General features: G+C 39.1%; 1 protein-coding gene and 1 pseudogene across 4 annotated transcripts; one reads left to right on the forward strand and one right to left on the reverse strand.

Annotated features, from left to right (window-relative positions):
• Positions 1–8,917: 8,917 nt before the first annotated feature.
• On the forward strand, positions 8,918–70,704 carry Ptbp2 (polypyrimidine tract binding protein 2). Of its 4 annotated transcripts, none has more exons than XM_032897409.1 (14): positions 8,918–9,044; positions 10,622–10,652; positions 27,505–27,580; positions 35,489–35,661; positions 36,363–36,506; positions 39,858–40,022; positions 40,110–40,220; positions 46,979–47,174; positions 63,264–63,418; positions 64,841–64,874; positions 65,294–65,386; positions 68,440–68,656; positions 68,759–68,836; positions 68,983–70,704. In XM_032897409.1, the coding sequence occupies exons 1-14, from the start codon at positions 9,037–9,039 to the stop codon at positions 69,113–69,115; spliced, it is 1,614 nt and encodes a 537-aa protein (XP_032753300.1). In that variant the 5' UTR covers positions 8,918–9,036; the 3' UTR covers positions 69,116–70,704. The 4 variants fall into 4 exon arrangements, with proteins under 4 accessions (XP_032753300.1, XP_032753301.1, XP_032753302.1 ...); XM_032897410.1 differs by having other exon boundaries at positions 8,919–9,044; positions 68,986–70,704; XM_032897411.1 differs by having other exon boundaries at positions 8,919–9,044; positions 63,279–63,418.
• Positions 70,705–77,669: 6,965 nt separating this feature from the next.
• On the reverse strand, positions 77,670–78,047 carry LOC116895756 (annotated as a pseudogene).
• Positions 78,048–144,179: the final 66,132 nt, after the last annotated feature.

A 144,179-nucleotide genomic window follows, 5' to 3' on the forward strand; every position in this document is an offset into this window, starting at 1 on the left:
TGTACACGTTTGCGTTCCCACCAGCAATGGAGGTGCTCTACATCTTCACCAGCATGCGCTATCCTTTGAGTTTTTGATCTTAGCCATTCTGATGGGTGTGAGGTGGAATTTCAGTTATTTTAATTTGCATTTCCCTGATGACTAAAGACATTGAACATTTTTTGGGTGCTTTTGGCCATTCAAGATTCTTTTGTTGAGAATTCTCTATTTAGCTCTGTACCCCACTTTTAATTGGGTTATTTGAATTGTCTGTGTCTACCTTCTTAAGTTCTTTAAATATGTAGGATATTAACCCTCTGTCAGACGTCAGATTAGTGAAGATCTTTTCCCCATCTGTAGGCCATCATTTTGTTCTGAAGGCCATGTCCTTTACCTTATAGAAGCTTTTCAGTTTCACGAGGTTCCACTTATTAATTCCCTTCATTTTCTTAAAAAGTTATTCCTATAGTTAAAAATGGACATGGGAAGAGAAAAACATCGTTTGGAGGAACAGTGTTTCAACAGAACATCTATTATGAAACAACTAAGGGCAACCACACTGGGGGTATTTTCAACTCTCACTTCTCACTTCATCCTTCCCATTATTAAGAAGTCAGAGCTCTTTGAAAGCTTGTTGTTGTTATTAATAACCTTTGAGGCAGTTAATGTTGCCTAAATGAGTATGGGAGTGGGGCTATGCACTGAGCATTGGCAACCTCTGGTGGCCACATCCCTAAAGGAGAGTGGCTCTTACTCTTTCAGCAGCCGTCAACTTTCAAAAGCTCCTCATTTCAAGGGTGGCATCTTGAGGGTCCTCTCCTAAGCCATGCTGGAGTTCTGACTGTCTTGAACCAATACAGGTCTTGTGCAGGTAATCACAGCTGTGTGAGTTGAATTGTAGAATTGTCCTAGTCACATCCAGAGGTCTATATGTCACAGCTTTCCTCCTCATGCATCAGCTTTGACGTTCTTTCTATCCTCTCTTTTGTGATGCCTTGGGTGATGGGAAGTTAATATGGACGATTTAACCGTAGCTATCCACTCTGTTTGCTAATCTTTGCACTTTGACCAGTTGTGAGTCTCTATAGCAACTGCTACAAAAGGAAGCTTCTCTGAGCTAAGTTGAGAGCAACACAAATCTATGGGTAGAAACCTAAATATTTAAAAGGCAGTTTGAAAGCATGACCAGTCAGCAAAACAATAAATAGCAAGTTCCTCCTTAGGTTCTGTGATCTCTCCAGTCATGTTTCACCATGTTTACAGCTTGGGGCATGCATTCCTCTTATAGAATAGCCAGATAGTAGTTGGTTATCACCACAACATTCATGCCACTATCACACCAATAGGACCAGAGCTGGGTGAAACCATTGCTGTCTTTTTTCCCCCAGAACCAGAATCACAAAAACAGCACAGGCTATTGCCATGATTGCCCGCCATGATTAGCTAATAAAACCCTACTGCTGAAAGCACCATTCACTTTGGATGCAGGACGTAGATAAAGCAAGCTCAACAGGTCAGGAAACGCCTCCTGCTGGCTACCTTACATAGTGATGAAAACTGACTCCTTTCTTTGTAAGTTATAAAAGAGTTTAGTGTGGAAGCCTTACTCTTTCCACTATGTGCCATTTAATTTAATAGTTTAAATTATTACATGATTTTTGTTTGGAAATCACTTGTCCTTAGCCTCCATTTCTGTGGGTGTTTGCACATAGCCACATATATTATGATATGGATTTTACATTTTATTTCATGATTTATTGTGAAATGGTATTGTTTCCCTTGTACTTAACTTCCCCATCCCTCTTTTACTTTTCTGTGCGTTTTTTATTTTTTATCTTACCCCTAGTTTGTGTCTGTAAGTGTTATCATTCTGAAAGACTCAGATCCAATCAAAGGTATTGTATGCTCTTCCAGGAATAATCTTTATTATGTGCACAATACAGGAAGGACAGCCATCTTTGCTGAACTTTCCTTCAGTAAGCATGCAGACAAGCAGTCCTTGCAGCTGAATACCAATGAGGCCATGGTGCACTTCACTCCTATAGCCTAGTCCCGTCTCTTTTTCAATATAAGGCTTATTTTCTATCGGAGTAAAATATTCACATAGCTTTGAAGGCAAATATTTCTGGATGATCTGTCAGGAAATAAGTGGAACCCAATCTACACACCCTTCCTCATCTCCAAGTTCCATGATCAAGATAGAAGTCACTATTTTCAAAATGTTCACCTTTCTCTGGCTCTCCTAGTCCTCACTTGGGCTTACATGATCGTCTGACATTTTCTCAGCTATGGATTGTATACTAACTACCTATTGACTTTCCACTTTGGAAGATGCAAAATTTAACCCTAGTGCTCTGGAATGCACATGTGTGTACACATACACACACACACATATACACATACACAGACATACACACATATACACACACATACACACACATACACACACACACATATATACACATACACAGGCATACACACACATACACACACACATACACACACATATATACACATACACAGACATACACACATATACACACACATATACACATACACATACACACACACACATACTCAGACACACATACACACATCTACATATACACATATATACATACACACACACACACATATACACACATACACACACATACACACATATACACATGCATACACACACATACACACACACATATATACACATACACAGACATACACACACATACACACACACACACACACATATATACACATACACAGACATACACACACATACACAGACATACACACACATACACACACATATATACACATACACAGACATACACACACATACACACACATACACATATACAGACATACACACATATACACACACATACACACACGCATATATACACACACATATATACACATGCTTCTCTACTATTCTCTACAAAATTGTTTCACACGCTTAATTTCGTGTATACTGTAATGGTATTTCATTAAACTTTTAGTTATTCTGGATTAGAAAAGCATCTGGTGTGGAAAACTTGGCTCAGCTGTTGGAGACACTTCCTTCTGAGCCTGAAGACCTGAATTCATCTCCAGAATCCATGCGGTAAAAGGAGAGAACTGATTCTTGCCAGTTTGCCCTCTGACCTCCACACATGACCTATGGTGAAAGTTCCCATGCTTAGACATGTACAATACAGGATAAATAAACACACGTTAAACTTTTACAAATCCCATATACTTTGTTTTCCCTACGCATGCCAAGAACCGTAAATGTTAGTTCTCTGTGTTTTTCCTGGAGACTCTTTCCCGTAGCTTTTGTTTGCTCTCCAGCTCCACAGGAACACAGGGCCTTGTTCATAGCTAGGACCAGGCTCTCACCCACATTCTGGCTCACATATGGAACCTCAGGTTCTCAGGAACCTGTATTTCCTTCTTTCCTGAATGTTGAAAGAGACATCACCACATATAAAAGAGTTAATGTATATCAAAGAGCTTTACTTGTTTTGTTTTGTTTTACCTTTAAGGCATCTAGAGGAATTTTTAAAAATGATTTTTATGTAACATGACATCTATGTGTGGGGGAATGTGCAGGCGAATGCAGGTGCCCTCAGAGGCCAGAGGTGTCAGGGTCCGTGAAGCTGGGGTTACACGCAGCAGTGAGCCATTGAACATGGCTACCGGGAAGCAAACCCAGGTTCTCTGGAGTGGACAGGCTGCACTTTTAACTGCTGAGTCATCTCTACAGTCCCAGAAGCAAGTTCATTCTGTCTTTATGTGTTAGTGACAACATGGAAGACTCTTTTTTTTTTCTCAGGATTCAGTTTTGTTTTTGTCTGTCTTGGGGGCTCAAAACAAAGCATCCTAACACGATGTTCCCAGGACCTCCTTAAGTGAGGACGAGGATATCTGTGCTCATTTCTTTTTGTGTAAACTTTTAATATCCTGTTCAAGTGCTTTGTTCATTTTCCTATTTGATTGTTGTTTTTACATGTTTACCTTTAGATTGCATTTTTATTTATTTACTCTGGGTTTGTTTCTCTCTCTCTCTCTCTCTCTCTCTCTCTCTCTCTCTCTGTGTGTGTGTGTGTGTGTGTGTGTGTGTGTGTGTGTGTGTACACACATGCCACGATCATTTGACAACTTGTAGGAGTGGGCCAGCTGGATTTCATGAATTCTCAGACTTAATGGCAAACACCTTTTACCTGCTGAGCATGCTCTTGTTGGCCTTCGACAATTACTTAATTACAACAGCAATTGCTAATCTTTCTCCAAGGTCTCAAGTCCCACGTAGAGCAATTTGGTAGCATCTTTCAGAATTAAAAACACTTTACCTAGTTCTAGAAACAATGAAATTAATTGCAAAATTGTTCACAAAATTAACATAAAGGCCACCTAAGGATTTGTCAGTATGTCTAGTTAAATAAAGTATGATTTTTTTTTCTTGGCGGAATACATAGCTATGTAGCAAGAACGAGACAATTCAAAACTCTATAATGTGTGTTTTTAGTCTCTCAGATCTCAAAGAAACATTCAGTTACAAAACAATACTGTCTACATAATGTGTATCACCTTTGAGTAAAAACAAACGAACAAAAGAATATTTTTGTCCCAGTTTAGGTTCCAGTTGCTGTGATCAAATAATGACAGAAGCAACTGCCAGGAAGGGTTTATTCCTCTGACAATTCCAGGTGACACTCTTAGTCACTAGTCTATGGCTGTGAAGGGACACCATGACCAAGACGATGTATAAAAGGAAGCATGCAATCGTTGCCTTGTTCACAGTTGCAAGAGGATGAGCCCATGCCATCATGATGGGGGGTGTAGAGGCAGGCAGGCAGACATGGTGATATAGCGGTAGCTGATACCTTGTATCTGACAAACAGAATGTAGATAGTAAGACAGGGCCTCAGAGCCTACTTCCGGTGACACACCTCCTCTAACAAGGCCACACCTCCTAATCCTTCCCAATAGGAAGCTATTGAGGAACGAATAAGTATTCACATAGATGAGTCAAATGGGCCATTCTCATTCAAGCCACTGCACAGTCCATCACGGGTGCGATGTCAAGGGAACAGGAATGTGAAGCAGCTAGTTTATCCACAGTCAGAGCAGAGGGAGAATGAAAGCACGTATGTTCACTGCTCAACTCACTCTCCTATAGGCCAGGGCCCAACCCCAGGTAATGCTCTCACCCACACGGGGTACATCTTCCCATTCAATGAGTATGATGGATCAATCCCCCACAGGCCAACTTGATGCAGACAATCCCTCAGAGAGACTCTCTTCCCGGATGGTTCTAGGCTGTGTCCAGTTAAGTCAACCATCACAATGTCAATACAGGTATTAGAACACATCTGAAAATGTATGTGGTAAAGTGGAAAGACGGGTAGCTAAGGAACTCGTGATGGGGTGCAGGATCCTGACACACACACATATTTCAGCTGAGTCTAAGTATATTTGGCAAATTGTCAAACCCTTACGACATGGTGGTTAGCGACAATTTTCTTCATGTTACAAAGGAACTTTGTGCCTTTCCATATATTTTACATTCCCATGACCAGTGCCCAGCACTGTTTCTAATTGTTTCCCTTTTCCAGGGAGTTTGTATAGACTTTGATAGCTTTAGTTTTCCTTTCTCTACTTTGAGTTCGTATTACCTATTCAAAAATAAGTTATTATCTAATTGGTATATATCATTATTTCTCTTGCCGTACTGAAAAGTTAACCGATACTCCAGTACCCAAGCAGACTAAGAGTAAAACGTTATTGTCGTGAACATGGTCCCATTTCCTATTTTTATTGCATCAGTGTTAGACCTCATTTTGGCCTAGCCTAGGCTGAAATTTAGATTTAATGATTGTTCACATAACTGAAAAATTCTCTGCGAAAGGTCAAAACAGTTACCGTTCAGATGGAAAAGAACAAATCGCTGCACTGAGGGAAGATCTGGGTCTGAAAAGAATACTGTCCGGCCACTTCACTTTTTATCGCTCTATTCTGTAAGGAGTCCATAAACATGAATTGAATCTTGTCAGCATTTACAAGGCTTTGCCAACCTCTACTGTTTAATAATCCAGCCCATGGTTAACCCATACAAGTACACAGACTGACATATGGGTGGGGCTCTGCAAATTTGCCGGTGACAGTTCTCCTGGTTTTCTGCACAAGTGCCAATCTAATTTCATTACTGACATCTTTAACCTTTGGGAAGAACCTCTGTACAGATGTATTTATATGGATATGGGCTGCCCGGAAAGTTCCCAAAGCCAAAAATATGGCCCGTTCCTTCTCCAGAGAATAGTATCAGTGACAAGAACAGCGCTGACCAAGTGACAATCAAGGTGAGAGCAGCAGCATTTCTCAAGCATTTACTGCAGCCAGTCAAGTCATTTGGACACCTATTTGGATGATGATGACATTACTTTTAATCTCATTTCCATGAAAGAATGAATGCTTCATCCTTGGATTATGCTGACCATGCCCAGGGTCACACAGCTAATACATCTTAAACGTGAAGCCGGGCCTTCATGGATATGTTTTGTGGTACACAGGACACAGGGAATACAGTCTTATCCTACTACCAGGTGCCTGCAATCGCAGGTGGGACCAACTTCAATATCTGTTATTTCGTTCTGCACGTGGTCCATCTTCTGCAAACAATGTATGAGAAGTTAACCTCACACCACTAGTATGTCAGACATAGCCGGAGATTAACAATAATAGAAACAGGGCGACGGTAAAAACACACTAAGGACAGTCATGGGAATAGGTTTCTGGTTTTAAAAATACTTCGTTGCTTGTTCACCTCCAAGGAAGCATTTTACAATTTCTTGGCCTATGGTTTGCCAGGAGCGCTACTCTTGTGCTTTGGGTGTTGAGTGAAAATAAGGAACTCCTGCATCTACAAACCCTGAGATACTATGATCGTTAAGCTGATTAAAGATACCTGTCCAGTGAATAAACTAACTGGAAGACAGCATATTTAGCCTCCATGCTCTGAACAGAGAGAGGACCTATGTCCTGATCAGAGAGTGAGATGGAGAAGATTTTGTTACGCTTTGCTCAGGATGGTACAAAATTTTAAACCTATAAATTATTTCTAAATTTTTACACTTAATATTTCCCAGCCCTGGTTTGCCACTGAGCAAATGGCTGAAAGGGAAACGTCAGGTAGATGTCCGGGGAGCCTACTGCTGTGTGCTGATACATTAGTATTGTTCCCAACTTACATTGTATTTCCCAACCTTATTTCTTCATTCCATTTTAAAAATCTAGTACTTCGAGTGTCTTGCCTTGCGAACTACCTCACCTGTTTTCTACAGAGTGTTGACTTAAATAAGCCTGCATATTGACTGTGTTGTATGTTTACTCTTATATGTTATTAGAAAGAGAAAGAATGTATTTTAGTGAACATCTGACATTTGACAGAAGAAATTCCCTTCCTCTTGACACAGATTGTCTTCCCTGAGATAAAGCAAGAACCAATTATCAGTGTTGATTGAGCCAATGTGAGGAATATAGAGAAGGAATCCAGTATCCCACCCTCCCTCTGGGAGCTTACAGATTTAATTGTTGAGTTGAAACTATGCAAACAAAACCACAACCCATGAAAAACTATTATTAATGGGAATGATAATGGGTCCTTTATGTATCATAAGTCAATAGTGTAGATATAAGGGAGGTGTTATAGGAAATTAGATTTTTTAAAAAGAATCCACAATCCCTGAGGCAAATGAGGAACATTTGACCAGGTGGTGGCTTTGAAAAGTTCTGATAGCAACAGTGTGCATGTGGTTGCTGTTGATTGCTTTTGAAACAGCAACTTAGTGAGATAAGTTGCTTCATCATCTGGAGTAGCTGGGGCCAGGTTCTGACCTACCACTTAAAAATAATATACAATTTCCCATTTAGTGCAGTGAAATTCTAGGTGGTCAGAGTCAAGAGGTTTCCCGAAGGAGATGCGGCAGACCTGGAGGAGGTATGGAGAACACATGGACCGACACCGTTGGTAAGTACTGGAGGAGGGGGTGAGGAGCAGAGGTTGGTGCTGGCCTGATTGTCACGCGGGGAACATTTTCCGAAACAAAACTTTGGTAAGGCTATGATACAAATACATGAAAGGAAAACGTGTACTACGGTGTCAAGACCTTGAGTCCCATAGAAAAGAGTGATTTTTGTCTAGGCCATTTAACATTCTCATCCTCTCTGGAACTAATGCTAACTCACTTGTCCTTCCCTTTCCATATCCCTCCAAATGTTGGAATACACGAACCCTTTCTGCCACCTCGCTCAGCGTGTGGCCATTCCCATCTAGGGATCTTGGAATCGATGTTTTCTTCTAACAGATGCACAATCATTACCAACCCAAATGAGAATCACCTTTTCTTCCGCTTGGCCTGATTGATTCCAGGTTTGTAAGCACAGGCCAATCTGATGAGCAGTCCTTATTTAGGAGGTGTTGTTTTATTTTACTAAACAATGGGTCTTGTCCAGTGGGGTAAGCTCTTTGAGGATGGACAGTTTGTGGATAAGGTCTAGGATGCTGCTATAGAGTCTTTTCTCTGGGGCTGAGACCATGAAGGGTCATCGGGCTGGGCCTGGGATTGGCCTTTGTGGGTGGAGGTAATGCAGCTTTGAGGTTGGAGGGAAAAGTGGAAGCTGCCTGAGAGCAGTGTTGCAGTCCGGGCCAGCCTGAGGCATACGCGGTTGCAGGTTGCAGGCTGCAGGCTGTCCCACTCATACCGCCCACAGAAGGGAACCCAGGACGCCCGGCCAGCCACTGCAGCAGGCACGTCTCAGAGGGCGGGAGCACGCGCGCGGGCAGGCGGAGGCAGCCAACGGCGGAGGCGCCCACTCCCCCGGTCCCTGTGCCCCGCCGCTCGTCTCCCGCCGCCCGGCGCCCGCGCGCTCGGCTCTTTCCGCCGCCGCGCGCTGCCCCGTGCGCTCCGGCACCTTCGGCAATTTCCGTCGGGCCCTGGCCGCCATTTTCTCGCCGCTTGTGTGGCTCGCTGGCTGCGTGGCTCGGTTCTTGGGAGCGAAGCTTTGTCCGGTTCGGCAATGGACGGGTAGGTACCGGAGCCCGTGAGGAGATAAGGGAGGGAGAGGAGGCCGGTGGGGCTGCGGCCCGGGTCGGGGTCGGGTCGGGGAGCGGGGCTCCGGCGGCCCCTCCCAGGCCGCGCCGCCGTTACCCAACCCCCGCCCCATCACACACACCCCTCCCCGGGCTTCCCTCAGCCGTTCCGGCTACCGGCGCGAACCGCAGCCGGGGCTGGGAGGCCGGGGAGGCCTCGGGGCTTCTGTGGGGATTCGGTGCGGCCTGACGGCGGGGGATGGGGTGGGAAGCCCGGTGCGGCCCTGCCCCCTCGGGAGCCATGTCGACGCCGCGGGGAGACCCGAACCCTGAGGTGGCGGCGGCGGCACGGGCTCGAGCGGGCCAAGCCGCGGAGGCCTGTGCGGGGCGCGAAGCCCGAGGCCGGCCATCCCCGGCCTCGCCCGAAACACCGCGGCGGGAGCGCCGAGTGGGAGCTGCGGGGAAGGGGAGGGCGCGTGGCGGCGGGAGGGAGGAGGGCACATGTCACACTCCTTTGTTTTCATCAGAGTCTGGGAGCGGGGGCGGGAGGCCATCGAAATGCCTTTACAACAACAAAAAAATTCAAGGCTTGGCCCAAAGGGCCCAGAAATTAAACCGTAAGCAAAACAAAACCCCATGAAAGTGTTTGAGTTCGCATCAGTCACATGGGCAAAGGCCACCAAGCCATGCTAGGCAGAGACAACAGATAATCCTCACAGGGTTGTCTTCCCCCCGCCCCCTACTTTGATTAGTTTCTGGAGAAAAAAAATTAATAAAAACAAAAACCCAAAAGCAAACATGGAACATGGATTACAGTCGTGTTGCATCCTTTGAGAGACTGGGCGTGAAGATAGGATGCTGAGTGAGCTGAGAGCTGTGAGAAAAAAAGAGGACCAATGTCGCGCCCTGTTAACTCCACATCTCTAACGACCCAGTTCAACTCATTGTTCAGAGAAGGGAGCACAGTTCACGGCCCATTGAGGGGAAGGGGCACTAAGAGAGATTGAGTTAACGAGAACATTTATTAAAACGAGTGTCTGAATTTGAAGAGTCTAAAAGTAAAAATCAGTAGGTTATCATTCTAGAGTTAGTTATCTGATGTTTTTAAAGAGAGAATAAAAAGGTAACAGGCTTTAAAAAAGTCATTGCCACAAATTACCTTAATGGCAATATTATTTACCATATGAAATGTAGATTCAGACATGTTTTGAATTTTCCAGACGATTTTCCAATCCCCAGATTCTGTTTAGGTTACCAAAGAACTTGAGCTATGTTGCTGATGTCAGTATACAAGCACTGTGGGAATAACATAGTGTTTCTAGGTTTTCATCTTGCTGTAAAAGGTTCTTAAAAATGATAATAAACTGGCTGAAACATCTCATGTTTCAAAGTTATTTCTATAAAATAATTAGGTAAATAATAGTTTTAAAAAGTACCACTGGGCATTCGAGTATTTGTTTCTAAATGTATTACCAGGGTCTGGAGAATTTATCAAAGGTCATAAAAGTTTTAAAGTTAAGCAGTGATCATTAGAAGACTAAGAGGTTGACATTTTTATTTTTTCCTTTACAGAATTGTCACTGAGGTTGCTGTTGGTGTGAAGGTAGGAGATTGCTTGAAAGTAAAGTGGTATCTAGGAATGTTGGCTGTAGGAGCGTGGTAAGAGTGGGGAAGTTCAGTTGTCCATGACAACACCCACGCATTGAGTATTCCTTTAGTCTGTGAAGTTAGAACCTATAAACAATGGTCCAGTTGGATGGTGTTAATGACTGTGGTATGTTAATTACTTGATAATAAGCTGATTTTTTTAACCTCTTTAGTAGTGTTAACTTTGTTAGTGTAAGACAGTTTGACTCTTTGATTAAAGTGAAATGTGTGTGTTAGGAATGAATCACATTGGAAATAAGGTATCCTGACCTCAAAGAAGAACAAGGTTGCTTTAAGTACTTTCCAGCTTGAGTTGCTGAAGAGCTTTCTTGTGTGGAGTAGGTTTTCACTCGCTTCTTGGGTAGAAAAACTGCTCAGCCTTTACAATTGACTCCATCCCTACCATCTGGTGCTTCCTTGAAGGCATAGACCTTTTAATGTCTTAGTGCATTACAGATACTTGGTTGCAAGCCTTTCTGCCTTGTTAGGACATATTCTTTGTCTTTTAACTATGCCCAAGCCTGAGATAGGATTTTTCCTGTCCCTCAACCTTAATAAGTGTAAATATAAAACCCCACAAATATAAATACCCTTAGAACTGTAAGTGTGCCTGGCTTAATGAGATTGACCTTCAGTGTTTATTGGATCTTAGAAAATTGTGTTCATGATTGTTTAATCCAGCATAGGTTAGGAGGTGTTACTGTGTTTTCTGTTTGATAGTGATCTAGACGCCCATGCTTTAATATTTATTTTTGAGTTCATATCGTGTAGAACATTTAGTTTTATTGACAGTCATATTTTTCAAGTTGAGATAGTTAAGAGCTTTGAAGTCAGGAATAGATCAAGAGTACAAAATGTATTGATATTGCAGTTATTATCCAAATAGATTTCTTTTGTGAATTATATAAAAGAATAAATGATACAAGGTACTTTGTCAAAATGAGTTAACTAATAACTATGTGGTCTATTACTAGAAGATAAGTTACAATAATGAGTTAACTAGTAGCTCTGTGGTCTCTTACTAGAAAATTGTATAAGAATATTCACTACCCATTCTAAAAAGTTGTTTAATATAAGTCTGCAAAGTTAAAATTAATTTTCTATCTTTTTTAAGTTTTTCACATTTTTAAAAATTACTGATTTGTACCTTACCATGCATGTCTTATTTTTTGTACAAATGCATTGTGTTCTGACCTTTTCAAATTTTTATCTGACATAAATTGCCTGTATTTAAAGTCTGCTTTGTCTGTGCACGCACATGTAAGGCCCCTGCTGCAGTTGAGGTAGAACCTGTTACTCTCAGGAACGCCCTCCTGCCCCTCTGCGTCCCCTTTGCCTTCCTTCCCCCAGAAGCAAGGGGCTGCCTCACTATAGATTTACTTGGATTGTTAGAATTGTAAATAAAGGGGCTCAGGGAGGTCCTCTGTTGGCTTACACTCAGCAGAAGTTCAAGCTGTTTACACGTGTGTTGATGTTCTCTTCCCCACTCTTTGCTTAGGATCATCATGCTATAGGTAATTAGAAACCTGTAGTGGGCATTTGTGTTTAGGGGTATTATGAAGTTGCTGTGAGCATTTTTGCATGTTATTTGTGCAGACATATGCTTTTATTTCTCTTGGGGCCCATTGTTAAGAATGGCTGAATCATATGTTAGGCATATGTTTAATTGAGCCTCTTTTCCACAGTGGTTGCACCATCTTGCCACCACCAGGATATGAAAATTTCAGTTCCTCCAGAGACTTCTCAGTGCTTTTTAGTGTTTAGTGGGTGTGAAGTGATAATTTAATTGTGGTTTTAATTTGTATTTCTGTGTGGTATCTGTTACGAGCATTTTCAGTGTGCCTTTTGCCAGCTGTTGTTCTCTTTTGTTTTCTGAGACAGGGTTTCACTGTATAGACCAGGCTAGTCTCAGCTAGAAGCCTGCCTGCCTCTGCTTCCCCAGTGTTGGCATTAAAGGCTTATACCACCATTACTGGTATAGTATAGTCAGGGTTCTTTAGAGGAAGAATTTATAGAATGAATCAGTGCCCACCCCCATACACACACACACACACACACACACACACACACACGTATGTATATACATATATGTGTGTATGTATGTATATATATATGTATATGTATATATGCAACTTTATTACTAGAGTAGCTTATAGGCTGTTGTCCTAGGATTTCTATTACTGTTAAGATACACTGTGATGGAGGCAGCTCTTATAAAAGAAAACCTTTAATTGGGGCTGGCTTAAAGATTCAAAGGGTTAGTCCATTATTGTCACGGCAGGAAGCATGGTGGCATGCAAGGAGACAGCGCTGGAGAAGCCAAGAGTTGTACATCTGGATTGGCAGGCGGCAGAGAGGGAGGGAGGGAGGAAGTGGGGGAGGCAGAGAAACACAGAAAACAGAGACAGAGAGATGCAGACAGAGACGGAGAGACACGGGAGACCTGGCTTGAATATTTGAAATCCTGAAGCCCATCACTAGTGATAACTTTTCCTCCAGCAAGGTACACCCTCCTTTCAAATACTGGCATTCCCTTTGAGTCTTTGAGGCCATTTTCATTCAAATGATCACAGCTGTGGTTCAGTTAGTCTAACAATGGTTGTCTCCTGACCAAAAGTCCAGGAATTCACTGGTAGTTCAGTCTGAGAGACTCCTGTGCCAGCTCTAGTGTGCACACGTCAGAGTCCTTGTGGAGTAGGCTCTGTAGTGAAGGAGTGCCTCCTCAAGACACATGAACTTGCCCTTGAGGATGGAGGCAAGCAGGCCAAAAAGCAAAAGCTGCTTTTCATGGCCTTCATATAGGCTGCCACCGGAAGTTAGGTCTTCTGACTTCAAAGACGGAAATGTAGGGTAGGCCTTCCTACCTCCAATGAATTGGTCAAGACAAATCCTTACAGGTAGGTACATGCAGCAGCTTGGGTTTTGGTTAATTCCATGTTTAGTTAAGTTGCCAACCAAGAATAGCTACCACACCTAGCTTGTTTATTTTGTCCATGTTTCTAAGATACTGTTTTACTTTTGGATTTTGTCAGGCTTCATTCTGGACATGTCCTTTTTAAATCAGTAGCTTGCACAAATTTTCCATTACCTTCTGTTCTCTATACAGTACCTGGGAAGAGCAGCAGCTACACTGGTCAACTCCATTTTAGTTAACTTCTTTTATGAATGGTTTAGTTTGTCCTAATTTAAGCCTTTCCTAATCTAAAGTAAAATGACTTGTTTTCTAAGAGTTTTCATTCCAGTTTAATACATAGGGATTAAAGTTTTTCAGGACCTTTCCATTTTGTTACACACGTGCACACACACCCAAAAACCTAGAAGGAAATAGAAGGAAAGATAGTGAAAGAAATATAGAGAAAGACTACAGTATATGAGAAGCAGAAAGAAGAGAGAAAATGTCCCACAAAGCAGAGGTTGAGTTAACCCTTTTAAAAAGCTGCAGACCATGGATTGAAAATTTTTATGTTAGATGTGGACATCAGTTTTTCTAGCAATGTTTGCTAAAAAGAATGTTTTCACTAGTCTTGTAGCTTTGTCAAAATTAAGTTGCCTTAAAAAACTTGCCTATGTATGATTCTATGTCTATACTCTTTCCTGTGGACCCACTTTATTGTCTAGATATCAAAAGTGTACTGTTTAAAGGATTAGTTACGTACTAACTTTTTTTTTTTTTTTAACATACTAACTCTTGAAATCAAGTTGCCTTGCTCTACCAACTTTGTTTTTTTAAAGTTGTTTAGGCTCTTCTGAGTCACAGAGAGCAAACTGGACTTTTACTGTATTTGGCTTGAATTTGTGAAGCAATTTGAGAAACACTGACAACATAATATTGAAACTTCCTATCAATGACAAAATAAAGTTATTTCTTCATTCTCTTAGATTTTTAAATTTCGGGGCATTGGTCTTTAAGATCTCACTGTAAAGTTTTATATATTTTTGTTTAACATGTTGACTGCGTCCCTCAGTATCCACAGCTTCTGTAGTTAAAGTATCTTTAAGAGTTCAACTTTGATTGTTTGGGGCAAGAGTTTAGAAATATGATGTTTGTATATTGAATTTCTGTACTTTTGCCAAAGTCAGTTTGTAAATCTGATAATGTTTGTTTTAGATTCTAACAAAATTTTCACATTTCCCATTGATGGCCAGCTGTTTGGTTGCCATTTATTTTCTTGTCTGTGACTGATAGTAAGTATTAAGTTGAATGGAAGCAGCAAGAGTTAGCCAGTTTTACCTTGTTCTTCCATTTAGGGTGAGTAGTCTGTCTTCCTTACTCAGGATTTTAAGTTCTACAAACCATCAGTTAAAGAAGGAATGCCATTTTAGAGTGAAGCTCTGTAGGTCTTGGGTTTGTCTTCCCTGTGGGGAAGTTTAAAGCTATGTAGAGAGAGTTGTTTTTGTTTTCTGTCGTTTCCTTCCTTCCTTTTTCTCCAAGACAGTATCTACTGTTCTTTTTCCATTCTGAAGCTTGGTGTAGATGAAGCCTACCTTGACATCTCGGCCTGCCTGCCTTGTGCCACTGCACTCAGTCCTTTGTACTTTTCATGGTTAAGAATCCAAAGTCACTTGAGCACTCTGCTTTCTTACATTGATATTCATCTTTTGATTGTTGATTCATATTAATGTTTTCACTTCAGCTTCATGAAGTTTTCTGTCAACTTTTTTGTCTTCTTCATTGATTCTTTTTTCTTCTGTCTTTGCCTCATGCGAATTTATATTTTTACTTTTAAAAATTATTTAATTTTTTGAGACCTATTCTCACTGTGTAGCTCTGAGTGTCTCAGGACTCATTATGTAGACCAAACTGACCTAGAGCTCACAGCCGTGCTCCTCCCATTACCCCACAAGTGCTAGGATTAAAGGTGCATGCTTTTTCAGCCACATGGTTTACAGTTTTACTTGCTTCTCTGTTGCTGTGATAGTCACCATGACTGAAAAAACATCTTGGGGAAGAAAGGTTTATTTGGCTTACAACTTAGTCTGTCATGGAGGAAAGTCAGAACAGAAGCTAAAGGCAGGAACAGAAGCAGTGACCATACGGGAGTCTTGCTCTGTCAACTTTCTTATACATCATGGGACCACCTTCCCAGAGGTAGCACTGTCTGCAGTGACCTGGGCCCTTACTGTCCTTCATCAACGAGAAAGCCCCAAGCTTTGCTCCTGGGTCAGTCTGATGGAGGCAGTTCCTCAGCTTAAGTTCCTTTGTCCTGGATCTCTTCTCTAGTTCATATCAGATTGACAAAAGCCTTTTCTGATACAGGGTTTAGCTGTTATACATCCCTCGTAGTGGTGCTTCTGTGGCACCTCCAAGTCTCGACCTGCTTTTTTATTGAATATGCTGTCTTATGCTTTTTTGTTTGTGGCTATTTAATACAGAAACTTTTGATGCAGACTTGTAAATATGGCCAGATCTGTAGCTTTTTTTTTTTTTTCTTAACTAAAAATCAAGATCTGTTTAGAACTGGAGTGATGATGAAGTATTACTGTTGTTAAGAGTAGCTTGCCTTTTTTTTTTTTTTTTAACCAATTTGGATTCTGCTCTAAAAATAATACATAAATCCCTAACTCACAATTTGTTGTACTATATGACTATTGAATTTTCATCGTTGGTTTGTTTTAATGAGTAATTAAATAATACTATGCATATCTTTCTTGGTAATAGTTGAATGTAACTTTTTTTTTTTTTTTTTTAGTAAGGAATGTGCTTTTAAAAAGTTGGTTTTGTTGATTTTCCTTTTTGTTTAGATTTTGATTAAAATCTTTTTTAGTGCCAGGGCATGTACTTTGTTCTAGAGTTTTGTTTTTTTTTTTTCTAAAAATTTCAAGTTTTATAACATAGTATCTGTTGAATGCCAGTATATTGAACATAGTCTTCTAAATAGTTTGTTGATTTTTTTTTTACTCCATTCTTAAGTGTACATATTAAATAGTAGATACTCAGTTAATGCATAATGACTGAAAATGTCTTGGGCTATAATATGTTTATAATTCATGAACGATTTAGTAGTAAGTAAAAAGATAAATACTAATTTTATTTTACCACATTCCTATTTGTTGGACAAACAAAGATCCAGTCTTTAGAAGGATCATACCTCCTGGCAGACTCAAGGTTTTAAATGAATGCCTTATAACTATGCTAGGGTTACTTTTGAATGACAGGATCTGATCTGAGTGGGCTCCCCGGAAATAGTGAGCTGTTCTTTCCAGTAGATGGGTTGAGAGACAGGGAAGAGCTCAGAGCAGAGCACATTGAGGCAGTGACAAGTCTGTGGTGACTGGCAGAAATGTCATTTAGCACCAAGTTTAATAGTTTGAGTAGTGTGTCCCCCCCCCCCCTTTTCTATAAGAGTACTGGTCAACAGTTTTTTTCTCTCAGTCTAGCAAACAAAATGAATCAAAATATAACAGAATATTGTTGGTGATAAACATACACTTGTTAAATGCACCTTATTTTAATAGAAAAAAAATCCTGCTACTTAGTAACCTACCGCCCCCCCCCCTCCCCCACCTCACCACCATACACCAAAACTCAGATAGGTCTTTGTGTACAACTACCAGTCAGTTAACTGGAAATGTAGAGAACAGAATCACAACACACTCTAGCAAACAGTTGCAGACTGTGGGCAATTCTGTGAATTCTAGAAATGTGTATTAGCTCTCTGTAGCAAATGAGAGGTGATAATTAAAAAGGGCGGAGAAGAGCCAGGTATGTTGTTGACACCTTTAATCCCAGCACTGGGGCAGGGAGGGCAGAGAAACCCTGTCTCAAAAAGCCAAAAAAGAAGGGGGGGATGGGCAACTTCTGGGTAAGTGATATTGTAAGGGAGGTAATAATCAGCTCATTCAGGGCACCTTATATTAGATTCTGATCCTTTCTGCCACTTAATAAACCCTGTAAAACAATAATGTTCACAGGAAGTTACACATTGTATCCCAGATTTAAATTCTGACAAACTTTTGGTTATCCTAATAGTTTTACAGCTGTTGTTTAAATTTTGGGAGTCCATGGTTTTTAAAGGAAACAACTGAAACATTTACACAGGAAGCAGCATTAGGTAACTGGAACAGATTTGAATGTGGTGAATCTCATATTTTAATTATGTGTTCAAGAGTCCTATGACTAGTAATTGAGTAGTAATAGTTTCTGATATTATCATACTAAAATACAAATTTATAGGAAGAACTCAGATAATGACTTTTTCATTGCTTTAAAAGTGAGAATACTAACTTTATTCTCTAGAGTAGTGGTTCTCAACCTTCCTAATGCCATGACCCTTTAATTTCTCACATTGTTGTGCTCCCCAACCGTAAAATTATGTTTACCGTGATTGTTGGGGGGAGGATGGGGAGGGGAACACCCATAACGAAGGGGAGGGGGGAGGGATTAGGGATGTTTGCCTGAAACCGAAAGGAATAACATTGAAATGTAAATAAGAAATACTCAAGTTAATAAAAATAAAAAAATAAAAAAGAGACCTGCTTCCCAGATTTTTTAAAAAATTATGTTCACTGCTACTTCATAACTGCACTTTTGTTATTATGATGTATATATTTGATGTGCAGGATATTGGATATATGACCTCTTCTGACACAGGGATTAGGAATCACAGGTTGAGAATTACTGCTCTGTGCATTCCATTATTAAGAATGTGTTAGAAGTTTGCCACAGAAATAGACCCATATTTTGTCTACTTTAAATTGATCTAGAACTATTTTACATTTTTCATTGAAATACATCAAAAGTTAAGGATTATATATTGATTACATTGATAGTATCTTTTTATACAATAAAATTTAAAATAACTTAGTATAATGAGTAGTTTTCCTTTTAGGAACAAAGAAAAGCCAACATGTTGACCAGTGTCTCTTAGAGCCCTTTTTATCAGTCTATTCCTATATCCCCTTGTAATTTTTTTGTTAGAGAAACTTGAGTCATTTGTACATTTTCTACACTTCAGTCTTCTGTAGCTTATAGCTTGTTTCATATGTTCCTCGTATTTTCTTTATTAATTATGAACTTATAAATTAGATGACACTGGATCAAACTTGATAATAGGTTTATTTTTTAGCAAGAATATCTTGATATGCTATGTCATTTCTGTTGTATTATTTCAGGAGGCACAGAATGTCTAGTTCACTGTGACATTCATCAGTAGGGTGAGATGTCAGTTTGACATACTCATTATAGAATGCTCCTATCATTGATTTAATAACCAATGATTGTGTAATCTTACTGGTATTATGAAAATAATACATTTTCCTCTTCATAGATTAAAAGTTCTGTAAGAACTTTGCTCATGAATTACTTGTTTACACTGTAGCCACATAAAGATTTTAAAACTGAAGCAGGATAGGTTTTATTCTCTGATAGTTTTATGACTGTACATAATGAGTTGCAGTTGTTCTTATTCCTACTTCCTGCTTTCATTCCTCCCTCTCTCTTGCTGTACCCTCCTTCTCAAGAAGTCCCCTGCCTGGTGGGAGGTTACTTACTGGTGCATGGGAAATTTTCGGTGGCAGCACCACTGGAAAAAAAAGGTCCTCTCTCCCAGCAAACACTGACTGGCAGTGTTTCCTTGGGTCTCATAAGACCTCCTCATCACAGTTCTGATGATGAGCTCCAGTGTAGTTAGTGTTGGGTTCCTTCTTTTTTATTATTATTACCCTTTGGAAATTAAGCATTTTAACATTTATTTTGCAGTCTATTGTAATGACTTTTTAAAACATTACATCTTGCGCAGGTGGAGCTTCAAATACCAGTAATTTTTGATATGTGGTTGAAGTATCTTTGTTTTAAAATGAATCAGCCATACTTTCCAAAAGTCCTTGTGCCCAAAATGTAGAAAGTGCTCCCTAGAAATCACAAGAATGATGTGCCAGGGAGATCCTTGCTTTAAGATTGTGACTGCTTCAGGACCCTTTCAGTGGACAGTTAGCACTTTTTGACAGGAATATCTTAATGAGCTCATTTATTATTTTATTTGTCATTTATACTTAAAGTTACACTGGTTTTGGTTATTTGAGTTTTTAATACTATTTGCTTATTTGATTTCTTTTTCAGATTCATTTTGTGTTTGAGTGTTTTGCTTACATGTATGTTTGTGTATCATGTACATCTTGGAACTAGAGTTCTGGACAGTTGAAAATTGACATGTGGGTCCTGCAAATCAAACCCGAGACATCTCTATAAGAACAAGTGCTCTTAAACACTGGGCCATCTCTCCAGTGATTTTGTTTGTATCTCTTGTCCCTGAAAAGTCTTGCTTGCTAATATTAACCTTGGTATACCACACATAACACTTTAAGAAACACTAGCTTTTAAAAAAGACACTAGTTTTTAAAAACCATATTAATATTGTACTAACATTATTTAATATGATTTTTTATAGTCATGTTTTTTCTTTAGAGCATATTTTATATTTCACTGTAATGATTGAATTTTAAAGTTTATTGAAATTACTTTCTATATTCTACCACCAAAATAATGATAGATTTGTTTTCATTTTTGGAGTCTGTTTTAAAAATTATTTTTAACTGTTTTCTCCATTTGGAAAAATGACCTGAAACAAGCTTCATTCAAAGAAACTTAGATAACCCTCTGCTTTGTATTCTCTGTATGTGTATTTTCATTAACTGATTGGTTTATCCAACTCATTCATTATATTCAAATAGAAATTTGTTCATTTTCCTTTCTACAGGAGGTAGAAAGTGTAATGCATAATGTCTTATATCTTGGCATTTTACTAAGTGATACCTCCTGGACAACATTGCATGGCTGTAATAAGAAAACATGCCTTCTGTGGACTTGCACTGTTTTTACTCTTGCCAGAATGAAAATAACTAGTATTTCTTTAGAATAGGTCCTAAATATGAAATTGTTGGATCGATGTGTAATACAAATACAGTTTTACTAGATTTTCCTAAGTGTTTTGTGTGGGGGTGGTTTTGCTATCCAGAAATAAGAATGCCAGTGTCTCCTAGTACGGAGAGAGTTTGTAGTGTGCGCCTGTAGCCCCAAGTGTGTGGTAGGGAGGAGCAGGCTGTCTAGGGCTTGCTAGCTGGCTGTTAAATCAGGTGAGCTCTGGGTCCCACCAAGAGACCCTGTTTCAGGAAAAGAAAAAGTTGGAAATGTTGCTAGTCTAGTGGGTGAGAAAGTGTCCAAATACAGAATTAATTTGGATTTGTTTTACTATGAGGAAGATTAAACAGATTTTCAGCTTATGATTTATACTTCCTATGCCAAGATCTTCCAAGTTTTTAAGTCTGTGTTTGAAGTTTAGATATCTTTTTTGATTCAGTTACTTAGAATTTATTTCAAAATTTTATCTGGTTAAATCAGATGAACTTGATTGTATTTTTATTTTTCACTTCGCTTTTCATGAAAAGCATCTTACTGTTTTTGGATAAACATGAGATGTATTATAGAGTTTATATTCCAATGGATTTCATGGACATCTAAATTGAATGGATAAATCAATATTAGGATGATTTCGAAGGAATAAAACAGATTTTTCAGTCTACTGTTTTGATCTGTTTTTCTTGAGTCTGCCAGGGCTGTTTGGCCAGAAAGAGTACGGTTCATGCTTTCTTCCATTGTATATCTTGTGTATATATTATCTTTAAAAAACAAATCTTAAGCCTGGATTGACGACTTAGCAGAATGCTTGCTACTGTTCCAGAGGACCCAGGTTTGGTTCCCATGATTCATATCAGGCACCTTATAGTCACCTGTAATGTAACTTCAACTTCAGGGGATATTTGCTGGCTAGCTTTAAGACACAAGCTAGAGTCATATTAAATGAGGGGACCTCAATTGAGAAAATGCCACCATTAGATCAAGCTGTAGGGCATTTTCTTAATTAGTGATTGATGGGAGAGAGTTGAGCCCATTGTGGGCAGTACTGTCCCTGTCCCTGGACTGGTGGTCCTGGCTTCTGTAAGAAAGCAGGCTGAGCAAGCCAGGATGAGTAAGCAAAAACGCAGCCCTCGCCATGGCCTGCATATCAACTCCTGACTCTTAAGTTGTCCTCTGTTTGAGGAAGTATTAACACTTTTTCTATAATCAGTGAGTACCTGTACACATGTGCCATAAACTCATGCTGACACATACACATAAAACAGTAAAAATGAATCTTTAAACAAGTCTTGCTTGATAAGTAGGAGAGATGACCAGAACATGAGCCAAATTTGATGTAGCATCAAGTTGTATCTGTTGCTTGTGAAATAATTTTGTGATAGCTTTTAAAATATTTACTTATGGGTGCACTGTGCTGTGTATTGTACATGCAGGTGTCAGTGGACAACTCCTGAGAATATTTTCCCTTTCACCTTGAGGCAGTGTGTCTCTTCTTTCTATTGAACTTCAGCCTGGCTGTCCTGGGAGTCTCAGGGCAGTTCCTCTTTCCACTCCCCATCTTTCTGTAGCCATCCTGGGCTTGCACGGGTTCATCAAGATTGCGCCCTTTTACCTGCTGATCCCTATTCCTGGCCTTGTGTGATACCTTAATCTATAATATTGATTGTAGCTTGTTCTGGATTTTTTTTTTTTTTTTTGATCATTTGGTGTAGATGTTATTTCACAGAAGTGGCTTATTCGGGGTGATTAAAATGCTTTGTTCTTATTCATTGTTTTCTCCCTGGAACCTTTAGTTAAATTTATTTGTGCTAACATTAGCAATCCTTTATCTACCACTTAAAACTGTGAATATTACATATATGTTTATGGCTATATGCTTCTTACCTACCTGGGCATTTTAGTACAGGTGTGTCTTCAAGATTTTTTTCTTTCAAATCTAATTTTATCATGTAAATGCAAAAGATAATACATTTGTTCTTCCATGCTCATTGGTTTACATGTTCTGCATCCAGGTAACCATATATTGAAAATACTGCTTCCACATTGGTTGGATATGTGAAGACTTTTTCTTGGAAGCAATGTAGTTAGTAAACCTGTTGTTTATGTACAATTTATATTGCATTATGTTTTGTAAGTAACCTAGAGACTTAATATATGTTGGAAGATGTATATAGGTTATAAGCAATTATGTCACATTATACGCAAGGTATGAGAGCATTCACTCATTTTATGTCCTTGAGGAACCCAAAACTTAATTTCTTTCAGATACTTGGGTGTATGTATGTTCTCATGTGTAGGCACATAGGTACAGATGTAATACATTTTATGAAGATAGTTACCCATAATTTGTCATTTTGGGGATGGGGAAGGGTCTTACATTGTAGTCTAAGCTGGCTTTGATCTCATGTAGGCAATCCGTCTTTATAAGTCTCCCAAGTGCTGGAATTACCCATGTGAGCCAGTACACCTGACTGTGAGTGTGACTTCTGTTTGGATTCAGTGAAGATTTCAGTAATTAGCCAAATTATATGTGCAGTTGCATAATACTGTAGAGAGCTCTTCTGTGAAAATGCTCAAATTATCTCATTTGGTGGATATTTGGGATAAGGTTTTTAAAGTTTAACAGTGCTGGTATATGTATGACCAGTTTTTGAGAATGTACATGGATCCTTGAGTGTGTTAAGTTTTACCAAGCAGCAGTGGGTTGTTTCCCATGGTTTCATTCTGATTTATGTCTCAGATTAGTACAGAAGTGTTACATTGCAAATTCTTTTTTTTTTTTTTTTAAAGTATAGAATAGAGTTTATTTAGGGCATAGGGAGGGGAGTTGAGAGGGTAGTAGAGACAGAGAAAGGCAGAGGGAATAGAGGAGTAGAGGCCAGCCATGAGCATGTGAAGAGAGAGGGGGCAGGGGAATGGGGAGAAAGAGGGGGGAGAAGGACAAGAGGACAGAGCAAGAACAAGAAGGCATGAGAGCTATGTTCAAGCTCTTACTGACACTTTTATTTAGTTTCTTAATTTTTGTTAGTCTGGTGTGCTGTGGGTTTTTTGTTGTTGTTTACTTATTTTTGTTTTGTTCCTGGTTATTGTTTTCCCCTGATTCATGGAGTGTACATTGTTTTTGCCATCTGTCTACCATCTATCTATCCACCCTCCTAACTATCTGGTTTTTAAAGGTAAGATCTTTCTTTGTAGCCCAGATTTCCTGGAACTCTCCATAGACCAGGCTGGCCTTGAACTTCGATATCTTCCTGCCTCTGCCTGCCTCTGCCTCCTGAGTGCTGGAATCAAAGGTGTGCACCACCACCCCTGGGTTGGTTTTTATTTTAAATGTGGAGCTTCACGTTAACCTTTACACTTTCAACATCAGATACATTTCATGAACTCTGAGCACTAGGAAGAAATAAAATGCACGGCAGAATTAGAATTAGAAAAATAATTAGCTTTATATTCATCTCCTTTTATAACTCAACGTTCATTGCCTGAATTTAGTTATTCCTTATCCTCTTATAGTCTTTCTTGTTCTCTTTGTAACCTGTTACTTTACCCACATGTACATGTGTTTACCTTACGTGTGTATTCTTGGCTACATTTCACATGAGAGAGAGCATGCAGGTTTTTGTCCTTCTGAGATTGTGTGGTCTTGCTTAATACTATACATTCTAAGTCCATCTATTTTCCTGCAACATTTTTAGTTTTATTTTTCTTTAGGACTTAGTATCCCCCCCACCCCGCACTGTGCGTTTTATACACACATGTATATCATCATTTCATTATCCATTCTTATGTTGATGGGCACCTAGGTTAATTTCTGTTCTTCCTTACAGTAAACAAGGCAGCAGTAAACATGGGGTGCAGGTCTCTATAGAAGGGTATGGCATTCTCTGGAGACACACACACACACATACCCCACACACACCCCAAGGAGTGAAATAGTTGAGCCATACACACCCCAGTCACTACCATCAGTGAATGGGGTCTTTTCACACCCTCTTCAGCATTTAATATGAGATTTGTTAATTATAGCCATTCTTACTGGGGTGAGGCAGTGTTTCAAAGTAGTTTAAATTTGTGTTTCCTTGATACTAGGTTACTGAATGCTTTTACATAGTTATTGGTCATTTTTATTTATTTTTGAACACCATTCATTCTTTGCTATTTTTGATTTCCTTAGCATGTAATTTCTGCAATTCCTTGTAAATTCAGATACAACCCCTTTTCTGAAGCATAGTTGGTAAATATTTTCTCCCATTTTGCTGGCTGTTAATTCTGCCAATTGTCTTTTTGTTCTTGTTGTTGTTGTTGTATAGAAATTTAATTTTCATACAGTACCATCTGTTGATACTTGCTTGGGGTTAGTTCCTGTGTTGTTGCTATTCTATTTCAAAAGTTCTTTTACCCTGCTCTCTTGAAAGCTATCTCCTGTGGTTTACCAGTGTTTTAATATGGCCACACGGTCCATTTGCACATTGTTAAAATTATATGAACACATTTCTTGCACATTTTAATTTTTCTCTTGCTCTTCTGGCTGTCTTCTGTTGATTCTCAAAAGCCTGTTGGACTATGTTTGAAAAAACAAACTTAACTTTCTTCTTTCCCATACCCAATGACAGTCAATACAGAAGACTTTCCTGACCCCATTAAGGTTGAAGGCTTCTTTTTACCAGCAAACAAGTAATTATTTAATAACAGATTATCAGCTGGATGTCTTCCAAACAACTTCTGACAGTATACCTAGAGAAAGCCTGTTTTGTTTTGTTTTTTAACCATATTCATTTCTCTCACAGAAATTTCTGTCCTTGTGAGCCTTTCCTTAATTCTGTAGAATACATTTCTTGAAATGATCAGTTGTATACTCTAATAGATGTCAATGTTTCTCTGATCATGCTTATTTACCAAGAGACATTTAAAGCTAATTTTGGCATATAAAATTTTTAGTTGAATGTAAAACCAGTTGATATCTTAGATGAATGAACAGTTTTAAAGATTACATATTCTTAGTACAGGCTTTGATTCTGAATTTAAGTACTATAAAAGTTTAATTTGTTTTTGGTAGCCACCAAAATGGAACAGTCATCAATTATTATGTGTGTGTGGTTTTTATAAAGTCCAAGTTAAAGAACGAGGTTGACTAAGGTATTTCATGTAAAATTATCATATTCATCAATGCTGTAAAGTTAACATTGTTGTAGAATTATTTCTCTTGATCCCAATAATGGTAAACCTTTCACTCTGAAAAAGTGAGCATAATTTTCTTGTATAGAATAGCTGTAGATAGAGCCAGCCTTCAGTACTTGTCACCTCTCAAAATAATAAATAACTTGTATTATGACAGAACATGTGTAAAATGTACTCTCAACAACAGATATGAAGTAATTGAATGAAAAAATGACCAATATACAATTAAAAAAAAAAAGCTCCAAAAGAATTTGCTAAAAAGAGTTGTTGTAGAGAAAAGAAAGAGAGCCGGCCTTCTGCGTGTAGAGTTAGTTAAGAGTAAAGGCTTGGCTTCCCTTTAATTTAGAAACAGGATTTCTTACTCATTTCTTGGTAGTTACTTAGGATCTCCTAGGGTCGAAAAGAAAGCAAGCAAGTTTAAAAATACAGTGATAATACACATTTGAAAGGATGTCCTGTTTACTTTGGAAGCTGGGATGTGTGTGGGGGTAATGGTGGATTAGATATCAGAAACTTCAAAATGGTTGTGCTCCTTGTTTGGGTAAATAAAGCACCAAAGATTTCCCTGACGTCATCCTGTTTACTTTTAGAAGCAGATATAGAATGGCTTATTGAAGGGCTGATTATATTCTCTATAGAAACCCATCCTTTAGTTGGGAGCCAACTTTTGTGTATATATAATAACTTGGTTTCAACTATTTTTTTATATTTTATAATATACAAATATTTACAATTTATTATCTTGATTTTTGTGTTCAGTTTTATTCTGATAAATTGTTTAAATAACCCAACATCATTATTTTTAGTTATTTTAAATATTAATGCCCTTCTATGCAAATATACATTATTTTTTTAATACACATTCTTAGAATAGTTGGTTTAGGTACTTTAAATGCTTACCTAGTGAGTTATATTTTTATAACATACAGGTATTTTCAAAATATTTAAAACATCACCAAGTGGTTTGAACATGTGAGACATGATAACCTTTCCCTGTGTTTGTTTGTTCCTTCCTCCCTTCCTCCCTTCCTTCCTTCCTTCCTTCCTTTTCTATCTATCCTCCATCTATACATTTTTGTTATATTTTGCCAAATGAAAAATTTTTTTCTTCCATGTTGGTTTTAATTTTCAGTGTTCTAGTTGTTGGTGTTTTATACCTTTCTTTTTTATTATGCTAATGACAAGCGCCCCATTTTGAAATTTTGATTATCTTAATAAAGCTGTTAGAGTGGAAGAGAAAATAATGCTTTTAAGAAAGGCTATCTCCTCTGGCCTTTTTTCTTTCCTATTGGTAAATAATTTGAGGTGTAGTCTTTTAAGGAATCGGTTATGAAACTGTATACTTTTTCTTACCAGGATTTGGGCAAAAGAAGGAAATGAGCACTTTTATTTGGTGTACATGGGAGAGTAAAAAGGGATGAAGTTATCCCTTTGTTTTAGGGCAGGGATTCTCAACCTGTGTTAATGGTTCCCTGAAAATTCATTCATATTCTCATATTCTCTCTCTCTCTCTCTCTCTCTCTCTCTCTCTCTCTCTCTCTCTCTCTCTCTCTCAAAACTTTATAACTAGCAAATTTACAATTATAAAATAATTTAAGGTTGGAGAATCACTACAATATGAGGAACTGCATTAAAGGGTCACATCATTAGGGAGATTGAAAACCACTTTTAATAGGGATTCAGTTGATGCAGCAGTAGAAAGTCAGAAGTAAGAGATAAACTTTTGTGTTATTGTTTTGATCACAGTGACTTATGGTAATCTGTTTTGTTTTTCTAGAGAGGATCTGACGAGCTACTCTCAGGCAGTGTTCTCAGTAGTCCCAACTCTAATATGAGTGGCATGGTAGTTACAGGTAAGTGTCACTATTTTACTGTTTCCCAGGGCAGTGTTAGAGCCAAAGCATAATTTATGCCAGAATAGCTTTTGTTTTGAAACCTGAAACTGGTAATTGTTGTGGGCAAGTAGTGTTTAAATCCGATTGAATCTATTTGCCTGTTCTGTGATGCTCTGGACTGAGCTCACATCACACTCTTCCTCGTGCCAGGGAATCACTACCACTGAGTCATACCCCAGTCCTAAAACCTTTCCTTGTTTTCTTTTTAACCACGGTTAATTTATTTAAAATTTCTTTGTTTCTAAGTGAGAGAAAATTCTACATACTTAAAATGTGGGTTGTAGACTTATCTAGATCCTGGATCTTGTAGTTAATATTTCCAAAAGCTTTTATTTTCTTTTTTTTTCTTATTTTATTTCCCACAACCCCCACCCCACCCCACCGCTGCTTCCTTTTTTTTTCTTTTCTTTTTTTTTTTTCTTTTTTTTTTTTTTTTTTTTTTTTTGTGATAGTCTCTCTTATCCAGGTAGGCCAATTGATTGGCTTCCCTCCTTGGCCTAAGAGGGCAAGTAGTCCTTCCGTGTTAGTTTCCCATGTGGTTGCAGACAGACACACACAAAATCATTCTCACATGCCTCATTTTTACATTTTTCTTATAATTTCAGTGTTTTGTTTGTGTCATCTTTATTATTTCATACTACACATTCTATTGGCTATGCTGTAAATGAAAACCCTAAGTTAACCCACCAGCTCTCTTCTGTTTAGCTTTATCCTTTGTGCTCTAATGTCTTTTGAATGAATTTCCATTTTGTTGTCTGCTTAACAAGTTTAAGAGCAATTATTTATACAGTTAGCACTTTTCTTGGGTATGTCTGAAAATATTTTAATGTCTGAAGAAGAAATATGTATTTATCTTAGACTTTAATTTTGTGACTATATTTTGAATTTTATTATTAAGTTAATTTACCTCAAGACTACAATTTATACCTGTTTTCCTAAAACTAGTTTGTACTTTTTCCTATAAAGGTCATGAAAGGATAGACCAAATTTCTGTCAACTGTTCGTGTTTTTGATGGACATAGATCCTAGTGCTTTAGTTAACAGAATGGGAAAGTGTTTGCTAATGGCAGCAAGAGGATGGAAAGCTAAATTTTTAGTATACGTTATTTATTTTACTGTACAACAATTACAAAACAGTATCACCAGGCCATGATTCTGACAATAAACAAGCAGGTTTAAATGTCTGCAACTCTGCTTTGTCAGGTTTTTTACCTATAACATAGTAATTGATAGTAGGAAAGTTTTAAAAGTTATTATTTAGGGCTATACATGAGTAACTGTTGTAGCCTTGTCCCTTTTTCCAGTCATCTTCCAAGCCCACAAACCAAAGTTGATTGCTGGAATTGAACAGAAATTAGAAGCTTAAATGAAAGGAAGCACCTGCTGTGAGTCTCGTGGTCATTTTAGGTGTCTGCTTTGAAGCATGTAATGCCATGACTGCACAGGCAAGGAGAGGGACTTCACTGGACCAGAGACTCATTGGGATTCTAAACGTGGGGTTTAGGGCATGGATGCTGAACAAAGGGGAGTTGTACAATTTAGGTAGAGAAAAGTTGGTGTAAGGGTCATAGCGGAATGATAGTAGCTGGGCTGCGTTTGTGCTGGTAGGAAGTTTGCAATATCTATCAGAAATTGCCTTACTGTTAGGCAGAGAGCTATGTGGTGATGTCATAGGATGAACAGTTTTCTGACACCTCGGAGTTCTGAGAAGGCAGATATAGTGCTTCCAGGGTACCCTCAACTTAAAATTTGAATATAGAAAGCCCAGATCTTTAGTAAAATTATATTTGGTAGTAAGTGCCATTTGTCAGAGGAACTGGAAGTTTAACATGACAGTCATGAAGACTTCATATGAAATTCAGTTGTCTGGTTAAAAATATGCATATGACAATAGGATTAAATCTTCCTATATCTGTCATACATAATATCAGTAGTCTACAATCAAAAATTACACATTGGATGAAGAAAGAGAAAAATAAACACCTAGTGGGAGAAGTGTACAGTAAGGGAGAGACTTCTAAAATGTCTAGGTAGAAGAATTAGTGTGCAAAGACCATAGAATTAAGTTTATGGGAAAAAATTAAAATAACTGAGCAGAGGGTGAATGTCTTTATGTAAAGAATTTTTTTTATTTTTAAAGCATAAAAATATTCTGACTGAACAATTGAATATTTGAAATGAAAAATTTGCTTGTTGAGATTAAAACAGGAAAATGGTTAATAAATTTTCATAAAAATGAGTTAAATTTATTGACTCTGCTAGACAAAAGGTATACTTATGGGAATAGCATACAAGAAGCTAACAGTCTTACCCTCCTCCTGACCCTATATTTGGATTTTTGTATAGTGCACAGAAAAAGTGGAACAGTGTACGTGTGTACATGTGTGTATGTGTGTGTGCATGTGCATGTACATGTATGTGTGTATATGTGAATATGTATATACACGCATATATGTATACACATGCATGTCTATATTTGAAATAGAAATTACTGAACACTCATAAAGGTTTATCAGAAACATGAACCTAAAGCAGTTCAGTAAGCAGCCTCCCTATTGTTGGGTTAATCTGAAAAACAAATAACAGACTGAGGTACAGAGTATACAGTCATAGAAAACTAATAGTAAAGATATTAGAAAAGTCCATGCAAAAGACATTTAACAAGAAGTCAGCATATCACACTAAGAGAGTACAGGCTAACCTTTTTAGATTTAATAGAATGACATTAGCTAAAATCTCAGAGCACATTAAAGGTTATTTATGAATACTACTGTTAAATGGCAAATGTAAATGATTCTTTTAACCCTGTCTCAGTCATTAGAATTTCTTTGTATTCTCTGAACTTCTGTACATTACCCTTATTATATAGTGGAAACTTTGTATTATAGATTTTATTGATTACGTAGATAAGCCCGTGATGGCAGTCCAAAAGTGAAGATGTTCTCACTTTACATAAAATAATACAATGTTGATTTTAATGTAAAAACATTCTGAGCTTGATGTTATGTACCAGAATCCCACTAATATCTTTACGAAATGATGAAAGTATAGCTAGTAGATAATAGTGAAAATACTGGAAGATAGTCTGAGTTTGAAAATAACTTTAAATTAAAAAAATCAAACTAGCATTATATTGGCTACTGACCAAATACAGAGAATTCAAAAGTAAGCCCACATGATTATTGATGCTTGTGGGAGGTGCAAAGTCTTATGGGAAAAAAGATTTAGTAGAAAGCTATATAGATTTTGCCTTCCCATCTCTCTCCTGGTGAAGTTTGGATTTATATCTTCTGGTGCAGGTGGCAGTGAACTTCAGATGGACTGTATTTGAGAGTAACACAAATCGATGGGCATGAATAAATATTTAGAGGATAATTTGACAGCCTGAGTATTTAACAAAGCAGCAATAGTAAATTTCCCTCAAAGCCTATGGTCTCTCCAGTTCTAAGCTTTTGACCAAGTTTACAGTGACAGACATATAGAGCAGGCTTCCGAGAAGTGGAAAGTCATTGGTTACTGCTATAACTGTCATGCCACTGTAGCATCAGTGAGCAGGCGCCTCCTTCTAAGCAGGTTGGTATTGTTGTTGTAGCATGCAGGTTCTATTGCTAGATGAGGCCATTGATGTCTTTTCTCTACCAGTAGCCTGCATAGCATCTTCTGTCGCTGAGTAAGGAGGGAGACAGTTCTTTGTCAGCCTAGGTTGATTTCTCTATTTGCCAGTTTCTTAAATTAAAGCAGTATACTCAACTGTAGGATTCTGCTCTTTTCTCTCCTAGTTGTTTATTCACAATAAATGAAGTTCATTAGAATGTCTTAGTATGTGAAGGTTGAGTAGATTATAGTAACTCAGAATTAAAACAACGTGAATGTCGATCAGCAATTCATGTTTGGGCCTTAATGTGCTGTTTGTGCAGTGCTGTCTGACTTAGCTCTGTAGTGTGAGTTACGGATAAAACTGCAGAGATGAATTTCCAGGTTAAGTTAGATAAAAGATAGAAGATTAAAAAGTCTTCATGTCTATAAATGATGAGTTTATAATAGTAAATTGTAAAAAATGATAACTAAGTCAAATTGACTGCTCGGCAGTTCACAAATAGTAAAAGGACAGTGGAAATGGCATGACAAAGGGGATAAACAGATTGGAAAATGACGAGTATCGATTATATGTAAAGGTACAGCTTCATGTCCATGGCAGCTTGGTCGTAGGACTGCCCCTTCTTCCTCCCAACATGCCAAAGACTATGAATACTCAGATCTCCTTGTAAGATGTGATATTTTCATATAACCAATATACATCTTCCTGTGCATTTTTAAATCATGTCTATATTATGATATCTAACTGTTACATCTCATTTGCATGGAGATAACTCAATGTAGTAATTAGGAAATTCAAGGGCTTTTTTTTCATCCTTTATTCATATCATACCTAACAAATGCTTTCTTTTTCATTTATATTTATTCATTTGACATAACCATCACAGCCCTTCTTCTTCCAGTCTCCCCCTTTCATGGCCACTCACCTCCTCTCCATCCCCCTCATCTCTAAGGAGGGTGAGGTCCCCATTGGGTACCAACCCACTCTGACACCTCAGGTCACTGCAGGACTAGGAATATCCTCATCTACTTAAGCCAGCCAAGATAGCCTGGTTAGGGAGATAGGATCCACAGACAGACAACAGTCTTGAGTGAGTCCTACTCAGTTATTGGTGGACCCTCTTGAAAACTAAGTTGCATATCTGCTGCAGATGTGCAGAGGCTGGGGGACCTAGGTCTAGCACCTATATGCTCTTTGGTTGGTGGTTCAGTCTCTGGGAGCCCCCATGGGTCCAGGTTAGTTGACTTTGTTGTCCTTGTGGAGTCTCTATCCCCTTGGGGACTTTTCCACAAATTCCAGGTAGAATCTACATATAAAGAACTTGTTTATCTAGAGGGCCAACTTTTTTGTGGTTTCATGGAATATACATGCACATACTAAAATTGGTCACATAGCATATTTTGTATGTACAGATACTTGAATGACCCAAATTCAGAACATTGACACCACCAAATAGTGATGACGATGTAGATAACAGGACTTTAATTTAATACTGGTAGGGATATTAGATGATACAGTTTTTTGGGGAGACTTATTTTGTGTTTTCTTATAAAAGTAATCATATTCTTAAACATTACAAAAGTTGTATTCCTGTTTATTCAAAGGAAATGAAAACTGGGGCAGGGGGAAGGACACAAAAACATGCGCACAGATGTTTTATAACAAAGTGTGAAAAAACTGAGATGTCCTTCAGTAGGTAGATTGATACACAATTGTGGTATGTCCAGGCCAAAAAAAAACCCCCAAAAAACAAAAGCAAAACTGGGGAAAGAATCTTTAATGCTTAATACTTGGCTAGGTTCAACCAAAGTCTGATTTACCACGTTGTTCTGATGGTCTGATTAAAAACATGAAAATAAAGAAGACTTTTAGAGCTGGGGATAGACTGTATATTGTACTGTAATGGATATGATGTCATTGTACATTTGTCAGAACTTAGTTACATGAAGAGTGCACTTTAAGGATCTAACATGCTCTGCTCTGGTGGAGAATGTTGATAATGGGGGAAGTGTATGTGTTTATGTGGGAAGAAGGTATATGAAAAATCTTTGTTACTGTGGATGTAAACTTAAAATTATTGAGAGGTTTGCATTACATTTCTTTTGTAAAAGGCTGGACTATACAGTTTAATCAAAAAGATTATTGCTCTGGATTTAGAAAGAAGTTCTAACTATGGTTCTAAAGTCAAGTTGGCACAAATAAGTTAATTGTAAAGGGATGGGAAGTTGTATTCCATTCAAACAGAAAACAAAGTATTATTTTACTGACGTGCGAACAGAAAATTTCAGATCAGGAGTATTAAAATCATATTTCATATTTATCAGAAAACCTAGTATTATCGAATTTTGTCTGGAACTACCTTAAGATATGAAAAACATGACGAAGCACATGTCTTAGTTGTACTTTCAGAAAACCATTTCCTAGGAATTTATAGGACAGTTACCTCTTTCTCCCAGGATTGTTCTTTCATTGTGTCCCAATACCTGGCATGAAGCAAGGTAAAGGAGGAGAGTATATATGTTTATATTTTAAGAAGGGATGTAGTTTCCTGGGACAGGAAAGCTATGGTGGCAAGAGATTAGTAGCAGGTCACATTGGGTCTGTACTCAGGAAGTAAAGAGAAATGCGTGCTGGTACTTAGCATGTTGGGGTTTTTGTTTTGTTTTGTTTTTCCTCTTCTTTTTTCTTTTATTCCTTTGGCACTCTGGCTAGAGTCTGGGTCTTTTAACTTTTATGGACGCATCCTACTATACCCTAGTATACAAAGTGGGTTTCTGTGGTGATTCTAAATCCAGTCAAATTGACGAGCTTAACCGTAACAATTAACAATGTGAATAAGAAGATACAATAGTGCATTAGAACATTAGGCTCTGTCACCTTAGTGACCCTTGTTTATAAAACTATACTGGGTAACTATAGGATTAGAAGAAATCTAATAAGGGAGAGTTAATAGTTCTTAGTCACTCTGGGGTGGTCTCTAAAGGCTGGTCCATAAAAGTAATAGGTTCAAGATGCTTATTTTTTTTTCAGTTATTTTTTAACCAAAGTGCTCTGTTTAAATGTGAAGGTCATTTGTATGGAATTATAGGAGAGCTTAAGAATGTTTTTGAAGAAACATCAATTTTAGATAGTTGTGAGAAAGATAATTATAGAGAAACTAGAGATATATGATTCAGAGTCAGGGTGAGATTACTTTACTTCCCTTACTCATGAAGATGTTGGTGTTAGAGATGGAAATAGGAAACAGGTTTTGACTTAAAGTGAAGTGTTGGAGTAGAAATAGCTTTCAAGTTTCATTTGTTTGGATATTTAAAGTAGAAACTGTATTTAAAGTGCCTCAAGACTAAATAATACAAGATAAATGGTGGGCGGCAAGATTCCTGGGCTTCTGAGGTGCCTCAGCAGGTAAAGACATTGGCTGCCAAGCCCAGTGACCTGCATTTGGTTCCTGGGGCACACATGGTGGAAGAACATGGCTCTGGCAAGCTTTGCTCTGACTTTCACATGGAATCATAAAGTATTTTACTTTATAAAGTATTTAGTCTTTAAAATGTAACCATGAATGTATATGTATAAGGATTCTTCAAAGTCTTAACAAGTACACTTGAGTCTCTAGTACAATATGACCAACTGATGGATGTAGAAATGCCTTTCAGTTTTGTATGAAATGCTATATAATCTGTAGGCATCCACAATTACACAGTATTTTCCTTTTTGGTGGAATTTAGTAATGAAGGTGTATTTATTTATTGAAACGGACATTACTAGTCTAATGATCCACAAGTGCTTGCTTCCACTTCATTATGGTTTGTTTTATTATTTATTCTTAGTAAGCACCTGTGTCCAATATAAACCTTAAATGTGCATGTAACAGAGAAAAAACTTCAATAGAGCTCAATTCTATCTGTTTATACGCATACAGTGGGACCTTTGGGATGTACCTCTTTTTGGCTAAGGGGAGCCTACTATATCTTTTAACCTATAAAAAGAATTCAATGGTAATTTACTTGTGTTTAGACACTGGATAGTTTTGGTATGAAATCGAATTTTATTATTTTTGCTAAGTATTATTCTACATACGCTGTGCACACATGACTTGATAGTAACGTTAATTGTTGGTTTAATGATTTTTCTCCTTTTGAAAGTCTAATTTGAGTTTTTGAAGAATTCAGATTTACTCACCCATGTTTTAAAGTATTTTTACCTTTTCATAGGAATCAATATTTTTTCATGCTGATTTATAAAGAATATTTCTGTATATCTTTCAGCCAATGGTAACGATAGTAAGAAATTTAAAGGAGAAGATAAAATGGATGGGGCACCCTCTCGTGTACTTCACATTCGAAAGTTACCTGGTGAAGTGACTGAAACAGAAGTTATTGCGTTAGGCTTACCTTTTGGTAAGGTGACTAACATCCTTATGCTGAAAGGAAAAAACCAGGTACAGTTCTACAAGCATTGCTAACATGTAAGACTCCAGATTACACAGAATGAGGATTATCTGTCACCCAAAGGATTACTTTTCTGACAAAATTAGAAAGAAGTTCAGTTTTTGTTTTGTTTTGTTTTGTTTTGTAATAGTAGAAAGCAGGGGTACTTACTAGTAGCATCTATTACATGAGTTTATTCATCTGATAGCATTAGAAATCAGGCTTAAGTTTTGGATGCTCGTTCATTAACAGTAGCAGTAGGATCTAGCTATATTAATGACATTGTGTTTTAAATGCCTGAATTAGCCCTAATAATATACTTAAAATTAAAAGATTTCTAAAATATATGTGATTATTTTCAAATTATGTATCTGTTTGTGGATATGTGCATGTGAGTTAAGGTACCAACAAAAGCTAATGGTGTCACATTCCTTGGAATTGAAGTTTAAAGCAAGGCATTTGTAAGCCACTATAGATGGGTCTTGGACTGTGAACTTAGGGCCTCTGGAAAGGCAACAAGTGCTCCTAACAACCATCTCTTCCAGCCTTTCAGTAAGATACTAAATTCTTTTTATTAGAATACTGAAATGTAAATGAGGGTTATATTCTAGGCAGTATTTTAATTGGTAATAGGTTACACAGGTACTTAATTTGGAGTTAAAAATTGTAATTTTTACTTAAATTCATGGTATTTTTTTTAACTCATTTTCAGGCATTTTTGGAACTGGCAACAGAGGAAGCAGCTATTACTATGGTTAATTACTATTCTGCTGTGACACCTCATCTTCGTAACCAACCAATTTACATTCAGTACTCCAATCACAAAGAACTAAAGACAGATAACACATTAAACCAAGTGAGTGTTTTTAGGTCCATAAATAATATGGCTGATAACATCTTAAGACTAATAAACAGTATATAATAGTAGAAGATAACTTTCATATGCATTTTTGTTATCTTTAAAATCGTTTCTTTAACAGTTTTGTGGAGAGCCTTCTGTGTATGCTTGCGTCAGTGTGGTCATCCCTCTGTGTAGTGCTGTGGATGGATTAAATCCAAGGCCTTGAATTGGTTAGTTGAGCACTCCATCACCGAGCTATGCTTTCCATCTTCAGAAACTCAAAAGAAGGAAATATATAAGAAATCTATAAGAGGGAGAACAAGACTAGATGTACTATTTTAAATTGGAATTGTGACTTTAAGTCCCATATCGAGGGGACTTTGGAATAATGAACTTCAGAGTGGTTAGGCAATAAATTACTTATTCTATTACAAAAGGGATGTTCAAATTAAGTAAAATTTTTAGTTTTCAAAAGCCCTTCAGACTGTTTTGTCTGTTTTTATCTTATAGTTGGGCAAAGAAAGACCCTGGCAGTTCTTGGAAGATTCTAAGTACAGTTTTATTTGTAAAATAACGTAGCAGAGGCTGACTAACATCTCCTCAGCTTACCCTTTGTATTCCTCTGTTCTCCCCCGCCCTTCATGCTCCTGCTTTATTCATATTTGAGAGTGCATAATTAGAATTCTCTTAGACTCACATAATTCCCCCTAGATTAAAGTAATGAAGAATTGGATGCCAAATCTGTCCTCTCTGTCTACTCCCAAATGCCAAAGAGGCATTATTCTAACAAATGTGACGTTTAGAACTTTTGATTCTTTTAAGGGATTATTGGTTTTAGTGTTGAGGGTGATGAGTCAGAGGCAAGAATTGAGTTGCTTGTTCATTATCTAGACTTTTCCTTAATCTGGACCTGTGCTTCCTATCTCTCTGTTTTGTGAACCTTCCAGTTGCTGCTCTGATTCCTTTTTGTTTTTGTTTTGTTGTTGCCAATATAAATTTCAGATTGTCATGTATTTTCATTCCTTTTTTTTTTTTTTTTTTTGGTTGGTTGGGTTCTAGAATTTGATAAAATCATTTTCAGCCTAGTGTTTAGTAGTTGTTACATTTTTATTCATTTACAAGCATTTTGATATTTCATAATAGAGAGAAACAAGTAAATATGTTTAACTATAGCCATTTTTAAATAACCGAGACCTATGAGTTCACTCTTTACCGTGACCTGTATACTTTTCTCTATTCCTTCCTGCCACTGTTACTTAGATGACACAGTTGTATCGAGTATTAAGTTATTCTGAATTATGTCCTTTTTGTGCTTGGTTAGATAAAGGCCTAGAACACCTCCTGTATCTTCTCCCTTAGGGCCCTCTGTTGCCTATACTTTTCCTCAGTGTAATTACCAAAAGTAATGATGTTTGGTCCTCTAAGTGGATGAGATTTCTCTTGCTTGAAGTCTTTTGCTGCCACTGCCCTCATTTACAGAGGGATTGTGGATAAGGCCATTCTGGGCTATACAGTAGAGACCTATCTATAAAGAAATAGACAAGATACCTAATAGCAGATGTTGGAGTTGATATCCAAGGAAGCTTGAATTCACGTATAGAGGTGACTGGGCTGTATATTGGTAGAATCATTTTTGAAATATCTCAAGTTGAGCTTATGCATGTTCTATACTTAATAATTACACTCCTAATTGCATGCTTGAGAACACATATATATGTAAATAAAAAGATATGCATGTTCTATACTTAATAATTACACTCCTAATTACATGCCTGAGAAGACCTATATATGTAAATAAAAAGATATGTGAAAAAATTCAGGGAGCAACAATTACATTCTAGTAATCCAAAGCTAGAAATGACCCAAGTGTGCATCAGTAGAAGAAGTTGTGGAATATCCATGGCCAGAACAGAATGAACAAGTTCTGTGTATTTGTAAAGCATAGGTGTACATCATGAAACAATATTTCCTGAAAGAAAGCCAGACCAAAGTAGAACACAGATGTGCTCTCAATGAGCACTCCATTGCTTTATCTGGGAGAACGCGTGGCTCTGAATTCTGCTACATTGGTAGTATTACAGGTTATTGTTTTGTTTTGTTTGTTGGGTTAACATTTTTTTTTCAGACTAGTTTAATATGTGGTACTTTACCCAGGTCTCTTCCCAGTTGAGTCCTTTTCTGTGTATATGTAATATTTTGGAAACTTAAAATCTCTATTGGTAAACCAACTGTGCTTCATGTATTAAAACAAAGTCATTTGTTACTGCTACAAGGAATTGTAATTGTCAAGCTAAAAAAGATGGTTAGCAATATATAAGCATTGAATTAATACATGCTTTTGTTTAGATCTTACCTCTGAAAGGATGGTGATAGACAGGAAAGGGAACTTTGGTGACAAAGTTAAAGGGAGAACACCTTTTGTGTTTGCTGAATTTTATGTGACTACTTTACGGTTTCTAGTTTTGAAAGACATTTGAACTTATAAAAGATGTTAGTTATGGTATTTAATGCTGTCATTAGGTAAATATCCGTAGTGAAATGTTGCTCTTAAGGTCTTTTTATTTTCCACAGTAGTATTAAAGTATCAAATAGTTACTGTCTTTAAAAGGCTGAGTTTCATTTGAGGTTCTTGTGATATATGCATGTATAGTTTGTATTGTTAATTAGCATTTAATTGGTTTTTATTTAGATGTATGTGTACTGACTTCTTGAATCTTAGGTTGCATGACCCCTGGTTTATTCTCATAAACATATTAATTCTTTTGTGTTTTTCTTTTAGCAATTAACTGAATTTATATACTTATTTACAATAAAGATTTGTCAAACCATTACAATAATTTGAAATTTAAATAATGTATTTTGCAGGGTCGATTGTATATTATCTACCATAAAATACACTTAAAATATCCTTCATGGTATATGTGAAAACGTTCCAGTTATACTAAAGACCACATTAATTTCTAATCAGATTTTTTTGTCTTAATCTCCTCTGTTCATTTGTTAAGATTATATTAGAAATAATAAACCTAATGATAATGTTTGTGAAAGATCATTGGCAGTCCATTTCCTGCAGTGTACCTTGTTCATTGAGTGAATAATATGTAATATGAAGTTAAAGTTTTTTATTCTTTAAATTTCTCATTGAACAGTTTCTGATTGTAAACATCTATCCAAGTATATCATATTCTTTCAGAATAAATGGCATCACATATCTGTGTCAGCATCGGTGCCAAAGTGCTTAGGTAACTATTTTGCAACAAAGGTAGTGGAATACTTGGACTATAGAGAGACAGTAGTAAAGCATGTAACAGAGTTGTAAATACAAAGAAGGAATCTGTTCCTAACCTACTTGTCTGTTATTTTCAGCGTGCTCAAGTAGTTCTTCAAGCTGTGACAGCTGTCCAGACAGCAAATACACCTCTCAGTGGCACCACAGTCAGTGAGAGTGCGGTGACTCCAGCTCAGAGTCCAGTGCTTAGAATAATTATTGACAATATGTACTACCCTGTAACACTTGATGTCCTTCACCAAGTAAGTGAGGTGTGCTTGCCATAGTTGCTTATAGCGTGAAGAAATACTATAGTAGGTAATAATGCTTTGATTTTAATGTTTTCACAGATATTTTCTAAGTTTGGTGCTGTATTGAAGATAATCACATTTACAAAAAACAACCAGTTTCAGGCTTTGCTCCAGTATGGTGATCCAGTAAACGCTCAACAGGCAAAGCTAGTAAGTGCGGACCTCCTGAGGTAGTGATGTGTTTTTCATTCGTTTGTGGTATTAGTTTAACTTACAGCTCAGTTCTGAGAACCACTATAGCTATAGTCAGCTGTAGCCTAGGCTTGTGTTGTGTATTTGTTCAGTTAGGTTGTCAGCTCTGGTCTTGCTAAGACTGTGGGATTGTGTTGGTAGGAGCTTCACAGTGACTTTTCAAGGTAGTTTGGTTCACGTACTTCAGTATTCTGCTCAGCTCTAATTCCATTGTGTCTTACAGGTTTGTGGGGGTTTTTATGTTTTGTATTTAGTTTCTTAGTCTGCTTTTTAGTTATACCATTTATCTTTTAAATTATTTTTAGATATATAAGTTAAGAAACTGTAGAGAAGTAAAATTATTGAAAATTCATAAACCTCGTTGCTTCTTAATGCCTAAAGCTGTTTAATTTATTCAATTCTGCTTTTCTGTTTAACTTTTTTGTCATGTTATTTCATTATTAAATCATTAAAAATTAATATTAAGTAATGTTATGAAACTTGTACCTAATTTTTTACTTTTGGTTCTCTTATTTTTTTTTTATACTAATCATGTTCTATAGTATTTCATTGATTTCTCCAGGTCAAGATTGCCCACCTGAAAGTTGGACCGGTTTTTTATTGTTTGATTTCCTTTGACCTATAGTATCAGATTTGACCAGTTAACATGGTTGCAATAGCAAAACCGCTCTGTTAGCAGTAATGGCACAATTGTAATAAGCATCTCCTCACTTTCTTGATATAAAACAATGTTAAGATTTAAAGAGGTACTTATTTATTAGTTTTTCAGGTATTTCAGTCTTAACCTACTTGTTCTCAGGTTATATAATCTTTTACTCTGCTTTCCTTTCCAGACAGCAGTCAACTATTAGAATTCTTTCTTGCCCCAAATACTTTTGCTTCACATGTCTTGCCTCCTGTATTTGTAAAGTTTTTATATTAATGTGGTATGAGATTATACAGTTGGAAATGACTAAAGACTCTGGTTTTTATGGCATTTTCCACAATGTCAAACATGTTTATTTGTAAATTGTGCACATTTTTTATGTGTATTTTATATATGTGTTGGGTTGTGTCTGAGTGTATCTCTCACCTGCTTGATGCAGAGAAGGTATTGGCAAAGGATCAGTGAACTGAGTTTGTTGAGAATTTATGTTGCATTTGTTACAGAAAAGTTTATGTATCTTGTCTAAAGTAATCTATAGTTATCATTTAATATGATAAAGTATCACAATTGTTTTTTATATTTGTTTGTGTAGATAAGCATCTGACTGTGTGCTTGTGTTTATGACTATATACATTCACTGAAGTCTTCTTTACAGAAGTCTAAAGGGATAATTTTAAGAGGAATACACTTTAAGTACACATTCTGGTAGCTGAACCCTGTTAGTGAAGGGAACGGTATTCACTTTCCACAACACTTCCTTGTTCTATTTTCTTGTCATGTAGACTACTTGGGAAGCCTTTTGATGACTATAGCAGTCTGCATTTTTTTAACTTTTATCAAGGGTGTACCTAGAGAATATTACACAGCATCCTATCTTCTGACAATTGAGAATGTTTTACATTTGTGTGTCATCACTAGTAGTCATTCTTCCTCGGGACATATCTTCACATTCCTTTTTTTGTCAGCAGTACTCTGATTTACACAGTTAGGGACGATGCTTTTACTCAGTCAGGGTCTTCACTCTCATTTGTGAATTTTTTTAAGTCAAATGGGAATTTTAGTAGTTTCTAGCAAAATCTAATCCTTAGCACATTGTTTTTTTTTAGGTAACTATGCCTCTCTCTTTTTTTTTTTTTTTTTTCCTTGGACTGGGAACCCGAACCCAGGGCCTTAAGCTTGCTAGGCAAGTGCTCTACCACTGAGCTAAATCCCCAACCCCAACTATGCCTCTCTTAAAGAAGGCATATATACTTCATCACCTCTCCAGTATCAGGAAAGAACAGATTCATAAATTTCCTTCTTTCTTCCTTCCTTAGGCTATATTATTAATAATTTCAAATATGTTCAAGTTTCTAGTAAGTTTACTTCAATTCTGCTGCCGTACATGTCCCTTCATCCTCTTTCATCCTTTTCTTCTTTCTTTTCATTTATAGTTAGTTGTCTTTTTCTGCTCTTATCTCTTTTGTCCTCCTCTTTTCTCTGTGCACAGTAATTAGATTTCATCCATAGTTGCCTAAACTACCATTTAAACTGTTAGTGGTCATCAAGGTAGTGTAATTGCAGTAGTCATTTTCAGTTTTTATCTTTATCTGTGGGTAATATTTGACACTCTGGCCCCATTTTCTTAAGATTTTTTTTTCCTCCTGGTTTCTGATACTTTCCCCTAGATTTCTCCTTACTTTTCAGTTGTCTTTCCCGTTGACATTCTGCTTGTGTCTGACAGACTTAACTCACACAGCTTAGTTATCTCTAGTGCTTTTGTTAATTTCTCTAGCTCAGAACTTTACTAAAAGACCCAGACTAGGAATCTAGCTTTTAAACTTTCAAACTTAGACTGTCCTCTAAGTTGCAACTTGTGGTTCCTAGTGTCCCCTGTGTCTCATAGTGCAAAATGCCAGTGTCATTGTTATTTAACAAGCCAGAAAACTTGGGAGTCATTACTCCTTCCTTCCATCCTGTTTCCAGACATTGCTTCTGATTCCTGAGTTCCTGTTTGTCTGTCCGACTCTCTTGCCTCCCTAGTTTAAACAGGTGTTACTCAAAAATTTTTTTCGAATTTTTTACTTATGCAAATGTACAAAATCACATATTTGTAGCTATAGTTTACTTAGTCCTGATGCTAATAGAATGTTTTGTGTGTTCAAAAAAAGTAATGCTGTATATTTTCTCTCTTTAGTTTTAATTATACATATAGGTTTCATTGTAACATTTATACCTGTATATATTTTAATCACACCGGTGCTTATTAATTACCTTTTCTTGTTCTCCTACCACTCTTGTTGATCCCTTTCCAGGAACATAATGTGACGGATTATTACAGGAGCATCTGTCTTAGTTACTTTTTAATTGTTGTGAACAGACACTATGACCAAGACAACTTACAGAAAACTATATCGGTGGCCTCGTTTTTATCCTTTTCAACAATTGGGGAACAAGTATTCAAACGTGAGCCTATGAGAGCCATTCTCACTTAAACCACCCGGAGGTGCAGCTTATTAGTACCTCCACTACTGAAGAAAATGTCTCTCCCTAGTAACCATAAATGCCTGTAGATTCTCACTACCCTTTTCTGTCGATGGAATGTTAGCAGGTGTAGTCTTGTACAGATCTTTCTTGTGCAGGTAATTACAGATGCTAAGCACTCAAGAATGCAACATCATGTTATGCCCAGAAGAGAGTTTTGATAACATTCCCCCTTCACTTGGCTCTTAGATGCTGTTCTGGTCCCTGAGCCTTGGAGAGAGGGATAGTTTTATTCTTAGTGCTGAGCACTGGTGTGTCTGGAGTTGGCTGTTGCTGCTGCCAAAGGAAGCTTCCTTAGGCCGGAGGTGGCACTGACACTTAAGGACACAGATGTTTAGATGGGAGTCAAAGAGCAGCCTGTCCATTGGCTACTGCTAGAGTATTTGACACAAGCTCCTTCTCCAAGCTACTTGTCTCTGACCAACAGTGAGGGTCATGGCTTCTGGCTGAAATCTACTACTTCAGGATCTTAGGTCATTCCCAGTGAGTTGGTTTGTTTTTTCAGACTACATGTGATGTCAACTTAGGCATACTACTTCCTTTCTTTGTCCTTCAGTGACTGTGTTTTGTCCTTAGGATAAAGTCTATAGTCATTAGCATGGTTTCCGAGATTAAATGTTTGCTTGTTTCTTAGGTTTCGTTTATTAATTTTTCATTTGTGTCGGCCTTTAATATTTAGGTGTGCTTTCTCTGATTTCTGAGGCTCACCGTGTGCTATTTCATTCGTTGCTACTGCTTTTCTCTTCACTTTTACTTGTTTCTTATTCTTTAATCGAATTTCAGTTTAGAAGTTTCTTCACAGAGAACTTCACTTTGTACTTGGAATTAGAATGGGTTTTTTATAATTATTAAGAGACCTGAGTTTTCCCTTAGTTTGTGTGGATACTGTGTCTCCTTTGATCGCTGCTGCATCTATTGAGCGCTGACATTTGAGGTGATAAACTGCAGCCATTGCAGCAATCCTAATTACCATAAAGTAAAGGTCTTCACATGTTTGTAAGAAAACTCGTGCAGTATACTGGCAAGGCAAGGAAGCTCTTTCCTTGGCTTCTCAACAATGTTAACATTGGAATGTGTAAAACTAACTGAAGCATGTAAATACTCCAGTTTTAAAGGTTATTTTTTGCAGCAAAGTTATAACAACAACGCGTGAGTAGCAAATGTCCTTTTGCTTTTTATTTGAAATACATGAAGTGTATGTCTTTTTTGTAGACACTAGATAATGGTGCTGTATTGTCTAGAATCTTTTTCATATTTTCATTTTGTTTTAGCATACTTGGGGGTTACATTTTAGCTTTTAAGAAAGCAACAGCAACAGTAAATTCAGATGCTTGTAGCACTAAAATCATGTGTGGAGTCTGTTTTTTTTTAAGATGTTTTAAGAAATCTAATGTGATGGTATTTTGTGGACAGTTGGCTTAAACTTGCTTAACTACCTTTTGGCTTTTATGTTTTGCATTTCATGTTTATAAGTTTTATGTTTTAAATAGTTGATTTGATCTACATAATGACTATTAAAAGTCCAAGAGCACTTGGAACTTAGAGCCTCCCTAAAGAATGCAAGTTCCATGTAAACAGTGCCACTGGAGTAACTGCACATCCCATTGCACTCTTGTAATTGTGTGTTCTGTTTGAACATTTCCCTTACTTGGATGCTTGTGTTTGTAAATTTTAGTTTACTGTGGCCAGTTTTTTCTAATTGTCTGTATGCAGTGTCTAACCTTTCTTTGAAAGTAGGACTGTTTGAGAACCTTTGCTTGCTACACATAATCTTGAGCTTTGACTGGTGTCTGCTCTAGCGAGATCACTGTGCTCTGGCTGCTGCACCCACCATAGGACTGGTTTGTGAAGCACTGTTCTTTCTTGGGATTGTAAATACAATGAAATGAAACTTGCATCATTTTTTTCAACATGATTTTTTTTCTCCCTTCATATAATCTTAAACTAGATTCCTCTCTTACACAATTATTTTATAAAATTTGGTTGTTTTTCTAGCTCTTCTTAGTCTATATGTAGCTGTGTGTCTTTTACACGAATACAGATATTTTCTAAAAGTTAAAATTGAAATTATCAAAGTTTTCTAAAGGGTGTTGTAGTAATTGGTGCATTGATCGTAGGTAATTTGACATTCTGCCTTAATATCACATTAAAATAACACTTTAAAAAGTCTATTGTAGATACAGTAATTTTCTCTCAGCACCGTCAGCATTTACCTAGGGATGGTGACTCACGCCAGTCTAATGAGACATGTACTCCTTGATAATATTTAATTAGTTACCTAGGGGTAAAGTTTGGCTACTCATCTTCTGATAGACATTTGCAGCACTGATATTCACAGTGCATTTAGATTGCATAGCAGTCACAAATGCTGTCATCTGGTTCACATTCTCCCAACAGGAATGCTTTAACTTACTGTAAACTACTATCTGTTAGTGTGTTATATGTATCCACAGGAGGATGCTGGATTATTTTACATTAAGATCTTGATAAAGTTGATATATTTGGTGTCTACTTTTATCTGGTATCTTTTTTTGTGTAATGATTTGCTTGATCCAAATGTAATTTGAGTAATAATGTTTATGAAATGCCTTTAAGTTAGTTTTACCAGCCCTAAGATCTTCTGATGGTGAATTTTTTGCTGCTTTTCAGCTCAGTAAAATTTTTGTATATTGAGATGGATCATTGTTCCAGAGAGTAAAGAATATTGCAATGTTCTAATGAATTCCACACTTAATATACTTAAGCAACTGTAGAAGTTTACTTTTCCATTAACAAGACATTTTTATTCTTATGATAAAAATTAATGCTATTGTTCCCATTTATAGTTTTTCTTGACTATAAAATATGCATTGTTGAACTAGAAATGAGTGATATACAGTGGCAAAAACTACAATCGTGTCAGTAATTCAAGATAAACTTTATCATGTATGATCTTTTATTTAATCCCCACAGTAACCTTTAAGGACGTTTGTTGGCTCTTATCATCTCTATTTTCTATATTGCTGCACTGATACTCAAACTGAGTAGTGTTCTTACACTGATGCACTTAAGTCTAGACTTTTAACTATAGATAACACTCTTAATTCCAGAATTTTCTGGAATGACAATTGACTTTTCTAATTTCATCAAGATACTCTGATACAGGTCCAACAGCTCATCTTAGGGAATATTTACTCTTCCTTCATCTCGTGGGAATTTTTACACATCTTGAGGCTGCATTTATTTGTATGAGGCAACTTCCTATGTTGTGATATCTAGTAGTTGTATTTTAGTGCTGTCATTAGGGCTGTTTGTGTGGCTGTTAACAGTTTTATTTTTTAAAGCTGTTTACAGCCTTTTATTCTTTTTAAAAGTGTTACATTGATGATGAAATGGTTGAATTTTTAGAGTTAAATAGCATTTCCTATTTAATGACGGCAGTGAGTGGAAGAAATTAACGCATGTAGAACACAAGTAGCATGGCTTGATGTATGAAATTTTAATCCTTTTCCTGTTTTTGCTAACTTTCGAATTTATGGTGTCTGATACATTTTATTCACTTTTACAGGCCCTAGATGGTCAAAATATTTATAATGCTTGCTGTACCCTAAGGATTGATTTTTCCAAACTTGTGAATTTGAATGTAAAATACAACAATGATAAAAGTAGGGATTATACACGACCTGATCTTCCATCTGGAGACGGCCAGCCTGCATTAGACCCAGCTATTGCTGCAGCTTTTGCCAAGGAGACGTCCCTTTTAGGTATGATTCTTACTGTCTGTACCATCTTCCCTCCATTGCTCACGGAAAGTGCCTGTTAAACCACTGTAAGTAGAGTGAACTTGGATTTTGCACCTTAACAAATGATGTTCGTGTTTTATGAGTTTTGTTCTTGTGTATTCAGAGGGTTGTATGGATTCCATTACAAGGAAACCGTTAACTTCCTGACTATAAAGTATCTCCCTTTACCCCCTTTTCATCACCTCACTTTCCCACATACAACTCCTCGAAAATAAATGAAGAAAAACTGGAATGAAAAAGAATGTATGCTTCAGATTGGATGTCCTGTCTAAACCAGAGGTTTTTATGTGTTAGGGTTAACTTGATTGCTTTAGCAGTATGCAGAAATAGCGAAGTATTAACAAAGATAAAAATAAGAGTCTATGAGTGCATTGAATTTTTTTAAAAAAAGTATAGTGTACCATAAATGTTGAAAATGTGTACATGAGGATTTTTCTATAACATACGTATTGCTCTTCCTTTGGACTTGGTTATATAATTTTACCCAATGGATTTGTGCTACTTACATAAAGTGCAATGTAACATAAGCAGCCGCAAGTTGATTGACTGAAGATTGGGGGGAAAATGTAAGTTAGAATAAGCAAACTGATAATGTCAAATTTTAATAGTTTTCTTGAATAGTGTTTTGAAATTATACTTGGGTATTTGTAATACTGTCTTCATTTTTATTTATGTGTGGATGTTTCCTCTGCATGTATGTTTGCATTCCACACATGTACAGTGCCTGTGAAGGGCAGAAGAGAGTATCTGATGCTCTGGAACTGAAGATTGCAGACAGTTGTTAGCTGCCATGTGAGTTCTGGGAGCACAGCCCATGTCTTCAATAAGTGCTCATGACCACTGAGCCATCTCTACCCCCGAGTAATAGCATCTTTAAATCAAGATTACTGTCTAGAGAGAATCCAAGATCCATGGTTGAGAAAGGAAGAAGGAGCTCTTAAAATTTTAGTTCATGTCCATCATTTTAAAAAACAGATGAGTGTTGAAAATATTTGTCATGAATATGTATAGCTACGTTCACTTGCAAATGTATAAAATTATTGGTGTGCATGTGAAGTGAGTCTGGTGTTCAAGAGCATTTATTTGCAGTTAATTTTGAGGAGGACATAGAAAACTGATGACCCTTTATACTAGCATGTGCGGTCCCTAGCGCCAAGCACTGCTGTTCATTGTGACTAAAATGAGTAGGTAGATGCTTTAGGTTGTTCTATTAGCAGTGTTCCTGACAGCATGTGATTTTCAGTGTAGGTATGGTTGAAGCTTTAGTTGATTCATAGTTCACAGGTTTTAATGGCAGTGTCAAAGTTGAGATAGTAAATGAGAGGCAGCTTTTAACTCTTTACTAGGTAGAACTTGTACAGAAAGGGTTAACAGTCCTTATAGAGTTTTAGCTTCTGGCTTTTTAGTTGTTCTTCTAAACACTTCCCAAGTACATTAGTGAAACCTTAAATAGCCAAACAAAGTAGGTAGTAGCAAAGTAGCAAAGCTTTTATAGTCTAGAAAATTAAACAGTTATGTTCCACTTCTTAAAGAAAAAAGTTATGGGTAAAATACTAAAAAACGTGCCAATAAAGCACTGTTGATAACATGATTAATTTCTAAGAAGCTATGTGTATGTTTGGATCCTAAGTAGAGGCATAGTTTTTGAGGTTATTGGGAATTTTCTGGGGAAGTGAATAACTCTTTGTTGTGATCCTTAAGGCTTTGGTGAGAAAATGTAAAGAAAAAAAAAAATCCTTACTAGCATGGAACTGGAGATGTTCAATTTCCACACTGCTTGCTCTGTTGGCATAAGCTACTAAGTTTGAATCTCAGGTACTGTAAAAGCCTGCACACTAGTCGGCCATCTGGGAGTAGAGAAGGGGGCGGGAAGAAGGAGATGGGGGATTCCTGGAGCTCATTCACCAACCTAATTGGTGAGTTCCAGGTTAATTTGAGGAATTAAGCTTGCTCTCCTAATTCTGTCATCTTTTACTTGTTTTCATTGTTCTACCTTCGTAGCCTTTTACTTTTAAGTGTCCTCCAATGATTTTGAAAGTTTACCTTTCAAAACTGCCAGTAATAGACTCTCTAAGTTATGGTGTTCACATGAGGTACATTCAGATTAGCCAGTTAAAGTTTGGACTTTTTTTAAGAAAAGTAAACAATCAGGTATTGGGTAGGGGACTGAGATCTCTCAGACACTGGATCACCAACCAGGCAGCATACACCAGCCGATGTGAGGTCCCTGACACATAGACAGCAGAGGTCTGCCGGGTCTGAGAGGAGATGCACCTAACCCTCAAGAGACTGTGGAGGCCCCAGGGAGCGAGGAGGTCTGGTGGGGGTGGAGGTAGGGCTAACCTTTGGAGATGGGCATGGAGGGGGTTGAGGGTGTGGATGTGGAGGTGGACTGGGACGGGGATAAAGTCTGGACTGTAAAAAGATCTTAAAGAATAAAAAAAACGAGTTAATTTAGAACAATTAAGTAGAAGTGATAATTTTAGTAACTTATAATGGATGGATATACTTATAATCTTCATTGGTTATTTTTGTTTTTTTTTCTGCTCCAGTACATTGAATCTTTGAAAGTGGACATTAAAGTATTTTTATTAAAAATTTTTACCTTAAATTATTTTCTCCTAGAACTATTGAATAAAAATATTAATGGTTATTGATAGCCTTACAAATTTTTTCCTGGAAGATGTGTATGAATTTGAAATACATGAATGGTGTAGAAGGTGTATTTTGCCCTGTCAGCACACCTTTCTTGGTTGAGACAATGTCACTGTGGGGAGAGCGCAGCTGGAAATTTGCTTTTCTTCCTGGTTGGCCCTGTACTCTTGTTTTTTTTTTTTTTTTTTTTTTTGTTTGTTTGTTTTTTTTTTTTTTTTTTTGCCTCAATTGTACTAGTGCTGAAACCAGTATTGTTTTTTTATACATGGCTTCATTCCTTTTTTCAAGGCATATTAAATTATTGCAGAAATGTATCATTAATTATAAACAGCTTTGAAGCTTTAAAAATTTTCATTTGTCTGGAATCTTTCAGCTGGTGTGTTAGGTAGTTCTTACAAAGGACTTATAAGTTAGTGACTTAGAGATGAGTCTTCAACTTGTTTTAGGACTGTTACCTTTCAGAAAAGTATTTTTAATAACTTCTCACTTTTTATTTTAATTTTATGTCCTTTTAAAATTAAGGTCCTGATCTTGCCTTAACACCTGCTGCAGTCTTGAAGTAGTGAGAATATAAGTCTGTGCTCTATGTCCAGCTCAGTGCTGTTTCTGAAAAGTTGTTTCCAAACGCTTTCCAGGGACATCTAGTGCTCCATTGCTGCCACCATTGTGAAATAACTGTCTTTTCTCTATCTTTTGCCTCTTAGGATATTTTATCGTGACTTCAGAGTACAACCAAAGTAATAGTGGCGAGATTCCTTTCTTGGTCAGTCTTTGTGATGCAGAACTGCTGAGATAACTGCTACAGTACCCCTTACCAAAACGATTATGTGTACCTCAATATTCTTTCACGTGTACGGGGTTCACTTTACTTCTTATATTTAGCTGCTTCTATGAGTCCTTACATTTAAGAAAGATTTTAATCACTAATTCTTTTAAACTATCACTTCCACCTGGTTTCCCTGCCTCCTCCTAGGAATCAGTGTTTTGGAAAATGTACTTTACTCAGAGAAGGAAAACACAGTACTCTGTAGATGCTTAGAAACGTGACATCTAAATACACAATCATAAGTTTGGCAGTCTATTTTTTCACTCATATACCTTTTTCAGAGAACAAGGGGGTTACAATTATTGATTATAAATCGAGGCATTATGATAATTTTTGTCAAGGTAGATGTTAATATATTAAGAGGTGGATAGTCTTAGAAAATTGCTAGAAATGATTTTTTTATGATCATGTCACTTTAAAATATTAAAGCAGCTAATTCATCAAAGAACAGAGTTTGAATAAAATAACACCCATTCTTAGAGTAACAGATGATAGCAGCAGAGGATGAGCAGTTGATGACTGAGGAGAGAAAACAGTGCTCATGAGGGTTAGTTTGTATTCCTCGTGTACTGGTGCTTTTCCAAATGTGCTGGCTATCAAGTCACCACGAAAAACCAGTGGGAATGGGCCTAAGGCGTTCATATGTTTTTAAATATCTCAAAATATTTTAGTAAAGCAAAAGTTGAAAATTAACTGCTATTGGAATTTTTATACCACATTTTAGAGTTTTTGTAGTTATTTATTGTGTCCTCATAAAAAGACATAATAGCCATTGCACAGTATTTTAATATTTTTATTCATGTTATAATTTACTTAGTGTAATTCTGATAAAATGTTACTTTATTGTTAAGCTGGGTTTATTGTGTTTCTCCCTTTTATCTGTAATCCTAAAATTACCAAGTTTATTTCAAATTTTGGAAGGCTTTTCTTTTGTTGGTTTTTGAGTGGGTCATTCACATGGTAATATTTTATAATTTGCATTTATATGTCAGTCTTACATGTCTTAGAATGAATCCCACATTCCTGTAATGGGATCTGTGGTGATCACCGTGGATTTACTTTTTTTTCCTATTGTGTTTGAAATCAAAGTCACATCTTAACTATCACCACAATATCCCAGATTTTCTTACCAAAACATAATTTATCACATCAAGAATTTCTGATTAATTCAATAGAAACAAGAGTCTCCCTATGTGGTCTGGTTCCAGTCTGGTCTTTGCAAATTGCTATGTAGAACAGACTGCCCTCAAACTCAAAACGTTTTTTCTTCAGCCTCCTGCATGCTAGGGTTCCATGTCTTCCTGCGCCACCAAACCAGTCAGTGGATTTTCTCCCTCTCTTTTTTAAATTTATTTTTTTCTTTTATTGAAAACAGCTTTTTCCTCAGATAATATATCCTGATTATGCTTCCCCTCCCTCTTCTCCCAGTTCCTCCCCACCTCCTCCAATCAGATCCACTTCTGTTTTCTCAGTAGAAAACAAAAAGGGTTCTACTAAAAAGGCTAATATTAAAATAAAACAAAAACTGTTACATCAGCATAAGGCAAAACTAACAAAGAAAAAGCCAAGAAAAGGCATAAGAAACAGATATAGACACAGAAACTTACTTGTTCATACACTCAGGAATCACATTAAAATACAAAACTTGAAACCATATAAAGGCCATGTAGTGCAATAAAAGAAAAAATAAATTTATAAAAGTAAAAATCAAAATTAAAAGGAGGAAAAGACTGTACGAGACAGGGACCCTCTTAAAGACACGGAGTTCATTTTGTATTGGCCATCTACTGCTGAGCGTGAGCCCTACCTTTAAGAGTAGTTTGATTTTTTAGTGGGGCTCCCTTGAAGAAAATTCTCATTCGCTAGAGGTTATCAGTTGAAGAATGCTTCTGGGGTGGGGTTGAAACATACGTCCACTCCTGCTTGCAGTTCTAGGGCCTGTGTGGGCAGACCCTCTGCACGTTCCTCCCTCAGTCTGTGCTCATTGATTCTGCTGATTTATAGGATCTGTGTCCTTGATATCCTTCTTCCTCTCTGGCTTTTAACCCTTCTCACCTCCTCTTCTGTGGGGTTTCCTGAGCCCAGAGGTGAGACATACCTTTGGGCTGAATGTTCCAAGGTCTCTCTCTCCCTCTGCAGATTGTCTGACTGTTGCTATATGATTTTGTTCCTGGCTTCTAGCAGCGATCTCTTAATGCGACCAAATACCTAGTCTGCATCAAAATTTCTTATTATTAAAAGTATTTATTTATGTTTGGTCTTTTTAGGTAGAATCTCACTGTGTAACTCAGGCTCCTCCTGTGCTAGTTCCTGTATTTTTTTTTTTAACATGGCTTTTTGTTTGTTTTGTTTTTATTTTAAGGTAGCCTTGTGCAGAGCAAGATTCTAAGAGAGATTCTTGGAGTTGGTTGTTACCTGCGTCATTTCTTTTTATACTCTGATAAGCTTTCTTCTCTGCCCCAACTTTATTTTTATTGATTTGATTAAAAAAAAAATAAATGTGTTGCTTTTAGGAAAGTTGCTAGTTTACATTGCTCTCGTTGTTCCCCCATAGCACTGTTCCTTCTAGTCACTGTATTTGGGCTTAACTACATCTGGGAAGAAGACATGTAACATCTGCTTCCTTATTGGTTCCTGATGGAGTTATGCTGGAGAGTGATTGTGACTTATATGGTAACATGAAGTTCATTCTAGTTTCCTGCTAATGGGTTAGTATTTACCCATTACTAGTTACTAGTGACCACTGCCTTAGTGTATTTTATTAGGTGAGGGGTTATAAAGATTTTCCTCCTTTTCCATTAGTTAGCAAAATTTCGACATTTCCCCCTTCAACAAGCTAGATCTTTAATGTGTCATCAGGTGTGTGCAAGACCATTCCGGTCTGTCTTTCCCGTACCTTTGGGGCTGGAAGCAGTAATGGAGACTAACCCAGACTAACCCAGGACCTCAGACCTTTGTGGCCATATGCTTTGATGACTGAGCCTAGCCCTAAGGCAGTGGAGACCTATTCACTCCTCAGTTTCTTTGCTAACAAATACAGTTGCTAGACACAACATCTGCATGTGTTTAATTGTTTTAATAATGAATGGTACAGGCATTAATTCCTGCCAAGTTTATGAGTCAGTACAGGGTATATGATAGGTTAGTCCCAATCTCTGCTTTAACTTTAGAAACCGTTGCTTCCAGGCTCTAGTACCCCAAGAGAGTAACCTGGTAATTCATTGATGCACAGTTTATTGACGTGTAATTATTGACAAAGTTTCCCTTCCTCTGACTCCAAAAAAAGAAGGAACTGGGCAAAGGACTTAACAAAGCTATTCAAAGTTTATACACATTTAGATATATTTCTTTTTCCAAAGGAATGCATCCTAAAAAAAAATAATCAGAAAGCATTAATATTTTCTTAATAGCAGAAGGTTATGTATTACCTCTCATCATAATTGTGAGAACAAAAAAGACCCGGGTGTGAGTGAGGCAGTGAAGGTTTATTATTTAGCCATAACAAACGCGACTGTTTTCCTTGCTTGTCCCTCCTGTCCGGTCCCTTTCACGTCTTCGTCCTACTTCCACATTGTTTCCTTGGCCTTAGCATGTCCACATAAGACAGCATGTCTGAAGTGAGTCTGTCTGTCCCTCCACAGAACCTGTCATGGCGCAGATCCATCATTTGAATGAGGTCTGATTTACTGTCTTATCTCAGTGATTTTGTGGGGATGGATCATGAAGGAGTAGCCTCTTTCTAGCACTTTGAGTTTTAGAATTAACTAAAACTTATCCTTTACCAATTTTGAGTTAATTTTTATATGAGGAATGAAGTTTAGTAAAATTTTTGTTCTTGTTTTACACTAGCTAATTCTTCCAGTTCAACCAAGACTGAACCTGTATTGCATTATACCTGTTCTTTTTCAAATAATTTTTCAAATATTTTCTGGTCGTGTGTGTGTTGTGTTCATGCTTGCATTTTTCTGTTGGTATCTTACTACCTTGTTTACTCTAACTCTATATTAAGTATTACAAACATCTTTCCATCATTTTGTCACTTTCTTTCAAAATTATTTTGATTATTTTTAGTGCCTTTCTGTCAGTCTAGCAATTATCTTTGTATAAGCGGCATCAGAGACAACTGATGATGGGGAAAAAAAAAAAACAAAAGAAAACCAAAAGTATAAAAACAAAACAAAAATTAGAGCACTGTCCCCATATATAACTAATTTTGTGCGTGTACCAACAAGAACCTGCTTTAACTTTCCATGCCAGTTTACACCACCCAGACTGTACCAGGCAAGGTTAGTGGGAATGAAAATACCACCAGGACAGGGCTAGCTAAGACACACTCAGTAGTGTGTTAACTATACAAAAAAAGACTGTACGGTTTAAAAACAAACTCTACACAGCCTTATATTTCAATCTTTTTCTTTAAAAGGAGTGAGTTATATACGGGGGGGGGGGGGAATGCTTTATAGACAAAAAAAAAAGCTGTTCTAGAACCAACTTATTCATCAGCTTCCTCTTCTCCTTTTCTTCATCCTCCTCATCTTCCTCTGCCTTCTTTCAGCCTTGACCACCCTTTTTTCTGCTGCATCAGGTTTTCTTTTAGCCCTGTAGGCAGCAATATCCTTCTCGTACTTCTTCAGCTTGGTGCCTTCTTCTCATAGGGCTGCTTGTGTCCGTGTCAGTGTTGTTCCACATCTCTCCTAGTTTCTTTGCAACATCACCAATGGATAAGCCAGGATGCTCGCCTTTGATTTTGGGTGATACTCAGAACAGAATGAGAAGAGACCAAAGGAGGCCTCTTGGGTGCATTGGGGCCCTTGAACTTCTTTTTGGTCTCCCCTTTTGGGGATGTAGGTTTTATTTCTCTTTCATGACCAGCCTTGTCAGCCTTCGCTTCCCCTTTTCTTTAGCAGACATGGTCTTCCACCTCTCTGAGCACTTCTTGGAGAACTCCGAGAAGTTGACAGAAGCATCCGGTGTTGCTTCTTATGCTTTTCCTGGCAGGGTTGCGTAAAGAATGCATATGAGGGCATTTTGCCTCTCAGCTTCTTAGCATCGCCTTTGCCCGTGTTTAGTTGATTTTCCTCTGCATGTCACAAAGTTGCCCAGTACCTGTCTGGTTCTAGCTTGTCCCTGTGCTGTCTCTATGGAGCTCAGTTTAGTGCAATGGCTATCCAGTTTTCTACTTTTTAAAAAGCATTTTCTGAAATTACGTTTGCCATTGGTTCCCTTTGTTGTGATTCTGTAACATGCAGAAAATTTTAAACAACTTTTACAAGACATTCCAATATACGTGTTATGTATTTTATAATAGCACCAGGAGGAAAAACTGCAAGTGAGAGCACTGTAGCAGTAAGCAATAGAGCTGTTCTCATTGTTTCTAGATTATATGCTAGTAAGCACCAGTTCTTTTATCTGTATATGTTCAAAAAATAAGAATTACTGTCATATTTAAAGATTATTGTTTTTTTAGTTTGTTCATAATGGTTGCTACTTGTAAATTTTTCTACTGAACCATTAGAACAGATGCTTAGAAAGATGGAAATGCTGCTTGTTAATCTTGTGAATGTAAAGGTTCCTTTCCATTTTTAAGACAATGTTGGAATTAAGTACCTTTTAAAATGAAGTGCTAGTGAAGAGTTGTAGACAATGAGTCTAGGTACATACAGGGATTGGCAGCCGTTCTCTGTCCTGTCTCCAGTGCATTTCTTAGTTTCTATTTAAACATTTGACTCCACTGTGAAATACCTAGACAGATCCTTTTGAGGATAGTTTCTCCCTGTAGAATAACTAGAAAAGTATCAGTTTAAAGAAAAATTACTTAAGGTTCTGCCTCTATTTAAAGTTCTTTATGTCATTTGTTGCAGCAGAATCATTTAAAATACAACCGTTTACTAAGTGTTTCAGTCAGAGATAGATTCATCTGGAGAAGATTCTCCCATAAGATTACAATATAGGTAAAAAATGCTGTCTAGTAACTTGTATCATGATAGACTATGAAACAGTTGTGCTGCCCGCTCTATAAACATATAGTGAATATAGTTAATGTATAGTTTATAATACTTGATAATGTTGCTGAATGACTTGCTGACTTGCATCATACCTTTTAAACATTGTTTTAGAAAAGCTCCAGTAACTTAGAAAACTTACTGTATGATTGGGTGCCATTTTATTCTAGGAGCAGTCTTAATGCATCTTGTGTTTGTGTATGATATATGTTCAGATATGGTCTGAGAAAATGAGGATTCTTGGTCTAATTTGTATTTTATTTAACTGTAGTTGAATTTTAAAACTCTTAATGTTTAAGTCTTAATTCTTTTTGGGGAACAATTGTCATGACATGAGTCTATAGTCTCAGAACAGAATAAAGAAGATTTAGTATTTTTAATACTGAATAGCGCAAATTCTGTAACAGTCCGTTCTAGCCTTTGACTAGAGAAAATTTGTTAAAACTGAATCCAGGCTGCAGACTTAGTTGTAAGCTCACTATAGTCATGTTCACTTGTAATCCCATTTGGGAGGCTGAGGCAGGAGTGCCATGAATTCAAGATCTGTCTGGACCACCTAGTGAGACCTTGTCCCACCAGCATGATAACACAGAAATCATGTATTTTTAAAAGATGACAGGTACAGATGCAGTGTGTAAAACACACAAGCTTTCTCAAGATGCACATTGCATCTGTGTGCAAGCAGTGCAGCATGAGGTGACGACGTGAGGTGATGGTTATGTATCATCAGCGGGAAAACATAGACACATACAGAACATTTCCATTAGAGCTTTTTTTTTCATGTTACTTTGAACAGGAGAGTACCAAGGTGTCTGATCTTAACAGATTTTGTATTCTAGTGGGAGGTGATTGCCAAGAATAGTTTTGATTAGAGGTAAATAAATGTAATGCTGTTTTGCATAGAGTGAAATGTGTGATTCATGATCAGAAATATTTGATATGTCTTCCAAAGGAAGGAAGAATCAGGGTTTTATGAGTCATAGATACAGTATAAGCAAATATGATACAAAGTCTGAGCTGTGTTTTGTGAGGGACAAATATTTTGAATGGCACATAGAATAATTGGGAAAATATGAATGAGATGATGCTACAAAGGGTTACAGGACAAGATCTTAGGATAATGTAACCTGTGAAATGTAAATTTAATACTGGAATTCTTAATCTCTTAGCATCAAAAAACTTATCAAAAGATAAACATCCAAGCATTTTCTAACTATATCTCATGAAAATACTTTATAATTATCCAAAATGTTAAGAACCTTTGCTAAAGGACCTGTCAATTGTCCAAGTAATTGAGTGAGGGTGATCAGTTTATTTTTTTAAGAAACTGGCTTCATGGTATTTCTGGGAGCTAAAAACAGGAGTACTAGATGCTTCCTTTTTTTTTTTTTTTTTTTTTTTTTTTTTTTTTTTGTCTCAAAGAGTCTAAGATAACAGGAAATGGTGAACTGTGGGAAAATAACTGTAAATGCATGATACTTTAATGATAGTTATTTATAAAGAAGGAAATGTGAAGATATCTATGAGACAGAAGGGACTTTAGTGTAGAGTTTTGTCTGTCTCCCTCCACGCCTGCCCAGGTTTCACAGCATCTGGCCAGCCTTCAGCTCACAAAGATCCATGTGCCTCTGACTTCCAAGTGCCGGAATTAAAAGCATGCGCCACCATTCCTTATCTAATCTAGAATTCTGACTTTTAGTTTGAATTTTGGCAAGAGCTTTAGGGAGCTATGAATTTAGAAGGCAGAAATTAATACTTAAAACTTTGCTATACTTTACGAGATTAAATTGTGGAGTAAGAGTTTGGAAGTACATGCATACGTATTATTGTATTAAGGTGAAGTGGAGACTGAGATAGCTCAGTTGTAGAGTACTGCTTAACAGTTACCAACCCTGGCTTTAACCTCCACTACCTAACATGAAAAGTGATGTCTGTAATGGGATTAACTCCACAGTGACTCTTGGTGCACTATGCACCATATGATTTTCCACATAAGTATGAAGCATACTTGGAGGAAGTAGACGATACCAAAAAAAAAAAATAAATAAAATAAAATAAAAAACCCACAGTAAATTAATGCCCAAAAGATGTTGTCATAGGAAGGAGAAATGGCGTGATAAATAAAGCATTACCCAAGAGGGAATGTTTGCATGTGTCAGAATTTGTAATGATGAAGTTGGAGTCAGAATGTTGAAGTCCAGCATTCCTGTGTTGAAAATCTGATGTAGCTTCACTGTCTGGCTTACACATTTGCAATGAGCATAATGGTGACAGTCCCTGCCAACTACAGCTATTGTGAGGATTAAATATAATGACATTTATGAAGGGTTTCCTAGTGCCTAGCATGTAATAAGCGTTTGATTTTCAAGCTAAAATTCTGGAATCGATTGTAGTAGGTTGGATCAAGAAATAATGAAAAATATTGAAGCTTAGAAAATAATTGCCTTTTTTTTTAGGAACATTGGGAAACCTAGAAGGAATTTTTATCATGTTCTTATAGAAAGTTTGGACCAAAACTGGCAATAGTTTTGAATATTAAAAAAAAAAATAGAAAACAAAAACAAACACTAGGAATATTTTAAAAAATTTTAAAAAATAGCTAGGAATAGTTTGGATGTCTAGAGACTTGGTCAACTCTTCTGTGACATTAGTAAAAGGAGGTGAAACTTGTAAGTGGAGTCCAGTGGGAGGTTCTTGGATGATGTTTGTGAAAGAATTGTTTTAGTGGTTCTTTAGACAAGATTTCTGAAAAAGGATAGGAATGGCCACTCCCACTTACTTCCCATGTGACTTCTCTCTTTCACGTTGTTACCACTTTTTACTCTCCACCTTAACACCAGTAGTGACCTAAAGGGGGTTCTTAACTACATGTGATCGCCTGAGAGCTTAAATAAATAAACATCTTTCGTAGTACTTAGTTTCAAGCTGCATGTTACTATAATGGAAGATGTATTAATGTATTTAGCTAAAGAGTTTGTAAATCATTAAAATTAGTTTCTCTTGCCAAAATTTAAAACTTATGCATGTGACGTACTTTAAGTTTTACAAGAAGCAGTTATAAAATTGAGTTAACATTTATGGATTTATGTAGAGGTTGCATTTTTATTGATGAGCTAATGCATTGCAAAACATTTTGTAGCTTTTCTTGTTGCCACAAGTACTTATGTAAAATCTAAAAAGTTTCTGTGTGATGACAGAATTAATTTTTCAGACAAGAATATTTGGAAAAAAGCTGAAGTCTGTCCACAGAGGCTTTCAAGTCTGATAAAAGCTGGGCCTCTGGTGTAGGAGTGAAGGTAGTTTTCCTGCTCCTTAGGGGATGAAGTAACTGAAGAGCGTGGCATGTTATTAAGAGGCAATAGTGTTTGCCAGTAGCTCCTGAGAGTCACTGGTTCCATATGGCAGCTAACTTAGGACATCATTTTGCAGTTCTTTTGACATAATTTGGCTTCTGTTTCGAACCCAAACTTTTCTTGGGTGAAATTGAGCAGTTATTTTATTAAAAAGTAATATTTATTAAAATTCAGCTTAGACTTTTAAACTGTCTTTATATTTGCCTTTTAATTCACAATTATTTTAGGTTCATTTAAATAATTCTTTTAATTTAATGACATTTTATGACCTAAAGCTTTATCTAAATATTTAACATCAAATTTGCTCTCTTATAAAACTCAGATGTAAAAACCTGGAGTATTTTTTAAACATTTTTTAAAAATTTAGTGTTTTGAATAAATTTTCTATTAGTTTTGAATTTGATAATTTTGTTAATTATTGAATTGTTGTCATGGGGAAAATGCATCTTAAAAGGGGAAAGAAAATTTACCCCAAAAGTGAAATCTTAATATTTTAATGATTAATTTTTTGAGAATGCAACAGGAAAATAAGTGATTTAGAACTGTCAGTAGTCTAATTTTAACTGTATACCTTAATTATTCCTTAATGTCATTTCCGCATTCTTTCTTTTAAATTTCTCAGTACGTTTTAATATTAAGGGTACTATTTGTAAGATTGTAGGGAATCTCTTAATGTCTGATGGAGGTCCACAAAATCAAAATTTCTGACATTAATACTGTCTTTTTGATTCTTGATTGTTCTTATTGGTATGCAAATTTTTATTTTTATATTACCTTAAGGCTAATAGACAGAGTACATAATTATATATTCTCTTGCTTTTACTTTTATTATAGTAAGAATCAATAGGTATAGTCCAGCTTGTTTTCCTCAGTAATTTTAGGTGTAAAGGAAGACATGAAAACAAGAGGTTTCAGTTTTTATTAGCCTAGTTACAAAGCCCGAGAACTCTGAATCATAAACAGGAGGAGATGCTAAGAGTCTAGATGTACAAAGAAAATAGGAGGGATTTGAAAATTGTTGAAATTGTTTTATTTTTGTGTTATGGTTGGATTTTCAGTGAAAGTTTTCTGAATTAGAGGCCTTGAAAACTTCTCCTTACCTGTTAGAATCGAAATAGCACATAAATGAAGTTAATTTCATTTGTTGTGGGGAAAAGGGCTTACAAAATAACTGTCCTTGAAGTCTGTATGAAAGAGAGTGTGGGGGGGTTGGGGATTTAGCTCAGTGGTAGAGGGCTTGCCTAGGAAGCGCAAGGCCCTGGGTTCGGTCCCCAGCTCTGGGGAAAAAAAAAAAAAGAGAGTGTGGGGCTGAACATGGAACTTTGTTTTCTGTTGCTGGTAGTGTATTAAGGTTGGTGAGCTTGGTTTTGTTTTTTTAGTTTTGCCAATATTAATTCTGAAGTCTCATAAAGACCATAGAGTTTAGCAGCATATTAAATTACTTTTTCTTCCAAGAGGTAGCCAATTAAAGCCACTAAAACAAAGAAATGATTTGACAATATAATTACTACATCTGGTATTTCTACTATTATTAAATAATTGTATTGTCAGCCAAACTGCCCAGAAAGTGCTGGGTGTTTCCCTTGTGTTGTTATTACTTTGTTTCTAAGCATGGAGAGGTCATTTACCAAGAGAATATAAGAGAAAAAAATACTGAGTATGGGTGTCTATAGTGTGTGTGTGTGTGTGTGTGTGTGTGTGTGTGTGTGTGTGTGTGTGTGTGTCTATCTGTCTATCTGTCTGTCTTTCTGTCTGTCTGTGTCCCCTGACAAAAAAAATGATAAATGAAAATAACCTGTGAGGTGTGATGAGAAGTATTTAACATGAAGGAGTAAGCCAGGGCCAACGAGATGACGTAGCGAGTAAACAAAGTACTGTCATGTCAGACCTCAGGACCTATGCTCAGTTCCCCAGAACCTGTGTGAAAAAGCCTAGAACAGCAGCACCCCTGGAACCCTAGTGTCTGGCCAGGGTCAGGGGTTGTGGAAGCCTATTGTCAGCCAGCCCACCTGAGCCACTGAGCCTCTGAGAGACAGTGGCTCAGAACACAAAGACAGCACTGTCTCCACCCGTGCACAGTTAACATTATCAAGCACACATACCACATACAAGTAGAAATAAAATGGGTTGTTAATACCCAAAAGAATATTGTGTCATGATTGTTCAAAACATATGATGGTACTTGGTTTTATTATTTTTAGCCTTCTTAATTTTATTTAAATTAGAACATTCTGAAACAAAAAGTAACTCCCAAGGAAGGTCAACAAAAAACTGCCAGATATACTCACCCAGAACAATTTTATAATCAAGAATCTTCATATTAGTAATAGAGTGCTCACAGAGGAAGAAGAAAACCTGAATGATGAAGAAATTGAAGGAACTTTTTTCACGTAGAAACTTAGAAATTTTCTCTCTAAATTCTTGAAACTTCAGTGAAAGGTCATTCTAGTCTTTATAAATCCATCTAAGCCTGACAAAAGAATATGATCTCCACCATGAAGGTAGCAGTAGACTGGAGTGATGCACAAGAGCAAGAACACTATAAAGGGGAGAGACAGTGACTTTACAAACCACAGTGAAGGGCCGTGTCTCCGCAGGTGTGTCACAAGCTCCGTGACATTTAAGTCGAGTGCTGCCGCCATTCTCAGTCAAGGTCTAAGATCCATACTGTTTGCACTGCACTTATCGGCAAGTAATAAATACTAGGTAAATAAAACTTTTAAGGTTGAAAGTGGGTTCATTTTGTTTCTACTTGAGTATAAAATTGAGAAGGCAAATTGTCAATGTGATTTTTCTTTAGGACATTTCTATGAATTGTTTAGGTGGATTTGTCTGTATTAGCTGAATTTTATAAGAAAACAAATTTGTTATGTAGCAGTGGGTTTACCTTTCTCACTGTAATCATGGAAGTGAGTGAACATTTATTTTTCATGCTCTGTTAGCTTTTCCATAGGGAAGAAAAAGGACTATCGTGTATGTAATATGTTAACATTGTACAGGTACGTACCTTAGTTCAAATAATAAATGGCTGTTGAAATCAATTATTTTTCTATAACTGCTCTACACCAACAAAACGTTTTTCTAAACATCATAAAAAATTAACTTACAGGAACCATTTGGAACGGTCAGCATAAGCCACGCAGCCACTGTGCTTAAATTGGTTTTGTAAACGACTTGTGTGTGTTTCGTAAAATATGCTTTATTTTAAAATTAGGGCTTCCTGTTGCAGCTGTCCCAGGAGCTCTCAGTCCTTTGGCTATTCCTAATGCTGCTGCGGCAGCTGCTGCCGCTGCCGCTGGCCGAGTGGGCATGCCTGGAGTCTCAGCTGGTGGCAACACAGTCCTGTTGGTTAGCAATTTAAATGAAGAGGTTAGTGAAATAATTTTTAATGGCTTTTTCATCTCCATTTCATTTGTGAAAGTTTTTCATATTTCATTTTGCACTTGCCTTTCTTTTTATGTATATTCATTAGCCAAAATATCTTTTGTATTTCTGCTTCTGAATAAAATCTCCGTACTTGTTTAGTTAGTACTGTTTCTTTAGACAGTCATATATCTTTATATATGTATATATATTCTAATATAGCTACCTATTTTTCCTAAGAAAAATATGGTGAAGTACCGTAGTTTGGCTTTTTATTTTTCTGTTGTTCTCAAAGGCAAATGTGACCTAATTTTGCAAGTGTAACTGTACAATAATTTTGCTCTTTGCCTTTTCTAATGATTTGCTTGTTCATTTCATGCTTATGTGTCATTGCATTTTTTTTAATCTTATTTTATGTGAACTACTCTAATACATTTTTCTTTGAAGGTTCTTCCAAAGATCTTGACGAGGCACTCTTCCAGTCTTTCTTAGTAATTTTTTCTTTGCAGTTTTTAGTCATTGTCTTCTACAAATATATATTTCAACTTTACCCTGCCCCCCTTTGTTAAATAAAGTTGCTGTTATTTTGTTCAGTTGTACATTTTATGTCTGGTATATTTTATTTTGATTGCTATGAAAGCTGGTATGAAATGTGGGACCCTCAAATGTATCGAGTTTATGATGTCTAATTTGAATATTTGTCTCATTTTTGATTGGCCTCTGTTAACAATAGATATAACCTAATTTTGTCATTTAGTACTGTTATTCACAGTTCTGCATGCTAAAGTGTTTGAATCAGAGTGCCTTTAAGACTTGCCTGCATTTCATAACCAGCCATGCTTATGCAGTTAAAGTTCAAAGTTTAAAATTCCTATGCATGTGTTCCCTCCCTATGTTGAGATGAAATGCTGTATTTACTCTTTGATAGAGATGTACTTTACCCATATTTGTCTTGGATGACTACATTTTGCTCAGTTTTTCTTGTACAGTACATAAACCAACCATTTTCTGACCAAATTCCTGCATTTCCTATGTACTGACCTATATTTTATTTTTTTTTTGTTCCCCAATTCCTTATTTTTTTCTTCTGCATTGCTGTTTCCCTTCCCCATTTCATCCTTTTCCCTGTGTGTTCACCTCCCCTTTCCTTGTCTTCTCCCAAATGCCCGTTCCCTTCCCTGTCTTATCCTTTATTTTCCTTGTCCTTGTCTTCATTCCCTGTCTCCATTCCCTATGTTCATGCTTCTGTGCTTGAACAAATGTTCCTCGGACCAACTTGCCCCAATTAACCGCCTTGAACCATGATCCATGACCACCTCACCATTCTGCGGGAACCACCCTTCGTTATGGATGATCTGTTCATCTCCGCTCTTCCTCGACTCTTCTCTCTTCTTGTCTTACGCTGCTTGCTCTTCTCTCCTTCTAAAGATGGTTACGCCCCAAAGTCTGTTTACCCTCTTCGGTATGTTATTGTTAGCACTATACTTTTATTATTGATTTGATTTTTTTGTTTCACCTTAATTCTTATTTGTAGCTAGCACTTTGGCTTAAAGTTGAATAGTAAATCTTTTGCTATTTTTCTTTGCTATTTAAAACTCTCCATAGACACAAAGTTTGTTTTAATGCATGCTGATTTATTTTGCATGGTTTTTAATTTAATATCATTCACATAGCTTTGAGGGTTTATCAAAAATTATTCTTTTCAAAATTCACTGTTCAAATCTTGTTCTTCTTTATTCATTTGTGTAACTGGTGAGGATGAGTGAGTGATCATGTTGATGTCTGAATGTTTCATTGATGTGTCAGAGAGATAATTGTTAGCTGACTTGCACATAAAATTAATTCCATTTCTGGATTACCTCTCTGTGGCTCCACAAAAAGGTGTTTATGGAGATGTGCAGCGCGTGAAGATTTTGTACAATAAGAAAGACAGTGCTCTGATACAGATGGCTGATGGGAACCAGTCCCAGCTTGGTAAGAGGGGGCTGCTTGTTACCTATACATTTAAATTCTAAATGCAAATGCAAAAGTTTATATCCGTGACTAAAAACAGACCCTTTAATTGAGTAAGAGATCATTTGTGGCTTATTAGTGATCAAGGCTCAAAATGTCTTATTAACTTTTATATTTTTATAGTTTATACATGGTGAATCCGGGTTTTGCTTTCTTCCTAACAAGTCTGAGCACAGCTTTATGGAAAAGGATGTTAGCCCCAAAATGGAAGTGGCTTTTAGTTAAGAGTTCTATTCCTGTCTATCTCCTGTATTACAAAATAATCGTTGAGATAGGACAGAAAACCCTACTTAGTGTTCTTGTGCACTGCAGCTTAGCAGTGGAAAGGTAAATGCCCTCCCTGTAAGTTGCTAAGTTTTGCAAAACAACAAAATCTTCACCAATGATTAATCTAAAGACTTAAAACGTAGTTCAGTTAACTTCCATATACATTACTGGTTTCCACACATGCTTCAATCTAGAATAAAACTGCATGCTCAAACTGTGATTTTCTGTAATTATCACCAGGCTCTTAGCTTATCATTTAATTCATTAAGATTCAGGAATGATGCTCCCTTTTTTTGACTGCATTCACATTTTTTTAACTTTGGAATTTACCATTTTTAATGGGATTAATTGTTGTTAGAGCAATCAGAAGCTCTGTGAACTTTGTAGCTTAGATGAAATATAAAACTATCTGACTTTCTGGTTTAAAATGACAATACGTATCTTAAATGTGCTAGCTTACACATAGGCATTTGGTATTTGTATCATTTTCTCCTGGGTTTGTGCACATAGCTTTCTTCTGAGGTGAGTTTTGCTATTATTTTGTTATCACTGAATATTTTATTTTGTTTTTAGTAGTGCTGGATATCAAATCCCGAGATGCGCACGTGCTAGGCAGGTTCTCCGAGCTCTAGCTCACTGTTGTTCTTGTACAGTGCCTGGGTGTGTAAGGAACACTTGACAGTGTTTCCAGTGAACAAAACATTTTCACTACTTCCTTCTCTCATTAGTATTTGAATTGAGTAGGCTTTATCTTCCTTTCATTAATACCAAATCATTGAGAGTTATCTGAGATAGGGGGATTAGCACATTCTGAATACCTTTTGTTTTCATTTTATACTTTATAAGTGGTACCTAAGTCTTTATTGTACTTGATTGCTGCTGCAACAAAATACTATGATGTAAAGCTGAAACAACAAAAAGTAGTTTTCTTGAAGTTACAGATTATGTATTTCCAGGTCAAGATGCTAACACATGCGGAAGGCTGTCTTGTTGAGCCTGGAGACAGCCACTTTTACCTCTGCTATTCATGTTTTTACCCAATATGAGCATATATGTATTCACTTTTTTCTAATTTGCTTCAACAGAGTGTCTGAGCAGAGAAACTTAAGGGAGATAGGGTTTATTTTAGCGTACAATTTGAAGGTTCAGTCTATCACAATGTCATATCAGCAAAAGCCCAAGGCAGCTGGCCATATTGAATTCATAGCCAGAAAACAGAATGATGAATGTTAGCTGTGTTAGAGCTTGCTTTTTATAAACTTGTGTAGTCCAGAATGCAAGCCAATGGTATGTTGCTGTCCTCAGTATTGTGGGCCTTCCCATCTGAGTTCATCTAGATCCCTGCTGTGACCCTTTAATACAGTTTATCATATTGTGACCCTTCTAACCATTAAATTTTGTTGCTACTTCACAACTTAATTTTTTATTGTTATAAATCATAATGTAAATACCTGACTTGCAGGATATCTGATGTGTGACCCCTATGGAAGGATCATTTGACCCCACAGGTTGGGAAGTGCTGATCTAGTTAATCCTTCAGGGGGCTCGTCTCTTAGGTGTTAATGCTCAGTATAACCATTGTGTTGTGTAAGAACCTTCAATGCAAAGTGAAGACCCTTTTAAAACAGCGCCTGCTAATGTCCTCGACTCGTGCTTAAAGAAGAAAACACGTAACTTTTTGCTAATATTAGGCAAGTTCTCAGACTCAAGAGATGGCTCAGCCATTAAAGACTAGTTCGGCTCACGACCAAAACCAACCTGATTGGTACCTTAGGAACACATATGTTATCCTATTAGCATGTGCTGTGTAGAGATAAGTTTTTGTTTGTTTTTGTTTTTTTTTTTTTTGACTTTGTGAATTTGAAGAGAAAAAACAGTTTGAATAAATTACAGTGACTTTAAAGGTATAGGATATTCACAGAGGATATTTAGTGACATATGAGCTTCTGCAATAGATGATTAAAGGGCTTCTGTAGAAGCGACTTCAAAAAATGATTTGATAAAATTAAGAAAAGTGTTAGAGAATACTTTCTAGCTAGAGAGCATGTCCTGTAAGAAATACTAAGATGTCATTGCATTATGGCTTGGATAGTGTCTTAACGCATCAATCCCAGCACTGGCTGTCATTGCTTACCATCAGTAAATCTGTCTGCAGAGAGACTGGAAGGAACGTAAGGGTCAGGCTGGGAAATGTAGCTACATTAAAGAGCGAGTTTGGATTGTTTCCAGGGATGTTTACTAAGTGTTGGCATGATCAGTTATAGCCTGAGAAAGTCTTCTACCTACTCCGTATCAAATGGATGAGGAAAATAGAGAGAGATCCGACAGGAGGGCAGATAAGAAGTTGGAGTTGCCCAGATCTCCAACAAATGAGTGACTGGTGAGCCATAGAGGGAACATGATCATGATAGGGAGCTAAGGGGATACTTCCAGTCCTGCCACCCAGGTAGAGTTGTAACTAGGAGACCAAGCAGCACAAGCGAAGACAGCATTTGTCTTGTAATTAAATCCAGTTTATCATCAGGATTCTCACAAAAGATAGAGGGTCATAGACTTTTTTATGTTCTGTGAAGTACGTTTTTTGGTAAAATAAAAACCAAAATGAAATGAAAAATGAAGTCTTAATTTCCAATTCATATGCTAATAAATTCATAATTTTTAAGTTGTAAGAAAATTAAGAATTTTCAAATGAGGGGCATTTTTATTCTAAACTTTAATATTTTAATAGATATTCTTTATTTTTCTAGCCATGAATCATCTTAATGGGCAGAAGATGTATGGAAAAATTATTCGTGTTACTCTCTCTAAACATCAGACTGTGCAACTACCTCGAGAGGGACTTGATGATCAAGGGCTAACAAAAGATTTTGGGAATTCACCACTGCACCGTTTTAAAAAACCGGGATCCAAAAACTTTCAGAACATTTTCCCTCCTTCTGCAACCCTTCACCTGTCCAACATCCCGTGAGTATCTCAGCTCATGACTAAGCACAGTGGTGTTGTAGCAGAGTGGGAGGTCTACTGTTGTCTGTATTAATCTGGACTCTTCCTGTCTTCTTTCTCTAGTCCTTCTGTAGCAGAAGAGGATCTGCGAACTCTGTTTGCCAACACCGGGGGCACTGTGAAAGCATTTAAGTTTTTTCAGTAAGCAAGCTTCTTTGTCTTAAAATGTGTGACTTAATAGAAATTAAAGTTTCTTTCAAATTCTTTTTATTTATTCTTTTTTTACCTCAATTGGTAAACTCTTAAACTCTTCTTATGAAGTATCTAATTTCATAATTTTGTTTCAGAAGAGATCACAAAATGGCTCTTCTTCAGATGGCAACAGTGGAGGAAGCTATTCAGGCTTTGATTGATCTTCATAATTATAACCTTGGTGAAAACCATCATCTGAGAGTGTCTTTCTCCAAGTCAACAATTTAAGGACGGGAGATGAAGATGGCGGGCAGATCCCATTGTTTGGTGTCATCACCTATTGACTGTTCAGAAAAGTGGGGACCAGAGTTTGATTTTTTCATGCTGTTCTCATTCCTTGGTTATAAATGAAATGGCGTATGTAAGGCAGAGTTGCTAACTGCTGTATTTCATCTGTTCAGTAGGGAAGCCATTTTTGTCTGTTTAAATTTTTAGTTTAATTTTGCTTCTTTTTTTTTTTTTCCAACTTAGTTGACATACGTGCCTTACAAAGGAAAACTAGTGTTGCTATTGTGCATTTACTAGGAAAAAGGAATTGGTTGTTTAGGGCACATCGTTATGTGGAAATTAAAATCTGTTTAGGCAGGGGTGTGTCAAAAGGTTAAGTTTTTGTTTCTCCTGCTTGGAACTTATTTTGAATTATTGGCTTATCACATTTCTTTCTATTTAATCTAATAAGATACTTGATACTGAAAGTGTAAAACAGCATTTTTAGTTCCTACTATCTTAGGCTTTATTGCTTTGAAAACATTGGCCTTTTGTATCTCACAAATCTGGTCTAGATTCAGTTATGAATATAGGCATTAGTTAAAATTAACAAGATGCAGAGTATTAATTTCTTAAGACAAGTGATTTCTGTAAGTTTGAGCCCTATGTGGAAAGCATTGTGGAACCTTAACCTTTTTGTACACACTCTTGTGGGACGTATCATATAAATGTCAGCACTAAGTAATGTCTTGTTTGTGGCTGAATATTTTTCGTAGATGTTTTTGAAGTTGACATGACTTATGTGCATTTAAATATATATTGCCATCCTTAGTTTGTAATTAAGATTTGGAAAATGGTTGTGGATTTCTGAGCATGTGCAGACTGGTCTAGCTAGTTCAGGAACTGGTGCATGTATTTTTCAAAGACAAAGAAAAGTGTACTGCAAAAACTTGCAGGAAGATTAATTTTGTGGCAGTTTTCTAAAACTGACAACCAGGTGGGACCAAAGTTTATGTGCCTTTAGTCTTAATTTACCTTGCATTGTAATATTCAGTTTTAATAAATCTTCAAAATATTTTGTATTTAGGAATAGATCTGACTTTAATAAAAACATGGCTCAGAATCTACAGGTCAAATTTATTTGAACAGTTCTTGTCAATCTGAATTGTTGATTCTGTTAAATGACCAATACTTTTTGAAATTGATGTACTTAGTTTCAAGATTCATAGATTCTGTTATCTATGTAGACAGAATGGTCATGTATATTTTCTATTAGTTGAGTTTTTACATCTTTAGAAATGTAAAATTCAGTATAGTTTGAAAGCGGCACAATTAAAAATTAATTTTCTAACAAAGTTGGGAGGTTTGATGGTTGTTTAATTTCATTTTGTGTGTACTCTGCTTACCTCTGTAGCATGCTCAATAAACACTTCTGTAGCTCTGTATTCACCTTTTCTGTCTTTCTCTGCTGCCTTTTCTCTCTCTCCTTTGTTTTCACTCCACTGTGCTTCTGAATTCATGTTTACTCTCTGCCAGGGTGGGAAAGGAGTAATAATACTACAATCCTATGGCTTTATACCATGAATAAATCCAGATGCTGTGAAAATGCACCAGCTGTTCCTTTTTTTAATGCAAAAGGCGGTAACTGCTTTTTCAGGAGGACACATTGAACATTTCCCACCCTGTTTACAATCTGCTTAAAGACATAACTTCTACTGTAGCTTGTTAATTCTCTCTCTCTCTTTCGTTGTTGTTGTTCCCCGTAGATTATGCACTAATAGACCTTTTGGATTTGCCATGCTCTCTTGCTGCAGTTTCATCTTTCATCTTTGTGTCTGCTCAAGATTTCCTACTAATTTTAGACTACTTCTGAGTTTGACAAAGGTTCTGGTGTTACTGGAAAGAAAGGGCTATGTCACCTTCTAATTGGGGGCCATAGGTATATAAATGCAGGCTTTTCTAAGGTGCTGTAGTCATTTTTTATACTGATGCTGTCATCAAGTTGTTTTTTAGTAACTTTTTATATACAAATATTGGTATCAATTAAGTTTGGAGTTACACATGAATACCTCAGAGTCACACACTGTGGACATTAGGTTAATTTTATAAAATGAAGGGTCATTTTGAAAAGTATTGTTCTTTTCATAAGAGTCTACTCTAAGAAATAAATACAGTAAGAATGGTTCTGTTCTAGAGTTAAGAATCTGAGTGTTGCTCGTGGTTGTTTGTTTGTTTGTATGTTTTGAAAGTGGTGTTGCAGTACAATGGCCAGGTACAGGAAGATCAGCTATGCCTTAATTCTGTTTATGGCCAGATGGGGACAGAACTACTTTAAGTGTGCTTTCCTCAGAATTGCATGGTGGCTCCAATACCTGAAAGTAGATTTTTTTTTTCCCCTTTGTTTCAGGTAGTTCTTTGTAGGGTAGAGTTGTTTAAAAGGGACCAAAAGGAAAAAAAAAAAAAAAAGATTCTGGACTATGTTGAGATATTGGGATCCTTTCTTGTAAAATGACCTGGGAGGCGTTCAAGATCTCTCGAATGACAAAGTCCCCCATCCAGGGTGTGGCTGATTTACCTTCTTTGGATAGTTTCCACCAATGCAGTTTTATTTTAAAAGTATCAAGACACTGAAGTGGGGGTGGGGAACACGGGGGGGGGTGATATTCTAGAATTCTTAAAGTTCAGTGCATTAGATTAAAATAGCACTCTATCAAAAGGATGTTAGATAAAGTACTGTCTGCTTTATATTATTATGATCACTCTGCCTCAGTCTCTCACACTAGCTAACCTTAAAATATTTTTAGTATCAACCGTTTTGTTAGTAAAAGATTGTCTTGGGAATTTTGAGACAAATAACTGAATTTTTTAAAAAGCTTTCTTTTAAAATTAATTAAGATTTGTTTTTGACAATATGTTTCAAATCACCTACAGAAGAAGGGGATTCATATTCCTAATATTTAATGTTGGAAACCTATTTCTTTGTGTGAAATCCACTAAGACCTTGCCAGGAAAAGGTAACAGAGTTCTGTAAAATTGTTAAAAATCCTGTTAACTATAACAATATTGAGGTTTTAAGGTTAGGATAGAAAAATATGTTAATTGATATAATTAGTTCATGTAGATGTGTTTAAACCACCAGATGTATAGTTTTCAGAGGAAGGACAATTTTCCTAAGCCTTAAAAGTAAAATGCAGTCCATAAAATTACATCCCCAGTACTCAGGAAGCTGAGGCAGGAGGATTGCTGTTTGAGCCAAGTGAGGCATCATCTGTAAAACAAATGTTAAGTACCAGTATTCCTACGTTGCCAGGTTTGTCTGAAGTAAACCTAGTTATCAACAATCCATATCGTCCCACTGTCTTCCTTACTGTTGTAAAGAAATGTTTGTTAATGTTTTAAAATCGCGTAAATGTTCCTTGTTAACAGAGGGCAGTTACAGAATACATCCCACAGCTTAAGGATGCCCAGCCTTGGATTTTCCTTTGAACGACTTTGATAGTTGAGTAATGAAGTATAGCTTTTTGTAGTTACAGACTCCATATGAAAGGAGATTGTGTATAAGCCCTTATAATCGACTGTGGAACTTGAAGATAATTCTAACCTTACTAAAGAGTTTTCCAGCATAAGATGGAAGAAATGGCAACTTTCTGGGTAACCCAGGGCTCCATACAAGGTGGGAGCATCTGTCTCCATCCAGAACACAAGAATATAGAATTATTTCATGAAATTGAGCACACACAGGATTCTATTTCAGCTGAACACTAGTTTCTAGAAAGTCTGATAAGTAATGTGAAAAACTATTAAACTGGCATTGGAGTGTGGGCTAGTCATCAGTCTTCCTAACATAGTCATGTAAGAAGTTTTACATAGTTACACTTTATTTCCCTAAAGTTATCTCCTTAGTTTGATTTTGTAAGTAGTGTACATCTTATAGTTGCATTATCATTTCTCAAAGTGAAAACAGTCTGTAAAGAAGAGAACGTAATGGATGAAAGCTGTCCATTCAGGTCTGCTGAGTATTACAGACTGACTTGCCTGCCCTTTCCTACCTCTTTCCCGTCTTGGTACCTACCTGATTTTGGCACTGGAGGTAACCATTACCTTGAATTTAGTATTTTATTCAGTAGTTGCTTTCCAAAGAATTCATTTTCTATTGTGTCATTGTGTACCAACTTATCTTCCTTTGAACATAAATACTGTAACACCCATGCTGTTAAAGCAGCCACACTGTTTGTTGTGGTTTTTTCTTTTGTACATCACAGTTCATAGTTGTTACAATTGGGATGCTAAGTCACTGACAGCCTTTTCTAAAGCTTTATAGCCCTCTTCAGTAAATAATTTGGTTGAATCTCAAGAGATAAACTTGAAAATAACCATGTGGCCATAGCATTGGTAACCAGCTATGTTTAAGATCTACATACAAAACTGCCAGTTGAACAAGACATATTGCCACCTCCTTATCACATATTACATTCTCTTCTTTCTCTGTCCAATGGACAGAAGCAAAATTAGGTTTCTCTCCTTTTGTTCTTTTTATCTGGTATTAGTGTGGTATTAGTTTTTTTTTTAAGCCAACAAAACTGGACATTTTTATTAAAATTAAATCAACCTTGGTTTTCCTTCACCCAACCTTCCTTCATTTTAAAGTGTAGTTATTCAAGAACCTTCAGTAACACTGTATTTCTCCTTAACAGTATTTTATCTGTGGTCACCCCTGTCTTTTCTCTAAACATCTGAATAATTTTAATTTTTCAGCGTTGCCTTTCTTTCTTGGTAACCAACACAACCACAAACCAAGGTCAGTTGCTGTCCCCTGGGACTTAGGTCAGGAACCTTGGACAAGATTCCTGCACATACGAGCTTGAGGAAACACTGTGGAACAGGAGTGGGGACAGTTTGCTTCCTGTTTCTTTGAGGAGATTTTTTTTTTCTATTTCATGTAGTAGTTGTAAATCAGAGTTAACAGTTCCGTTGAGCCCAGATATAGCAAGCCGTGACTTTGATTAACCAGGATGCAGGCCACCAGGTTCCTGACTTGAATTATATGGATTAAAGGAAGTACAAAGTTGCTGTTAGTATTAATAAAGAGAATGTTTGAGTTGATAGATAAATATGTGGTTGAAATTAGCATGGCTTTTTATTTAATGCTAAGTGTTAGCCTAGAAGGAAGGAGAATTTCCACATAAGCTGACTTAAAAGTAACAGCAAATTAACTACCTGTGACTTGGTCAACGTGTTAAGAAGGAAGGAAGCCTTGGGTCTTTAGTAAATCATTTCCCTTCCACTTTGCACATTTCAAATGGCCTTTCTCACCTCCTGTGGAAGAACAGATACCTAAGGCCTTAGCTGTTGAGAAGTGTGCTGCTAGGGGCCACTCCCCACCTGCAGCACAGCATGTGTCTGGTGTCTGTCCTGTTTGCCTTGCTGTCTCCTGCTTCTGCTCATTGCTGTCAATCTTCCCCTGCTTCAGCTGCCCATCCCTACACTCTATTTCACCATTCTCTCTGAAATTAACTCTCTCTTCCTCCTCTGATTTAAAACTGTAATCATTTGTAACTTTTTTGTTGTTGTTTTTGGCTAATGAACTGACCGATGACAATGCACTGTATGTATATAATAAGGCATTTTACTGTACTTTTGACTGGTTTGGCTTAATAACTTTCTTGCACACATGTGTGCACACACACCCAACAACAACAACAACAACAACAAAACCCCAAGCAAACCTAGAAATCTAGATGGTGGTAGTAGTTCTGACCTCCTGAAACTTCTAACGGTCCCCTTGCCCCAAATGTATTTAGTCTTAATGGAGAAAAAAAAATGGTCGGTTTGGCTAGAACTTTAAGAAGGTCACATTCTGTGAAGCCTTTCCAGTTCATAACATCAGTAGAAGCTGTCTCAGGGACAGTGTATATTACTGCTGTGATTGTGTCAGCTCTCCTCTGAATCTAGAATGTTCTGATGTGAAAGTACTTAAATACAGAGGCATCTGTAGAGTATAAGCACTGATGACACTGTACAGCATTGAAACCTCATTTGACTGCAGTGAGGCCTTGATTAACCTTAATTTTCTCTTCTGTGAAATAGATAACTGACCTGTGAAGACTGCATGAAACAGTCCCAATCTGTTGTCACTTTTCTTTTGTCCCTGATAAAGTATTTGGCATTTCAATTAGGAAGGGTTCCCTTGCCCCACCTCTCCTGATTTTTTGCTTATTTTAAATCTTCAGAAGATATTTGGAGTATGTTATCTATTGGAGTACAAACACAAAGAACCCCAGTATAATTAGTTTCTGTGGCACCTTTAAAAAAAGTGCAGTTCAATATATCAGTTTTTATGTTTACTTAGTGATTCTTTGGAAGAGCTACAAAATGGACACAGGAAACAACCCAGCTAGACTAAGCTGGGTCAGGAATATAAAAGTGCCCACGTGCAAGTCCTCGCGCATGGGTCTCCTGAGTTCTCTGTGTTTAAGATCCACACTGCTCTCTGTTGCTAGCTTATTTCAGATAAGCCTCCTAGTAGTTCATATTAAACTACTGCCCTGCATTCTTTTCCTCAAACTCAAACTAAGGGATCTTCTGAATAAAATGTCATATTACAATATTAAACATTTTTAACCACGTAACATGGAAGTTATGCTGGTGTTTTTAAGTCTTTGTTGTGTGTTTTATTGCAACCTTACGATTTTTCCTTAAGTCCCATTTTTGCCTAGGATGACAATTTAAAAGAAGTGGCCATTCTGGTTGCATGTAGTATGATTCATATTGTTGCAGCATATAGAAAAGGATATAAAGTTGGACCTTGGAAAATAAGGTTGTGTTTACAGTTACTAATCTCAGTAGGTTGGGCCAGGAAAGAAATGAGTTATCTGAGCCCCTTCCCTCACCAGTGAAATTGAGTTGGTCTTCTTTGCTAGGTTAAGATTATAGCTACTATAACCACTCACGTGCCATGGAAATAAGTTTGGTAATGGCTTTTTGCACTAATTTCTAGATGACATTACAATTTCCTGAGTGGACAAATTTTCATCCCCAAAACACCTATATTATACATGAACAACTTAACTGCAAGAGAGCAGAAGAAACAGAAAATTTGACTCTAAGGATTGTGTCATTAAATGACTAGTATTGATTTCAAATCAAATAGTCCCCTTTTAAAAATAAGAATTTTTGTCACCCACTAGTCTCATACTGTGTGTGTGTGTGTGTGTGTGTGTGTGTGCGTGCAAGTGCAAACGGGTTCCCATATTTGAAGTCAGATGTGAACCTGAGGCAATTGCCATGTAGACTAGTTTGACTCCTCAGCTGAGATCACAGGCATACCGACATGACTGCCTGACTTTATTCCACAAGAGCCTTCTTCCTTCATGCCATGTTAAATTTTTCAAAAAATAGATCATAGACATCCTTTGCTAATATCTACTTTTAGCTTCTTGAGGATTGTCCCGGTTATAACATACCTACTAATAATTCAGCTTTGAAAACTAATGGAGAATGACCACTAAAATATACTTTTGTCATATAATGGGGCCTTTAGTCAATGGATAATAGTCCAGGTTAGTAACAGTGTGTGGAGAGCAACTAACTCCATTAGCATATGCTCAGCTGTTAGTAATTAAGATTCTTGGGAGGAGGAGTCCACGAATTGCCCAGGTTTGGGAAAAGGACACAGGTGTATAGAGAACAGTTAAAAAACAAAAAAACAAAACAAACAAAAAAAAACCAATATGGTAACATCCTGTACAAACTAAAAGCTTGACAGAACAAAATATGATACTTACACACAGACCCACACATATATTGGATATATTCATTTTACACCTCAATATCAGCCCTTCCTCTGCCAGTACCCCTCACATAACCTCACACCTCCCCCAATTCCACCTTCCTCATTTTTGAGAAGCAGAATACCCACTTTGGGGTGTCAGACACGCCAGAGCGTGCACATCAACTCCCCTGCAGTACTAGGCGCAACCTCTCCCACTGACACCAGGCAAGGCTGTCCATACAGGGGCATGAGATTCACAGGCAGCCAAGCAACAAGCTCAGAGACAGTCAACTCCAGTTGTTGAGGGATCTGCATGAAGATGAAGAAGGCCTAGGTCTAGCCCATGCTCACTCTTTGGTTGGAGGCTCAGTCTCAGGGAGCATCCAGGTTATTTGACTGTTGGTCTTCCTCTGAAGTCCATGTCTTCCTCCTGCCCATCAATCCTCCAAACTCTTCCTTAAGACTCCCTTAGCACCATCTAATGTTTGGTTGTGGGTGTCTGCATCTCCTTCCATTTGCTGCTGTGTGGAGCCTCTCATAAGAGGGCAGTTATGGTAGGTTCCTGTCTACAAGCATAACATAGTATCATTAATAGTGTCAGGGACTGGTTCTTGCCCTTGGGATGGGTCTCAAATTTAGGGCAGTCATTGGTTGACCAGTCCCTCAGTCTTGGCTTTATCTTTGTTCTGCACATCTTGTAGGCAGGGCACACTTTGGGTTGCAGATTTTGTGGGTGAGTTGCTTTTTTTTTTTTTTATTTTTATTAAGTTTTATTTTCCCAAATGTACAGCTGATTGACTCTGTTTATGCATCTTTACCAGCAGCTGGGGCATCTCCACCCTTTGTTTCTGGTGTAAATTACTTGGGCTCTGTGCTTTGAAACCAGCTTGAGAAGTCCTTTACTAAGTAGCTCCTGAAGGGCTGCCCTGGCCAAGGAACCTCAAATCTTCAGTCTCTTGGAGACCACAGCTGGAGTAATAAGCTTATAGTTGGGAACTTCCTTACAAAGTTTGTTGTAAGTAGCTTTGTCAAACAGGACGAGATTGTTCAGCTTGTCCCAAACTTTGCCTTTGGACCACTTCTTTTTAGCCTTGCCACCAGATTTATTTGCTGGGTCTTTGTCTTTTTTGACCGACTTCCTGCATCCTTCTTGTCGTCTTTGGGCGGAATGGCAAAGCTCATTAGTGTGGACTGTCCCTCCACTAGGAGTCCTGCCTGGCTACAGGAAATGTCCACTTCAGGACTCACATCCCCCACCGCTAGGAGTCTCAGCTAGAGTTGCTCCCATACATCCCCTGGAGCTTTCCCATTCCAGGTCTCTAACACGTCCTAGAGATAGGCCCCTCTTGCCTTTGACCACTGATTTCTATTTTGTTTCTCCTTCTGAGGAAAGTTCAGCCATCCTCCCTTACTTGGCTTCTTTGGGTCTGTTGATTTTAGTCTGGTTATCCTGTACTCTATGGCTAATATCCACTTATAAGTGAGTATATACCATGCATATCCTTTTGGGTACGAGTTACCTCAATCAAGTTAATATTTTCTAGTTTCATCCATTTGCCTGTGAAATTCATGATGTCCTTGTTTTTAATGGCTGAGTAGTATTCCATTGTGTAAATGAGCCACATTTTCTTTATCCATTTTTCAGTTGAGGAACAGCTAGGTTGTTTCCAGTTTCTAGTTATTACAAATAAAGCTGCTATGAACGTAGCTGGGCAGATATCCCTGTGGTGTGTTAGGGCATCTTCCGGTTATATGCCTAGGACTAGTATGCCTAGGACTACTACAGCACTCCCACCAGCCATGGAGGAGTGTTCTTGCGCCACATCCTTATCAGTATGTGCTGCCACTTGAGTTGCTGATCTTAGCCATTCGTTTTGATGAGCATTTCCCTGATGACTAAGTATTTCTCAGTCATTCGAGATTCCTCTGTTGAGAGTTCTATTTACCTCTGTACCCCATATTTTAATTGGGTTATTTAGTTGGTTGTCAAAATTTCTTGAGTTCTTTTTATAATTTGGATATTAACCCTCTGTCAGATGCAGGATTGGTGAAGATCTTTTCCTATTTGTAGTCTGCCATTTTGTCCTATTAATGTTGTCTTTTGGCTTACAGAAGCTTTTTAATTTTATTAAGTCTGATTTATCAGTTGTTGATCTTAGAACCTGTTCTGTTCAGGAAGTCGTCTCCTGTACCAGTTAGCTCAAGGCTATTCCACACTTTCTGTTCTGTTAGATTTAGTGTATCTGGTTTTATGTTGACAGCTTTGATCCACTTGGACTTGTTTTGTGCAGGGTGGTAGACATGGATCTATTTGCGTTCTTCTCCATGCAGACATCCATTTAGACCAGCACCATTTGTTGAAGATACTTTCTTATTTTACATTGTATGGTTTTGCCATCTTGGTGAAAAATCTAGTGTCCATAGGTTTGTGGGTTTATTTCTGCGTCTTCTATTCAGTCCCACTAATCTACCTGTCTATTTCTATACCAATACCATGCAGTTTTTATTACTATTGCTCTGTCAGGGAATACTTGAAGTCAGGTATACTGATACCCCCAGAAGTTCTTGTATTGTTCAGGATCAATTTAGCTATCCTGTTTTTTTTGTTTTGTTTGTTTTTGTTTTTGTTTTTTCATATGAGGTTGAGAACTGTTCTTTCAAACAGTATATGAAGAATTGTGTTGGAATTCTGATGGAAATTGCATTGAATCTGTAGATTGCTTTTGGTAAGATGGCTATTTTTGCTATGTAAACCCTATTAATTCATGAGCATGGGAGGTCTTTTTATCTCCTGATACCTTCTTCCCCAATTTCTTCAGAGACTTGAAGTTCTTATCATACAGGTTTTTCATTTGCTTGGTTAGAGTTACACCAAGTTATTTAATATTATTTGTGGCTATTGTGAAGGGTACTACTGTCTCCCTAACTTCTTTCTCAGCCCATTTTTTGCTTATGTAGAGGTTTGAAAGTTTGATAGAATTCTGCACTAAAACCATGTACCTTAGGGCATATTTTGATTGGGAGACTTTTATTCCTTTAGGGTTTATAGGACTATTCAGATAGTTTACCTGATCTTGATTTAGATTTTGTAGTTGGTATCTAAAAAATCACCCATTTAGATCTTCTGATTTTGTGGAAAACAGACCTTTGAAGTAAGACCTACTGGTTCTTTGAATGTCCTCAGTATCCATTATTATGTCTCCCCTTTCATTTCTGATTTTGTTAATTTGGGTAGTCTTTTTGCTTTTTAGTTAATTTGCCTAAGGATTTGTCTATCTTGTTGATTTTCTCAAGGAACCAGCTCTTGGGTTTGGTAATTCCTTGTATTGTTTTCTTTGTTTCTAATTGATTGATTTCTGCCCCGAGTTTGATTATTTCCTGTAGTCTACTTCTCCTAGGTGTGTTTGCTGCTGCTGCTGCTCCTCCCCTCCTCCTCCTCTTCCTCCTTCCCTCCCTCTCTCTTCCATGACTCACTGGGTACAGAGTCATTGAGTTTTCATGAATATGTAGACTTTCTGTTGTTGAGGTCTATATGTGGTTGATTTTGGAGAAGGTTTTGTGAGGTGTCAGAAGAAAGTATATTCTTTTGTGTTTGGGTGAAATTTCTATAGATATCTGTTAGCTCCATTTGAATCATAACCTCTGTTAATTTTGTTATTTTTTGTGTTTAGTTTCTGCCTCAATGACCTGTTCATTGATGAGAGTGGGGTGTTGAAGTCTCCCTCTATTAATTAATGTGTAAGGTTTGATGTGATTAAGTTTTAGTAATATTGATTTTAGGAATGTGGGTGCCCTTGCATTTGGGGCATAGATGTTCAGAATTGAAGTGTCCTCCTGGTAGACTTTTCCTTTGATGCTATTAAGTGTATTTTTCTGTCTTTTTTGTTTCTTGGGATTGTTTGCTTGGAAAATTTTTTTCCAGCCCTTTACTCTGAGGTAAATACAGCAGAATGAGGGATTCTGTTTACTCATCATCCATTCTGTTAATCTGTCTTTGTACTGGGGAGTTGAGTCCATTGATGTGGAAAGATATTAATGAGCAATGATTGTGACTCCCTGTTATTTTGATGATGGTGGTGGTGGTAGTGTGTGTGTGTGTGTGTGTGTGTGTGTGTGTGTGAGAGAGAGAGAGAGAGAGAGAGAGAGAGAGAGAGAGAGAGAGAGAGTGTTCCTCTTCTATTGGTTTTAATGGTGTGAAATTATTTCTTGTGTTTTCTTGATTGTAGTTAGCCTCTTTGGGTTGGAGTTTTCCCTTCTTGTATCCTCTGTAGGGCTGAGTGGAAAGATATTCTTTAAATTGGGTTTGTCATGGAGTATCTTGGTTTCTTCATCTATGGTCATGGAAAGTTTTGCTGGGTATAGTAGTCTGCTGCCATCTGTGGTCTCTTAGGGTCTGCAAGACCTCATCCCATGCTCTTACAGCCTTTAGAGTCTCAGATGAGAAAATGGGTGTAATTCTCATAGGTCTGCCTTTATATGTTTTTTGGCCTTTTTCCCTTGCTGCGTTTATTTTTTTGTTGTTTGTTTATTCTATATATTTAGTGTTTTGGTTATTATGTGACAGGATTTCTTTTCTGGTCCAATTGGTTTGGTGTTCTTGTACCTTTATAGGCATCTCTTTTCTTAGATTAGGGAAATTTTCTCCTATTATTTTGTTTAACATGGTTTCTGGACGTTTGAGTTGGAAATCTTTTCCTTTTATTCCTTTTCCTTTTATTTCTTTTTATTCTTAGGTTTGGTCTTTTCAACAGTATCCCAAAAATATCCTGGATTGCCTCAGTTTCTGTTTTCTTTATTGCTTCTATTTCCCTCTTCGAGTCTTGGGCAGTTTTACTCATATCCTTCACCTGTTTGATTATATTTTGCTGTATTTCTTTATATTCATCTGCTTCCTCTTTTAATGCTTCTACCTGTTTCAATGTATTTTCCTATATTTCCTTAAAGGAAATATATGTCTTTTTTTAAAAAGCCACTATCATTTTTATAAGATTGGATTTAGGATTCCCTTCTAGTGCTTCAGTTTCGTTAGAAAATGCAGGGTTTGTTGTAGCAGGATACCTGGGCTCTGGTGGTGCTTTATTGCCCTGGTTCTTGTTGTATTCTTAAGCTGTCTTTTAGGGACTCGATTTTTCCTGATGTTGACTGAATGATCCTAATGGCAACAGTCCTTTTTGGGAAAGTCGGGGGAGCTGTGGACTAGACAATGGAGGTCATGGTACCTCGGTCATGTACTCTGTAGGTTGTGTCCTGGGTGGGCCCTACTCTGCAGTCTGTGTCCCAGTAGGACTCAATTGTCACGGCAGGAGGATCTGACTGGGATGAGATTGCTTAAACAGGATTATTTGGTTAGTCTTGGGATCCCCAAAGGTTTCCAGAGGGAAGCAGGACACTCTTGGGGTTCCCCCAAGTATCCTCCATACAGAAGAGTGAGCTCAGAGTTAGACAGTGGGGCTCAGGGACCATGTGCAGCTCACCTCTATAGTTCATCCCAGGCAGACCAACTGGGATGGCGAGCGGATCTCACTAGGATGGGATTGGCTAGGTAGGGTTCTGAGCTGCTTAGGTTTAGAGCCAGCAAAGGTTTGCATGGGGAAGCAGTTCGCTCTTGGAGTCCCGGCAGGATCGAAGAGCTACCCGAGAGCTTATGCAACTCACTCAAAATCTGATTTTTAAAATTAGCATTCAAAGTACCATTATATCGTTTTTCAGTTCTCTTTTTGTGAGTTTTGGTCGATGTGGGACTGGGATGGAGGTAGAAGTCCTGGAGCAAGAGTTGGGGGTTCAAGACAGGTCCAAACCCAGCTGCTCTCTTCCTGAAATCTGCAGTAGTAGGATTGCTCTTCTCTGAACTCAGGCCTTCCTGTCCTGGCTCATGTAGCCTTGTGCGCCCACCTTTGCTCCTCTGGAGATCATGTAGCCTGATAGCCAAGTTAAACTTACTCTCTGCTTATAAGGTCATGTTCAGCAGCACCTGGAATTCCTCCTTATGCAAATGAAGCATCCTTAGTGCATAGCCCCTAGTCACTCCGCAAAAGTTTAAATAGCACCCATTTCCCCCATTCAAATGAGCTATCTCACTGAAGCTGCCTACAGTCTTTTCATTGCCTCCTGTGCCTGTGACCTCTTCTGCTCCTGGCCGTCCTGCCTCGCTTCCCCACAAGGTTATGATCATGGGCCAATCATACAGGTCTGGAGAAGTGGGGCCTGTTGTAGCTTGGTCTTCCCCATTTTAAAGTTCCCATCCAGTCTGTCTTGATATTCCAAGAGTCATTTTGTGCCATTCCCACCACCCACCTTCAATGCTTCTCAGCTGTTCTTACGGCTCACGCTGCTCCCTTCCTGGTTTTTAAGGTTCTTCCTCACTTAGTACCTGCATAATAGTGTTTTATGTGCATACATTACAGACTTGGATATGCATACTGAGGAATGTGGGATTTGTTTGCCTCACCTGAGTTTGGATCACTTGCTTAAAATGCTTTCAAGATCCAGTTATCTTCCTATTAAGTTCCTGATTTCCGTTTTTATAAAAGATTTAATGATGTATGTGTTGAAGCTGTGTGTGTGTGTGTGTGTGTGTGCGTGCGCGCGTGGGCACACTGGCACCATGCCCTAACAAGTGAATGTTTCTCTGGTGACCAGAAAATGTTATGGGATTCCTGGAGCTGGAGTTAAAAGTGATTGAAACTGGAACCAAACTCTGTAAGAGCAGTGGGTCATACTTCTGGTCCTCATGATCTTGTCTTCACAGCTGAATAAAACTCCACCTTGTTTATGTGCCACATTTCCTTTTCTGTGTCACCTGATGGACATTTGGGTTGGCTCCATGTTCTTGCTATGATAAAGACAGACGATGAACAGAAGTGGGTTTACAGAGGACCAAATGAGGAGAGACAGATAGGGAGTAGTCAGGTTATGGGGAATGCTAAGTTGTTTAGAGTACTCTAAGACCAGTAGGCCTCTTAGAGGTCTAAAATATAACCATTACTTTAGATTCTTAAGTCTAAGCAATATAGATGTGTTGGTAATCTAGATAGCAAGTATTTGACCTGGCTTTCCTCTTTTTTAATTAATGTATTTTTGGAGAAAGGATTTCCTGTTGCCCAAAGTGGCCTTGAACTCAACTCTGAACCTCATTATGTAGCTGAGAATGGCCTGTGTCCAAGCCAGGAGATGCATTTCTTTGTGTGTAGACAGATTGTAGCTCCGTAATTCATACTGGCTTGGATTTTACAGTGTTCCTGTCTCTGCCTGCCAAGTGGTACAATTAAAGGTATGTCTTAGGGTTTCAATTGCTGAGCTAAAACCCCATGACCAAAACCAGGTAGGGAGGAAATAAAGTGTTTATTTCAACTTACATGTCTCAATTACAGCCCATTATGAAGGGGAGTCAGAGTAGGTAGGAACTCAAGGCAGAACCTAGAGGCAGAAACTGAAGCATGAGGCCGTGAAAACTGCTGCTTACAGCCTTCCCTGTTTTCTTAAAAACCCCAGCACCACCTGTCTAGGTGTAGCACCACCCACAATGGTCTGGGACACACATCAAACATCAGTCAAGAAGATGCCACACAGATTTGCCTAACTGCTGATCATAGAGCAGCGTTTTCTCAGTCGAGATGCCATCCTTTCAAATGATCCTAGCCTGTGCCAAATTGACAAAACAAAACAAACAAAACAACAACAGCAAAGAAAACAAAACAACAAAACAAAAAACAAACAAAAAAACCTAGCCAGCCCATTGTGTGAGCCAACAAGCCTGATTTTTTTCAACCTTTTTTTGTTGTTTTGTTTTGTTTTTTAAATAATAAAATGCATGAATACATGAATTACTTAATTCTTTCAAGTAAATTTGAGAAAATTCAATGAAAAGTGAGACACTAGAGAATACCAGTCATGCAATGTGTTGAGATGTCTGAAGATAACAGACTCAGTCGGATGAGCCTATTTCTCTTGGGCCAACTACATCCAACAATGAATTCATTCATCGGGGTTTAGGATCATGGTGACCTCTTTTCTGTCCCCAAAGAATGAAACATTTTATCAGAAGCTTCTAGCAGTTGTTTGACAGTGTGGAAAGCACAATGTCCATATTAGATACTAAACTTAAACTCTTACTTACTTTGATGAGGACACTAAATCAATCTGGTGTCTGTCCAGGGATCTAAACTTTGTTAGATTTTCAGTACAAAAGAACAGACGCCTTTAGACTGAACCCAACGCTGAAATCATATGATTGCTTCCTTCGGTGAAAGATGAGCCTCCTCCGGTCTTACCCTTGGCTCTTTACTAAGTCATCTGTGTGTCTGCCATGATTCGATACTATAGTCTGCCAGCTCTGCCTCAAGGAAAGAATTACAGGACAAGAAGTTTGCAGTTCAGGGACAGAACCTCCTGCATGATTTAAGGAGGAGGAGGAGGAGGAGGAGGAGGAGGAGGGGAGGAGAGAGGAGAGGAGGAGAGAGGAGGAGGAGGAGGAGAGAGAGAGGAGAGGAGAGAGGAGGAGGAGGGACAGATGGACAGAGACAGAGAGACAGACAGCAACAGAGGCAGAGAGGCTGGGTCATTTTAAATGATAGCAAGGACTTGACCTGATGAGACAAGGGTAGAGAGACCTTTGAGATTCAGGTGAAGTAAGCCCAGGGAACCCTCCTGTTCTCCCTGGCCAACAGGGCAGCACCCTGAGGGTCATCTGTGGCCCAAAGGCAGGTAAGGAGAAGGTTGGCCTTCTGGCCTAGAGCCCAACAACCTGCCAGATAGGAAAAAAGAGCTCAGTAATGAGGCACGTTTTGTTGGACATGAGTCCAAGAGTAAAACCCTCTGGAATCTAGCATGGAAGTGCTCAGAGGTCATTCTGAATGACCTAGAACCTCTCCTAGGTTTCTACCTAATTAAGAATGAATTATCTCCCTCTTTCCCTCAATACTAACATTTTATAGTCCTTTGGATATAAATCCTGCATATATAGGTCATATGTAAGTATACAAATTGCATTTAGATTATACAACAATACATAATGTAAATATTTTTGGATGAAGGTCAGACTTCTCAGCTGTCCCCTGTCTGAGTTAGGGGATTAAATAGGAAGGAGACATCAGTATCCTTTTCTTAGTAAAAAGGATAGCTACAGGAGAGAACGTGTCGAAACAGCGACAACAGAAAAAGTCTCTGATGTCCAGTAGGTGTGGATTGACCCATCTGCTTTGGAGATGGGAGAAGCTTACAGCATTGTTTTACTGTCACAGGCTGAGCCCTATCTCCACTACCTCACTTAGGACTTGTGACCAGCATGAGGCAAGTGTTAGGTTTGGGGAGAACAGGGATCGACCAGTGGATGTAGCAAATTGTAAAGCCTATGTTTTAAACAGGACTCCTCCTGTCACCCTAGCCCAGACTTTTAATAGTAATACTTTGTCCTGTGTCTGTGTATATCTTTTTGAAAGATGTAATTGCATTGCATGGCCTACCTGAGGCTCTACAGTTCAGAGTCAGACAATAGGACAAATAACTTTGCTAGGTTCACTTCCTAGTCGCTCCGCGTTTCCATACTGCTGCTCCTTCAAGTTGGGTACGTACATCAAAAGTAGAACCTCCCTGACTAGTAGGGATGTATGCAGAAAAGAATTATGGGCCATTTTAGACTATCTCCACGTCCATTTTTTCTTTTTCTTTTTCTTTTTTTTTTCCTTTTGAGTTCCATTTTTTTTCTCTCAAGCTTTCTTCCTCTAGTTTCCATCCTTCTGCTGTCAGTATCAACTGTAGCCTTTGCAGTATCCTCTCTGATGTCTAACCACAGGCATTTCTCTTTATAAGGATTAATCACCTCCTTCGTTGAAAACAGACCTTTCGTTGGTCATGTGTAGTTGCCAAGAAGCATCTCCATTCAGTTGTAATTTTGTGATGCTCTTCACTGTAGCTCCCTGGACCAGCATTACCTTTACTTGATAACTTAGTATGAATGTCTATTCTCAAGATAAACCCTATGTCCACTGAATGAGAAACCCGAAAAGGTCAGGGTCTATTTTCTTTTTAAACAAGCTCTCTTGATGGCTAATGGGCACTAATGCACAAGCTACACTGGCCTGAGCATGAGTCCACTGACTACCCCAACATCCATGTCTGCGCAGGCTTCCAGCCCCTTCACTGTGTTCTGATTTTGAAGGACTTCAGGGCAGGGAGGCTTCCATCTGCCCCAAGCTTCTTAATGCTCTGGATTCCATTTTCATAGGGAGCTGCTCTTCTTCCTCCTCTTCCTCCTCTTCTTCCTCCTCCTCCTCTTCCTTCTCCTCCTCCTCCTCCTTTCCTCCTCCTCTTCCTCCTCCTACTCTTCCTATACAAAACAATCTTCTAACAAAATTATGAGATGAGAGCAAATTTGTATGAAAGTATAATAAGTAAAAAAAACCAAAAAGACACAGTGTTGGAAACTGCTAAGATGTCAGGGCACTTATTTATTTGTTTATCTATCGTCCTTTCATTTCATCTTTAATTTCCTTTATATATTCTGGTAAAATTTCAGGGAATTTCAGTAAGTTAGATCTAGCTATTCAGAGTGAGAAAACTAACCATTGATGTCAGCCAAATAGCACAAATTAACTCTAATTATATCCTGGCTGCCTGTTTCTCAAAGTAATTCTTTGAATTCTAAAAATTCTGTCATCCACTCACCCCTGTATTGACGGGAAAATTTCCCAACAATTACGTCAATGCTATTCTTAATTAAACTATAATACATACAGATTCTTAAATTTTTAAAATATAATTAAGATAAGACAAATCATCACATTGAAGTTGGGCAACGCAAACCAACAGAAGGAAAATAGCCCCAAAAGAAAGCACAAGAACCAGAGATCCACTCCTTCACGCACTCAGGGGTTCCAGGACCTGGTGCCCATGTAAGGCACCATGTAGGCCCTGTGTTTGCTGCTTCGGTCTCTGAGTTCACAAGAGCTTTGCCCAGTTGATTTAGAGATCCTTGTACTGTGGTTTTTCATCTCTGGCTTCTTTACGCTGCCCACTGCCTTTTCTGCAGGGTTTCCTGAGCTCTGAGGCGAGGGATTTGTTGAAGAGACCTCTTTTACAGCTGTGTGTTCCAATGTATAATTACTGGCCGTGGGTCTCAGTATTGGAGGGAACATATTCTTGGTACTAACTTCCACATGAACAGATCACACTTCTGTTTCCCTTGGGCCTCAGCGTATTCATAATAGATTTATTTAGGAATTCCTGTGTGGCAACATGAAATACTTCATAGTTTCCCAAGACTTGGCAAAGCTGAATTTTACCTTGGAAAGAACCTGTCCTTGTTGGCAATATCGTGACCCTTAAAGCTTTGGAGTCAGCTAACTCGTGTCTACATTGCTGTTCGCAAGGTTAGCTCAAGTCCTCAGCATCACCTTCCTCTTACTGCTGAACATTACTGTGCTTTCCTGGGCCAACTCTCCACTGCCAGCTCTCTATGGATCTATAGCTCCCTTGCTCCAGAACCAGAGTCCTCTACGTCCATAGTGTCCTGTGATGCCTTTCCCACCACACTACTAACAACTCATGCTTCTCTTTTCGCATACATTCTAAAACTTAGCCCCATTTTCTCTTGTGTATTTCATAGGAACCTCTACTTTCACAAAACAAAACAACAAAACCCCAAAATGATGGGTACAGTGAAGTATTTGCATCTGTCCAGGATCAGACCACACCCTCTCTCCTACCCATCCTCATCTTATGAATCATATTGATGCTTTTGTATTTATGGAAGCCATTTGCCCTTGACTTCTTTATTTCTACCCAAGACTCAGCATCCTGATTGACTTATGTACTCTTTTTATCAACAGTCTATGCTACCCTTGGAATTTCTTGCTTGCCTAAAAAAAGGATATATATCTCCCCTATCATTGCCACCTCTTGACAATTCTAAGTAGGGTCTCATACTTTCCACATCTGCTTTACTTCTAGAAACTCAAATTTCACCTTGGCATTTGTCATTTTCCCCTTCACTGAATCTCCCAAACTTAAAAGTTATTTGGCTATGTCTGTCCTTTCTCTAACTCCTCCACTGGGGACCCTGCTCTCAATTCAATGGTTGCCTGCAAACATCACCTCTGTACTCGTCATGCTCTGGCAGAGCCTCTCAGCAGACTCCTATATCAGGCTCCTGTCAGCATGCACTTTAATTTTCTTTTCTTTTCCCTTTAATATTATTTATTCAATGTATATAAGTACACTGTAGCTGTCTTTGGACACACCAGAAGAGGGCATCAGATTCCCATTACAGATGGTTGTGAGCCACCATGTGGTTGCTGGGAATCGAACTCAGCACCTCTGGAAGAGCAGTCAGTACTCTTAACCACTGAGCCATCTCTCCAGCCCCCCACATGCACTTCTTAACATCTACAATATTGTCTGGGTTTGCTGAAGGGGTTTGCAACCCCATAAGAAGAACACAATATCAACCAACCAGACCCTCCAGAGCTCCCAGGGACTAAACCACCATCCCAAGAGAACACAGAGATGGGCCTATGGCTCCATCTGCATATGTAGCAGGGGATGGTCTTGTTGGGCATCAATGGGCAGAGAGGCCCTTGGTCCTGTCAAGGCTCGATGCTTCAGTGTAGGGGCATGTTGGGTGGGGAAGTGGGAGGGAGTGGGTGGGTGGTTAGGTCGATAGATGGAGGGAGCACCCTCATAGAAGCAAGAGCGGGGTAGGATAGCGGGTTTTTGGAGGGGAAACCAGGAAATGGGATAACATTTAAAATGTTAAAAAAAAAATTCGATTTAAAAAAAGTTGTTTGGGTTATGGAAATTGCTTACTAAGTGCCATGAATTGAGTATCTCGATTCTTGGAAAACAACTTATATTCCTGGCACTATATAATCTGGAATCATGTAGCCATCTAACTCACTGTCAATATAATCTTCACTTCCCTTGCTATGTGTAGCCCGTGTAACAAACTGCACTATGGCACCTACTATATAGTGTAAGGGAGTGACAGGTAGGTACACGTTAGCTTGAAAACTTCTGTTGGAACATCTGCCTTTGAAAAGCATATATAAATCACAGAAAGGAGACAGGAGCAGAGTCAATAACTGGAGTGGCCTTCAGTTATATACAACTGTGTGAAAAGAGTGGACGAGGCATCTATAGAAAGGGAGTGATGGTGCTATATCTATCTGTTTATTGTGTTATCAATCCTCTCTGCTAAAGTAGACTGAGTTCACTGAGGGCTGGGTGTGCAGTCAAAGAGCATGTCCCTCTAAAAACCCAACAGCACAAAATGGTCCTTCCTGATGAAAGGGTGTTGCTTAGGCAAGGTGCTCTTTCCTGGACCCTCTGTGTTTAAAGCAACTTTTCTTGTTCTTTGCTTGTGCACTCCGTTGAATTCAGCACAGAGCAATTTAGGAAGTAATTCCTGGCAAGGTACACAGTGTAAAGAAAGGCCACCACCGTAGGGAAGGCTTTGGGTGCTCCATGACTTACTACGGAACGGCTTCTTCCGCCTTAGGAACTTTTCAAGGACATCGAAAAGTTTTAGTTGCTGTTGTTTGGCAATGTAATTTTGACAATATATCCTAACTTATATAGTTCTGCCTTCAAGTTTAAATTTATGCTAATCTGGAAGGCTGTAACATACAAGTCAGTCCGAGTTCTGAATGGCTTTACCACATGTATGAAAAAAACACGCAAACTATTGCTGCTGCTTCTGTGACAAAAATTGTAGATACACTATTAGAGAAATTACACAATTCTGTGCTTACGTATTCTAGATAGGCTGAATCTGAATTTACAGGCACATTAAAATTTTATTTTTATTTTATTTTTAATTTTTATTTTATTATTATTTTTTCATTTCTCCTCTTTTTGGCTGGGCAAGTGTTCTCTGTCCCTCATGTTCTCTTATCCTGTCACCACACTCACACTCTCCTTGTTCCATTAAGACCTGAGTTAAATACGCCATTTCCTAAGACGTCCTTGTCAAGCGACATTATGGAAATTATTTGAATAGCATTGCTAAGCCAGGTGAGCCATTTAAAAATGTAAATAGCTTGCAATACCATGAATCTGGCTGATGAAGAGCAACCTTAATGCTGATTGATTTATTAGAATCTTTTCCTGATTAGTAATTGCTTCAAAGTCTCTTTTCTGTGGTTCAGTTTATCATCTTAGTGTCAGTTCTTAATATATAACTGTGTAACTATCAAGACTGCAACAAGCATTTTCCATTGTTACTTTCCCGTGTTTCCAGCCATGGATAAGGCGAGTAACTGTATCCCTTCTGGCTATTGACTGCATACCCTTAGTGCTGGGCTGGTCTTTTAATGATCTGATTTATGAATCCATAAGCCCGTTGCACCAGTCCACCTCAGCATTGTTTTTCTGCAGATTGGTCTGCTTTGACTATTGTTATGACAATAAAACAACCTTCCGGTTATGAATGAACTTCCAGCTTTTTGCCTGTTCCTCAAAATTAATTTAAAAGCGAAAAAGTATAATCATAACCTTGAGACGTTTTGAATGCGAGCCTCGCTTAAAATTCACAAACTTGATTATGATCTTATGAAGCAGTCAGTGTCTTAGGGTTGTCTTATTGCTGTAATGAAGCTGCCAGGAATTTTCATTTATTCTCAAGTTAAACCTCAGGATAGCTATTTCATCGCAGGAAACCAGCCAGAGCTAAAATACTGCTTTGACGCTGGAGTTCACATTTATTTGTATAACTCCCGAGGAATGTCTATCAGTCAATCATGGATATTTTATTGCCTATCATATTTATTTTTAATATAAATTTCAATTTAGCATTCTCTGAGGGTGAGCACTCTGTGTATTGCTACTTTGTCATGCCACCACATCTTCGTTCGTTATACTATAGGCATGGCAGGAAATTCGCCCAAGTCTACATGTCATTGATTTGAGTTGTAATAGTTGAATTAAGCGCAGTGCACATTAGTTTTAAATTTTGTGGTTATGACTGTTTTCCTGTCTTCTATTTAACAGAAGTAAGAGGTAGGATGCACATTCGTTGTTGGGCAGGCAAGATGGCAAAGCAGATAAAGGCCACTTACCTGATGTGACAATGACCTTAGTTTTAGTTCAATTACTAAGACACACTTAGTGAAGGAGAGAAGGGACTATGGGAGGTTGCCCTATGACCTCCACAGATACATGTACAGATACAAAAGTAACAAATGGAACTTGGACGATGTTCTGGTGAGCTGTGCACACACCTTGTAATCCCAGGACTTGGGAGGCTGAGGCTAAGAGGATAGCAAGTTCGAGGCCAGCCAAGGATATATGGAAACTTTATCTTAAAACCAATCAAACGAGCAATGTGTGTGGGCGGGGGTGGAGAAGAGTGAGAATAGGCTATAATTCTGACAATTTGGAATGAAAATTGCAGTGAAGTTATTTGGATAGCAATGATGATCATAAAAGCAAGAATAAACCTAAGGTAAGTCTAACCTTTGTTATATCTCTGAAAATGAGGACAAATCATCTACTAACATAAAAGCAAGTGTCTATCTCTTTTGTATGTTCTCCAGTGCTCAAAAATCGTATATCCCAATAGTGTTTTATTCCAAAAATACCATTCTATGAAAAACATAAGTCCTTGGTGCTAGAGAGATGGTTCACAGGATAAGGAGCATTTGCTGCTTTTGCAGAATATGTACATTTAGTTTCCCCCACTCACTGGGCAGTTTCTAACCACCTCTGACTCCACTTCCAAAGGCACTCACACACGCTCTTCTCAGTTGTTTGCTATTACTGTGATAAACATCACGACAAAAAAGCAACCAAGAGAGGAAATGGTTTATTTATGTCATCATATGGTTTACAAGTTTACAGCCTATCATGAAGAGCCTTCAGGGCAGAAATCTGGAGGTAGGAGCTGATGCAGAGGCCATGGAGGGATGCTGCTTACAGGCTTGCTCCCCATGGCTTGCTCAGCCTTCTTTCTTTTCTTCTCTTTTCTTTTCTCTTCTCTTCTTTTCTTTTCTTTTTCTTTTTTTATAGTTTGTTTCTTTTTTCTTTTTTTTCCCCTATCTTTATTAAATTGGGTGTTTCTTATTTACATTTCAAATGTTATTCCGTTTCCTGGTTTCCATGCCAACATCCCCCTAACTCCTCTCCCCCTTCTATATGGGTGTTCCCCTCCCCATCTTCCCCCCATTACTGCCCTCCCCCCAACAATCCTGTTCACTGGGGGTTCAGTCTTGGCAGGACCAAGGGCTTTCCCTTCCACTGGTGATCTTACTAGGCTATTCATTGCTACCTCTGAGGTCAGAGTCCAGGGTCAGTCCATGTATAGTCTTTAGGTAGTGGCTTAGTCCCTGGAAGCTCTGGTTGCTTGGCATTGTTGTACATATGGGGTCTCGAGCCCCTTCAATCTCTTTCAGTCCTTTCTCTGATTCCTTCAACGGGGGTCCTGTTCTCTGTTCAGTGGTTTGCTGCTGGCATTCGCCTATGTATTTGCTGTATTCTGGCTGTGTCTCTCAGGAAAGATCTACATCCAGTTCCTGTCAGCCTGCACTTCTTTGCTTCATCCATCTTGTCTAATTGGGTGGCTGTATATGTATGGGCCACATGTGGATCAGGTTCTGAATGGGCGTTCCTTCAGTCTCTGTTCTAAACTTTGCCTCCCTATCTCCTCCCAAGGGTATTCTTGTTCCCCTTTTAAAGAAGGAGTGAAGCATCCACATTTTGGTCATCCTTCTTGAGTTTCATGTGTTCTGTGCATCTAGGGTAATTCAAGCATTGGGCTAATATCCACTTATCAATGAGTTCATACCATGTGTGTTTTTCTGTGATTGGGTTAACTCACTCAGGATGATATTTTCCAGTTCCATCTATTTGCCTATGAATTTCATAAAGGCATTGTTTTTGATAGCTGAGTAATATTCCATTGTGTAGATGTACCACATTTTCTGTATCCATTCCTCTGTTGAAGGGCATCTGGGTTCTTTCCAGCTTCTGGCTATTTTACATAAGGCTGAACATAGTGGAGCATGTGTCTTTGTTATATGTTGGGGCATCTTTTGGGTATATGCCCAAGAGAGGTATAGCTGGGTCCTCAGGTAGTTCAATGTCCAATTTTCTGAGGAACCTCCAGACTGATTTCCAGAATGGTTGTACCAGTCTGCAATCCCACCAACAATGGAGGAGTGTTCCTCTTTCTCCACATCCTTGCCAGCATCTGCTGTCAGGGAGTTTTTGATCTTAGCCATTCTCACTGGTGTGAGTTGGAATCTCAGGGTAGATTTGCATTTCCCTTATGACTAAAGATGTTGAACATTTCTTTAGGTGCTTCTCAGCCATTCAGCATTCCTCAGCTGTGAATTTTTTGTTTAGCTCTGAACCCCATTTTTAATAGGGTTATTTGTCTCCCTGTGGTCTAACTTCTTGAGGTCTTTGTATATTTTGGATATAAGCCCTCTATCTGTTATAGGATTGGTAAAGATCTTTTCCCAATCTGTTGGTTGTCCTTTTGTCCTAACAACAGTGTCCTTTGCCTTACAGAAGCTTTGCAGTTTTATGAGATCCCATTTGTCGATTCTTGATCTTAGAGCATAAGCCATTGGTGTTTTGTTCAGGAAATTTTCTCCAGTGCTCATGTGTTCGAGATTTTTCCCCACTTTTTCTTCTATTAGTTTGAGTGTATCTGGTTTGATGTGGAGGTCCTTGACCCACTTGGACTTAAGCTTTGTACATGGTGATAAGAATGGATCGATCTGCATCCTTCTACATGCTGACCTCCAGTTGAACCAGCACCATTTGCTGAAAATGCTATGTTTTTTCCATTGGATGGTTTTTGCTCCTTTGTCAAAAATCAAGTGACCATTGGTATGTGGGTTCATTTCTAGGTCTTCAATTCTATTCCACTTGTCTATCTGTCTGTCTCTGTACCAATACCATGCAGTTTTTATCACTATTGCTCTGTAATACTGCTTGAGTTCAGGGATAGTGATTCCCCTGGAAATCCTTTTATTGTTGAGGATGTTTTTACCTCTCCTGGGTTTTTTGTTATTCCAGATGAATTTGCAAATTGTTCTGTTTAACTCTATGAAGAATTTGATTGGAATTTTAATGGGGATTGCATCAAATCTGTAGATCGCTTTTGGTAGAATGGCCATTTTTACAATATTAATCCTGCCAATCCATGAACATGGGAGATCTTTCCATCTTCTGAGATCTTCAATTTCTTTCTTTAGAGGCTTGAAGTTCTTATCGTACAGATCTTTCACTTGCTTGGTTAAAGTCACACCGAGGTATTTTATATTATTTGGGACTATAATGAAGAGCCTGTTTTCTTAATCCACCCAGCACCACCAGTAGTGAACTGGGCCCTCCCACATCAATCATTAATTAAGGAAATCCCTTTCAGGTTTGCCCACAGGCAGTCTGGTAGAGGCGTTTTCTCTCTTGAGGGTCTTCTCCCAGATAACTCTAGTTTATGCCAAGTTGACATAAAATCAACCAGAGCACTGCTTACTGCTCTAGAGGAGGTGAAACCTGAGAGAGAGGAGCTGATCAATGGGGTATACTAAAGTCTCATGTAACAGCCACCTTTATTCAGAGCATCAGACAATTTATGTTCTGAGGGTTATGAGGATCACATGATCTACACAATCATAAGGGCGTACCAGATGTGGCAAACAAGCCACAGATGGTAAAGGAACATGTTTTCTCTTTTCACGGAGGCATATGAACAAATAAACATAGCCATTTATAATGAATAATCTGAAGCAAACTCAGTTCTACCCACTATACCTGGGAAAAGCATGAAAGCAAACCCCAAGAACAATCTTTTGAAGAGACAGAGATCACAACTGCCTTGTCTTGGTTTCTTACAGTTTTCTCTCAAGAACTCAGAAATCTCATTGTTGGGCTATGTTCCAATAGGACACAAATTCTCAAATTTTATTAAAAGAATCAAAAAACAACATAGTTATGTAAACGATGTGCCAGTATTTATATTTTTATGGTGATTATTAATACTTCGACGAAGGCAATGTTTCAAAAATCATAAAATGTTAAGACTCAGAGGGACTGCAAATGAAGTGTTTTCTCTTTGTTCATCTAAATGTTAAGTAATTTGGGTAGCTGGAATCCTATATATGTTTTATAAGGTCTATTCTCTTTATATGAAATATAGGCTAATTCCATTCCATTGCTGTTTGACTAAGTAGGTATTAGTAAGGAGAAAATATGCCATTTGTTTGAAAAATATAAGTAATAATTTAAGATGTTTAGTGGAATCTTTCAGTATTAAAATAAAAATAAAGTAATTATCTTGTGGTAAAACCCATGTGTAGAACCTGGAGATTTGATAACCTCAGTTTTATACATATATTTAGTTCAATTATATTTTTTCATCTGAAGAATGTTACTCTAGCGTAAAAAATTCTTTACAATTAAGGCAATGTATAAGAGAACACATAAAAAATTCTGTAAGAGTGAGCCACTCGTGACTCTGATTGATTTAAATCTGACGTTGAATAAATCATTTGTCCATTTAGAAGATACATTTTTTTCATAAATAGATTTAATTTGATTAATGGATGCAATTTCAGAGAAACTAAGATATATTTCCATCTAGAAAAAACCACTTCCACCTATCTATTTGCATAAGAAATGTTGCCATTTTGAAAGTGCTGAGGAGGAGGAAGGATACTTCCCATTGAAAAGTAAGAGAGTTGATCATAGGAAGACGATCCTTTTAACAAATCAGTACATGGAATAAAACACTTACGTAGCTGGAAAAACAAGGATATCGGTTTTGAGAGCTAAATTCCTAGACTAGTCTGTCCTCTATCCTAGCTCTGACTTAGTGTTCCTATATCATAGTCATCCTGAAAGATCTCTACAGGACTGACATATGCAGTCTCCTGAGGAGCCATACCATTTTGGGTAGCTAAGAGAGAACGCACTACTTATCAGCTTTTCCTATTCGATTGGCTCAAGGCACGCTACACCCACACTCAGAGGGGGAGCTAATATAATGGTTTAACACCAAAAGAAAGAAAATGGGGTATTGTCCATGTCTGCATTTCACTTTCTATCACCAATGTTCTTTTCTTCTTGGGGTGACCTTCCTTCACGTTGACAAGGTGTCTTTGTACTTTTAATTGTTGATTACTGTACAGGCAAAGAACTGGAAGGATTTGGCTTTGTTGCTGTAGCCTATCACCGGGTCTTCTATTTGTAAATGCTTGTCCTTCCACACATGCCCAAAACATGAAGGTCAGGCAGCTCTGAATGTCTTAGGCAACCAAAGAGATGGGCCAGGCATTGTCTTATTGCTGATTGGTTGTAGTAAAAATCTGACAGCCAATAGCTAGGGCAGGTAGTATAGGGACAGAACTTCCTGGCAGTGGGAGGGATGCTGGCAGAGAAGAGAGACGAAGAGAGACTAGGAAGAAAACAGAAGGGAGAGAACAGAGCTGTAAGCAGGGAGAGCGAGCCACATGGGGAGATTAGATGGAGGAATAGTTAGGGAAAGTTTAGATGAGTTAGCTGTGATTCTTTCTGCCTCATCAAAGTCCTAAACTTTCAGAAGTCTCCGTGTCTTATTCATACCACGAGCGGGTCCAGGAAAGCCCCACTTTTTTTTGTTGTGTTTTCCTGGGGACTTTCCAAATCAGCATTAATAATGTGTATTAAAAGTGGATTCGTGGGCCAGGTATGCCTTTACTGTTGAGGGGACGAAGGCTAATGTGAGTTCTGGCAGGGAACAAGAGGGGAATTAAAAAAAAAATGCCCTGGAAGCTGAGGACCTGGAGGCTGCCCACGTTCATCTCCTAAGGAGGTCTTGACGTACTGCAACTATTCCCACCCATGCTTACACCTCACCGCTGTACTTCAAGGTCTGATAGGCTATTTGTGGTAAGAAAGCATAAGGAATCTGGGCTAATGATGGGAAGTCTGCTACGATCCTTATCTGGACAGAAGAGGGATGTCACTGGGGTATCCTGAAGCCCTTAGGGTCGGGTCTGTTGGGCAGCTTCTTGACCCCGATTCTCATCACTGTACCATGGTTAATGGACCCTGCTTCCGGGTTTGTCCTTTCCTTTTCACACAGCTGCACAAGATTCAGCAAACTGATGGAATTCACCCACAGATGGCTGTTAGAGTGATTTTGGCTATGATGGTTTGATTAGACACACCCTTTACCTAGAATACATGTATGTGCACAGGGCTTTTATTTTATTTTATTTTGTGCATTATACCTTGTAATAGCAAAAAGTTAATTGCCCTTCAGTAGAAGACAGATTCCATTTTGGTGCATGTCCTAAAGTCATTAGTCAAAGTCAGAATTTCTTGGGCCCAAGATTTTATCTAGGAAGAAATAAATGGTTAAGGAAAAAAAGTAAAGATTAGAACTGTAGAAGGATTGAGGAGAGGGTTATGTATTCTGTGATCATGAGTGGGCTACATCTTGGGAATCAACCTTGATAAATTTGTAGGGCCAAGAATAGAGAACTCTGTATTTTATTCCCAGGGAACGGCCCAAGGGAGGCTGCAAACACTGGCTTGCCTGCTCTTACAAACGAATGTCTACAGAGTATGGTTACATCACAATGGCAGAGTTTGCTCAGTTGGAACAGACACCCATGACCTTCATAGGCGCATGCAGCAAACAACTGTTAACCCCTGTACAAGACTGGCAAATTCTAGTACTCTAGTTTACCATCCTGTGAAAGTGGAAGAGATAGCTATTACACCTTAGACAAGTATAGCACAGGAAGCTCGAGGATTTCCCATGATAGAAAATCTAAGACTGGCTTGGGGAGTGTGGCTGCAGTGCTGTGGGTGTGGAATCAGCAGAACAATGATTGGGCATGGGCAACCAAGAAAGCCGTCAGCTATTGGAGGAGCCAGCACAAACAATAGCAAAGGCATGGTCAACAACCTGTGATTGAATGGCCACAGCACCAAAGGATGCCAGATATCTTAAGAGATACCAGACTGGGACTATGAGCCTCCAATGTGTTAACTCCCCAGTTAACTCTTCCCCCACTCATTTATCTGTCCATCCATCCATCCATCCATCCATCCATCCATCCATCCATCCATCCATTTACCTGTTCTCATCTATTTATTCAACAACTCCTCCGAAAACGTGTAGTCTTTTTAGAACACATTTAAAATTAAACCAAAAAATTAAACATAATTGCATATGTGTAATATGCATAAACAATTTTTCATAGTAGCTGTCACTGTTTTAAAGTGTAGAAACGTTCAGACAATGTAGGAGTCTCCAAAAGTATCAGCAGGTAACCTGTTAATAATGCTGAGTAAACCTGTTAGAGTTTCATTTTGACCGGTTTCAGAGTGCCTTAGAAAAGAAATGTCAACTGCAGAATATTGTTATGAATAATGTTTGGACTTGAGTAATATTTAGGCAGGTCTTTCAAAGTACAGAACTGAATGGAATTGGGGAATTGTGAGTGACTTTCAGGGTTGGTGAACATAAGGAAGTGAGTCTTAATATATAAACTGAGGATGACCAGTAAACTCTTCCAGAAAAACACTTCTAAAGCAGACTGCTCTCCAAGGTGTTTCCTATATGAAATAGTAGAATTGTTTATTGATTTATAGCCTTGCTTTATCCTTACAACGCTTTTCTAGAACAGATAGGTTATGCTGACATGGGAGGTGTACTATCACCATAATGCTCTCTTTTCTCAACAAAGTCTTCCTGGAGCTTACATTCCAGCAGAGGATGTAAGACAATGAACATATTGTGCTTTATTGGTTACCTGACTCTTCATAATCTATCTATCTATCTATCTATCTATCTATCTATCTATCTATCTATCTATCTCTATCTATCTATCTATCTATCTATCTATCTATCTATCTATCTATCCCTATCTATCTATCTATCTATCTATCTATCTATCTATCTATCTATCTATCATCTCTATCATCTATCCTACCATCTCTGTTTTCTGTACTTTCTATTATATATACTGTCCACCATATCATATCTTCTGTCTGTCATCCATCTAATCTCTCATCTATCTAATCTATCATCTATGCATCTAACATCTACCTATTTCTATCTATCATCTGTCATCTATCTTTATCATTATCATCTATATCTACCTATCATCTGTCATCTCAAATGGCAACAGATGCTATGGAGAAAACCAAGCTAAACCAGGAGGAAGGAGATTGGGATGGAGGGGTATGCTTGAAGAATGTGATTAGGACAGGCTTATCGATTAGCAGACATTTGAGTATGTTCTGCAGGGTATGTAGGAGAGCTTCAAAGAGGTGTCAGAATGGTCAGAGGGTTTCTCCACCATTTTAGAAATTAGGATTCCATAATTAGTTCAGTCAGGGAAAAGTAGAGTCCCCTTTCTTTCTCACCTGAGACTGAAATGTCTTACCTGCCCACTAATACAATAGGCAGTCACCACTTTTCTCTTTCCCCTGTCCTTCCTGCTTTAGTCTCCACAGCCCTTGCTTTACCTGTTGATAATTTTGAGGTGTTTATCGCACTTCCCAGATGTCTGCTCTGGGAAAACAGTTTTGGCCTGTGGATTTCTTGGCTCACCCTCCACATCCTGGTTGTCTTCTTTCTTCTGCACTTCCCATGGGTTTTGCTGAGCAGGAAATGCACACACACACACACACACACACACACACACACACACACACACACACACACACACACACACACACACACACACACACACATGCATGCACACACACCCATATACAGTGTGCAAGTAACAGATCACTCTCTGCACACCACCTAGAGGAAGCCAGGTCACTCCTGAGACTTTTGCTGGGGAGGAAACTGAAGCACAAGTTGCAAAGGAATTTCCCGAGCAGACAGCATTGGTGATGTAAAAGCCTTGGCACTCTCCGGACTCCTTGCTCTGATAGGTTGAACAAGGCAGGCTCTCTAATGCCCTGTGTGGAACGGGCTGCCTTACTCTGAAAGCTTTGTGTTAGATTTTACCTTACCCAGCATAGCTCAGATTCTTAGATCTGAACTTCTCATTTAGAATAGTCAGACCTCATACTGCACTTACCAGCATTTGCTTACCACGAACCTTTCATTTATTTGCAGTTAACGTATGTTCTCTGATGTATTCCAGTCAACGATGGTGATGAAGACCACAATGACAATGCTAACAACTTACCTTTGTAACATCACTATCTATGGGCCCCTCTCCATTTTAGAAGATGTCTATAAATGAGCATTTCACCATCACCAAGTCTCCTGAGATTATCAGTCCTACTTTACTGGCTAGGAGCCTAAACTTAAGTAAGACGTGTTGGGATGTTACTCGTAAGTTAGGATTTAAAGCAGTACTCTCGAATGGAGCCTGCACCTATATACTCTATTGTAGTCACCCAGAGCTTTCTATTTTATAGTTATGCAAACAGAGGTTTAAATGTTGCTTTCCAAGGGTCAAACTAGAAATAGTATACAAGGTTTTATAATCTCACTGCTTCATTAAACCTCCTTATAAAGAACCTTCCATTGTTTTGCTAGCTCAACATGGAAGCCATCAGAGCAGCATATGTGAGATATATATATATATATCTCACATGGGGGGGTGGATAACATATAGTCATTCAGTAACAATGTCAGTAAGGAAGATTCAGGCCCAAGATCTATCTACTTCTTTCCCCCATAGCACAAGGTATGAGGACTTGTTCACAGGGTAACATAAGAACAAAAGTTCTCCTGAAGAAAACATTCTTCTTGCAGCCTTACAATATACTTACTATGAGCAGCCATGTCCCCCCAAGGACTGCTTTCTCCACGACACCAGAGGGATAGAGGCTAGGGTTTCAGAGTGCCTGCCATCCCTGCAAGAGGACCTGAGTTCAGACCCTCAGCTGCTGCGTGCAAGCCAAGGCTGGCAGTGTGTTTCTGTAACCCCAGTACTGGGGTCTGGGATGAGAAGTGAGGTAGCTAGGTTCTTGGAGCTTGGCCAAGCATCCTAGCAAGTAGATGAACTCCAGGACAGTGATAGACCAGGTCTAAAAACCAGACAAGTGGAATCTAGGAAGAGAGGGAGTCAACCTGTGGCCTCCATGTGCATGCTTACCTCTCAGGTGTGCTGGCACAACGCACATGAACTTGTGCCTACACCCACCCAACACCAGCATGCACATAACACACAACCAAAAACTCAAACTTAATGTCTGCAGTGTCTCTGCTCCTGACTTGAATACGCTCTTCTAAGTTAATGCAGGAGAAGAGCCAGAGAGGAGCTATGTGAGAGGTTCTCCTGGGGATTAGCTCAGCTGAGAGAGATAGGAAGCTGCTTGGTGAAGACTTTCTTCCTCAGTACTGCAGTCTGTTCTCAGCAACACGCTGTGGCTTGCGATGGTCTCTCTGAGTGTATATATGTCATAGACATCACCCCGTCGGTGAGACGGAACAAACACAGAATATACAGAAAGGTTTCCAGCAGCTCCCCATCTCTTCCTGTTCCCCCTCTAGGGACCCCTGTGGTTCACAGTTACTATCATAGTTGGCTTTTCTCATCTTCAAAGAATTCTTTTTCCCTCCTGATGGTTGGTCTGTTAGCTTTCTGTCACCTTGGCAACATGCATGGGATATGTCACAGGACATCAAAGAGGACAATGTAGGAAGATATACTCATTTTGGTCCAGGGTTTCATAGGTGCCTGTCCATGTCAGGCTTCCTGTATTATTTTGGGGCCTGTGGTGAAGCACAACATCTGGAGGAGAGCAGGCTGGACTTGATACCTGGGAAAGAGAAAGGATCAGCGGGAAAGAGAAATAGCAACGAAGACAGAACTAGAGATGGATGCATAGAGAGGGAGAGACGGAGACACGTGGGTAATGGAGGGAATGGGGCCAACATTTCAATATCCCTTTAAGAGCCACACCCCCAAATTTAAATTTTTCTTCAAGTCCCACCTCTTAAAGGTCCACACTCCCTCTCAAAAAGCACCATAGGCTGCAGACTGAGCCTTTAACAGCATGGCCTTTGTGTGACATTTTCAATCCAGGAAGCAGGTGATTCGTCTTCGCAACCTTCTCCGGAGCTTTATCCCCTGTCTTTTTGAAATGAAGCAGCTGAGGTAGAAAAGTCAGGAAGTTAAGAGATTTGCAAAGAGCTGAGGAGGGATTTCCAGCGAGCCGAGATTAAGACGGAGCCAGTTCGTTGCCTGAGGTTCTGCGCTCACAGACTTCTCTTGCTCCATGAAAAATACATGCCATTTAAATATTTACATTTTGCTAACAGTAGCAGATAGAATGCCAACAAATGTTAATTAAGCAGCCAGAAGATGATGCTCACACTGGCACCGGCCTCCCCAGCAAGTGTAAATCTATTAACATTTCCTATTGACTCAGATGTCTCACTGTGATATGTCTCCATGAGCTGAAACAAAACCAGGTTTTTTTTTTTTTTTTTTTTTTTTTTTTTTGATCAAAGGGATTTTTCTCAGGGGGGAATCAACTTTGTGAAGAGCTGTGCAGTCCATGGCTGGTGGGGAGTGGATTCTTATCTGAGGGCAGCCAGAAATGGCAGCATGCCCCTTAGAAAGGATTTGTCATTAAAAATAGTTACTCTCTGGGGGTCAGGCTTGAACTAGCACTGCCCAGCTCCTGCCATTACTGGCTTCTGCCATTTCATGAACAAAAAGACATCTTTACTTGCTGCTTCGACTCCTAGCATTCTGACAGCTGCTAGGAGAGCTGTGGTCCTTTCCTGTCCCAGGGCCTGTAAGCCACAGAGGTCTGGTGAGCTGAGGTGTTAGGGAGCCTGCTTGTTCCCTCATCCAGCAAGCTCTTTCCTTAGTAAACTAGGGCTGGCCTCATGGATCTTCCTGGGCAGGCAAAGAATACGGTTTCCTGCCCAGGAATGGATTTCCTGGTATTTTTATTTGCATTCCAACATCTTGACTGGTTTCATTGCTGTTTCACTCATTCCCTCCTGTCACATGAGTCACGAACATGTTTCCTTTCCTGGTATGGAGTTATCATTAGCATTACCAGATTTGGTCTTTTTATTAGCGAGAGAGAGAGAGAGAGAGAGAGAGAGAGAGAGAGAGGAGGGAGGAGGGGAGGAAGAGAAGAGGAAAGGAGGGAAGGAGGGGAGGGAGACAGGAGGAGAGGAGAGAGAGAGAGAGAGAGAGAGAGAGAGAGAGAGAGAGAGAGAGAGAGAGAGAGAGATTGGCTTAATTTTTCCTTTTCCTTTTCTTTTCCATTTTCCATTAGGACTCCTTGTTCTTGACTTACTCCCTGACACTGTATGTATTTGGCAAGCAGATAACCACCGGTTTCCATGCCAAGAGTTACCTTAATACCTGATTTTCTAGGGGTTCTAGAAATCACAGGCTTGTCACTAAAGAAAAGAGGGCTTTTCTACCAGAAATGGTGTCAGTTACAAACCAGAATTTATAGTATGAAGACTCTCGAAACAAGAATTGCTCCTTTGTTTGGTCGGAAAATGCCCTCTTTAGTGCTGGGACTGCAGAGCCATGAGGATTATCTCACAGGAACTCATGAGGTAACAGGAGATATAAAGCCTTCAGTGGTCAGTGCAGCAAGATAAGTAGCCTGAAGACGAGCATGTGCAACAAGCTTATACAGGGGCATCAAAATTAGACCAACAGAGCACAGAAGCCTGCGTGGTAGGGGTGGTGCTGATGGTTTTGAAGAATAAGTCAACTTAGGGATTAGTAAGAAAAAAGCATATTACGAATATGGTTATGACTAAGAGAGATAAGAAAATTTGAGATGGCCGTTGAGATCTCTCTCTCTCTCTCTCTCTCTCTCTCTCTCTCTCTCTCTCTCTCCCCCCCCCCCAATGCCTTAAGTAACAGGCCTTACATCTCCGATTTCTTTAGAGTCCCTTTCAGATGGAATGCTGGGCACTGAGATGGGGGCACAGGAGTGGGTCGGGGTTGGCAAAGAAGACAAGCTTGTTTTGGATGTTTCTTTTGAGCTGCTTGCAGCTCAACCAAGTAAAGGTGGCATCCAACCTTCTCTTATTTCAAGGTCTCATCCGTAGATGCAAACCAAAGAATATGTTGTCAGGTGTGAGTAGTGGCGTGCTTTAAAAAGATAAAGAGAGGGGGAATATGTTCTATGGAGGTGTGGTGAGGTATGAGGAAGGGGCTGCTTTCCGCCGAAGGGACCAGAGACACTAAAGTATAGTATAGAATAGAGTTTATTCAGGGTATGGAGAAGGGAGTCAAGAGGGTAGTAGAGGCAGAGAAAGAGAGAGAGTAAAGAAGTAGAGAAGTAGAGTAGAGGAGTAGATGCGGGACGTGAGCATGTGGAGAGAGAGGAGGGAAGGGAATGGAGAGAGAGTGGGGTCAGGAAGACAAGAGCAAGAGAAGAGCAAGAGAGAAAGAAGGGGACAAGCAGCCCTTTTCATAGTCAGTCAGACCTACCTAGCTGTTGCCAGGTAACGGGGTGGAGTTTAGACAGAATGCTAACATTCCCCTGTTTTGGTTTAATTAAATAAGAAAAATTAGGAAGAGGCAATGGTGGAGTAGGAATAGGGTCATTGTGATCTCTGACTGCTTCATGCTTGTTTTGGGGTGACATGTCTCTAGGGAACCTAGGAAAGTGGGTATGGGATGTTTTTCCAGTCTTAGCATTGGCTGTTTCCTTGTTTTCCAGAGTCTGTGGGGTTCCTCATCTGAGGATAGGTCAGAAGGAACAGGTCCAACAGAAGCATCTGTGTCTGTGAGAGGAGATTGGAATATCTGAGGGTTGCTTCTCTGGAGCTGCCCTGGGTGTAGTAAACACCTGAACTTGAGAAGATGCTGAAACGCACATACAGGTAGAGAATAAGATTAAGTGCGTTTGAGAGAAAGAACATTATTTTTCTTAGCTGTACATTTGAAAGCCAAAGGAATCCTACCCACCCCCTGGAATAGGTAGTAAGTAGGAACTTTAGGTAGATGTACTTATCTGGGTGGAGTCTATTTGGTCCATGAGATCTGAGTGGGTTTCCTGTTTATAAGTTTAGAAACGGGAAAACAACCTGAGTTAACAACATGAACATTCTTGAAGGTGAACTTTTTGTGGAGCGGAAGGAACAAGAATTTGTGATTAAATAGTTGGGATGTTTCATTAGAGTTAGGCAATTTTATAAGAACTTGAATAATGTTAGTCAGTGGTGTGACGAAAAGAGGAACTATGAAGCCTTTAATTACTGCAACCCGAGTTTAGGGAAGGAAGCAACAGATTACATCATTAAAAGTTTACACCTGACCTAGTCACTAGAAACTGAGTTTAGAAGTCTGTTTTTACCAGAGCTTCCAGGGACTAAGCCACTACCTAAAGACTATACATGGACTGACCCTGGACTCTGACCTCGTAGGTAGCAATGAATATCCTAGTAAGAGCACCAGTGGAAGGGGAAGCCCCGGTTCCTGCTAAGACTGAACCCCCAGTGAACTAGACTGTTGGGGGGGAGGGCGGCAATGGGGGAGGATGGGAGGGAACACCCCATAAAGAAGGGGAGGAGGGATGTTTGCCGGAAACCGGGAAAGGGAATAACACTCGAAATGTATATAAGAAATACTCAAGTTAATAATAATAAAAATAAAAAAAATTAAAAAAAAAGTCTGTTTTCTAGCTGTTAAAGCTACAATTACCTTAAATGTCAGTAGTCAGAAACCTGGGAAGAATAAACTATAATCTAGCCATCATATGTCAATTAAAAATTGACAGAGTCCATTAGCTAACAGTTCCCCATGGTCTCTGTGGTCTTCGTGGCAACTTGGGTGGTCTCAGTCTGGCTTTCAAGCCCAGAAGACAAAGAGTTTTTTGTTTTTTTCTCTGTGGAATGGATACGTGCGACGTGAGAAATGACTTACCTTGATTTAGATAAATCATTTGGCTCTGAGAGTATCCACTTTTGTCCACTGTGTTTCTCAGTGGTTATCATATCACAATCCAGGCAGACTCTTGAAGCTGTGTTCATAACTTCTGAGACCTTGTGGAGTAAACTATTAAAGACTTTGGGAGATTCTGTCCATCATAAATGTAGATATATTAATAATTAGCAGATTTCTGACAAGATTGAGGGCTATATGGATTGGTAATATCTGAAGAGAGCACACCATAATTTAATGGAAGCTGCAAAAATCATTATTTATCAAGACAGGATAGAAATAAAATTTAGGTAACTTGGACAGGTTGTGTAAGTAGAGAAAAACACATTTTTACATCAGCAGAGAAATATTTGGCTTTGCGTCAGTAGAGAAACACTTGGATTAGAGTTGGTGTAGACCAGAATGGAAAGAAATAAGAAAGCTGGCAGTGGTGGCAGGAGTGGCAGTGGCAATGGGTGGGGGTCAAGGGTGATGTTCTGTGGTGCACATGGCTCGAACCCAGGCAGGCCAGCATTGGGAAAGGTAAACACCCAAGTAACATGTTCTCGGGACCGCAGCAGACCTAGAATTATAATCAGTGAAGGCAGTGGTGACAGGGCAGATAGGTGCGGGCGGGGCCAAAGCTGCTTTTCCCAAGAGGCTTGGAGCTGAGCAGGCAGGCAGGGCTCAGTGGCAGCATTGCAAAGCTCTTGAGTCCTTTGCACTCAAGAGAGCACACAAGTGTAGGGGCGGCAGGTGGTCACGTGCCTGGGAAAGCAAGTCTCACAGAGTCCCTGGCAGGACACAAGGGGCAGGGCCCAATAAACCTCTCTGGTGTGGAAAGCATTGGCCTGGTGTGGTCTGTCCTGCTGTGGTCAACCGATCATTATAAGCTGTTCTCCTGCCACCACCTCGCCCAACGTGCTGTCGCCACCATGTGGCTTCCCACCTCCATGCCCTCTGCACTCAGAGCGACCACATCCTGTCCCACTCCCCGCCACCCTATCACTGGGGCCACCTGTTCTCAACCACCCTCATGTGCTGGCCGCTATGGGACTCACAGACTTCCACCATGTGAGCTGTTGCCCACATTGGTCAAGCATGTGGGCTAGCTCCTGTCTTGTGGGTTTCTCAGTCGGACCGGCCCATACCAACCATATACTTTTACATTTCCTGCTACCAGACCACTAAAATTCTCACACAAACATCGACAAGATTGGTAAAGTTTTTCACCAGTGAGCAGGGAGGACCCCAATTTCCCAAATAAGGCTTGGCCAGCCTTTATGGGCTAAGGGGTTGGCATTTCACAGTCACGGTCCTTTTGACCAGCCTCCTCACTGATGTGCAAGGACTTTGACCCTTGAGTGACTCCTTCCTCAAAAAAGGGCTCTCACAGCCCTCCCCCTCTGGAATCTTGCAGCTGTTCAGGAAAGCCTGGGTAGGGACGCTTTCTGGTGAGTTCAGGATTCACCATGTATATAGCCTCTAGGGGGTCTAAGTGATGACTTAGACATCTAGCCTGGCTGAAATCCATTAACTCCCCAGTGGGTGCTCCGTTGTCTTTGAACTGTACCTCCAGGCTCCCGACTGGGGATGTCTCCTGGAAAATCTCAAATCTCTGAAGTTAACGCCCGTCTTGAGGGCATCAAAACTAGTGCACCTCTACAATAAGGTCTGGATTCAGTACTCATTAGACAAGGACTCAAAATGGCCACTTAATGGCACATTGGATCCAATTACCTTACGGGATCTTCATACATACTGCCAGAGGTCTGGTAAATGAAAGAGGTTCCTTATGCCCAGGCGTTTACCTATCTTTGCTCCAACCCCTCCCTGTGTCCTTCTTGTTCCCCAACCTAACTTTCCTTAGCCATGAAACCCCACATGGTTATGATGCTGCAACCCTCAATTCAGCTAAGGAACCGCTTCTGCCAAAGACCTGTTTCCACGCCTCCGAAAATCCAAACCATCGCCTCAGTTTCTCCTTCTCACCAGGCTACCCCAGTCTCCTTGCTTGACCTCTCCAGACCCATCCCCAAAACAGATCAATTCTTTGGCAGCTGTGGTGCTTCAGAACTAACAGGGGCTGCATGTCCTGACAGCTAAAGAAGGTGGTCTTTGCCTGTTCCTCCAAGAAGAATGCTGTTTCTACATCAACCAATTTGGGATAGTGAGAAATAAAATCCAAGAGCTACAATCAGACATGCAGAATTTCAAGGAACATGAGGCCTCCAATTCTTGGATTTTTGAAAACCCTATATGAAAGTGGATACTCCCTTTCATAACACCGTTCCTAGTCATCTTCCTGGTGTTACTGTTTGCTCCCTGTTTCATTAATCTTGTTTCTACATTCCTTCAATGACAAACACAAAAAATTTCTAACCAAACTATTAATCAGTTCCTGTTACAGGACTACCAATCAGTGTCCACAGAGGAGCCTGATGGGAATGTTTATCAAGTGAACCCGGATGGTGAAAGTCAGCTACACCCCAAAATTGATGATGCCACAAGACAGCAGGAAGCAGTCTAAGAGACATGATACCTCTATTCCCATTTCACCATAGGCTTTCCACTCCACCCTTTTTTTCTTCTCTTTATAATAAGAAAAAGGGATGTATGCTGGTATCAGGAATTGGCTTTATGGTTGGTTGCAGATTGCCTCCGAATCTAGCAATGATGGTGATGTCACCCATAGGCGACAGGGACCTTTGCATCTGTTGCTATGGCAATGACGATACATTCCCAGCATCCATTTGGTTTATCTCCCAGTTTTACCTTTGAGAGGTTATGTCACAGCCTAAATAAAAGGCAGACCCTTCCTGTCCTTCTCCCCTCATTCTCTCTCTTTTCTCCCTTCATCTCCGTAGCCCCCTTTTGTCCCCTTCCCCAACAATACACCTCTCTCATGTGGAACTGCATTGGCCTGGTGTGGTCTGGCGGAACGTGAGCCATGATTCTATCACAAGTAGAGCAATTTCCAACTAGCAAGGACTCAAGATTTTAAGCAGCAGGAACCCTAAGTACTTTAGAACCAGAAATCCCCTTAGATCGAACCAGCTGTCTGTTAAACATCTGTCTACTCATTACCACAAGCCTTGGACATCAACAAAAGTAATGTGTTGCCATTGGCTACCACATGGAGGATGCAAGTGCCTGAAGAAGGATTTCTGTTCTCCAAACATAACACCCAGGGATGAGCCTGTCTCTGCACGAACCCTAAGCCTACAGTGCTTGTGTATGAAGAAGAATCCTCAAAGCAGGTATACACTGAACTGCTTTGTAGTTGGACAATCTCATCCAAGCAAAAGAAACTCTTCTCTGCCCCTACCAGGAGATTCTCAAACAGGATCAAACAAAATCTGACAGAGGATTGGAGCTAGAATCTGAAAGACAAGGCCACTCTCTCTTGCTATTTCCCCCTCGAACTCTGTACTATAAAGCAGGATAATCTAACGTTCATTGAATTTTTGCTGAGGACCGTGAATTGAGACAGAAAGAAAACTTAGGATGTGAACTTCAAATTTGGACTGCTGAAGCCAGCAAAATAAACACATTTGTAAGTGGAGCATTGCAGAATTAGTTATCTATTTGTTCTTCTTATTGGGTCAGTGAGATGGCTTAGCTTCTGGGGAGGGAACTTCTGCCAACAGAGGATCTGGATTTGATCCCTGGAAACCATGCAGTGTAAGGAGAAAATCAAGTCTTACAAGTTATCCCCTGACATCTACCTACAATGAGCACATGTGTGCAAGCGAACACACACACACACACACACACACACACACACTAAAAATAAAAATTAAGTGTAAGAAAGGATGAAGAGATGGCTCAACAGCCAAGAGCACTTGCTGTGCCTGCACGGAAAATTGGGGTTTGGTTATCACAGTCGACATGGAGTACCTCACACCACCTGTAGCTCTAATTCTTATCCCACAGGATCTGATGCTCTCTTCCAGCTTCTGTGGACATCTACATACATGTGCTTCTCTCTTTCTCTCAAGTGAATTAACCTCGATCTTTAAAAGGAAGGAGACAGTATAAGAAAGCAGCAAGAGGGGCAGGACTCAGTAGACTTGCGCTTTGAAGAAGTGTCCTTCCTGGGCTCACCTGGTAGAATGCCTGGGGCCAGGCTGGCAGCATGGTCTTAGGTGGTTGTAGAAACCTTAGGAAGGGAAGCCTGCCTGTAGAAGGAGGGTCTCCAGCTCCACTTCTAGAATCTTTCCTTTTGTTTCCCAATCCACCCAGATATGAGTGAGCATCTTCACCTTCCCACTGCTGTGCCTTCCCAAACACTGGGAGATAAAATAAGTCGCTTCTCTTTTTTTTATTTTTTATTTTTATTATTATTAACTTGAGTATTTCTTTATATACATTTCGAGTGTTATTCCCTTTCCCCGCTTCCGGGTAAACATCCCCCCCCCCCTTCCTTATGGGTGTTCCCTCCCAACCCTCCCCCATTGCTGCCCTCTCCCAACAGTCTAGTTCACTGGGGGTTCAGTTTTAGCAGAACCCAGGGCTTCCCCTTCCACTGGTGCTCTTACTAGGATATTCATTGTTACCCTCACGAGGTCAGAGTCCAGGGAGGGCTTTAGTCCCTGGAAGCTCTGGTTGGTTGGCATTGCTGTACATATGGGGTCTCGAGCTCCTTCAAGCTCTTCCAGTTCTTTCTCTGATTCCTTCAATGGGGGTCCTGTTCTCAGTTCAGTGGTTTGCTGCTGGCATACGCCTCTGTATTTGCTGTATTCTGGCTGTGTCTCTCAGGAGCGATCTGCATTCACATTTTGATCATCCGTCTTGAGTTTCATTTGTTCTAGGCATCTAGGGTAATTCAAGCATTTGGGCTAATAGCCACTTATCAATGAGTACATACCATGTATGTCTTTCTGTGATTGGGTTAGCTCACTCAGGATGATAGTTTCCAGTTCCAACCATTTTGCCTATTTAATTTCATAAAGTCATTGTTTTTGATAGCTGAGTAATATTCCATTGTGTAGATGTACCACATTTTCTGTATCCATTCCTCTGTTGAAGGGCATCTGGGTTCTTTTCCAGCTTCTGGCTATTATAAATAAGGCTACGATGAACATAGTGGAGCACGTGTCTTTTTATATGTTGGGGCATCTTTTGGGTATATGCCCAGGAGAGGGTATAGCTGATCCTCAGGCAGTTCAATGTCCAATTTTCTGAGGAACCTCCAGACTGATTTCCAGAATGGTTGTACCAGTCTGCAATCCCACCAACAATGGAGGAGTGTTCCCTTTCTCCACATCCTCGCCAGCATTTGCTGTCACCTGAGTTTTTGATCTTAGCCATTCTCACTGGTGTGAGGTGAAATCTCAGGGTTGTTTTGATTTGCATTTCCCTTATGACTAACGATGTTGAACATTTCTTTAGGTGTTTCTCGGCCATTCGGCATTCCTCAGCTGTGAATTCTTTGTTTAGCTCTGAACCCCATTTTTTAATAGGGTTATTTGTCTCCCTGCTGTCTAACTTCTTGAGTTCTTTGTATATTTTGGATATAAGCCCTCTATCTGTTATAGGATTGGTAAAGATCTTTTCCCAATCTGTTGGTTGCCGTTTTGTCCTAACCACAGTGTCCTTTGCCTTACAGAAGCTTTGCAGTTTTATGAGATCCCATTTGTCGATTCTTGATCTTAGAGCATAAGCCATGGGTGTTTTCTTCAGGAAATTTTTTCCAGTGCCCATGTGTTCCAGATGCTTCCCTAGTTTTTCTTCTATTAGTTTGAGTGTGTCTGGTTTGATGTGGAGGTCCTTGATCCACTTGGACTTAAGCTTTGTACAGGGTGATAAGCATGGATCGATCTGCATTCTTCTACATGTTGACCTCCAGTTGAACCAGCACCATTTGCTGAAAATGCTATCTTTTTTCCATTGGATGGTTTTGGCTCCTTTGTCAAAAATCAAGTGACCATAGGTGTGTGGGTTCATTTCTGGGTCTTCAATTCTGTTCCATTGGTCTATCTGTCTGTCTCTGTACCAATACCATGCAGTTTTTATCACTATTGCTCTTGTAATACTGCTTGAGTTCTGGGATAGTGATTCCCTGAAGTCCTTTTTTTATTGTTGAGGATAGTTTTAGCTATCCTGGGTTTTTTGTTATTCCAGATGAATTTGCAAATTGTTCTGTCTAACTCTTTGAAGAATTGGATTGGTATTTTGATGGGGATTGCATTGAATCTGTAGATCGCTTTTGGCAGAATGGCCATTTTTACTATATTAATCCTGCCAATCCATGAGCATGGGAGATCTTTCCACCTTCTGAGGTCTTCTTCAATTTCTTTCTTCAGAGTCTTGAAGTTCTTGTTGTACAAATCTTTTACTTGCTTGGTTAAAGTCACACCGAGGTATTTATATTATTTGGATCTATTATGAAGGGTGTCGTTTCCCTAATTTCTTTCTCGGCTTGTTTCTCTTTTGTGTAGAGAAAGGCTACTGATTTATTTGAGTTAATTTTATACCCAGCCACTTTGCTGAAGTTGTTTATCAGCTTTTAGTAGTTCTCTGGTGGAACTTTTGGGATCACTTAAATATACTATCATATCATCTGCAAATAGTGATATTTTTGACTTCTTCTTTTCCGATCTGTATCCCCTTGACCTCCTTTTGTTGTCTGATTGCTCTGGCTAGAACTTCAAGACTATATTGAATAAGTAGGGAGAGAGTGGGCAGCCTTGTCTAGTCCCTGATTTTAGTGGGATTGCTTCAAGTTTCTCTCCATTTAGTTTAATGTTAGCCACTGGTTTGCTGCATATGGCTTTTACTATGTTTAGGTATGGGCCCTTGAATTCCTATTCTTTCCAGGACTTTTATCATGAAGGGGTGTTGAATTTTGTCAAATGCTTTCTCAGCATCTAATGAAATGATCATGTGGTTTTTGTTCTTTCAGTTTGTTTATATAATGGATCACGTTGATGGTTTTCCAGATATTAAACCATCCCTGCATGCCTGGGATGTAGTTTCACTTGATCATGGTGGATGATTGTTTTGATGTGCTCTTGGATTCGGTTTGCAGAATTTTATTGAGTATTTTTGTGTCGATGTTCATAAGGGAAATTGGTCTGAAGTTCTCTTTCTTTGTTGGGTCTTTTGTGTGGTTTAGGTATAAGAGTAATTGTGGCTTCATAGAAGGAATTCGTAGTGCTCCATCTGTTTCAATTTTGTGGAATAGTTTGGATAATATTGGTAATTTTTGAGGTCTTCTATGAAGGTCTGATAGAATTCTGCACTAAACCCGTCTGACCTGGGCTCTTTTGGTTGGGAGACCTTTAATGACTTCTTCTATTTCCTTAGGAGTTATGGGGTTGTTTAACTGGTTTATCTGTTCCTGATTTAACTTGGGTACCTGGTATCTGTCTAGGAAATTGTCCATTTCCTGCAGATTTTCAAGTTTTGTTGAATATAGGCTTTTATAGTAAGATCTGATGATTTTTTGAATTTCCTCTGAATCTGTAGTTATGTCTCCCTTTTCATTTCTGATTTTGTTAATTTGGACACACTCTCTGTGTCCTCTTGTTAGTCTTGCTAAGGGTTTATCTATCTTGTAAGTCGCTTCTCTTTAAGTTGCCTCTCATCGGGTCTTTGGTCATAAATAAGAAAAGGAACTGATATGTTAGGTCCCTCTGTGGAGATCTGAGGCAAAGAATCGTGCCGTTTTTGTTTATTTTTCCTCTAGAAAAGGATCTTTAGGAGAAAAACTATGAGACATCGTGAAAAGAGAATTAAAGTTTGAAAAGTTTGAGTTCTAGTGTGGGCCGTGTTCATTCTTGGCTACTCTCAGTACCTCCAGTACTAGTGCTCAAATGGTACTTGCTTTTTAAAAAAAATAATCATACTTATTTATTGATGTGTGTGTAGGAGGCACATGCCACTACACCACCTTGTGAGAGACCGCTCTCCTTTGCTATGGTGTAGGTCCCTCCCAGGCAACCCAAACTCCTCAGGTTAGCAGGCTTTGAGGCAAATATCTTTACCTCCTGAGCCATATTGCCTGCTTTCCTTTGCTCTATCTATATACCTACCTATCTATCTAATATCTATCTATCTGTCTGTCTGTCTGTCTATCTATCTATCTATCCATCAATAATCTATTATCTATTTATCTATCTACCTATCTACCAACCATCTATCAATCAGTCATCTATTACTTATCTATCAATCCATCATCTATTATCTGTCTATCATCTATTATCTATCTATTCATCAATCATCTGTCTATTATCTATCAATCATCTATTATCTATCTATCTATCTATCTATCTATCTATCTATCTACCTATAGATAAGTTTTAGTCAGGCACATCAAATTCAAAATAAAAGTTCTATTCTTCCCCCTCCCCATTTTTTATTTGCTCATTTTTTTTTAAAGAAAAAGAAGCAGACCCTGGTCAAACTTCAAGAGAGTTGAATCAAAAACAGAGGTCAATAATCTCAAGTGGATTTATTTTAAAAGAAAAAAAAACCCATACTTAGAAATACTTAGAAAACAAAGCACAGTTAGGCATTCTTCCCAAATGGCCAGCGCACTGAAGGATCATGAAAATACAGTTGACATTATGTATTCAATTTATTTGGCTAAAACACATGTGATTTGGGGCCAGTTTCCCAGGTATATTGAGAACATTCAAATCCAGCCTTTCAGCCATGCTCCAGGTGTAATTCAGGCACTGTACTTGTCTCACCCTGCAGTCCCATTGCTGAGAGCCTTTGTCCAGCCCAGGAGGCATTTAAAGAAATCTCATCACTTATATTTTAGATCTTTTTATTCATGTTATCTTAGGCTAACCCCTCTCTCAACTCTTCGGCATTCCCATTAATCTGTTAGCCTCTCTTTAAATGCTGTTTGCTCTAGGATGCCTTTCTCAGGCCCTGGGCCTTGACTAAGGAAAATATCTATGCAGTTCATCAAAGCCAGAGGAAAACCCAAGCAGTCCAGCCTTTCAAGTTTAATGCAACCTTTGCTTTCAATCTCTGTTTATTCACTAGGTCAAAGAATGGACCTGGGCCTCTGGGGGTCTCTGTTTGACCTTGATGTGGGCCTGGCTGCCTTGAGGTAACAACAACAGACTCAAGTGTAGACTGGTCCTTATTCTGCAGGCACTGGATCAACAGCTTTTCAGCTTTTTTTTTTTCCTGCAGCAACTCATATTACAGATGGCTTTCGTGTATGCAGCACAATTCATGGTTACATCCAGATTATAGGGTGTGTCCAAGATCACACTGGGCACAGTTTAGAAACAAGGAGTATGTTCTGAACTGGGAGTAAAATTCCTATCATCACAGTGGCCTCATCTGGACTCTGGTCTAGTGTTTATGAGAAATCTGTGTGTTCCTATAACCTGGTATTTATTACAGGTGACAAGTGACTTACGCCATTTCATAACTGCTGGGAGCTTCAGTGAATTGAGATGCACATACCAGGGTCTAGACTGGATGGTACAGATGAGTCAAAGATTATCAGATTAAGGAAAACTATGGTGGGTAAAGGTTTCTGTGTTTCTAACAATGAAGAATATTCTGGGCAGTCCAGTCCTTGCTTTCTTTGTTGCATCTAGCTATTTATCAGTTTAAAACACACACACACACACACACACACACACACACACACACACACACACACACCACAGGAGAGCCTGGTCTTTTGCTAGACTTCGCCTATTTTGCCTATTTTGAGCATCTTGTGTTGTGGCGAACTTCGTCTTCTCTCCTGAAACTGCCATCTTAACTACTAACCGAAGGAAGCTTTTCCTTTTCTTCCTTCAAACTCCACAGTCATTGGTAGATCTGGACTCCAGATCGTCACTAAAGTATATGATTAAGTTCATTTTCATAGAAAGCATTTTTGGGTCTCATTTCAACCATGGAATGAGGAGTATTTGTCACTCTGGATAATTTTAAGAACTTGCTTTAGAACCACATGGTTCGGCACTGAAACCTGGTGGTAAAGATGACCGTCCCTTTTCTGATATCCTAGAGCAAGACTCTTGACAGGGAGGCCATACGGGCTCCCTGTCTCAACTGCTGGGTGCTGATAGAATTGGCAAGCTGATGTCAGCTACTCCTTGTGCTGGCTTGGAGCAGGAAGAGACCCATTTCACCAAGTTTCAGGACTGTCCTTCTTCCTAAGAACAGTTTGATGCAGTTATTTTCACAGGCTACCATTTTTACCCAAGAGTTCTAGATTTCTGATAAGATGTTTATAAATTGAATAAAAGAAAGCCAATGTTAAAAAGACAGAGAAACCAAGGCTCAGGAAGCATCACAGAAGAGGAGACAGACAGAATGCTGGAGGATAAGGATACTGCTGTGAAACGCTGTCTTCTGCACACCGTCATTGTGCTAATGAGTTACAGCAGCTGCGACCAGCACAAGATCTGTACAATATCAGGCCTACCAGCATTCCATCACGAGCTGAAGAGGGGCACAAGGTGCCCACCATAAACCAAGCAGCCATTGGCAGTGAATGGCTACCTCAGAAAGGGGGTTATTTTTGTAGTGTAGCCATTGGTTAGTTGACCATATTTCTGTAAAATATCACATGCCTATGCTCATGCGAACATTAACTAATCTCAGAGGCCTGGGTCATTAAAAGAGGTGTGGAAGCTGAAAACACAGCTCATGTGGTTAAGAGTACTTGCTGTTCTGGCAGAGGATTAGAGTTTGATTCGCAGAGTCTATGCGTGCGCCCAATTGCCTGTAAGTCCAGTTCCAGGGGAATTCAACACTCTCTTCTGTGCATACCTTCACACACATGCATATACACATTGAATACACTATTTAAAACAATAATGGTAACAATAACAAAATTTTAAACATTTTTTTAAAAAGATAAAAATAGAAGGAAAACTCATTTAGAAGAAAAGGGGGCCCAGAAGTGGTGGTGGGGGGTGATAAGAAAAGTAATTGGGGGTAAATATGATCAAAGTAAATCATGTACATGAATAAAATTATATGGCATAAATAGGATCTATTTAAAATAAAAAATAAAGAAAAATAAGAGCACAAATGTTTCATATCCACCATAAGCCACGCAGAGTCATAGAAATGTATTTATAATTCTGTCTACACCCTTTCCGAGTTAAGTACACATGATAGGCAACTAATCAGGGTTTTGTTTTTTAATTAAAAATTAGAACTCAATACTGGGGAACAAAATCCCATTGACTAATCTAAGCGCTAGGCATTTAAATTCAGTTTAAAACAAACCATACCCCTGATTAGGTATTTGCTACATTTCAATTTCTATAATTTGAAAAGTCAAATTGCAGATAATAAGCACCATTTAAAATAAAAGGGTCTAAAATAGACCACAAATACTAGCAAGGAGCCAAACATTCGTGGCCGCCACAGGCTCCCTTCTGGCCTGCTATGCACAGACAGGACCTTGGGCTCAGAAGCACATTAATGTAAGGGACTGTCCCCTTTGAACTCTGACCCTCAGGCTTCCTGCCTTTAGTGACTTCACAGAGCACCTCAGTCCTTCAGAGTCGGTGAGGAGCCCCCACCAGGCTGATGGTGTAGATCCTGTTCTGTCATGTTGGTGGTATGTGCTTCTCAGAGCATTGGTGCTTGACGCCTCTCTTGCAAAAGTCAGTTCTCAGGACAGAAATGATAGCACAGATGGGGCGTCTTACATCTAGACAGCTTAACTCTCAGGGCCCTGGAGGATGGAGTGGGAAAAGAGGGTGCAAGCATGACAACGGCTAGTGAGTGCTGCCTCTCAGCTTGTAGGTGGCCCCCTGCCCCCTGTGTCCTCTGTGGCAGTGACAGCCTCCTGGGGCATCCCATCCTCTCTTCTCATCACCTTCTCACCTCCATGACCTTCAGTAACCTTATAGGCTTCCCAGAGTCTTCCCTTTCAACACCACCACATTCAGCATGCGAATTTGCAGATACACAGAGAACCAACCAGGAACAACCTCATGATTTAAAACTCTCCCATGTTGGGAAAGCAGTTGGCGCACTCCTCCCTGCCTACCTCCGGCCTCTGATACTTCATCTTTCTGTTCTAAATCATGTGCCCTGCAGTTTCCGAGAGCTTAAAGACAAGACTTTATTTTTAATATGTGTGTCTCTTTGTATGTGACTGTGTGCACAGAAGTGCGGACGTCTGTGGTGAGAGACAGAAGAGTGAGTGCGATTTCTTGGAGCTGGAGTATAAATGCTAGATCCTAAACTGGAGTCCTCTTCAAGAGCAGCAAGGCCCTCAACTGCTGAGCCCTCCCTTTGGCACCCTTTGATGGCTTTGACACATCCTACCCCACCGTTGTTGAATCCCTTCTTTAGTTTGTCTTCCAACTTTTCACTCTCTCCACCAGAGCTAATGCAGCCTCCTGCCTCCTCCCATCTGCCTCACTGGCTTCTCTGCATCCAGCCAATGAGGGCTTTCATTTTCTTTAGTTTCTCAGGAAAAACAGAAAGCAAAGGACAAAGCAATCCAATCCTGATGTTCAAATTGAAAAGCTTGAAAGATGGGCTGTGGATTGGAGAAAAATGAGCCAGAGAATAGTTTTATTTTAAAGTGTTTTTATTGAATATTTTATGTATTTACATTTCAAAGGTTATCCCCCTTTCCCCCTCCTATCCCCTTCCTACCCTTCCTCCCCCTGCTTCTATGAGGATGCTCCCACTCCCACCCACCCACTCCCACCTCAACGTCCTGGCATTCCCCTACACTGGGGAAATAAGTATTCACAGGACCAAGAGCCTCTCCTCCTATGAATGCCATCCTCTACCACATATGTGGCTGGAGCCATGGGTCCCTCCATGTGTACTCTTTGGTTGGTGGTTTAATCCCTGGGAGCTCTAGGTGGTCCTGTTAGTTAATATTGTTGTTCTTCCTATGGGGTTGCAAACCTCTTCAGCTCCTTCAGTCCTAGAGAATAGTTTTTAAGTCCAACTAAAGATGTAAGCAGCAGATATAGCTTGGAGGAGAGGAGGTGTTTGGGAGAGAGGCTCAAGAATGCTAGGTTATGTGTGACCAGATGGGCAGGGAGAGGTTCCTTGGAGAGTCACATGTGATGCTGGAGCCCATGAGGCTGCTGAGAGTCCCAAAGAGGAGCTTTCTGGCGGCTCATCAATGCGAGGTCCCTGGAGCTGAGTTTAAGTTAAGGAGGCTGATGCATTTTGAATGCTTTTTTGGAGGGCAGAAGTGTGGTAGGATTATTAGATCTGATGTTTCTCAATGGGTGACCATGGAAAGGAGGTTCTTAAAGGATACTGTGAGTTTTGTCTTGGACTTTGGCTCATGTGAGGGATGACAGCAAGGGAACATCATGGATGTGGAGGAATGGGCAAAGTGATGGGTGTGGTTGTAGACGACAGTGTTCCCCTTCACTGCCATGGAGCACAGTATCTAGCTAGGCACAGCTAAAACCCCCAGAATGTGAGTAAACCCCAAATTAATCCAGGTGAAGATTCTGCCATCTGGTAGGATGCATTCTGAAGACGGAGTGAACTGAACGTCATTGCTTCTCAGGATTTTGGCTAAAATTGAGTATATACATTAAGTTGAACTTAAGTTAAAAACATTGAAAGTTTAATGTATTGTTTATCCAAATTTGTAGACTATTTGATTGCACTCAGTCCTATCTTACTTGGACATTATAAAACTTCACATCTCAGGGGGAAGGGAAGGGTTAGTGTCCTCTTTGAAAAGGCAGGGAAAGTACTTTCCTCATCAATTTCATAGAAACATTGTGATAGTGTGTTTTAAAGATTCAGTGCTGTGCCTGGCTTGCAGAGAACACCCAAAAGTGTGTTGCTTACTGCTGTGTGCGTGGCAGACACTTAACTCATGCTCACTGCCACAAACAGCCTAGTTAGTTAATAGGAAAGAATGGCACCCATCGAAACACAGGCATTTATTCACGCTGCACCTTGTACTCTCTAGAGGGAGTGATACATGTCTCTCAAAGCAGTCACACTGAAAGGGAAGAGCTGGTGGCTTTTGTTAGGAGTCTAGCTTCCTACACTTGATCTTAGCCAAAAGGCTGAGAAGCGATGAGACTAGCTTCCTAAAACATGAACTGTAGGAAGCAGGGGAGTTTGCTTGACAAAGAAATTAGTTGTCTCTAAGGAGATGGTCAGAGCATCTTCTATCCCCTGGACCACTGTAAACGCTGCCTATGCTTCCAGCTTAAAGGATGCGGGGTTCCACATGAACCTGAACACCCATCATATCCATCCTGGTATTTGGTGAAATTTGAAAGCAGTGTTAGAGAGGACATGAAGTGAATCATGTAGGGGGTTTGCAGCACAGTGGGACCTACCACAGGCAGTGACAGGATGATAGGAAGCAAAAATTGTCAGGGAAGAGAAGACTCGGGCTCACAGGAAGAGGAAGCAGGCAAGGCAGCTACTGGCTCAGAGCCATGGACCACCCACCTCAGCTACAGTCTAGGTGTTGGTTATCTTGCTGAGGGTCTGTGCCTTGGCAACATAAAGGAAATCGAGACTAGCATTGCTAATCAGACACCCGGTAAGTGTCTTCATCTGACTCAAGTAGAAAATTAATTGGAGAGCAGACCTACCATGAAGGTGTGAGACAACCGTGAGGGTGACTTGACATAATGCCATGCTTGCCTAGTTAAACAGAAATTCTGCAAATTAATGGCCAGGTAAGAATGACGTGAAATGCTACATGACTTCCAGCGATCCAGTCGTCTGCCATCCCCACTCATCTTTCCCTTGCTTGCTGCCCCTCCACCCCCCGTTGTCCACAGAGCCTCTTCCACCCCTCACTAGACATTCATTGTCAGGATGGCCTTGGGGCACCCACAGAGAATGGCACCCCTTGTCCCACCAAGGAAAATGTAGAAACCCCAAATCTTCAAAGGGCTCCAGAAAAAGGAAAGGGAGGGAGCCTACATTATTCTTGTTAGAAGTTCTACACCAAGAGGAGTAGAGAGAATTTCAGTGAATCTCTGTTGTTGGGGAGGTTGGGCATGGGTAGGTGAGCTTGTATGTTCTCACACTGAAATTAGCATCTCTCTCTCTCTCTCTCTCTCTCTCTCTCTCTCTCTCTCTCTCTGTATGACCAACTGTTTTTGGCACTGGCACTGGTGACATTTGAGGCTGAGGGCTTAGGTAGTCTTGCTGCAGAATGCTTGACCTCTGCCCAACAGAGGCAGGTAGCACACACTCCTAATTTATGACTGAAATGTTTCCACTCACACAGTTGCTGCTGAGTGAGAAGCAACCCATTGCAGGGCAGATTGACTACATGATGTTCACTAGTGTTTGTAGTGTCTGGTGTTGGGTAGAAGCCCTCTCCACAGTGAATTGATAATTTAAGGTTGATCCAAGTTTGGAAGTAGAGTGAACCATTGTTGTGAATTTCGTGACTTCTCCAGGTATCTCCAAGGTATTCTCCAGGTTTTCCCAGCACAAGGATAGCATTCCCCTGTGGATGAGTTTCTGTCTAAACACTTAAAAGCCTTGGAGCAAGGTAGTGGAGATGATTTATGTGGATATTAAAGGGAGGCTGAACTTGGAAAGCATAATGAAAATAAAGTTACATCTATTGTCCTTTAAATTTATTTATTTATTTATTTATTTATTTATTTATTTATTTATTTATTATGTTTTTGAGACAAAGTCTGTCTATGTGGTCCTGGCTATCCAAGAGTTTTCTTTTTTATTTTTTTTTAATTTTTTTAATTAGATATATTTCTTTACTTTCATTTCAAAGGTTATTCCTCTTCCCGGTTTCCTATCCATAAGTCCCTATTCCCTCTCCTCCCCCTCCCCCATACAGGTATTCTCCCTATATATCCCCTTTATTGCTCCCCCCATATTCCCCTGCACTGGAGGTCCAACCTTGGCAGGACCAAGAACTTCCCCTTCCACTGGTGCCCTAACAAGGCTATTCTCTGCTACATATGCAGTTGGAGCCCTGGGTCAGTCCATGTATAGTCTTTCGGTAGTGGTTTAGTTCCTGGAAGCTCTGATTGGCTGGCATTGTTGTTTTTATGGGGTTGCAAGCTCCTTCAACTCTTTCAATACTTCCTCTAATTCCCCCCCAAGAGGGTCCTATTCTCAGTTTGGTGGTTTGCTGCTAGCATTGACCTCTGTTTTGGACATTCTCTGGATGTGTCTCTCAGGAGAGATCTATATCCCATACCTTTCAGCATGCATTTTCTAGCTTCATCAATCTTATCTAGTTTTGGTGGCTGTATATATATATAGGCCACATGTGGGTCAGGCTCTAAATGGCCATTCCTTGAGTTGCTGCTCTAAACTTTGCTTCCATATTCCCTCCTATGGATATTTTCCCCCTTTTAAGAAGGAGTGGGAGCATCCACATTTTGGTCATCCTTCTTCTTGAACTTCCTGTGGTCTGTGGATTGCATCTTGGGTAATTCGAGCTTTTTGGCTAATATCCACTTATCAATGAGTGCATACCAAGTGTGTTTTTCTGTAATTGAGTTACCTCACTCAGGATAATATTTTCTAGTTCATTCCATTCGCCTATGAATTTCATGAAGTCATTGTTTTTGATAGCTGAATAGTACTCCATTGTGTAGATGTATCACATTTTTTGAATCCATCCCTCTGTTAATGTGGATTCTTTTCAGCTTCTGTCTATTATAAATAAGGCTGCTATGACTGTAGTGGAGCATGTGTCTTTGTTGTATGTTGGAGCATCTTTTGGGTATATGCCCAAGAGAGGTATAGCTGGGTCCTCAAGTAGTGGAATGTCCAATTTTCTGAGGAACCTCCAGACTGATTTCTAGAGTGGTTGTACCAGTTTGCAATCTGACCAACAATGGAGGAGTGTTCGTCTTTCTCCACATACTTGCCAACATCTGTTGTCACCTGAGTTTTCTAATCTTAACCATTCTAACTGGTATGAGTTGGAATCTTAGGGTTGCTTTTGATTTGCATTTCCCTGATGACTAAGGATGTTGAACATTTCTTTAGGTGCTTTTTGGCCATTCGATAATCCTCAGCTGAGAATGTTTTGTTTAGCTCTGTACCCCATTTTTTAATAGGCATATTTGGCTCTCTGGAGTCAAACTTCCTGAGTGCTTGGTATATTTTGGATACAAGCCCTCTATCAGATGTAGGATTCATAAAGATCTTTTCCCAATCTGTTGGTTGCCGTTTTGTCCTAATGACAGTGTCTTTTGCTTTACAAAGCTTTGCAGTTTTATGAAGTCCCATTTGTTGATTCTTGATCTTACAGCATGAGACATTGGTGTTTTGTTCAGTAAACTTTCCCCAGTGCCCATGTGATCGAGACTCTTCCCCACTTTTTCTTCTATTAGTTTGAGTGTATCTGGTTTGATGTGGAGGTCCTTAATCCACTTGGACTTAAGCTTTGTACATGGTGATAAGAATGGATCGATTTGCATTCTTCTACATGCTGACCTCCAGTTGAACCAGCACCATTTGCTGAAAATGCTATCTTTCTTCCATTGGATGGTTTTAGCTCCTTTGTCAAAGATCAAGTGACTACAGGTGTGTGGGTTCATTTCTGGGTCTTCAATTCTGTTCCACTGATCTATCTGCTTGTCTCTGTACCAATACCATACAGTTTTTATGACTATTGCTCTGTAATACTGCTTGAAGTCAGGGATGGTGATTCCCCCAGAAGTCCTTTTATTGTTGAGTATAGTTTTCGCTATCCTGGGTTTTTTGTTATTCCAAATGAATTTGCAAATTGCTCTTTCTATCGCTATAAAGAATTGAGTAGGAATTTTCAATGAGGATTTCATTGAATCTGTAGATTGCTTTTGGCAAAATGGACATCTTTACTATATTAATCCTGCCAATCCATGAGCATGGAAGATCTTTCCATCTTCTGAGATCTTCCTCAATTTCTTTCTTCAGAGACTTGAAGTTCTTGTCATTCAGATCTTTCATTTGCTTGGTTAAAGTCACACCAAGATATTTTATATTATTTGGGACTATTATGAAGGGTGTCATTTCCTTAATTTCTTTCTCAACCTGTTTATCGTTTGAGTAGAGGTAGGCTACTCATTTTTTTTTTTTTGAGTTAATTTTATACCCAGTCACTTTGCTGAAGTTGTTTATCAGGTTGAGTAGTTCTCTGGTGGAACTTTTGGGGTCACTTAAGTACATCATATCATCTGCAAATAGTGATATTTTGATTTCTTCCCTTCCAATGTATCCCGTTGACCTCCTTTTGCTCTCTGATTGCTCTGGCTAGGACTTCGAATACTGTATTGAATAAGTAGGGAGAGAGTGGGCAGTCTTATCTAGTCATTGATTTTAGTGGGACTACTTCAAGTTTCTTTCCATTTAGTTTAATATTAGCTACTGGTTTGCTGTATATTGCTTTTACTATGTTTAGATATGGGCCTTGAATTCCTGATCTTTCCAGGACTTTTATCATGAAAGGGTGTTGAATTTTGTCAAATGCTTTCTCAGCATCTAATGAAATGACCAGGTGGTTCTTATTTTTTATTTTGTTTATATTTTGGATTACATTGATGGATTTTCATATATTAAACCATCCCTGCATCCTTGGGATGAAGCCTACTGGATCATGATGGATGATCGTTTTGATGTGTTCTTGGATTCGCTTTGCAAGAATTTTATTGAGTTTTTTTGCGTCAATATTCATAAGAAAAATTGGTCTGAAGTTCTCTTTCTTTGTTGGGTCTTTGTGTGGTTTTGGTATAAGAGTAATTGTGGCTTCATAGAAGGAATTTGGTAGTGTTCTGTCTGTTTCTATTTTGAGGAATAGAAGAAGGTATATCCTTTTGTTTTAGGATGGAATGTTCTATAAATATCAGTTAAATCCATTTGGTTCATAACTTCTTTTAGTTTCTCTACATCTCTGTTTAATTTCTGTTTCCATGATCCGTCCAGTGATGAGAGTTGGGTGTTGAAATCTCCTACTATTATTGTGTGAGGTGCTATGTGTGCTTTGATTTTTTTTTTTCTTATCAATGTAGGTGCCCTTGCATTTGGAGCATAGATATTTAGGATTGAGAGTTCATATTGGTTGGGGATTTAGCTCAGTGGTAGAGCGCTTGCCTAGCAAGTGCAAGGCCCTGGGTTCAGTCCCCACCTCCGGAAAAAAAAATAGAAAAGAGAGTTCATATTGGTGGATTTTTCCTTTGATGTATATGAAGTGACCTTCTTTTTCTTTTTAAATGACTTTTGGTTGAAAGTTAATTTTATTTAATATTAGAATGGCAACACCAGCTTGTTTCTTCAGGCCATTTGCTCAGAAAGTTGTTTTCCAGCCATTTACTCTGAGGTAGTATCTGTTTTTGTCTCTGAGGTGTGTTTCCTGCATGCAGCAAACAAAACGCTGGTTCCTCTTTACATATCCATTCTGTTAATCTATGTCTTTTTATTGGGGAATTGAGTCCATTGATGTTGAGAGATATTAAGAGATAGTGATTGTTGCTTCCTGTTATTTTTGTTGTTAGAGATGGAATTATGTTTGTTTGTCTCTCTTTTGGTTTCATTGCAAGGAAATTATATTCTTGCTTTCTGTATGGTGTAGTTTCCTTGTGTTAGAGTTTTCTATTTGTTATCCTTTGTAGGGCTGGATTTGTAGAAAGATATTGTGTAAATTTGGTTTTGTCATGGAATATCTTGGTTTCTCCATCTATATTAATTGAAAGTTTTGCTGGATACAGTAACTTGGGCTGGCATTTGTGTTCTCTTAATGTTTGTATGACATCTGTCCAGGATCTTCTGGCTTTCATAGTCTCTGGTGAGAAGTCTGGTGTAATTCTTATAGTTCTGCCTTTATATGTCACCTGACCATTTTCCCTTACTGCTTTTAATATTCTTTCTTTGTTTTGTGAATTTGGTGCTTTAACTATTATGTGACGGGAGGAATTTCTTTTCTGGTCCAATCTATTTGGAGTTCTGTAGGCTTTTTGTATGTTCATGGGCATCTCTTTCTTTAGGTTAGGGAAGTTTTCTTCTATAATTTTGTTGAATATATTTATTGGCTCTTTAAGTTAGGAGTCTTCACTTTCTTCTTTACCTATCATCCTGAGGTTTGATCTTTTCATTGTGTCCTGGATTTCCTGTATGTTTTGGGCTAGGAGCTTTGTGCATTTTACATTATCTTTGACAGTTGTGTCAATGATTTCTATGGAATCTTCTGCTCCTGAGAGTCTCTCTTCTATCTCTTGTATTCTGTTGCTGATGCTTGTATCTACGCCTCCTTGTCTTTTCCTTAGGTTTTCTATATCCAGGGTTGTCTCCCTTTGTGCTTTCTTTATTGTTTCTATTTCCATTTTCAATTCCTTCACCTGTTTGGTTGTGTTTCTCTCTAATTCTTTCAGGAATTTTTGTGTTTCCTCTCTAAGGGCTTCTACTTGTTTGCTTGTGTTTTTCCTGCATTTCTCTAAGTGAGTTCTTTATGTCTTTCTTAAAGTCCACCATCATTATCAAAAAAATGTGATTTTAAATCTAAATCTTGCTTTTCTGGTGTGTTTGGATACCCAGTATTTTCTTTGGTGGGAGTACTGGGCTCTGATGATGCCAAGTAGTCTTGGTTTCTGTTGCTTAGGTTCCTGTGCTTACCTCTAGCCATTGGGTTGTCTCTGGTGTTTGCTTGTCTTGCTGTTTCTGGGAGTGACTTGGCCTTGCTGCAGGACTCTCTGTCAGCACTCCTGTAGAACGGTTTTCCTGTTTTCTTTCAGCCTTTCCTGAGAATAGGTGCTCTGATTTCAGCTATGGCTGTGCTCCTGGAGACTGTCTTCCAGCTCTAGGCATGGGCAGGGATCAAAGGGTCCTGCCCCTGATTTCTCATGTAGGTCCTTGCACCCAGCAGGCACTGTTGGCACTATGGGATTCCCTCTTGGGTCTGGACTGTGGACAGAGGGTAGTCTCCTCTGACTTCTCAGGATTATCCACACTTCTGAGGGTCCAGCTCTTTCCCCCACAGGATTTGGGTGCAGGAACTGTTTGGCCAGTTCAGTTCAGTCCTGGGCACAGACCAGAACCTTGGGTATGGTGGCTGTCTGTTCCTATATCCCTGTGTCCAGAGGCACTGTACAGTTTACCCTTGAACCAGGGATGTGGGCCGAGGTGTGCAGAGGTGGCAGTCTGTCTTGTGGCCTTGGGATGTCTGTACTCCTGGGTGTTCCACTCTCTATCCCAGAGTTGTCTATGTAGACTACACTGCCTCTGCCTCCCTCCTATGTGCTGGGATTAAAGGCATGCCTGCCATGCCCAGCTGTTCTTTTTATTCTTAAAGTTTTACTTATTTTTACTTTATGTGCATCCATGTTTTGCCTGAATGTAATTACATTCACTATGCCTGGGTGCTCTTAGAAGCCAGAGGAGGGTGTTGGATACCTTGAAATTGGACTTATATACCATGGGAGTCCCCTGTCAGCTCTGGAAGTTGAACCTGGGCCCTTGGCAAGAACAGCAAATGTTCTTGACCTCTTCGTCAACTCTCTAGCCCCTGTTGTCCAAAAATTTAATGTAACCCACAGAGAAACAAAACAAAACAAACAATAACAGCCCTATAATATCTTCTGAGATGAGACTTTATACCTTCATGAAACCTTATAAGAACAGGATGAGGAATTCAGCTGGTACAGTAATACCCAGTCACCACCCACTCATTATCTTTACCCATTATTTTTCCACTTGTTCAGGACCCCTGTTCAGTATACCATGCAAGGAACGCAGACTCCTAGCTCAACTGCTACCATCTCTGAAGGTCAGACATACAGGGGTACTGTATCTGAAGTGGTTTGGAAAATCTAATAAAAATTTGCAATATGTCTTGGGTGAGTTGATGATCTCAGATATTCAGCACATCTGAATACCTCTCTGGGGAGAGGTATTTGTATAAGCCTTCAGCTGTAAGACGTTTCCATGAAGGATTCTAAGAGGAAAACATATAGATATTGGGTTAAAATAGCAGCGAGTGCTGAGCCACCCAATACACAAAGAACCCCGGGCTTTTAACTAACAGTGTGCGTTCTTCTAATACCTCCATTTGAGAGGTTAAGCAAGTTTGGACTCTGTGTTTCACTTTGCCCTTTTCTACCCTGGTGCTTACAATAAGCCTGGCTCTTTTCTGCTTTTCCCAGGGAACTTGACCCTTGCTCGTACACAACTCAATGAGAGATTAGAGGAGTATTGTCCAGGGAATAATGAGAGTCCGGGGATAAACCAGGCTAGCTTACAAAATGGATTCAAAGAGTGGTTGCTATGGGTGAGGCCCAGGCCTGGGCTGTGGGTGTGGTGAGCTCCTCAGTGCTGGGCCTCCGTTCACCACGTTCTATCTAAGCATTTTCACCTTAAAAAGGAGGTTCATGCGATACTGGACAAATTTGCAGATAGTATAAAGCTTGAAGGTGAAGGAGATAAAGAAGATGACATATTACAATCACAGTGGGATATAGATAATTCAGGGCATCGGCTGAACAAAAAGTGAGATGAGGTTTAATATAAAGACGTGCGAGATAATATATGCACCTGAAAGAAAATAACTCTCGGCCCAGATTCAAATTATGGGGGGTATTACTCAGGAAGCTGTCATGCTGAGTGAGATTTGGGGAGCTTGGCGGATAACAAATTGAATAGGAGTTCACAGTGCAGTGCCACAGCAAAGAAAGACAGCGTTATTTTGAGACAGATGGACAATATAAAGTGATCTTTGAAAACACAAGAGAGGACGCAGAGCTGCTGTACACTGTGCAGGCGACATGTCACCTTGAACTCCCTGATGCCCTGACTTTAACAAAGATGCAATGAGGTGGAAGATTTAGCAAAGAGAGTCATTTGAATGCTATTCAACGTGATGCACGGGTCTCCCTAGGAGATGGGGGATCGTGTTCCTATGCTAGGCAGGTGCATCTATTAAAAAAAGTTTTCCTGTGACAAGGTCCTCTTGCTATTATATTTCCTTTAATGCCTTTTTGACTTTCAGGAAGGGGAAATAATTGCTTAGACGAGAGAAAAAGACACAGAAAAGGAAACAACCATATAAATTCCTTCAGGGAGCAGAAAAAATGAGTGTTTCATATGTTCAGCAATATTTATAGGCTCTAGATTCCTGCCCACTAAAAATCTTTGATTCTAATGAGAAAAGAGGGGGTAAAATTATCATACAAGGACGAGCAGAGCAAGAACAAAGGTGGCTTCCGGAGAATCAAGGCTGTAAAGTTACAGAGAAGACATTAGGGGGTTTTAATAAGCACTGTATCCCACTGGTGTGTGTGTGTGTGTGTGTGTGTGTGTGTGTGTGTGTGTGTGTGCATGTGCACTTGAGCACACACGTGCACGTATGCATGCATGTGCTTGTCAACGTGTTTGCCTGGTGCCAGTGGAACTTAGAAGAGGTAGTTGGATTCCCAGCCATTGGAGCTACAGGCATCAGAGAACAGCCGAGTGTAAGTGCTGGGAACAGAACCGTGGTCCTCCACAAGAGCAGTGAATGTTCATCTTGGTGGAGCCATCTCTCCAGGCCTTTCTCGTTTATACCATCAAAAAGCAGTTAGGTGGGATGCTAGACTCATGATTTCTGAGTGCATCCCAAATCTGCTGGAGGCATGGTGCCAAGTTCCCAGCTGTCTGTGGGACCTTTAATGGGGCCCAGAAAAGGCTAGGGAAATTCGGGTGAAGAAAATTCAGAACTACGTGAGAAGATCCAAACTTTGGAATCGGACGCTATGTTTTAGTTGGGCTTTAGAAAGGAGTGGACATATGGGTGTGGTTCTTTTACTCTCTGTAGGAGTAATATTTTAGTTTTTCATTAATTAACGAAGCTCACATTTGTGAATCCCTTACAAATTCAGGCTTCTGGCAGATATGGTCAGTCACTGATTAACCCAGAAGAAAATAATCCTGGCATGAAGTTAGGACTATTTTAGAAGCCCAGAGACAGCGGAAGAGTTACCAGCTCAGCAAGGTGTCTGAAGGACAGTTTACCTTTGTTGAGTATGAAGAGAAGTGAGACACAGTGGCTTTTCATTTTGTCTGATATGCCTTCTCCAAATCACAATTTTTAATATTGTGAAAAGCGGGATGCCACTGGTAGTCAGGGTCTCAGCTGTGTGTCCTCAGGCTCTAGATTCCATATTCAGGAATGAGAAACAGGAACACAGATGGAAAAGTAGCAAAACTACTTAATTTAAAATAAGCTGAACACTATTTAGAAAGTAATACACTGTCCAGACTGACAGTGGGCAACCCCAGTGAACATACTCGGTTCCAATTACTGTTCCGGGGCTGCTTTTAAGGTTGGGACCAAGGGGAGGGATTTGGTTGTTAAGGGCGTACTTTGGGTTGTTGTCTCTTTTGATTGACAGATTTAACTTATATATTTTTCCTCTACTATCCAGGTCCCTTCCCTCAGTGCATCTGGTTTTAATTATATGCATATCTATAGGGAAAATATGGCAAACAGGAGTATTCCTAGAAGTCCACTTTGAAGACAGAGTTTGACTATTCCAAACCAGGCTGGGTGGGATTGGTACTCTCACCGTTGTACCACAACTGGAGTATGATTGAAAAGAATCTAAGTCTAGCGGTTGTTAAGGGGGTTGTTTAGATTGGGCTGAGCATGCAGCTCAAAGCAGACAGGGGTTCTAGGTTGCTAATGGGCTCTTGCTGTGTAGAAGGTGTGTGTGTGTGTGTGTGTGTGTGTGTGTCTATATGTTTCTGGGTCTATGTCTGTGCGTATAGTGGGTGTCTCTGTGTATTGTGTGTGTGTGTGTGTGTGTGTAAGTAGAGAGAGAGAGAGAGAGAGAGAGAGAGAGAGAGAGAGAGAGAGAGAGAGAGAGAGAGATTGAGTGGCAGATCTTCATGGTAGAATATCACTTCAACAAACACCGAGAAACTTTTCTTGTGAAATTGCAGCTTGTGGGCTCTTGCTTGATGATCTGTGTCTGGAGTTCTTCCAACTGTCCAGTTAGACAGCAACACGTCCGCAAAATTCACAATGCTTCCTCAAGTACCAAACTACTGAAAGCAGTTAGTGTCAGAAATTTTACAAATGGTTTAAAACAACACATATTTTAAGTCCAAATTTGTTTTTTTATAAAGTAAGCAAAATAATCTGATTATCTGGGAGAAAAATCAGTCCAAACCAAGAGCAGAACAGAGGGTGGATGGAATCAGAATTTCTCAGTCAACAGGAGTATGTGAGATTTAAGGTGAGAGGCAGACTCCTGGTTTCCCTGTGTCCTGTGTTTTCGGTGCTTCCAGGTGGAGTTAGAGCTCTGGATGATGACGTCACAAGGCTTTACTCTGGTTTGCTTCCTTTTCTCTGGCTTCTTCTCCAGCTTCTGTTCTAGCCTCAAAGCAGCTTCCTTCTCCAGGATTTTCCTCCTCTGTGTATCTTTTTCTCTGTTATTTTCTTTCCCTCTCACCAGTTTTTTTAAAATTAATGTTCAAAATTTGGAAAACAACCATTAAATAGAATTATGAAAGCTAATATTTCAAACTTATCAGAGACTTAATAATAGGTGGTGTTTATTGATATTTTAAAAATAATTTCACATATATTAGTTCTCTTAGCCCACATGTTTATTTACTCCACAAGGGAGTAGGTTGGGACTCAGGGTCGTCACATGGTTAGTCAGAAGATGGATCCAAGGACACAAAGAGAAGTCCACAGCACTCTGCTTTCCCGTGTCTAGTGTCTTCCCCACAGCATCCCGAAGGCATTCTCTACTCTACAACCCTTCCCTGATGAGGAAGTTCTCTTTATCATGTCTACTTGAAGCTCCTGATCTGCTTTTCCTACGGATTAATGATGCCCAAGCTCATCAAATGATGCTTTGCCAAATAAGCTCACACAATATGCTAATTACAAAGTGGGTTCTTTTCCATCTTGCAGATGGGAAACTGAAGTTCAGAGAGATGAACCTTTCTTACTGAAGATGCAGCTCGGGAGGAGACAGAGCTAGGATGACGCTCTGAGTCTTGTCTGTTTCTGCTGTGTAGCAATGCCTTGAACGTCAGTATCAGAACATAGTCTTCAACAGAGAGGATTGTTCTCTGGATTATTATGGTTGAAAGAGGTGATACTGAGAGAACGCCACTGAGAATCAAAAGGAGCCTTGTCTAGAAGATGGTTCAGTCAGCCCCGTGTTTTTATATTCTCTCCTGGGGAACCTGTGCTGTCTTTAGGTCTGCTCTGGCGAGCCTTTAAGCTTTCCTGGTCTGCTGGAATATTCACTCCCCAGTCTTCCGTGCTCTTCATTGACAGTGAGTATTATTTTAAACACACTATTCTCCACTTCAAAAGTGAGGGTTAAAATGAATAATCAAAAGGAAAACAGAATAAGAAACTTGTATTTTCTTCTCCACCCAAGACAGGGTAAATCGCTTCTCTGAATCATAAAGTCACAGCGGCATGCAATTGGTCAAGTCATACCAACACCTCCAACTCCTGAATTAGGACCTAGGGCTCTTCCACTTTTGCATGGTGAATGCTGCCTTCCTGAAGATAAAATCATTTAAAGGCCCATTGCAGAAATGAACGACAAACACAATCTTAAGGAAAGCGCAAAAGCAAAGCAAAACGAAACAAAAAGACCCAGGAGATCATCTTTGTCAGCATCGTCGTTGTCATCATCATCGTTGTCGTCCTCAGTAGCAGCCGCAGCCGCAGCCACGGCGAGGAGGAGGCCATTTCATCAGCCCGGGAACTGATGGCACGATTCGAGCTTTCTTTTCTTTCTTCCTTCTCACATCCAAGTACAGCTCTTTTTGTAAAACCCACCAGGACAATTATCTGCTTAGGGAAATAAATGAGACTTACACAAAATGGTGCTTCTTTTTCAACCGTGCAGAAAGATATCTCAGAATGTTTCCCCTGAACAATTCAGTGAAGACATGAAAAATATTTTTTAAACTTCACATATCGCCCCGGGGAAGTGAAAACCAAAACCACACATAAGACAAGCACGGAAAACAAAAATGGTCCAAGTGTGTTTTTTTAAAGATAATATAATAAAACACATAATTTATAAGCCCACTTGTAATTGAATAGGCATCTGAATGGAATTCTTCACTGAACTTCAATAACATAAAGGTAATATGCATATGTGTAATTTTATTTACTCTTGAAAATAAAGATACTATTCTTAATGTAGACTATGTGATAACTGAGACTCTTACACTGCTTTTGGATTCACATTCTGAGTATGAACATATTCTTTTGGATGCACACTCTGAGTGTGAACTCTTACTAAGTACTGTAACATGAAGGGAACTGGATTTCCCAAAGCTATGCTATTAAAGGCTTTCAAGACTGTTACATTTTTTCTTAACATTTTATATCATTTATGTGTGTGTTTTTATAATTATACAAGTACTTGTAGAAGCCAGCTAGAGTCATGTGCATTTATGAGTCACCTGACACAGGAGCTGAGAGTCAAACACTGGTCCTCCTATAGAGCAGTTAGTCCTCTTAATTGCTAAACCTTTGCTCTTTTCTTTCAAATTGTCAAATATTTTTAAAATTTCATTTGCTTCCATGGCTGGTAACAGAGTAAGTGGCACATAGATTGCTCCACCCCACACACCACAGTGGACAGCAAGAAGCTGAGATAAAACTATGGACGAATTGTGTTCACAAGTTGATACCTGACAGAGCATATCTCTGACCCCTAAGATCAGAAAGATAAATGACACTAGCCTTGTATTGTCCTAGAGTTTTAGAGACACTTTCCAAATCTGGAAATTTTCCAGGCCATGACAGCATCACAGATTATGGGATCAGAGGTGAGAGTTCAGGGAGGAAGAAGCATTTAGATTTTGGACATCAGAGTATTAGGAAGGAAAGGGTTCTAGGAATTTGTATAGAAGACCACTGTGACTTTGAATAGGAAGCAGGAAGCCTACAGGACAATGTGAGAGTAGAAGGCAGTACAGGACAAATCATTCTCAGATTTCAAAGAGGGCTAAGAAATTCTGTGCTTCTGGCCATCTCACAGAGCCACCATTGAACTCCTGAAACATTCTGTGGAGAACCCAGGAGTCTTTCATAGGGGATTCTCGTGCGAGGATGCTAAACCAGACATAGTTGTATGTGCTGTGCTGGTCCTGCTCTACCAGGACCCAAATAGAAGTTTCTAAAGGGCTAAGTCAGTCAATGTGACTGTGGATTTAACACCATTAACTCTTCACCGTAAAACAGTAGCCAAAGCAGTCATCTGACAAAGCAAAGTTTATGATGTCCAGCATCAATCAAAGGTTGTTTTCCATTTATGGATGCAAAAAACTATTCATCACAGTATACTGAAGTGCACCGAAATTGAGTCAGAGGTGCAGGAGATGTCATTAGCAAAGGAGGACTTAAAAATCACTTTTACTAATATTCTCACAGAATTAAGGGAGAAACATAAACACAGCAAAAAGAGGCATGCAAGATTTTTTTAAACCAGGAAAAACTAGAGCTGAAGCAAGCAAGCAAGCAAACAAACAAACAAAAAGAAAAACTAACAGCAAAATACTCCCCTCCCCAAAACACATTTGTCTTTGTTAACAAAAAGCTTACTGGATGAACTTTCCAGAAGTTGCAGTATTGTAAACTTCAGCCAGAACAGAAAGACAGGAATGATGAAAACCAAAGTATCTACAGGGGTAAAAAAAAATCACTAAAAGTTTGAACAGAGCTTAGTGACTTCTGACATAAAGTCAAGGTATCAACAAGGGAAGCAACATTCCCTTTTGCCTGCAAAAATAAGTGAATGACCCCAATGCTGACGCCTATGCTGAAAACCCATTTTCATAGACTTAGGAGGTTTCTGTGAGTCTCAAACACAATAATTACAAAGAAGCACACAGCAAGACATTGCCGTAAGATTATGAAAAGTTAGTAGTGCACATATCCATTAAAACAGAAATATTGCACATTCCAATATTACTTCTCAGATTTTATTAAAAATAATGAACACCAGAAGGCAACGGACATCTTTAATAAAGTTCTGGTAGAGAAATCCTTGCCATTTAAGAGTCTACCTACAGTAAACATAGCTATCATCATGAAGGTGAAAGATACCTCACAAACAGCCTCAAGACTGGGTATGGTGGCTCATGGCAATAGTCCCAGCACTTGAAAGGCTGAGATAGGAGAATCAACAGTTCAAGTCAGCCTGTGTTGTAAATTGAGTTCAAGGCCAGCCTAAGTGACCTGAGAGACTGTGTTAAAAACAACAAAAATTATATATACATAAATACACACTTATTATATCATATAAGTATAATTACTATGTTATATAAATGTATCAATCTATTTATATAATAAAGATATTGATGGCTATATAATTGTGTAGATTGAAATTCTATTATATATACATATATATGCATATATATACATATATATATGTATATATATATGTATATATACTTTTTATATATAATATAATATAATGGTGCTTGCCTATAATTCAGGTTGAGATAAGAGAATCACTACAAGTAGAAAGCCAGACAGGTTGGATCCAAATTATTTAAGTTGGCATGATAGGTTTCCAAAATGAAATTTGGAGTCCTAGACCTTTAGAATATTTGAGGAAAGAAATTTTACTTCTGTTTCCTTGTTAATTAAAACACTAATTGACCAGGAAGAGCGAGACTAAGTGCATGATGTGTTTTTGTAGCATGCGCAAAAGTAAAATGCGTGAGACTGGCACAGTAAAATGCGTGAGACTGGCACAGTGGCCCAGAGCTCACGAGCATCACCGTGCTGATCACAGAGGACACAGCAGCATTGGCAGTGCAATTCGACACAGTCCTCATGACTTAGAAACTGTGTTCATTTTTCACCCAAGTAAAATGAAAGCCCATGCCTTAGAAAAATTCAGCACAGTTGTTTAAAGAAGCCTCCTTTAAAAAATGTTTCTTTATTCTTGAGGATTTGTAAAGGTATACCATCAAATCTGATAATATCTGTGCTTTATTACCCACCAGCTATGCCTCCCCTCACAGCCCCAACATGTCTTCTACATAAACCCATGTCTTTTTTGGTAACCCACTAAGCCCAGTCAGTAATGCCCATATGCATATGGAAGCAGGGCTACTCAGTGGAACATGGGGGACTTGCCATGTTCCCACATCCTCCCCAACAAATGACGTTCCCTCCCCCAACAACTAACAATTGCCCATAGCTTCTCCATAAGTGGGTAGGCCTAGAGATCGTTTATCCCATAGATGCTGAACTTTTGGCTGGCTTGATCATGTACAAGTCTTGGGCAGGTAACTACAGCTACTGTAATTTTGTGAGTATGAGAGTCATGTCATGTCTAGAGGATAGAATTTGACAGCTTTCCTCCTCACTTCTCTAGCTCTTACACCCTTTCCACCCCTTCTTCCTTAATGTTCCCTGAGACTTGATGGTAGTGTTGGTGGGGTTGTTAGAGGTGATCTATTTAGGACTGAGCACTCCGACTCTTTATTCTTGGCGCCTTGACAATGTATGCTTCTCTCAGTTGACTGCTGCTGACAGTAAAAAAGAAGCTGATGCAATAGCAGCGTGACTGCATGAGGTAACTGATTGTGTTTGAGATCTGCTCTTTAGGGGGAATTTCATGCCTGGTGGTGTAATCTTAGTCGAAATCTTTGGAGGTCATAGACCCTAGGCTAAGACCTCATGTTGTTATTTTGCTAAATGGTCATGCTGTCAAATTACCTTCTAAATATTTATGTTTACTCATAGACATGAACTTCTGTCAACCTTGGCAAAATGCCTTCATCATTCAACACACATGCTCACCATTGCCATACACTAGAGATAAGCATATAAATGGTGAATGATAGACAACGTTTGCTATATCCTTTTGGCATATTTTTTTTTTGGTTCTTTTTTTCGGAGCTGGGGGACTGAACCCAGGGCCTTGCGCTTCCTAGGCAAGCGCTCTACCACTGAGCTAAATCCCCAACCCCCTTTTGGCATATTTTTAGGTATTTAACTGGGTTCTTATATCTACCACCTTTCTGACCCTTCCTCCACCTAATCTTTTACAACCTATCAGCAGTAGGTAGCAGATAAAGGAGGTTAGAAAGCAAAGGGTGTGTAGATCTCTTTAGACTATTTCCTGCTGATTAGGGGTTTTCAGTTCCTTGGGGGAAAGTCTAGTCTGTGTCTTCAGACTATCTAATTTCTTTTTCTTGTCTCTGTGTTTTTGACCACTTGAAACACCACAACAACAGGAACTAGCAGCAGCCTGGGCAATAGCAGGGAGAGCAGCAGCCACTATAGGTCCTCCCAGCATTTATACTCCTTCTAGAGTTCCCACCATTAAAATATCTGTAACTTCCCCTAGAGTGCAAGACAACCATAGTTAATGGCTGTGGATCAACTGAAGCAGTCCCATATCATATCCCATACCTGGAATTAATACAAAAACTTATTTACATAACTGGGTTATTCAAGAAGTTAAAATTGTCACTACAATATTTATACAATGACGTGTACCATGGTATTTGGGAGTCAATAAAATGAACTATTAACATATGTAATAACACGAGTGAATCTCCAAAATGTATGATTTTGTGTGAATGAAGTAAGCTAGACATAGAGGTAAGAATACTATTAATTCCAGTTTTTTCAGATACTAGACTCTGTGTGTGTGTGTGTGTGTGTGTGTGTGTGTGTGTGTGTGTGTGTATGCTTATATACATGTGCATCCATATATGTATGTGATGGTGTATGTGCAATGGCAGGTATACAGAGGTCAGAAAACCATATATAGGGTTGGTCCTAGCCTGCTGCTTTGCTTTGAGACAGGGTCTCTTTACTGTTGCATGCACCAGAATGACTCTTCTGAGAGCTTTTGTAGATCCCCTTGTCTCTGCCTCCCATCTCCCCAGAGGGTTGCACCAGGAAAACAAACACTAATGGCCCTCAGTAGGTTCTGTGGATCCAAACTCAGGTTGTATGGCTTATGAAGCAAGTGCTTTACTCATTGGGTCATCTTCCCACTCCCAATTAATAAATGTTGACTGAAAGTATGTCAGTGTTATATCTGGTCAGAGTTCATAGATCAATTACAAAGGAGTCATGGAGGAATCTTTGGAGTGATGGCAGTATTATACAGTTTGACTACTGTAAACATATATAAGCACAGATACTTCTCAAACCCATCAGATTACTGTTTCAAGGCCTTTTGTTTAAGACCTATAAAACTATTAAGTTAAAATATATTCTATGTATTCTTTTTATAGCATGTAAGTTATGGTCAAAAAAGTCATATGAGAGGAAAACTAATAAAAGAGTAGAAAAATGGGACATTTCCATTTATTGAACATTTTTCCTAGCAAACTGATATTATACAATAATTGATAAAAATATTTATATCCAGTCTAAGTGAAAATACTGTTTTGTAAAGTATTCTTGTGCTTTCATTAATAAATTTAATGTCTACAATGACTCAATCAGATCTGGTCGAATATCTTTTCTTTTCAGTTGATTAAGATTTTCTGATTTCTAAGAGAATAGTAAGAGTTTCTCCAGGATGGAACTGATATCTTATTGAACTTTGTTTTTGTTTTTGTTCCCAGTTGGGGATGGCACCCTATGTGCAGTAAATTCTCAATAAAAATTATCAAATATATAGTTGAACCTTTCCCTAACATGGTTGACCAAGGCTGTGTCATTAATGAGATAGTCAATTTCCCTGCCTCCTTCCAGGTTTGTATGCTGCTTCAAGAGAATGATAGTCAGTGAGGGGCTGACAAGTGAGAAGAACTTTATACACAGGCAGTAGTGATTCAAGTGGCTAAATGAAAGAATAGAAGGTCATTATATGAGAGTGACAAGAGAGACTTTGAATTTTGTCTAGAGCCAGATGCTAACCCTGAGCCTGGCATTGCCTGCAGGGCTCTGAGCTAGGTGTCGGAATGCTAAATAAGAGTTCCTGTGAGGAACAAGTCTGCAGAGGGCAGCTTGCTCATGAGTTGCAGAAGTTGTGGGCCTGGAGGGCCGGAGCAGTAAGGCTGTCCCCAATACAGGAACACGTGCTAGAGCAGTGGTTCTCAGCCTTCCTAATGCTTTGACCCTTTCAGACATTCCGTTATGTTGTAGTGACCTCTGACCATGAAATTACTTTTGTGGCTACTTCCTAACTGAAATTTTCCTAGTGTTATGAATTATAAAATAAACATCTGTGTTTCCAATGGGCATAGGTGTCCCCCGTGAAAGGATCATTTGATCCCCCAAAGGTGTTTTGACTGCTATGCTAGAGGCAGAAACACCAGAGGATAAGACTCTGGATAGGAGCCGAACCAGAGAAGACCCTGTGCTGTGGGCTCATATTGGTTCAAAGGCCTGGCTTCGCTAGTGATGGATATGCAAATGAGGTGAAGAACAGGAACTGTGGTGGTTTGAAGGAGAATGTTACCCACAGGTTCAGTTGCTTGAATACTCAGTTCCCAAGTGGTGCCACTATTTGGGAAGGTTTAGCCATCTCGCTAGAGGAAGTGAGTTATTGAGAGCAGACTTTGAAGTTTCAAAACCACACTCATTTCTTTAGCTTGTTCTTGCTGCTTTCTGTTTGAGTTTTAAGATGTGAGCTATCACCTTGCTGATCCATCTAACGCACCCGCCATATTGCTTTCCTGTATCCTTACCATGATGGTGATGAACTCATCACTCTGGAAGGCTTTTAGTTAGCGTCTTGGCTCTGTTCCCTCTTTTTCCATTAACAGAAATGCAGAAGAAATAAGGGGAAATGCTGGATGTTATACACGTGTGATCTTTCAGGGGGTGGGGTGACAGAACCCCCATGGTTTTCAAATTTGTTCTGGGCCCGTATTGACAGGGACTAGGAAGCAGCCCAGGGCCAGTTCTTGGTTTGGGACTTTCAAGCTTCAATTATCATTAGTTTTTATCATCACTGGAGGCCATTCTACCGGATATCTAGTCTGTAGGATATTCTAGGTTGGATATCTTTAAGATTTGACCACCATATCTAGATAAAAATGAAGGTTTTTTTTAAAATCTAGATATAGTGGAGAATTAATTAATGATATCTTACTATACACAACTCCTTAGAATAGAACATTCTACTGAAATAAATTCAGTCATCACATTGATGAAAAATGTAATCTGTTTTAACACTATTATTAAGTTCACGAGGTATATTCAATATTTCTCTCTGTGTAAAAAAAAATAAATCAAGAATGCCATAATGAATCAGTTGCAATTTCTCTTTACTCTGTAAGCTCTCTGTGTCATTATTTAATCATCTGTTCTCTATTTAGAGCTCTGTATTTATTTTTCACTTTTCAAAAGTTCAAAGCATGTTCTGAGTAGGGCAGTGCTAAGAAAATGAGAGGGGTGACTAGGGACACAGGTAATGTCACTAATAGAGTGTTGGGTTAGCATGTGCATAGCTCTGGGTCTGATCCTAATTAGTGCCCCTGTCCCCTAAAAAAGTCACAGACTAGGAGAAATGTTTTCAAAATGCATAACTGATAAAGGGGTGGAGGATTGTTACACAAAAGCTTAACATTCAACAATATATGAACAATCTAATTAAAAATATTCTGGGGGCTGGGGAGTCGGCTTTGTCGTTAAGAACACTGTTTATTCTTTCAGAGGACCCAGGTTCGATTCCCAGTGGGTACCTGGTGGCTCAGAACCATCTGTAGCTCCAGGCCTAAAAGATCTGATGCCGTTTATTTTTTTAACGTAGTGGGTACTAGTCATACACATGATGCACAGACATTCATTCAGGCAAAGCACACACACACACACACACACACACACACACACACACACACACAGAGAGAGAGAGAGAGAGAGAGAGAGAGAGAGAGAGAGAGAGAGAGAGAGAAAAAAATAAATAAAGCTGACAGTCTTACTATATACCTCACTGACTATAATGCACCTGTGGAAAAAGAAGCATATGAAGAGCTCTCCTGTATTAGATGTCATTAAAAATAAACATTAAAACAAGAGTTAGGCTCCCTTAGCAACCAATAATGGGACGCAAATCTAGTGCATAAACAGTTTCAGATGCTGGCAAGGTGGTGGAGCAGCAAGAGCTCTCCCACTCCTTGTTGGTTGGAATGGGAATTGGTACAGCCATGTGGAGGGCAGCTTGACAGGTTCTTACTGAAGAAAAGATAGACTTATCCTAAGATCCAGCGAAAATGTTCCTTTAGAGCACAGGTTGGCTCATAAGATATGTATATGAAGTCTCTGTATCTTGCTTTCTACTTTGCTTTGTAGCTAAAATGCCTGTAAAATTATAAGTCTTTAGCGAAAGTAACAACAAACATGGTACAGTTAAAGGACAATTAGCAACCTGAAAATTTTATATATAATATATATGTTAAACATTATAGATTGTTACATATTAACTCTTGCATATTATAAAATAAAATTATATATACATATATAATTATCCATCTTAACTGAGGAAAAATTATTAATGTATTAATATGGAGATGACCATTATATCAACATGTAATAGATCAAAGCATTGTATACATAGGTAAAACATCAGCTATAAACATGAGCACATACATGTTCATACCCTCACAAAATATACCCAAACACACTCTAGGTGGTACCTAACAGTAAGAGAACCAAAAGCCAATTAAAAAATTGCTAAACAGTTAAAACAATGAGGAAACATATGTCACTATCATATTGATCACATCTCTCCTCCTCTGGATAAGACAGTTATATACAAGATTATCAGAGACATCATGTGGAATAATTCTCAGATGCTCTTGGCAGTGTTGCCCATCCCTGGGCTAAGATTCTGCTTCCCTCTCACACTGCCTAGGTGGCTTTCCCTTGTATGTTATTCCCCACAGCTCCATCCTTATTAGAGCACCAGGAACGATTTGTAAGAGTGTTTGTCTTTGAATTCTCAGTGAAGCTCAGTCTGTGACGAGGCTGACAGTCATTACACTTGGTCCTGGCTTTAGCCTGGGTGACATTCCCAGTCAGTTTCAATCAATCACAAGCCACTATTCCCTAAGCTTTGGGTTTTTCCAGATGCTTCAACCCTCTCAAAGCCTCTTCATTCACTTTAGAAACTCCATTAAATTCGTTAAAAGCCAATTCGAGGGATCTCTGCATCTCTAACCATTCTTCCCCAAATCTGTTTACCAAGCTAATTTGTTTGCTTACTTTGAGGATCAAGCCCACTTGCATGGGATTAATCTCTGCTGTTTGGGACCTGTTCATCCACAATACATGTTGTTCTGTGGTTAATGGCCCTTGTCTCAGGGCAGGGATGAAGAAAAATGCATTGAAAAGAAGCAGATGGAGCTTGTTCTTGCCTAATTTCCCTTTGTCATTTCCCCAGCCACTGTGGTGAAAATTCTAAGTTTAGCTGGAGAACAAGCCAGCTTCTGATTGCTGTCCATCTTCTTCTTTCCCATCTGCGGGGCACGCTGGGCAAGAATGGCTCAATTTGGCTGCTCCTCCCCTCCCCCAGAGCCTGAAAGCACATTTTCAAGAGTAAATGTTTTGTAGACCGTTTGAAATAAGAGACTGGAATAGGACTTTTGGATTGGAGAATTACACTGGACTCTACTCTCAATGATGCTTTAGAAGAGATCTTGATTATACTTAAACCCTTAGTGAAAGTGTTGGAGAAATAAATCAGGCAAGTAAATATTGGTTTTAATCTCTGTATCTATTATAACAACCATGGGGGATAGGGCTCAGTCATAGAGCAAGGTCCTGGGGTTGGTCCTCAGCATGGGGGAGGAAGGACTATAAAAGGAGAAGAGAATAAAGAATTACTTTAGAAAAGAGGAAGGATTGTGCTAACTCTCCATTGCTGTGTTGAAACAACTGAGAAAACTCAACTTAAAAGAGAAAATGTTGATTTTGGCTCTTGAATAAGGAAGTTTTAGTCTATGGTTGTTTGGCTATATTGTTTTCATGCTGGGTGGCTGGGGGCAGGGGAGACAGGGTCTAGAAAAGTTGCTTACCTCATGACTGCTACAGAAAAGAAAAAGAGAGGGAGAGGAAGCAGAGCTGGGGGGAACTTGAACAAAATACGCCTGTCAAAGCAAAGCATTCCTTAGAGACACATTTCCTCTATCTAGGCCCCACCTACTAACGTATCTACCACTACCTCATTAAGTTATGAACCCATGAATACATTAATCTATTGATAGCACTCATGTCCTCTCAATATAGTGACTTAATACAGTGCACCAAGTCTGCTGCACTGTAGAACAGGCCTTCGACTCAGGGACTTGCAGGTAGTAAGGATCATGAAGGCTAAAGAAGAAAGCATTTTCTGTGCAATGACTTGCATTAGATACTTCAGGAAGGTCAACGTCACTGGGGTTGAGAAGCAGGAGAGGAATTCAGCATAGCATCTGGCAATCACAATAAGAGGAAGCTTTGATGAGAATGAAGGTCACCACTGAAAGGACCTTTTGGACTGTTGACATAGAAAAGAAAGGAGATTTCAATTGGACTCAGTGGGTTATGAAAAACAAAACAAAAATAGCCAATGGAAAGGAATAAATATTAGCAAAGCAGAAGGGGAGAGAAAGGATGAGACTCAGCTTCTAGTGAGAAAAA

Source organism: Rattus rattus, chromosome 3, assembly GCF_011064425.1.
Source record: "Rattus rattus isolate New Zealand chromosome 3, Rrattus_CSIRO_v1, whole genome shotgun sequence".
Classification (NCBI taxonomy): domain Eukaryota; kingdom Metazoa; phylum Chordata; class Mammalia; order Rodentia; family Muridae; genus Rattus; species Rattus rattus.

What these genes read in the sequence shown, in the direction of transcription:
- Ptbp2 (XM_032897409.1), top strand. An exon ending in GAGTGGCATGGTAGTTACAG is followed by an intron (nt 27,581 to 35,488) that starts GTAAGTGTCACT and finishes TATATCTTTCAG; the next exon opens with CCAATGGTAACGATAGTAAG. An exon ending in AAGTCTGTTTACCCTCTTCG is followed by an intron (nt 64,875 to 65,293) that starts GTATGTTATTGT and finishes CTCCACAAAAAG; the next exon opens with GTGTTTATGGAGATGTGCAG.